This window comes from Ursus americanus, chromosome 4, assembly GCF_024610735.1.
Source record: "Ursus americanus isolate L20-20 chromosome 4, mUrsAme1.1.p, whole genome shotgun sequence".
In the NCBI taxonomy this organism is placed as follows: domain Eukaryota; kingdom Metazoa; phylum Chordata; class Mammalia; order Carnivora; family Ursidae; genus Ursus; species Ursus americanus.
Genome location: NC_142130.1, coordinates 19,973,039 through 20,117,217, shown reverse-complemented (window position 1 = coordinate 20,117,217; position 144,179 = coordinate 19,973,039). Strand labels below are relative to the sequence as shown.

At 35.5% G+C, this 144,179-nt stretch overlaps 1 protein-coding gene across 5 annotated transcripts; it reads right to left on the bottom strand.

The window, feature by feature from the left end:
* Positions 1-23,809: 23,809 nt before the first annotated feature.
* Positions 23,810-136,750, bottom strand: ATP11B (ATPase phospholipid transporting 11B (putative)). 5 transcript variants are annotated; one of them, XM_045776690.2, is made up of 31 exons: positions 136,457-136,750; positions 112,696-112,812; positions 107,455-107,544; positions 105,748-105,828; positions 101,040-101,147; positions 100,719-100,847; positions 99,997-100,100; positions 96,816-96,863; positions 94,723-94,787; positions 91,692-91,773; positions 85,030-85,180; positions 83,722-83,919; positions 77,243-77,482; positions 76,470-76,645; positions 75,960-76,028; positions 74,543-74,616; positions 74,366-74,469; positions 71,809-71,990; positions 70,241-70,444; positions 65,027-65,180; positions 63,287-63,389; positions 59,649-59,794; positions 58,411-58,470; positions 56,770-56,897; positions 55,593-55,731; positions 44,032-44,097; positions 43,388-43,491; positions 43,022-43,187; positions 40,408-40,493; positions 29,516-29,649; positions 23,810-25,391 (listed from the first exon to the last, which is right to left on the bottom strand). In XM_045776690.2, the coding sequence occupies exons 1-30, from the start codon at positions 136,481-136,483 to the stop codon at positions 29,547-29,549; spliced, it is 3,504 nt and encodes a 1,167-aa protein (XP_045632646.1). In that variant the 5' UTR covers positions 136,484-136,750; the 3' UTR covers positions 23,810-25,391; positions 29,516-29,546. The 5 variants fall into 5 exon arrangements, 4 of the variants coding, with proteins under 4 accessions (XP_045632646.1, XP_045632645.1, XP_045632647.1 ...); XM_087861421.1 differs by lacking the exon at positions 23,810-25,391 and adding an exon at positions 37,373-37,498; XM_045776689.2 differs by lacking the exon at positions 40,408-40,493 and having other exon boundaries at positions 136,457-136,749.
* Positions 136,751-144,179: the final 7,429 nt, after the last annotated feature.

The window sequence follows — 144,179 nt, the reverse complement described above, 5'->3', positions numbered from 1 at the left end:
CTATTCCTACACTCTGAAGGGTTTTAATCAGGAAAGGATGCTGTATTTTGTCAAATGCTTTTTTGGCATCGATTGAGAGGATCATATGGTTCCTGAGTCTTTCCTTGTTGATATGATGTATCACGCTGATTGATTTGCGAATATTGAACCACGCTTGCATCCCAGGTATGAATCCCACTTGATCGTGATGGATAATCCTTTTAATGTACTGTTGGATTCTATTAGCAAGTATCTTGTTGAGGATTTTGGCGTCCATATTCATTAGGGAAATCGGTCTGTAATTCTCCTTTTTGAGGGGGTCTTTGCCTGGTTTGGCGATCAAGGTAATATTGGCCTCATAGAATGAGTTTGGTAGTTTTCCTTCTGTTTCTATTTTTTGAAATAGCTTTAGGAGAATAGGTATTATTTCTTCTTTGAATGTTTGGTAGAATTCCCCAGGAAAACCGTCCGGGCCTGGAGTTTTGTTATTTGGAATGTTGTTCATCACTGACTCAATTTCTTCATAGTTAATTGGCCTGTTTAAGGAATCAGTTTCTTCCTGTTTCAATCTTGGTAGTTTATAGGTTTCCAGGAAGGATTCCATTTCTTCCAGATTGCTTAGTTTATTGGCATATAGCTGTTGATAAAAATTTCTAATAATCCTTCCAATTTCAATGGTGTTCGTCGTGACCTCTTCTTTTTCATTCATAATTTTAATAATCTGGGTCCTTTCTCTTTTCTTTTGGATAAGTCTTGCCAGTGGTCTGTCAATTTTATTGATTCTCTCAAAGAACCAGCTTCTAGTCCTGTTGATCTGCTCTACTGTACTTCTGGTTTCTGCTTGATTGATTTCAGCTCTAATTTTGGTCAACTGCTTCCTCATGCGTGGATTAGGCCTGTCCCTCTGTTGCTGTTCCAGCTTCTTGAGGTGAGAATATAAAAACTGCATTTTAGATTTTTCTATTCTTTTGAGTGAGGCTTGGATGGCTATGTCTTTCCCCCTTAGGACTGCCTTTGCAGTATCCCATAGGTTTTGGACTGTTGTATTTTCATTCTCATTGGTCTCCATAAATTGTTTAATTTGATTTTTGATTTCCTGGTTTATCGAGTCATTCCTGAGCAGGATGGTTCTTAGTCTCCAAGTGTTTGAGTTTCTTCCAAATTTTTCCTTGTGGTTGAGTTCCAATTTCAGAGCGTTGTGGTCTGAGAATATGCAGGGGATAATTTCAATCTTTTGGTATCGGTTGAGACCTGTTTTGTGTCCCAGAACATGGTCTATTCTTGAGAATGTTCCATGGGCATTAGAATAGAATGAGTATTCTTTTGTTCTGGGGTGTAGTGTTCTATATATATCTATGAGGTCCAACTCGTCGAGTATGGCATTCAAAGTCTTTGATTCTTTGCTTAGTTTTTGCCAGGGTGTTCTGTCTATTTCTGATAGTGGAGTGTTGAGGTCCCCTACTATTAATGTATTTTTATTTATATGTCTCTTTATTCTGGTTAAGAGTTGGCTTGTGTATCTTGCTGCTCCCCTGTTGGGGGCATATATATTTATAATTGTCATATCCACTTGTTGAATACTTCCCTTAAGAATAATATAGTGCCCTTCTGCGTCTCTATCTATAGTCTGTAGTTTGAAATCCAATTTATCTGATATGAGAATTGCTACCCCAGCTTTCTTTTGAGGTCCATTTGTGGGAAAGATGGTACTCCATCCCCTTACTCTCAGTCTGAATGCATCTTTGGGTTCGAAATGAGTCTCTTGTAGACAGCAAATGGATGGGTCATTTCTTTTTATCCAATCTGCAACCCTGTGGCGTTTATGGGCGCATTTAAGCCATTCACATTAAGACTGAGTACTGAGAGATATGATTTTAATAATGCCATGTTGCCAGTAAAGTCTTTGTTTGTATTGGCTGTGACTTTCTGTTCTGCATCACTCTTGAGGCCTTTTTACCTTTATAGAACCCCCCTAAATATCTCCTGTAGGGCTGGTTTCATGGTTACGAAATTGGTTAATGACTGGCGATTCTGAAATGTCTTTATTTCTCCATCAATTCTGAATGACAGCCTTGCTGGATAAAGGATCCTTGGCTGCATGTTTTTCTCTGAAAGAGCTTTAAAAATGCTCCCCCAACCCTTTCTCTCATTCCAGGTCTGTGTAGACAGGTCTAACGTAATTCTGATGGCTTTGCCTTGGTACGTGAGAAATTTCTTTGCCCTGGCCGCTTTCAATACTGTATCCTTGGATCTAATATTTGCGAAATGCACTATGACGTGACGTGGCGTAGGTTTGTCGTGGTTGAGCTTGGGAGGGGTCCTCTCTGCCTCTTGGACACGAATGTTTGTTTCCCTCGCTAGATTAGGGAAGTTTTCAGCTACAATTTGTTCAAATATCTCTTCTAGACCTTGTTTTTCTCCACCCCCTTGGGGATGCCGATGATTCTAACATTGGATCGTTTCATTGAGTCAGTAATCTCCCATAACCTACATTCGTGGGCGTGGATTTTTTTAAGAGCAGCTTCTATTTTCATTTTTTCCTCTATTAACCCATCCTCCAATTCACTAACCCGTTCCTCTGCTTCTGTGACCCTGGCCGTCAGAGCCTCTAGTTTTGCCTGCATTTGGCTCATAGAATTTTTAATTTCTGTCAGATTCGCTCTCATTTCTGTCCTTAGGGATTCTATATTCTCAGTAACCTTTTCGTTAATACTTTTTTCAATTCTACTCATCATTTTGACCATCGTTACTCTGAATTCCATTTCTGATACTTTGGTTACATCCATATCCATTATTTCTGTGGCAGAGGCCACAGACTCACTGTCTTTTCTTTGCTGGGGGGGGGGCTTCTCCTCCTTGTCATTCTGATGAGGAGAGGTTGCGGGGTTGTCCAGAGCCCAAATTATTGACTGGGTCCCAGGCCGTGCCCCTTGTTTTATAGGGATCTTAGGGATGTGGGCTTCTTCTTTAAAGATTTTATTTATTTATGTGGCAGCCAACCAGCGAGAGAGGGAACAGAAGCAGGGGAGTGGGAGAGGAAGAAGCAGGCTCCCAGCGGAGGAGCCCGATGAGGGACTCCTTTCCAGAACGCCGGGATCACGCCCTAAGCCGAAGACAGGCGATCAATGACTGCGCCACCCAGGCGCCCGGGTTGTGGGCTTCTTGATTTTTCAGCCTGCCTTCTGTGTTCTGGGGGAGGGGCCTGCCGCGCCGATACTCAGGCAACCCTGTTTGGGTAGAGTCTCCGCGTCCCCTGCGAGGGGGGATGGGGATGGGCACGCCCTGAGCCGGTATTTCCAGGCTTTTGTTCTCTGGCGGCTTTCCCTGGCGGTTTGCTGTGCCTCTTCTGAGAGTCAGAGCAGCAGCGGCCGAATTTCAGCCTCTGTCACGGAACAGAGGGATTGCGGCCCGTTCTCTACTAATGTTCTGGCCACTTTAACTCTGTTTCTGTTGGTGCTGCTCAACCCTGCAGCGTCCCGGGATGTGCGCCCCACACCCGGCGTCCCAGCCCTCACTTCCAGGGCCGGCGCGTCTCTGTCCTTTGTGTTTCTAATGCCGTCAGCCGCCAGCCGCCCCGCGCGCACTCCCGGATCTCCCGGTCTCAGTCTGGATCCAGTGAGCGCACCGGGATTCCGGTGTTCCGCGAGATGCCTGGTGGCGCGCGCACCCAGCTCATGGTCTCAGTCTGCTGTTTTGCGGGTGCCGTCCGCGAGCCCCGCCCGCTCTCCCGTGCAAGTGGCTGCCGCTTCCCGGCGCCCGAACGCGGCGGCTCCCTCCCCCTTCCGTTTATCTTCCGATATCTGTGCACGGTTTCATGGCTCCCCGCTTCGTACCTCAATACTCAGCGCTGGAGATGTTCATTTGTAGAGATCCAGATGCGTCTTCCTGCGTCTCAGGCTGGTTCCGTGGTTGTTTAGGCTGGTCTGGTACCTATCCAGCTCGACTCGGGGGACCGGCTGAAAAAGGGGTCCCCTACTCCTCCGCCATCTTAACCTCCTTCCCTGCTTCCATCTTCTGAAAGAGATTGTAAAGAATTGGTATAATTTCTTCCTTAAATGTTTGTTAGAATTCAGCTACCTGGGCCTATTGCTTTCTGTTTTGGAAGTTATTGATTGATCCCATTTCTTTAATGCATATATGTCAATGCAACTATTTCTTGTGTGAATTTTGGCATATTGTGTCTTTTCATGGAATTGGTCCATTCATAAAGGCTATCAAATTTGTGGGCATATAGTTGCTGATAATATTTCTTTGTCCTTTTAATATTTGGGTTCTATAGTAAATTCTCCTCTTTTATTTCTCATATTAGTAATTTGTATTCCCCCCCCTTTAGCCAGGCTAGAAGCTTACCAATTACATTGATCTTTTTAAAGAACCATTTTTCTCTATTGATTTCCTGTTTTTAATTTTATTGATTTCTGCTCTAATTCTTATTATCTCTTTTCTTCTGCTTACCTTGGATTTAATTTGCTTTTCTTTTTCTAGTTTCCTAAAGTAGAAACTTAGATTATTGAATTTTTTAAAAAAGATTTTATTTATTCATGAGAGAGAGAGAGAGAGAAAGAGAGGCAGAGGGAGAAGCAGGCTCCCCACAGGGCAGGGAGCCCAATGAGGGGCTCAATCCCAAGACCCCGGGGTCACGACCTGAGCTGAAGTCAGACACTCAAGACTGAGCCACCCAGGCACCCCTAGATTATTGATTTTAGATATTTCTTTTCTAATATGCATCTAATGCTATTTCCTTCTAAGCACTGCTTTTGCTGCAGCTCACAAATTTTGATAAGTTGTTTTTCATTTAGCTCAAAATATTTTAAAATTTCTCTTGAGATTAACCCGTGTGTTATTTAGAAGTGTTTAATCTCTATGTATTTTAGGATTTTTCCAGTTATCTTTCTGTTACTGATTTCTAGTTTAGATACGTTGTGGTCCAAGAGTAGACTTGTATGATTTCTATTTTAAAATATTTGTTAAGTGTGTTTTAGGGCCAAGAATGTGGTCTATCTTGGTGAATGTTCCATGTGAGCTTGGGAAGAATTTGTATTCTGCTGTCATTGATAAAGCAGTCCATGTATGTCCAATTATATTCAGTTGATTGATGGTGTTGTTTAGTTCAATTATATCCTTACTGATTTTCAGTCTGATCTGTCCATTTGATAGATTCGTCTCTTTCTTTTTGCAATACATAATTAATTTGATGCTCTGTTGTTAGATTAAGATTGTTATATCTTCTTGGAGAATTGACCCTTTCGTCATTATGTAATGTCCTTCTTTATCACTGATAACTTTCCTTACTTTGAAGTCTGTTCCTTTTGAAAATTACTCATGTTTTCTTTTGATTAGGATGGTATATTTTTCTCTAACCACTTGCTCTTAATCTATATGTGTCTTGATATTTAAGGTGGGTTTCTTGAACACAACATATAGTTGGGTCTTGTTTTTTGATCCACTCAATCTCTTAATTGGTATATTTAGACCAATGATATTCAGAGTGATTATTGATATAGTTGTATTCATATCAATCATATTTGTTACTGTTTTCTATTTGTTGCAATTGTTCTTTTTTCCTATTTTTGTCTTCCATTCTTTCTCTGGTTTTGTGTTTTAATTGAGCATTTTCTCTCCTTCCTTACATATTGGTTATATTTCTTTTACAAATATATATTTTTAGTGGGTGTCCTAGAATTTACAATACGTATTTGCAGCTAATCCAAGTCAACTTTCAAATAACACTTCACAGGTAGTGTGAGGACCTTATAATAACACAATAATCCTTCTTCCAGTCCCTTATGTCATTGCTGTCATTCATTGCTCTTATGTATGTTTATATATAGCATACATAATCAAAGACATCGTTGGAATTTTGAAACAACTGTTAGATTAAGAATAAAGTTTTATTTTACCTTTACTTATTCCTTCTTCATTGTTCTTCCTTACTTTATGTAGATCTGAGTTTCTGACTTGTATTATTTTCCTTCTCTCTAAAGAAAAAATGTTAACACTTCTTGCAAAGGCAGCTCTACTGGCAACAAGTTCCATTAATATGTTTGTCTGAAAGTCCACTTCTCCTTTACATTTGAAGGACAGCTTTGCAGAGTACAGAATTCTAGGTTGGTAACTTTTTCCTCTCAACACTAAATAGTTCAATTTCTTCTTTGGTTTCTGAGCAGTTGGATGTAATCTATCTTTACCTTTGTTCCTCTGTAGTAAGAGGTCTTCCCCTCTGGCTTCTTTCAGGATTTTATCTTTGATATTCTGTAATCTGAAAATGATATACCTAGGTGTAGTTTTTCTGGCATTTATCTTCTTTGGTATTCTGAGTTTCCTGAATCTGTGAGTTGTCATCTGACATTAATTTGGGGGAAAATCTAAGTCATTATTGTTTCAAATTTCTCTTCCTTTCTTCTTTTGGCATTGCAATCACACATACGTCATACCTTTTGCAGTTGTCCCACAGTGCTGGGATATTGGGTTTTTTGTTGCTTAGTCTTTGTTCCCTTGCTTTTGAGTAGTCTATATATCCTCTGGCTCAGAGATTCTTTCCTCAGCTGTGTCCAGTCTAATAAGCTGACCAAAGGCATTCTTCATTTCTGTTAGTGTTTTTTAACTCTAGAATTTTTTTGATTTTTTCCTAGGATTTCTCTCTGCTTATATTGCCTATATTTTCTTGCATGTTATCCATTAGAGCCCTAATCATATTAATTAGAGTTTAAAATTCCCAGTCTGATAATTCTAATACCCCACCATGTCTGGTTCTGATGGATGCTCTGTCTCTTCAGATTGTATATCTTTTGCCTTTTAGTATGGCTTATAATTTTTTGATAGCTGGACATGATGTACTGGACAAAACTGCTGTAAATAGGCCTTTAGTAATGTGGTAAGGAAGAAGTAGTCTACAGTCCTATGGTTAGGTCTCAGTCTTTTAGTGAGCCTGTATCACAAGACTATCAACTTTACAAGTGTTTCTCAGTAGCCCCCTCCCTGCTTAGGTGGGACAGGATGGCTAGAGTGGGTTAGAGTTGGGTATGTCCCTTCCTCTGTGACAGTTTCTGGTTAACTGGTTTCCTTTGAGGGCAGGCCTTCTTAAAAAGAGTACTCTGGCATATTTCAAAGCTGTTCCATCCACCCATCTCCCAACACACAAACCCCAACTGCTAGAAACACAACAGAGTTTTCCTCTTATATTTCCTGTGGGAACCTATCCAAGCCCCTGAAGGTAAATCTCACAATGTTTACAGAGCCCCAGCGTGACTGGGTTCCTTGGGGTTTAATTCTCAGATTTGTCCATGCTGAGCCTCCAGCATTTTGCCAATCACAATTCAGGTTTTCTTACTCCAGCACTGGTTCCTCTGTTGGCTTCTGCTCCTGCATTTTTGCTTTCAATCTGTTCAGCATTTTACTGGTTGATAGGATGCGGTGGTGACTTCTAAGCTCTTTACATAAATGTGGAACCAGAGACAAACTCTACAGTGCATTTGGAACACTCACCAAGAAAGATCAAATGCTGGGTTTTTTTATATTCCCAAGGATTGAAATCATACAGAGGATGTTCCTGACTGTAAAAGAAAGAATTGTAACAGGTGAAAAAAAAAAAAAAAAGTCCCCCAAATATTTAAAAATCAATCACTAAAACACTGATAAAACATTCAAATTATTTAAAGCTTAATTAGTATAAAAATTAATACTTATAAGGTTAAAAGACAAAAGTAAAAAGGGATACACAAAAAGATACAAAAATTGACATCAAAAACAGAACATGGTAGGAAGAGAGTAAAAATGTAGAGCTTTAAGAATGCATTCAGGGGTGCCTGGGTGGCTCAGTTGGTTAGGTGTCTGCCTTAGACTTGGGTCATGATCTTGGGGTCCTGGGATCAAGCCCCACATTGGGCTCCCTGTTCAGCAAGGAGTCTGCTTCTCCCTCTGTGCCTCCTTCTGCTTGTGCTCTCTCTCTCAAAAAAAGAATGCACTCAAACTTAAGTTGTTATATGTAAGCCTCACAGTAACCACAAAACAAAAACCTATAGTAGATAAAAGAGAAAGTAACCTAAGTATACCACAGACACACTAAATCATCGATCAAATCACAAATGAGTACAAGAGAAGAACAAAGTAACTACAAAACAGCCAGAAAACAATTCACAAAATGATAAGGACATATCTATATCAATAATTACTTTTAATATAAATGGACTAAATTTCCCAAAAGACACAGTGGCTAAATGGATTAAAAAAACAAGATCCAGCTCTACAAGGCCCACAAGAAACTCACTTCAGATATAAGAACACACACAGACTGAAAGTGAAGGGATAGAAAAAGCTATTCCATGCAAATGGAAACCAAATGAAAGCCAACACTTACTATATTAGACAAAATAGACTTTAAGACGAAGAGCATTACATAATGATAAAGGGGCCAATCCAATATGAGGATATGACATTTGTAAAGATTTGTAAATATGCACCCAATATAGGTACACTTAAATATATAAAGCAAGTATTAACAGATTTAAAGGGAGCAATTTACAGTAGCACAATAATAGGGGACTTTAATACCCCACTTTCATCAATGGATAGATATCTAGACAAAATCAATAAGGAAACATCGGCCTTGAGATATACAGGACTTTCACCTAAAAGCAACAGAATACACATTCTTCTTAAGTGCACGTGGAACACTGTCCAGGATGGATCATGTTAGGCCACAAAAGTCTTAATAAATTTAAGAAGTTTGGAATCATATTGAGCATCTTTTTCAACCACAATGGTATGAAACTAAAAATCAATTACAAAAAGACAACTGGGAAAATCACAAATATGTGGAGATTAGACAACATGCTACCTAAAAATCAAAGGGTAAAAGAAATTGAGAAATCAAAAATACCTTGAGATGGATGGAAATGGAAATACGACACAGCCAAACCAGCTGTCAGATGGAAGTTCACAGTGATAATTATATTAAGAAGAATTTCAAACAAGCAACCCAACTTTACACTCCAGTAGAAAATGAAGAAAAAAAATGAAGCCCCAAGTTAGTAGAAGGCAATAAAGATCAGAGTAGAAATAAATGAAACGGAGACTAAAAAGACAGTAGAAAACATAAAAGATCAAAGAAAATAAGCAGATTCAATGAAAAGATAAAATTGACAAACCTTTAGCTAGACTCACCAAAAAACAAGAAAATAACCCTCAAAATCAGAAATGAAAGATATTACAATTGATAACATAAAAATACAAAGGATAAGATACTCTGAACAATTATATGCCAACAAACTGGACAACCTAGAAGAAATGGATGAATTCCTTGAAACATACAACCTACCAAGACTGAATTAGGAAGAAATAGAAAATCTAAACAGATGATTTATGGTAACGACATTGAATCAGTAATCAAATATCTTCCAACAAACAAAGAGTCCGAGACTAGACGGCTTCACTGGTGAACTGTGCCAAACATTTAAAGAAGAATTAATACCAATCCCTCTCAAACTCTTTATGAGGCCAGCATTACCCTGATACCAAAACCAGACAAGGACACCACAGGAAAATAATTACAGGCCAATATCCTTAATGAAAATAGATGCAAAAATCCTTAACAAAATACTACCAGATTAAATTCAAGAATACATTAAAAGCATCACACACCATGATCAAGTAGAATTTATTCCACAAATGCAAAGATAGTTCAACATTTACAAATCAAACACCATGATACACCACACTAACAAAATTAAGGATAAAAACCATATCAATAGATACGGAAAAAATATTTAACAAAATCCAACATCCGTTTACAATAACGACTCTCAACAAAGTGGGTACAGAGGGAATGTACCTAAACATAATATAGGCCATATATGACAAGCTCACGGCTAGTACCATATGCAATACTGAAATTCTGGAAGCTTTTCCTCTAACATCAGGAACAAGGTAAGGATGTCCACTCTCTCACCATTTCTATTCAACACAGTATTATAAGACCTCATTGTAACAATTAGGCACAAAGAAGAAAAGCCATCCAAGTCAGAAAGAAGTAAAATAACTATCTGTAGATGACATATTTTATACATAAAATCCTAAAGACTCCAGCCAAAAACTGTTACAACTAACATATGTAGTAAAGTTGTGGGATACAAAATCAATATTAAAAAAGTCTGTTGTACTCCTGTACACTAATAACAAACCAACATAAAGGGAAATTAAGAAAACTATCTCATTTACAACTGCAGCAGAAAGAATAAAATATCTAGAAGTAAATTTAACCATGAAGGTGAAAGACTGAAAACTATGACGTTGATGAAAGAAACTGAAGACACAAATACGTGGAAAGATACTCCATGTTCATGGATTAGAAGAATTAATATTGTTAAAATGCCCAAACTACCCAAAGCAATCTACAGTTTCAGTGCAATCACTATCCAAATTCCAATGACATTTTTAATTTTTAAATTCAATTAACATATAGTACATTATTTGTTTCAAAGGTAGAGTTCAGTGATTCATCAGTTGTATATAACACCCAGTGCTCATTCCATCACATGCTCTCCTTAATGCCCATCATCCAGTTACCCCATCCCTCCACTCCTCTCCCCTCCAGCAACCGTCAGTTTGGACTTAAGGTTTATGGTTTGTCTCCCTCTCTGATTACATCTTGTTTTATTTTTCCCTCCCTTCCTCTATGCTCCTGTTTTGTTTCTTAAATTCCAAATATGAGTGAAATCATATAATTGTCCTTCTCTGATTTTGCTTAGCATAATGCCCCTAGTTCCATCCAAATTCCAATGGTATTTTCACAGAAGTAGAATAATCCTAAAATTTGTATGGAACCACAAAAGACCCTGAATAACAAAAGCAATCTTGACAAAGAAAAAAGCTAGAGGCATCACATGCCCTGACTTCAAGCTATATTACAAAGCTATAGTAATCAAAACAGTATGGTATTAATGGGACAGAGCAGAGTACCCAGAAATAAACCCATGCATATATATGGTCAATTAATTTACAACAAAGGCGACAAGAACATACAATGGGGGAAGGACAGTCTCAAATCCTGTAGGGAAAACAGAACCACTATCTTACACCATACATGAAACTAACTCAAGATGGATAAAAGTCTTGAATGTAAAACCTGAGATCACTGTAAACCTCCTAGAAGGAAAAAAAAGGCAGTTAAGTTCCCTGACATCAGTTTTAGCATTGAAGTTTTGGATTTGATCCCCAAACCAAAGGCAACAAAAGCAAAAATAAACAATGGGACTTACATCAAACTAAAAAGCTTCTCTACAGCCAAGGAAATGAACAAAATGAAATCAACAAAATGAAAAGGCAACTTACTGAATGGGGAGAAAATATTTGCAAATCATACATATGATAAAGGGTTGATATCCAAAATATGTAAGGAACTCCTACAACTCAATAGCAAATAAACAATGTGATTAAAAAAGGGGCAGAGGATCTGAGTAGACATTTTCCCAAAGAAGATGACACATGGCCAACAGGCACATAAGAAGATGCTCAACATCACTCTCTGGGAAATGCAAGTCAGAACCACAATGAGATGTCGCTTCACACCTGTTAGAATGGCTAGTGTCAAAAAGACAAGAAGTAACAAGTGTTGGTAAGGATGTGTAGTAAAGGGAACCCTTGTGCATTGTTGGTGAAAATGTAAATTAGTGCAGATACTGTGGAAAACAGTATACAGGTTCCTCAAAAAATTAAAAATAGAACTACCATATGATTCGGCAAGTCCACTTCAGAGTATTAGAAGAAAACAAAAACACTGACTTTTGGGGAAGATGGCAGAGTAGGAGGACCCTAAGCTCATCTCGTCCCATAGATACAAATAGATAATATTCCTGTCAGTGTAAATAACCCAGAAAACGACTGGAAGACTGGCAGAACAGACTCTTCAAGCTATATAGAGAGAAGAGGTCCCATGAAAGAGGGTAGGAAGGGCGGAGATGCAGTTGGGAGCTAATGGGACCTATGTGACTGTCAGCTCCTGCTGACACTGTAGGCTGGAAAAAGGGAGTGAAACAGACTTGCACCAGGGGACCCACAGAGGAAAGATGAATCCTCATAACACTTGGGTTTGAAAACCAAAGAGGCTCAACTTCATAAATTCTTACAGTCAGCAGGACTTAAAATCTAGAACTTTAAAAATCTGTGCACTTGGCTCTGAGAGAGCCAGGAGGGCAGGAGGAAACGGAATCCCTGCCCTTAAAGAGACAGCACAACAGCTTTGCAGAGATGCGGCGTAGAAACAGCAGTTTGAAAAATGCCTGGAGTATACTGGAAGGAAGGAGATTTGTTTACTAATTTCAAAGCATGTGCTAGAGGGGCAGTGATCATTGGGAGACTTCTCCAGGAAAAAGAAAACCTGGCAGGCACGATTCCTCCCCACCTCCCAGCCAGCATAAACACACAGCCACCTGTGGGAACCAAGCAGTACCAATACTCCATACCTAACTTGCTAACAGTGCACCCCATCCCACTCTCTCCTGTGGAAACGCCTCCTCCAGACAGGCCTCTGCTCCAGATCTCCTCCCACAGCAGACCCACACAGAACTTGCTAACGCTGCCGCACATCCGACCCCACGCACTTCTGATCTGCCCCCTCTAACATGCTCTTGTTTGGAGCCCATCCAAAGCAGTGCCACGAGGCTGTGCAAGCAGCCCTGATGGGGCCAGTACTACTCTAAAGTGACTCCTGCCCCAGAGAGTGGGAAAGATAACCACACACAACAATCAGACTGTGGCCCCAGCAGTGCACTGAGGGCAGATAGCTGGTCTGACTGCAGGCTCCGCCCATCAACAAAAGCTTCTCAGAGGACAAAACAGGGAAAGTGCCTTGCAGTTCAGTGCTACTTGCATCTCTGACAAATGCCTGGTCTGACTCAAGTGAAGCCCAAAGGGGCCCCAGACTGACCCATTAATAACATAGGAACCAAAGCCTGCCCACAACAGGCAAGGAGAGCCACTGCAGACAACTGGACTGAAGGAAAAAGTGGCTAAGCCACAACAAACTGGACAACTTAGAAGAAATGGATAAATTCCTACAAACATACAATCTTGCCAAACAGAACCAGAAAGAAATAGAAAATCTGAACAGTTTACAAGTAATGAATTTGAATTAGTAATAAAAAACTACCAAAAAATAAAAGTCCAGGTCCACATGGATTCATAGGGGAATCCTACCAGATGTTTAAAGAGGTTAGTACCTATTCTCCTCAAACTATTCCAAAAAATAGAAGGGGAAGGAAAGCTTCAATACATCCTACAAGGCTAGCATTATCTTTATACCAAAACCAAAGACACCACAAAAAAGAACTACAGACTAATATCCCTGAGATCATAGATGCAAAAATCAACAAAATATTAGCAAATGAATCCAACAATACATTAAAATACATGATCAGATGGGATTTATTCTGGGAATGCAAAGATGGTTTGATATTTGCAAATCAATCAACATACACCACATCAACCAAATGAAGGATAAAAATCATATGAGCATCTCAATAGCTACAGAAAAAGCACTGGAAAAGATTCAACATCCATTCATGATAAAAACCCTCACTACAGTGGGGTCAGAGGAAACATACCTCAATATAATAAGGACCATAGTACGAAAAACCCACAGCTACCATCATATTCAATGGTGAAAAACTGAGAGATTTCCCTCTAACGTCAGGAGCAAGACAAAGATGTCCACTCTTACCACTTTTATTCAACATGGTATTGAAAGTCCTAGACACAGCAATTAGACATGAAATAAGAGTATTGGTAAAGAAGAAGTTAAACTGTCACTATTCACAGACAACATAATACTATATAAGAAAATCCTAAAGACTCTCCCCAAAAACTAATGGAAGTAATAAATTCAGTAGGGTGAGAGGACACAAAATTAATACCCAGAAATTGGTAGTGTTTCTATATACTAACAATGAAGTCATAGAAACAGAAATTAAAAAAAAACACCATTTACAATTGCACCAAAAAGATTAAAATATCTAAGAATAAACTTAAAGAGGTGAAAGACCTGTACTCCAAAACGATAAAACACTGATGAAAGAAATTAAATATGACACAAATGGAAAGATAATCAATGCTCGTGGATTGAAAGGACATTGTTAAAATGTCTGTATTACCCAAAGCAATCTCCACATTTAATGCAATCCCTATCAAAATACCATCAGCATTTTTCACAGAACTAGAACAAACAATTCTAAAATTTGTATGGAACCACAACAGACCCCGAATAGCCAAAGCAATCTTGAAAAAGAAAAGCAAGGCTGGAGGCATCATAATTCCAACTGCAAGCTCTATTACAAAGCTGTAGTCATCAAGACAGTATGGTACTGGCACAAAAATCAACACACAGATCAATGGAACAGAATAGAAAACCCAGAAATGGACCCACAACTATGTGGTCAACTAATCTTTGACAAAGCAAGAAAGAATATCCAATGGAAAAAAGACAGTCTCTTCAACAAATGGCGTTGGGAAACCTGGACAGCTACATGCAGAAGACTGAAACCGGACCACTTTCTTACAAATAGATTCAAAATGGATGAAAGACCTAAATGTGAGACAGGAAACCATCAAAGTCGTAGAGAACACAGGCAGAAACCTCTTTGACATTGGCCAGAGCAACTTCTTACTAGATACATCCCTGCAAGCAAGCGAAACAAAACCAAAAATGAACTGTTGGAACTTCATCAAGATAAAAAGTTTCTGCGCAGTGAAGGAAACAATTAACAAAACTAAAAGGCAACCTCTGGAGTGAGAGAAGATATTTGCAGAAGATGTGTCTGATAAAGGTTTGGTATCCAAGATCTACAAAGAACTTATCAAACTCAACACCCCAAAACCAAATAATCCAGTTAAGAAATGGGCAGAAGACATGAAGAGTCATTTTTCCAAAGAAGACATCCAGATGGCCAACAGACACATGGAAGGATGCTCAACATCACTCATCACCAAGGAAATGCAAATCAAAACTCCAATGAGGTACCACCTCACACCTGTCAGAATGGCTACAATTAACACCACAGGAAACAGCAGATATTGGGGAGGATGTGGAGCAAGGGGAGCCCTCTTACACTGTTGGAGGGAAGACAAACTGGTGCAGCCACTCTGGGAAGCAGTATGGAGGCTCCTCAAAAACTTAACAACAGAATTACCCTATGACTCAGCAATTGCACGACTAGGGATTTACCAAAAGGATACAAAAATACTGATTCCAGGGGGCACATGCATCCCACGGTTTATAGCAGCATTATCAACAACAGCCAAATTATAGAAAGAGCCCAAATGTCCATCTACTGATGAATGGATAAAGAAGATGTAGTGTATCTATATAATGGAATATTACTCAGCCATAGAAAACAATGAAATCTTGCTATCTGCAATGATGCGGATGAAGCCAGAGTGTAGCATGCTATGCAAAACAAGTCAGTTAGAGAAAAACAAATACCATATGATTTCACTCCTATGTGGAATTTAAGAAACAAAACTGATGAACATAGGGGAAAGAAAAAAAAGATGGGGGAGACAAACCATAAAGTACTCTTAGCTATAGAGAACACATTGAGGGCTGCGGGAAGGAAGTTGGGTGGGGGGGATGGGCTAAGTGGGTGATGGTGTATTTAGGAGGGAACTTGTGATGAGCAATAGGTATTTTATGTAAGTGATGAATCACCAAATTCCACTCCTGAAACCAATATTACACTTTGTTAACTAGAAGTTAAATAAAAATTTGAAACAAAAAACCACAACGAGAGATTACCCTACACCAGTTAGAATAGCTAAAATAAAAAAGACAAGAAATAAGAGGTGTTGGCAAGAATCTGGGGAAAAAGGAACCCTTGTGCATTTTTGGTGGGAATGTAAATTGGTGCAGCCACTGTGGAAAACAGTATGGAGGTTCCTCAAAATTTAAAAATAGAAATACCATATGATCCAATAATTCCACTACTGGGTATTTACCCAACGAAAACAAATACACTAATTTAAAAGATATATGCACCCTATGTTTATTGCAACATTATTTACAACAGCCAAGATATGGAAGCAACCTAAGTGTCCATGAATAGATGGATGGACCCCCCACCCCCAAAAAATCTTGCCATTTGTAATGACCTGGATGGAACTAGAGGGTATTACGCTAAGCAAAAGTAGTCAATCAGAGAAAGATGATTATCATATGATCTCACTTATATATGGAATTTAAGAAAAAAAACAGAGGATCATAGGGGAAAAGAAAGAACAAGATTAAATCAGAAAGGGAGACAAACCATAAAGAGACTTTTAATCATAGGAAACAAACTGAGGGTTGCTGGAGGGGAGAAAGGTGGGGGGATGGGGTAACTGCTGATGGACATTAAGGAGGCCATGTGATGTAATGAGCACTGGATATTATATAAGACTGATGAATCACTGACCTCTGTCTCAGAAACCAGTAATACATTATATATTGAATTTAAACTAAAAAAATGGGGAAAAAAAGGATGGATAAGGAAAATGTGGTAAGTACACACACACACACACACACACACACACACACACACACACACACACGCAAATGGAATATTATGCAGTCATGAAAGAGATAGTGCCATCTGAGACAACATGGATGGACATAGAGGGTATTATGCTAAGTGAAATAAGTTAGACTGAGAAAGATGAATACCATATGATTCTACTCCATAAGTGTAATCTACTAAAGAAAATGGAATAAACAAACAAAAAGCACAATCAGACCAATAAAGACAGATAATTGATAGATGGGGAAGGGGGTGGGAGGTTTGGGCAAAATGGGTGAAGGGGAGTGGGAGAAACAGGCTTCCAAGTATGGAATGAATAAGTTATGGGAACGAAAGTCACAGCATAAGGAATACGATGTAATGGGACAGATAGTAGCTACACTTGTGAACATGGCATAATGTATAAGCTTGTCAGATCACTAAGTTGTACACCTGAAACTAATGCACCCCTGTGTGTCAACTACACTAAAAAAAAAAAAAATCTGTAAGCCTTAGAAGACAAATATGGTCCTGCTCTCACATCTTAATTTTATTCCAATGACACTTGTGTCAGACTTCTACAGAATTTGGGTTAATAAATTTGAGTTGTTTTAAGCTATTAAGTTTGTGGTAATCTGTTGCAGCAGCAATAAAAAGTAATACCTACTAAAAAATATTCCCACAAACAAAAAATTCTAGGCCCACATGACTTCAATATTAAGATATATTAATATTATTAATATTAAAATATTAAAAGAAATAATACCAACCTTACATAAACTCTTTCAAAAAAGAGGAGAGGAGGGCATACTTCCTAAATTGTTTTAAGAAGCCAGCATACCCCAAAACCAAAACCTAATAAAGACATTATAAGAAAATGAAATTACAGACCCTATACCCTTCATAAGCACAGATACAAAAGTCCCTAACACGATATTACTATGCCAAACAGCAATATATGAAAGAATAACATTTTATAACAAAGTGAAATTTATTTCAGGGATGTAAAGTTGGCTTAACATTTGAAAATAAACTGAGGTAATTTACCACAACCAAACTAAAACAAGCAAACAAAATATGATCATCTTGATAAATGGAGAAAAAGCATTTTCAAAGTTTAACACCTAGTCACAGTTCCCACCATGCCTATCTATTTATTTATTTTTTTTTAAAAAAGATTTTATTATTTATGTGACAGAAAGACAGCCAGCGAGAGAGGGAACACAGCAGGGGGAGTGGGAGAGGAAGAAGCAGGCTCCCAGCGGAGGAGCCCGATGTGGGACTCAATCCCGGCACGCCAGGATCACACCCTGAGCCGAAGGCAGACGCTTTAAGGACTGCGCTACCCAGGCGCCCCCCACCATGCCTATTTAATTAACATTTCACAGGAAGTTCTAGCCAAAGCAGTAAGGCAATAACAAGAGACAAAGAGCATGAAGATTGGAAAAAAACACTGAAACTGTCATGACATGACATGACTGTGTATGTGAAAACTGAAAAGAGTCTACACAAAATTAAAAAATCTAGAATTGAATGAATTGAGCAAGGTTGTAGGTTAGAGTCAAAAGTACAAAAATTAATTGTATTTCTGTATTCTAGTAATGAGTAATTTAAAAATAAATGAAAGAACAATTCCACTTACCATAGCATCAAATTCCACTTACCGTAGTATAAAAAAACATAAAAATTCTAGTTTAACAAAGGTTTGCCAGATGTCAGCATTGAAGACTATGAAACATTCCTGAGATAAATTAAAGACTGAAAATAAATGAGGAGATATATCATGTTTATGGATTAGAAGACTGAATATTGTTAAGATGTCACTTGTTTTCAAATTGAACTATACAAATCAAAATCATGATTTTAGTAATTGATCATCATCTGATTTCAAAATTTATATGGAGATTAAAGGACCTAGGATAGCCATAATAATCTTTTTTTTTTTTTAAAAGATTTTATTTATTTGACAGAGATAGAGACAGCCAGCGAGAGAGGGAACACAAGCAGGGGGAGTGGGAGAGGAAGAAGCAAGCTCATAGCAGAAGAGCCTGATGTGGGGCTCGATCCCATAACGCCGGGATCACGCCCTGAGCCGAAGGCAGACGCCTAACCGCTGTGCCACCCAGGCGCCCCAGCCATAACAATCTTGACAACAAAGTTGGAGAACTCTGATTACCTGATTTCAAAGTTCGGTATAAAATTGTAGTAATCAAAGAGCTCCTGGGTGGCTCAGGCAATTAAACATCTGCCTTCGTCTCAGGTCATGATCCCAGCATCCTGGGATGGAGCCCTGGTTGGACTTCCTGCTCGGTGGGGAGTCTGCATTTCTCTTTTCCTGCCCCTTCACCCTGCTCATGATCTATCTATCCCTCTCATTCATACGTACGTACATACATACATACATACATAAAAAAAAATCTTTAAAAAACCCCGAAAACTATAGTAATCAAGATAGTGTGTTACTGGTGCAAGGATAAATGAATAGATCAGAGAGCCCAAAAGTAGATCCACGTTTATATAGTCAGTTAATTTGAAAGATTTTATTTTATTTTAGAGCAAGAGAGAACGAGCGTGCAGGAGCAGGGGGAGGGGCAGAGAGGGAAAGAATCTCAAGCAGACTCAGTGCTAAGCACAGAACCCCACACAGGGCTCTATCTCACAACCCTGAGATCATGACCTTAGGGGGAACCAAGAGTTGGATGCTTAACCAACTGAGCCACCCAGGAACCCCTACAGTCAGTTAATTTTAAAAAGAGACACCAAATGAATTCAATGAAGACACAGAATATATTCAACAAATGGAGCTAAACCAAACAGCCTTATGGGGGTTAGGAGGAAGGAAGATCCTTAGTCTTTGCCTCACACTGTACACATAAATGAATTAGAGACAGATCATAGGCCTAAACATAAAAGTAAAACTGTAATGCTTTCAGAAGAAAACATAGGAAAATATTTTCATTACTTTGGGTTTGACAAGCATATTTTAGACAAGACATAAAAAACATGTAACCATAAAAAGAAAAAAAAAATGGACTTCATCAAAATACAGCACTTCTTCTGCAGCCCAAAGTCACCATGAAGAAAATACCCCATGAACAAACAGGGGTCAAGGGCACCGACCTCCTGCACACTCGAATATCCACTTATAACTTTTGACTTCCCAAAGCTTAACTACTAACAGCCTAACTGTTGGATTGGACAGCTTTACTGATAACATAAAGTCAATTGACACATATTTTGTATATGTATTATATATAGTATTCTTACAATGTTAAGAAAATTGTCATAGAAAATACATTTACGGAACTGTGAAATACCCATATAAGGCGACTCATGCAGTTCAAACCCATGTTTTTCAGGGGTCAACTGTATATTGGCAAGCCACAGACGGGGGGGGGGGGGGGTGAGCAATACATTCTTATATAAAGGATTCTAGCCCTTCTGTAATGAGACAAGCAGTCTAATGAAAAAATGGTCAGAGACATGAACAGGCATTTCAGAAAAAAAAACCACAAAAAACAGAAAACCCAAACAAAAAGCTGCCAGTAAGCATAAGGAAAGGAGTTAAACATCATTAGTCATCACGCTACAGATATACTAGAATTGGAACTCTCATAATTGTATACAAATGCACATAAAATGGCATATACAATACCTCTGGAAAACTTTTCAGCAGTTTCTTATAAAATTACACATAAACCTTACCTTGTGACCCAGCAGTTCCAGTTATGTCAAAAGAGAAATGAAAACATGTTCAGAAAGAATGCTCATAACTTTATAATTACAGCAAACTGTTAATAACTCAAAGGTCCATAAATAAGAGAATGGATAAATTGCACAATGTTCATGAAATGGAATACTACTGAGCGGCAAAAAGAAACCAAGTATATATGCAACACTGATGAATCTCACTCATTTTGAGCAACAAGGCCTGATGTAAAACTGGACATGTATAATTCCACTTACATGAAATTCAAGAACACGTAAAACTACTCTATGACAATAAAAAATAGAAAAATGGTTGCAAAGGAGAAAGGGAGGAATAAATTCATTGTTAAGTGGCATTAAGGAACTTCCTGAGATGGTGTAAAGTTCTTTATCTGGATTGGGGTAAGAATCACACAGATGCATAGATTTGTCAAAAGTGATAGAATTCTAAAATCTATGCACTCCACTCTCCACAAATTTTACTTGAAGACAAACCATTTCCCCTGATTTATCAGAGGGCCATCTACCACTTTCAAAAAGGTGTTCACAGAGACATATTTACTTATCTCCATTTACACAGCTTTGCCCTTGAGTCAGCTCTTCAAAAGAAAACTTGAATTGTTTCTGAATTTGCTAAATTTTCTGGTGAAATGTTGCCCATAAAGTTTTCTTTTTTGTCCTAAACCTCTAATTTAAAGAACATTACTCATCATATTGTACCATAGAAGTTAAACACCAAAGTTACCCTAAAGATAGCCCGAACCCTCAGCTACTTTTTATTTATTTTTAAAGATTTTATTTATTTGACAGAGCAAGAGAGCACAAGCAGGGGGAGCAGGAGGAGAAGGAGAAGCAGGCACCCGCTGAGCAGGGAGCCCAATATGGGGCTTGATCCCAGGACCCTGACATCACGACCTAAGCCAAAGGCAGACGCTTAACCATCTGAGCCACCCAGGCGCCCTGCTCAGCTATTTTTTAAAATAAAAACAGATACCTAAATTGATTTGTCCAGGATCATATTATTTCATTGCAGAAATAAAGAAATATATATCATACATTGTCACTCTTTGCATATACTAACATTTGGGCAAATATAACAGCTTAACTTATAATAAACGTATATTAAAGTTATGTGTGCTTTAAATGGCAACAGAGGAAGCATAAGGAATTACGATTGCCATTAGGAGGTTAGAGTATTTTATATACAAACAGACATTATAGCAGCTTTGCATTTTTTAAAGAGCACATATTTTCATTTCCACGTTCATATTGGCTGGCTTTTCATGAGTGATGCAATTTCTAGTCGAAGCGTGCTGTCTTTACAGCTGGGACATTTCTATCATGCCCCCTTTCAGGAGCTGTACTGATGCGCTATAAAATCTGGGCAAACCAAAAACTTAAGATTTTTGACACCGGAGTCAGTGAATGGCGTAAGAGCATTCCTGTACTATATGGAGGGTAAATGTAATAAAATGTCATCAAAAAAATTTTTGGCCGTGTTAGCTGTGACAAGCAGAGAGAGGCTTAAAACGCTTAAATAAAGAAAAAACACTTTTAATTATGTAGGAAAATTTTTATTCAATAAATATAATTTCATAAACTTTAAAAAATTACTGAGAGCTATACAATAAGTAACTACACTTAGTGACAATGCAGAGAAATTTCCAAGGGTTTTATTAGCCAGCCCCAGTGTCTGAGGTCCTCGATTTTAAAACTAAGTGTTGCTACAGTATTTACAGCTACTAATTCCCCATAAAAATCTAACAATCACCATTACTATAAACATACCATTAGGTGTGATCTACTTTTTGTAGGAAAATCATTCAAGTGTTCTCACATAAACAGCACTTTAATAATGTTCTATTTTTATGAAAATAGATGACTCATTTCAAGATAGAAATAAAAATGTCTCAGAAGTGGGACCAAAATTAATAAAACGTTTTCATAACTCTTTGGTGTGTCTGTTTTACGAATACCTGCTTATATCATACCTCAATGTGATCTTTACAGGAAAACATAAGCATAGATGACTTTCCCTTTTCCCCTGCCCCCAATAACTTCTCAGAGTAGCATATTTAAAATTTTTTTTGGTATTACTATAAATTTTTTTAGTGGCTTTGACTTCTGCCTATCAGATAGGAGTTTCAAGCTTCTCACACAAACCCAATTCCACAATCCACAATCTTACAGCAGAAATGACCTGGTCTGAGTAAAGAAATTTCCTGATGTGGTGATTTGCCTCAGTTTAATCTCCTACTCAGGACACTGCCCGAGTTCGGATTAGGTCTGGGAAGACTTTGGACATCATGGAGATTGAGACCCAAGGAGGAGGGTAGTTAAGAGAAAGTCAAACTGTAAATTCTCCCCTTCTTTCTTCTTAACTCCATGGCAAGCTTGGTAGCTGTCGTTCTCCTGGCCATACTCTTAATCCTCCTAAGGTGAGCCTACTGCATGCTAAAGCTGAGGCAGGGTACTGAGCTATCTTTTAAAGCAGATGGGCAATTTTGAAAACCATCTTGGTGCCTGCTACTATCTTCAGGGCTACAGCCTTCAGACTGGGTAGGAAAAGGTAAGAAAGTGAGGCAAATAGATTTGAGACCATCAATTAGTAAAAACACACGTAGCACCTTACTCTGGTTTTGGCAGGTTTAAGAGTAAGTTAATTGCCAACATCATACTTTCCAAAGAATTTTAAAGAAATATGCAAAGGGGATTACTGGCCATGTAATAAGTTTTAAAATATGAGTATTAGCACTAGAAAACTATTTAAAGCTTGTAGACAACAGTTACTTTCTTAAATTGAAGACAGCTCTTTTCTTATAATTATAGTTTTCCCTTAAAAAGAGGTTTTCAACAGAGTAGAATGAGCATGTCGGTAGATGACATTTACTTTTTTTGATATGAAGTTCTTAAATAACTTGAAATAGTCAATGCAGACAACTGACACCAATCCCGCCTTCAGTACCATATAGGCTGGCTGACCCCCACTGCCGCAGCTGGTCAGAGACTGCTTGATGGCTTTGTGGTCCTTCTCTAGTGTCAGTATCAGTTTGGTTTATGGCAAACAAAACTGTAAACTGTTAAGGAAGATGTAATGCAGGACTATTACATGTCATTTTGTTATATAAATAGTTTATAAGACATTCTAAGAAAAAACAAAGTCTGAGTTATCTTCCACTAAACTACCCTAACTGAATATTTTCTGAAATATTTCTTCTTTCGGAACATGAATTGGTAAGTGTATACGCTGTACACTGTATTATCCCCTTTAATGTATTTCCAGAATCACAGTATATTCCTAAACTCAAATTTGGAATATCTAAGTTAAAGAAGGGCTGGCTATTAATGAAAATTAATATTTAAGCTGAAATTCATCATCTAATATCCTTGCAATACTGAAACAAACGTTATATTAGCAAGAAAATAAAAACTGAAAAAAACAGTTTACCGGCAAACAAGGTAAAGTCTTAATTCTTACTCTACCATTCTTTCCCTATCAGCCCAATTGAAGTCTTATATTCACGAGATGGGTAAGAGGTGGAAAGTTGCAGAGTAAATCTACAGAAAGGAATTATATTCTCAAGAGAAAATTTTGGAAAACCTTATTTAAGTATTTCCATACAATTTTAAATGTATATGCACATAATCATATACTTAGAGCTTAGTAAGTTCTTTAACCAATAATCATTTCCAAATTTAAAAATAACATTACTTTTTATCAAAACAAATGACAACACTGATCATATGATAAACTGAGGATGGAATTAAGTAGTGAAGTACAGTGAGTCAATTACAGCAATATGTACCTGATTAGTCATTCTTAGCATTTTAATTTATGCTGCCATTACCCCTTAAGAGTTACCATTTTAAACTTTGTTTCATTTTCCATCCTGTAGCCATGCCTGAAAATATACCTTGTAATGGGACACTGGACAGATTTCACTTTACTGTGGTGGTCTACTGTAACTTAGATAACATATACTAACCTAAAAATAACAGGATTCTTATCTGAATCCTTTATTCTAAACGCTAGCTTACTAAAGGCAAGAGCAATTCTAAATTAGCCACAGAAAGAGGCTCTTATCTTTTTGTTTTCATTACCCTAATATTTTGATTTATATGATTAAAAATATTTGCAATATTTAAATACTGTCCAAACTTGTTTTTTATTGATATGGTTGAACTTTACAACAGTGTCATAAAATACTTTATAAACAGAGCCTTAGGATAGAGAGGGAAAAAAAGGCAAATTTAAATATATTAACCAGATTAAAGCATGCAAAAGATCCAATGATAAACACATTAAATAATAATATGCTAATGGTATGTAATTTACCCACTATAGGTTCTTTGTATTCTGTCACAAAAATATTGGTAAACATCAACTTCAAATTTGGTGAATGGACTTGATTCCTGATTTACATATATAATATACCCTTTGCAAGTATATGGTTAACTTTAGTGGCTGAATTACAGTATTTAGAGAAGTTTGGTATTGATATATATTTACTACCCACAATGCAGTAAATAATGGTGGGAAATGCATTCTCCTAATTTGCTCTGTGAACTTAGAAAGCACTAAAGAATTAACAACATGGGTCACTGAGAGACCAAAATTCCTTTCTATTCACATTAACTTTTCGCATGAAAAGCTTCAAATATAACTCTAATAAAAAAATAGAGTTTTCAAGGCAAACTTTTCAGCATAATTTACAGAAGCAGATTTGAATAGAAGACTCGATAACCAAGCTAATACTAAAAAATACAATTAACTAGGAATTACCTCCCTTTTCTACCTTGATATTAAAATATAGTGGCCTTAGCAAGAGGCTGAAATGCCACTTGGAGTACCCAGAGACAACCCAGGAGATGGAAAATGTCTCTTTCACAAATTCTAACATGTTCAGATTTAAATTAAAGGGATTGAAAGGGGTTTATGTTACTGCTTTTTATTTGTTTGCCATTATAACTCTGAGTGGGTATGAAATACTTGAGAAATTTCAGAAAGTAATTCTGCAGAACTAGTGTGGCCATTACCAGGATGATCACACTGAATTTTAGGAAAGGAGTTGAAATGGTTCCCATAAAGTACTACTGCCCCTTTAACAAGTAGATGAGTCCATTGTGGAGAGAGTCAAGATGCTCCTGTCGTTGGTATAGAAAGGATCCGATGCACTCCAAGATCTAAAGTAACAATAAGAGAAAAGTTTGGCTCACCAGGACCTATGTTTTAAGTGAGACAAAAATTTACTCTAAAACTTAGGATCAAAATGCAATTTGAAATTTAAAATAATCACTTATTGATTCATTTTTAAATGCTAAGAGAAGTTTTTCATACTAGCCTTGAATGACCAGTCTATTTATATAATACAAAAACTTGGAAAAAATAATGCTCTAGTCATTATATAAAATATTAGCCAAAATTCAGATATTCATTAGCATTAAAACAATTTCTGTAAGTAGTAAAGCATGAGATGCTCTTAAAATCTTAACAATACAATAAGAAATAAGTATGTTACTAAGAGTTATGCACAATCAGTTTTACTGAAAAGCAACTAGGCTGTATTTCGACATTACAGAGCAAACAGACATCCCACTTACCAAAAGCTTTGGAATGAAATAGTGATATGTTCATATTATACTATTTCTTTTCAGCTATCAATTCTATTCCAAAGAGTAGCACAACTAGCTTGAATGCAGTACATGGCTTATTCAATAAGGTATCAAAGACAGCTGTGACTCAGTAGGGCCTTCACGTAACTGAGAACAAATAAATCTCTAATGGTCTGGAAAATTTAACTACTGTCTGAATAATAAGGCCTATAAGCAATTAATTACATAATGCTTTATTTGCAGCTCTATTAATTTAACCTAAAATAACTCAAGACCAGAAATAGCCTTCCATGCTTAAAATAGCCTAATCCATTTCAAGGACAGTATCAGGATTACCAACTCAAAGGTGGCTTTTCTTAGAAGACTAAAAGCACTAAACAATAAATACCCCTTAGGTAACTTTTCCCAGGGTTCCCACTTTCCTAAACAAAGATGTTAGAGGAAGAGACTAGCATTTAAAATGGCTTTTAAATTCACTCATCAAATATCCACTGTTTCCTTGGGATTCTGTATATAGTTTAAATCAATTAAGTAGGCACAGTGATAATGAAGTTTGGAACCTAGAAATTTTACAAAGTTGGTAAAGAGGAACACAAATAAGCTACAACCTGACTGGTAGTTTACAAATTCTCTAATTTTATTAGTTTTCGGAAAACCTTGAACACCTTGTTTGAGGAAGGGCCTGTACACTACCATCTCTCTCTAGTACCTAGAACTGCACCTAGTACACAGCAGGCGGTATTTGTAAAATAAATGAATGAAATGAGTCTATGAACATTTCTTAAAAGTATCCAAGAAAAGGTAGCTTAGATACATATGACAAAACATAACTCCCAACACCCTAATTATTGGGAGTCAAGTCTCCGTTCCCAAATTGCCAATGTTTTATGTCAGTTTTTCCTCTTTTCCAACCATTGGTTACATAGAAGAATTTTATTAGGTAAGGTTTCCTTTGTAAAGCACACCATGTGCACTCATATGTTAAATATCATATTTGACAGAACATTAAATACTAGAACTATATATTAAGTCCTTTCTATTTAGAAAATAGGTTTGATTAGAATAAAGTAGCTGTTGGTAAATGCATAAAGAAAATCATTTATTGCTGAAGTACAGCCCTTTAGTGTACAACATGGCATATCCCTCATATAGCACCATGACGCTACATTTGAAACCAAGCCTGCAATATGGCATATTCCTTTGAAAACATCAATTAATAAAATATAAGAATTTTTGTGCCCGGACATTTATAATCAGCAGAATAATGTGCATATGAAAGCACTAGTTGTATTTCCCAAGTGATGCTCATTACCTTTTATGTTTAATAGGTTAATAGAACAAATATCCAAGGGCTTCTACATCTTGTAACAGAAGGATTAGTCTTGCTTCACCTTTTAAGTTAGAACATGAAATAGAAATGTGGAATAAGGCTGTTCCAAAATCAGAACAGAAATGCCAAATGTCTTTCACTAATACAATTACATGTACAAAAGAAAAAAGCCAAAACTACATATCAAAATGACTTCCGAAGTTTAAATATAATGTTAATGGATCTCTGGCAATTTCCATGTAGCCCTTTCAAAAGCACCAAGTGGTTTTTCATACTGTATGATTTTTATCCACTAGGAAAAAACTGAACAGATCTTAAAAGACTTTTTAGATTATTCATTTGAAGAAAAAAGGAGGATAATGACAGTACCAACCAATAACATAACTTGAGATGTTGGACAAAACTGTTAGTTATAGTCTGTCAAATAAGATATTACTGTTAAACATTTTATTAGGAAAATAAAAAAATAAAATCTTACAAAAGAAAATATTATGATACAATTTTAAGTGAAAAAAAGTACAGATAATAACAGCCACCTTCAGGAGAATGTGCTGAAATAAATCCCCTATTTTCCAGGGGCAGGTTCAAAGGGGTAAGGTAGTATAAAAATGGCTACGTAAAGAAAAATGGGGGCATATTACCTGAATAATGGATACAAACAATGAGAATATGTATAAAGGAAAAATATTTTTGGCTTATTTAAAATTGATTACAGTTTTTTAATAGTTAGTGAAGATGTATACTGCCATTAAAGAGAACTTCCTGGTGAAGCAGAAATTTCAAAAATCCTGTGGAAGTTCTATAGTAGTCTCTTAGGCTAACTCCCACCCTTAGTTCTATACAGTAAAGTTGTCTTAATAAGTAAAATAATACTATAAAGTGGGTCCTTTTGGAACTTCTTTTGGAAAACTTGGTGGCTTGGGTACATGACAGAGCTGCTTTCTAATAATTCATTTTATAATACAATTGTGTAAGTCAAAAGACGTAAGTCCCAATAAATTTAACTGCTCATAGAAATTCTTTTATGTAGAATAAAATAACTACAAAATGATACCACAGCATTATGGAAATATTTCTGATCACATGTTATAATCAATCAATGGAGACGGAAAACACAGACGTTTTAAGAATGCTATTTATAAATGCAACTGTACTATAAAGACATGGCCATAACTAAAGGCAAAGTGGGAACTAGTAAGTTGGCCAGTAAATGTTAACTGACTTTTATGATACATGAATGATAATTACTCATCATTTTTAAAACAGAAAGCTAAGCAAATATTAAAAATTATCAGCAGATAATAGTGCCTCCTCCACCCTCTCTTCCCTGCCCCTGGGGTATTTTCCAGCCTTTTCCATGCCATGGCACATGTAGAAAGTTTATTCACGTGGTACGTGGTGGACAATGGAAATCACCATCTACCTATCCCTGCGCATCTGTAACTCTTCACGCACCCCAGTGCACTGCTGCTCTCATTTTAGGAATATGATATAATTCACCTCGAGAACACCAAAGCATGAAAAAAATTATTTCTACTTCTTAATGTCCCCTGAATAATAATAATATGTCTCTTGGGGAAATACATGAAGAAATGAATCCATTTCACTTTTAAATAAATTTAAGAGACATTTACCAAAGCACGGTATTTTTTGTTATGACCCACAAAGGCAAGCACTGATAAATCTAATTCAGGAAACAGATTTGGTAGGGGACAGAAATGCTAAGATTCTTCTAAACCATAATTTAACGTGCCTGTTCTAACTTATAAACTTTTAATTAGACCATGAGTACCAAGTAAAAAAAAAAATCACAACTGATTTTAAATACCTCATTACAGAGTAAAATGGTGTAGGAGAGCAGAAATACAGCCTTTTGTGTTTATAAATACCTCAGAGTCTCAAATGACTGACCAGAAAATATACATGAAGAGTAAGAGAAGCAAAATCCTTTGATTTTACTACTATGTGTAGACTATTTTGTAAATACAAAAAGCAAACAAAAAAAAATACAGGAAATAAAACAGTAATATAGGGTATAATCAAAAAAAGAAAGTTATAAAAACCAAATAAGTATCATACACACACTCCTATTCACCACATTTTAGAAAGACTGTGAAGCAAAATTTTTGTTCATTAGATAAAGTCTCTTCAAAGGCGCTTTCTCTTCCTTTGTTAGTGAAAGAGCCCCTACCCCCAAGCCATAAAGTGAAATCTACCATCAAAGGGTGCCAATAAACAGCACACCTCCCGCTTCAGTTGGTAAAACCAGCTGCTGATTTATCAGGTATCTAGAGATGCAGGTTCCTCCTGTTCCAGTTTATAGGACACTCATCTGCAGCAAAGGCTACTTAGAGAAATTTCACACCTGCTGACACGGGTTGGACTACATCTTCCTACTACTCGTTCCAGCATTCTTCCAACAGATGCGCACGCTGTTTCTCCTTCTGAGAAACAGCACATGGAGTCCAAGCACTTGATACCTGAATTTGTTTCAGTAAGCTGAAGGGGTTGAAGCAGAAAAAAATTAGTTATTTACGGATCTGGATTTCCAAAAAGCATTAAAAAAAAACCACAACAAGCACTTTAAAACCAAAAATAATGTATATAAATAGGTTTTTTATAATATGAAAATGTATGGAAGGCTTTAAGACTAATATACAAAAATATTTAAAAGGCACTGTGTCCTAAATTAGAAGATGAATAAAATAAATATATAAAAATAAGTAACTGGTTATTATTTAAATCTGCAAAGATTTTGGATTTTAATGTCTTATTTTAACAATTTATCATAGCCAAGATGATTTTCATCAACCAAATTGAATGAATTCTAATTCTTCTTTGAGTTTTTGTTTAGGTGAAATGCTCCTGCAATTTCAGTGAAAAATAGCAATTGAGAAAAACAGAGTGTGAACCATTCTGAAGACTGGGAAATAATAACCAGGCAGGACGTAACCCCAATCTTCAACAACAACAAAAACAGCAGCAGCAGCAGCAAATACTTATGTAATGTTTTCTATGTGCCGGGTTCTAAGCACTCTACATACATCCACTGAAATAATCCTTGAAAATTTATTATAATTTTATAATTATCCTTGAAAAAAGCATCATTTATCTTAAATTTGCTAAGCAACTATTGTCAATTATGCCCATAATCAGCTTATCTTGCTTTTTAAAAATTTACTGATTAAATTAATTTACTGTATTAAAATCCACTAAACAAATGACTTGTACTACTTTTATTAATTTCTGAAGGTACGCAAGACTTATACTGATTCAGGCATAAATAACCCAGCAAAATAACTTAAAGCCATTACTACTAATAATTTTAATCCTGTTAAAATGAGGGGAAGAAATGGTATGATCACATAGCCCAACGAATCCCAACCCTGGTTTTGACACGGTAAAATTTCTCAGGGGGTATCATTTTAAACAAACTTTTTCATTCACTTTCCTTTATATAACATACTGTATAACAAATCTTTGGAAGTATAGAGAAAGGAGAACAAAAATAGATTCATTAGAGTGTTGCAATTCACAAAGGTTGGGAATCACCAAGTGCTGAGTGTAGGCATGGCAACAGGGACATTTGTGGAGACGCACACAACGGACAGAAGACGGATATGATGGAACATAAATAACCTGCAGCTCGGAAGATAAGGAATGGGCGAGGTCCTGCAAAATCCCTGCTCAGAGTAATCCTGCCAAATACCAAGCAGTGCGAGACAACATGGTTCCTGTCTGGCAATTACCTAATTGCACCAATGTCCTAGGGTCTGGTAAGCTCTAAGAAATAGCCAAATTTTACTTGTTTTTTCATTACAATACTCTTGTTTATGGTACTGTTTCTTAAACTGTGTTTTGAGAGATATTTACAGATGTCTCATGAAAAAAGGTTCTGTGGCCAATTAAGTTTGGGAAACACAATTCAATGACGGTCTAAACAGACTTTCTGAGTAAGTCAGGATACATGGTCAGTCTCCAGGGGGAGAGCTGGACATAGTGCAATTCCCAAACTGGTTTTTTTTTTTTTTTTCCTTCTTCAGTAAAATCTTCCTCCCTACCCCCACTACCCCCGGGAGTCAATTAACACTAGGAAGAACATTAATATCCAGAGGAATAGTTTAGGAAATGCTGGTTTAAGTAACAGGATTTTATGGGTCTCCCAGTCTCCTCCTTGGGTCCTTGGGCTCCAGTTTCTTCCATCTCAAAATCACCCTCTACAGGAAGCAGGATTCAAAAGCTCCCACATGCTCAAAGGTGAAAGTACAATACCACAAGGAGGCCTTAAGGCCCTTTATAACCTGACCTTGGGCTGCCTTTCTTACTCAACTTCCCAGTGCTCTTGTACAGTCTTATACAGCCAACCAGTGCAGTGTTCCTTGCCTTCAAGCATATGTCAGGGCCTGTCACCAATTATGGTCAGAATGCTGACCCCTAGTTTCAATAGCATCATCTCCATGAAACCTCCCTCACCTCTCCAACTATCAGTAATCTCTCTCTGGATTTGATTCCACTGCTTGTTTGCATAACTTAAATGGTACAAGCACTTAAATTCAACTTGGATTTATTGAGCAAGGCACTGTGCTGGTTCCCAGAGGGGATGGCAATCTAATGAGTTAATAAGGATAAAGAAAGGATGGGAGATAAGTCAGGAACAAATAATGGCAGTTACATTAATGGCATGCTTCCTATGTATGTGCCAGTTCCTATGTAAGATGCTTCTCATGGATTATTCTCATTTAAAATTTATAACAAACTTTTGGGATAAGCACCATATTCAGAAATATTTTACAGATGAGGAAACAGAGACATTGAGAATTTGTTCAAGATCACCCTGCTGAGGCTTGAGCCTTGGTTTCTTTAATTCCAGAGCTCAAACCTCTTTATCATGCCATTATACTGTCTTCTTATAATTATGGTAATGAGGCTGACTACAAATATTAAAAAAGAGGAGGGAAGGCTCAAACCCAGCTGTTGTTGTTGGTATTGGTGGGAGGGCATGAAAGAGTTGATGAAGAAGACAGAATATGAAACACATTTTAAAAACTGGGTGGGATTTCAGTAGCTGGAGATGGGAGAGAAAGAGCATTCTAGGCTAAGCAAAGAGAATGAGTAATTATGTGTGGGTAGAAAAGTATGATGTCTATTCAGCACATGGTTAGCCTAAGTGTAAGAAAGTAATTGTTACACCTGCCCCTTGCAAAAAGACCAGAGCGACTCAAAGTGTGATCCATGGATCAGTGTTGGTCCGAAAACATTTTTTACTGGCCTATGAGGAGATAAGCATTTCTGGTGTGTACGAATAAGAGGTTAGAAAATTCTATGGCAGTTTGACAAACTACTTTTATCACTGCTGAATCTAATAATAATTTTAAAATCAGGGCTTATTTTATATATCTTTTAAATTTCATTTTCTAGTACACAGTTTGACCCTTAAACAAGGTGGGTTTGGATTGCACAGGTCCACTTACACATACATTTTTTTCAATAAATACTCATAGAGTACTATAAATATATTCTCTTTTCCTTTTGATTTTTTTTCTCTAGCTTACTTTATTGTGAGAACAGAGCATATAATACCTATAAGGTACAAAATACGTGTTAATTGGCACTTTTATGTTATCGATAAGGGTCCCAGTCAACATAGGCTATAGGTTTTTGGGGAGTCAAAAGTTATACCTGGATTTTTTACTGCATGAAGGGTCAGTGCCCCTAGCCCCCACATGGTTCAAGGGTCACTGTAACTCATTTTCATTGTATTTTACCAAAGCATTGGTCCGTGATGGACTGGAAATTAAAAACAACGAAACAAAACAAGAAAACAACAAACTGGTCTTTCACATTTGGCTGAGGAATACTAAACTAGACCAGAAACTAGAGAGAGCAAGGAGTTTGCCTGGTACTTCTTACTTTAACAACTTGTGCCTTGCTTATATAGCTGGTGCTCAACTTTCGAGGAGTCACTGAAGATGAAATCCATAAGGTCAGCAGCATTTAAGTGACCACATATGCACAGAACACTGCTTAGGTCTGGATCTGACTTTAGGTAATTATGTTGCTTTGCACTCATTACCTCTCACTTTAAAATCTAAGGACAGGTATTAATACATGGACAATCCCAGAGACAGTAAACATCTCAAAATATCAAAAATATTATAAAGAAATGACTTAAGATCACCTTTTGAATTAAGCAAAAATATGTTTCCTTTTTTTTCTCTAAAGAGAAAGAAAAAACCAAAAAACCAGCTGCTTTAAAAATGCTGAATGCTGGTTAACTGTGCTTCTGTAAAGCTGCTATTTATATAAAAAAAAAAAATACACTGTTCTCCAGCAAACTTCCAAGCTCTACCACTTTCCCATATACATATCTTTGATCTCATATTCAGGGACTGGGAGACCAGCCAGATACATGTAGCCACAGCTGCCAATTAAGTGGGAGTAGGAAAAGGGTGGAACATTTAGATCCCATTTCACTCAAAGTAAGGAGAGGGAATCATTCCTTTTGTGCGGGTTTTTTTTTTTTTTTGGATTGCTCATAAATACTAGACAAGAAAAAAAAGCAAAGTAATGGGAGTGAGACCCTACCTGGTGGCACTTTAACTTACCAGAAATTTTGGTTCATTGGTAAGACCCTCTACCACATTTTCTCCCCAGGAATAACCACATACCTTAAAGCTGAAAGGGCTGCCAAGCAAAACTACTACAGAGATTCAACATAACTATGTATGCCTGATAAAAATTTTCATCTTTATAGAACTTGCCATTTGAAATAAATTCTCACTGCTCTTGTTTCCATTATTTTCATTTAAATGATAGTAAACATCTGAAAGTTTCTCCTAATGATTCTACTTCTTTCTTGAATCTTCTAGATGTAAGAAAATTGTCATACATCTCTAAATTTAGTCTTTCCTATGACATCTTGCCTATCAAATCAAATAAAGTCTTTTTAAGTTTAGATAAGAATTATCATACTATTAACCATATTTGTTCTTTTGTCTTTAAAACAGTTTTATAATAAATATATAATCAAAGTGAGAATCTTGTACAGCCTTAAAGGAGATCTGGAAACTGTAGTTATGGGAAAAAAACGGTTGTATTCAAGGAAATGTTCTTTTTAATGTGAAATCAAAAGCCATCAAATAGTACTGATTTCCAAATTTGGTTAAGAATAATAAAACCCTTAAAACAAGTAATGGCTTCAACTCATTATTCCGAAATGCAAGAGGTAGCTGTTCAGTGATGGCATTTAGAAGACTGCTGTCCCATTTCTTCAAAACATGCCTAAAAGCTCACATTCACTTCTCTACATTCTCTTCCTTCTTTCCTTTTCCTCAAGGCAAATAAACAACTTTGGAAGATAGTTATAAATATAAATACCTCCATACTATCTTTTGGGGATCTCCAGAGAGGAGGAGATTTCTGTATGTTTTGCCTAAATTTAACAATGAAAATAAGCATACCATAATAATTACATTTATCAGGTATGGTTATTTTAATAATTTGGTTTATTCTTGTTTCAGAAAGAACTGAGGCCCCTTTATTTTAATGATGTGGTTACATAAATAACAAAATCTGACTAGGAATTTGAAGTTTAGGTTAAGAAGAGTATCACTATCTGTAAAAAATGATAAAATCACCAATTTTAATGGAGTGGGTAAATCAGAATAACACTAATTAATGAACTAAACCATGGTACAGCTGATGTTAGGAATTCAGTTATCTAAAAAAAAAATTGTTTTCTAAGTATGAACCGTTCAAAGAATGTCAGAGGGTAATTGTTTCATATTAATAATGTCAACACTAATATTTTTCTTCATTTCAACCCCCAGATGAAAAAGCTGCTCAAATGAGTCAGCACAGATTTGAAAATAACGTCAGTTTTATAAAGCGTTGTATTTGTCAGGTGTGCATGCAGGTCTTGCTACTAGTGGCAGCCTTACGACTATTAGCTTTTTTAAATTTTCAGTTCTGTTTGCTCACAGAATTTTACTCAGCAAAGTATAGCTTTTACTGGCAAACAACTGAATCCAGGCCACTAAAGTTTTCTGCTCCTTTTGTAGTTCAATACTTTGTTAAATGAGACAGTAGATGTATCTTTGTCACAGAAGAGGAAGGTGACTTGTAGTTGGTTGAAACTACTCAAAATTGTTGTTGTTGTTGTGGGTGGTGGCAGGTTTCAGGTCTGGGGCTTAGCATCCAGGTCCACAATGAGAAAGGTCAACGGCCCTAACATCCTGTTGACACCCCTATAGTTGCTAGGTATAACTGAAAAGAGAACATCCAGAGCAGGCCAGGAATCTAGGGACAGAGAAATGACAAAACAGTGGAGGCCAAAGAGGCCAGTCAGTGGAGGGAGATGACTAGAAGGTGCTTGCCCACGACAACATTTAGGGCTCAACATCGTCCTCTGCCTGATTTGGCAAGGCTGACCATATTTCGATTAGGGAAAAACAACTGCCATGTCAAGACAGGAAAAATACAAGAGGGATATTATATAACGCTTATTTTTTTGAAGTGATTTTTATTTCAAAATATATGGCAAAGGCAGAGATATATAAGGGAAATAGTCAAGGTATACTTCACTCAACCAATGAAAATTTAGTGATAAGCAGAAAAAACCATATTTTACTAAAACCATATTCATGGTTTCGGGGTTCTTCTAACTTTCCGTTTATAGGAAGAAAGATCAACTATCACAGGATAATGAGAAAATTCACTCATCACCCTTTTGTAAAAGTAACATAACAAGGCCCCTGTTATTAGGAGCATTCTAAGAACCCATCTCTCAACTATATTATACATTTTAATAGACATATTAGAGCAAAGCAGTACCAGATCCATGTTTTATGAAATATCCACTTGAACTTGAACCCTTGGGGAACTTCTATCACAGAGGACATAGTTCTATAGCTTTAGTCTAGTCAGGTCCCAAGTGGATTATCTGCTTTGGGGATTATCCAGGGCATAACATAAATCCGGGCCAGCTCCCCATCTTTACTCAGTGAGCTCTTCAGCTGAATTTTCTTTGCAGCTCAATTAGGGCATATTTTAAGAACTAAAAATTTTTCTATATTTATCAAAGCAAAATACAGGAAAAATATATAGTAAAAATAATCATACAGAGCATCCCAAAACAAAAGTTCAGAGTTCTTTTGAATTTCTTTTCAATTAATAATAATAATGAGTTGATCTTCAACATTTTTCAACATAGTTAATCTTCAACATTTTTCATTTAGGGCAGTTCACTAAAGGAATCTAATTTAACACTACATCAAAAACTAATGATGTACTCCTGTATGGTGACTAACATATCGTAAAAAAAATTTATGTCTTCCAGAATTCAGGTTTTTCAAATTACTGTCCCTGTTCTATGGTCTGATTCCATGGTAGAGTTAAGATTTATAATTTTCAAGTAGTTTTGTTTGCAAGTTTCACCATTTATGACGTTTTATCTCAAATGAGACAGTAGCACTTATTGACCAGTAATTATAAAAATGGCAAATAATCCAAGTAAAAATATAATTATTAGTAGTAAGAATTTTTATCCTCCATAATTATTACCAATCAAAATATTTTGCATATTCCAATAAGGTCTAAGTGGTTGTTAGGGTTTACTCCTCAAGAGGTGAGTGAATCAAGTCCTCAATTCATACTTTTCTTTATTACAAAGATCTAACTATGAAAGTTTATGAAAAGTAAAAAGTGAGAGTCTGATGAATATCAGTCAACAGAAAATTATTCAGTACCACATCTAAGCACTCATTCATTGGATCATTCAACTCAAGAGCTAAACTTAGATAAGTAATTTGGCATCTAACTACATTAAGATGTATAAAATGATACACAACTACCACTTCAAATGGGAAAACTGACTTCAGAAATAATAGAAATAGCATGGCATATTTTCAAAAGAAGTGAAAAGGAATAATTTCTTGAATATAAACAACAGGTTGTGAGAATACCTTACTAGGTTAGAATTTGAGGTGAAGTATGATTTAACACTGTAACTCCAAAGGAAGACTAATAAAATATTCAGGGATGGACATATAAAAAATGTAAAGATCACAAAAAAGGAAGACAAGTAAACAAAAACAGTAAACATATGAGGAACGATGACGGATTAGTAAAGTAAAAGCTGAAAGTCAGGCCAGTTCTCCCATAGCATGCCCCAAGCATGAGAACTTAGCAGATATGTCCCCAGGAAGGTCCAGCGCAGTACTACCTAGTGCACGTAAGAACTGTCCTGCTGGCTGCAAGCCTCAGCTAGCAGGTGCCTACTGTCCTCCCCTCTGTGCTTGCTTTCAGCAAATTCATATGCTGAGCTGACTGAACCCTTATCTTCTTCCATCTGGAAGGACAGAAAAGCAATAAGTCTCATATTACAGAACAATACTTTCACTGTAAAAGAGGTTTAGAATCAAAACAGCAAGTTGGGGTCCACAATCTGCGAGGCACAAATGAATGTTCATACAACACCACATTCATTTACTGTCACAAAGGAGAGCTAACAGCAGCTTCTTAAGGGGAATACAACAAAGCACACAAAATTAAGCCATGATTTTCCAGTGCACAGAGTTAGATTAAAACCAGATTTCCTTCAATAAAATTCAATTTCTTCTATTAAATTCCTTGCCACCGAGATTTAGGATTCTTATTGCAAAAGTATGCATGCCCTTTTTCACAACTCTCATGCTCCCTTCTCAAAAGACTACTCTAAGTGAACTTTAGCAGAGCAGAAGGGTCACTCACATGGCCTTTCAAATGCTAGACATGTCGGTAAGGGGGGGCCTTGACTTATTTAACAAAATTAATTTAATCTTTAACTTGAAATATATCTTTTTAGTGAGTGCTAATTTACACAAATTTTTATTCTTTGCTTTTTATTTTCTTCTAGGGAGTATGTTCTGATAGCCATGCTAATGTGAAACTTTTTTAAATTATAAGAAAATGTCCTCAATGAATAAAAAACAAATTTTTCCTCATTATGTGTTTTCTCAGTCTTAGGACTGACCAATAATTATTTCTATTAAAAAAAATGCTATGGCAAATGTCTTACATGTATAAAAAATATAGTAGAAGTCCTTGGTTTCAAGAGTACAATAAGCTTATGTGAAGATAGCTTATTATTATTATTATTATTATTATAACTCTGCCTATAAGACAGGGGATGGAAAAATACTCAAAATGAATTTTCTTTCATGAAAAAAATTAATAGTTTTATGTTACTGGTTCTTAAGAAGTACTAACCTGATTAAAGATTTGAAAACTCTTAAAGATATTTTATATCTGTATAATTTTCCTCTGTCAAAAGAGTACACAATTAAGCTACCATGGATCACACCCAGGAATACTGTTTAATGCAATTCAAAAAAAAGATGTATTCAAAATTCACAGGATGCATCAGCAGATAGATGTACATGAGCACTTGTTCTTCATGCAGCCATGAGCAAATGCCCACCCAGTGGTCACTCACTGCTCATTTAAACAACTCGTATTTCTGCCTGGCCTTTGGTTGAGCATAATATTTTTTCTTTTTGTTCTCTGATGCTGACAATAAGTAAACAGACCACAGTATGTAAAATGATCACCTGATAGGTGAAGAACCTGGAGGCTCAGAGAGGTGAACTGATTTGGTTAGGACACACAAGCTGTGGTACCAAGGGCATCACTAACACCCAGGTTAGTGTTACTGCTGTCTCCCCAACAGGGCTCTTCTCCTTTTGCTACCCTATCTGATTGGAGAGTGGCTTGCAGCAAGGGCTACCTGACAAGTAGACCCTGCTGTCATTGTGTTTTTTTCACAGATGAATGTTAGGCTTGCTACCTTATCACACTGTTACAGAAACTGGGATCTCTCTAATTTATGATATCCTTACCTCATTTTTTTTTAGTCTATTATTGCTCAAAAAACCCCCACATGGCCTGATTTAAGCCAATATGATATGTGAAAATATGATTTCATAAAAACAGCAAGATTATTCACAATGCAAAAATTATCTTCACTTGACCAAAGAGTTTGCCAGATGTTCTTTTAAATAACAAATTCTCCTACTGTCTTAGAGTTAAATAATTAGATATTCAAAGGCACGTATGGATAAAATGTGCTATACACATTTGACTCAACCATAGGTAGAAGGCAAATCCTCAAGTTTGTTTTGATTGTAGTTCTTATTTTAAACATAAAATTTAGTTGACTACCACTTAAACATCCATTTTTATATTCATGTACAATTATTACACTTTTGTAATTCAAAGTAGAATATTTCAAAAATCTGGAAGATAATAAAATTGAAAGGTCTGATAAAACTTTAGAACAGCTCAAAATTGTGAACTCATAGAGTTCCATAAGACATTATTTAAGCAATGTTTTGTCAAGGTCATTTGCTTGATCAAATGAACACAGACAGATCAGAAACCTTGAGAATAAAAAAAAAAAATTAAAAAAAATATAATTGAGAATACACAAGATACTGACAAGGCGAGAAACTGAAGAGTGCCAAAAGTTAAAAAAAAAATTTTTTTTTTAAGTTATATTACTTTTCCTCTTCAAATCAGACTGGAGTTAAACTTAATAAATAATTCTGGTATCTTAAAATCAAATGTTTCAGGATTTAAGCTTTCATTCTCTTCCATTAAAAGACAGCTCTATACTATTATTTTTGTGGAAGCTGACAGAATGGATCTGTCTGTGGAGATAAAGATATATGTTTGAGAGATACAAAATATATTGTGCAATTTACAGATGCACTAAACAGTAGCAAGGATACGAAATGCTTCAGCAGCCATTACAGTGTACAAAGACAAATACACACATGTACTTACAGCACAGAGTAAGGCAAGATAAAAAATGGGCAACTCTCACTTCCAAGTAACTGAAACTTAAAACTTTAAACTTTATGATGAATTTCTGTAGCTTAAGTTACTCAACATGCAGGAGCATCCTTAATTATGACAATTATATGACAAGCAGAAGCATTAGAATTGTACTATAAAAGGTAGTTAAGGTGTAAAATATGTAATAAGATACAGATCTCTGTCCTGTTATGCTGAATTTTCATCTGAATTTTCTTCTCCAAGAAGAAATGGATATATATTTTAAGTTTTAATATACATATTAATAAAGGTCAAATTAGAGACAGAGCTGTGCTAACAAAAATGCCCCACTCTTAATTCATGCCTCTGCCCATCTTTTGAATATTGTTTCATTGACCTTTAGCATGCAGAAGAGTTAACAAGGTTCTACTCCTCCTACTCTACCTAAGTTTGCTCAGCTGATTCCTTGCCCTCGACAATGGCTGCAGTGCGATGAACTCGTCACTTAAAGCAACTGTGTTGGAGTACATCTATAAGTGGACAGAAAAGGGATGGTACATATAACAAGTCAGTGAGCTGTATTCATCACCTAAGAGACAGACACAGGACAAACTTTGTAAAGACATCAGTTCCTCCAAGAATAGGAAATATCATACATGGTACACATACATGACTGACATTTGTAGGGCTGTTGGCTTTGCTGTCAAAATAATTTATGCTTCACTCTTAATACCACATGGCTATTCTGGAGAAAAACAAAGCTAAAATAAATGCTGACAACTCTTTTTTTGATGTTTTTTTCTTGCTACTTTAGGTAAACAATGAAGTACCGGATAACTTCCTAACCATTTCTTCATCATTTGAAATCAGTGGCAATAGTATATAAGTCTGAAGTAATAAAGATTACTGCATGTAGCAAAGGAATAATGTCACGCGTAGGTTGTGAATGAACCATATACTGTTTCAGCAAAAAAGAAAAAAACCCAAAAAACCCTTCTAGCAGGCTAGAAGATCTCTGAGTGGGAGTAGAGATTTCCTCCTTGGATCAGACCACAATAGAACATCGGTCAAGTCATTTAAAAGTGAGTTTAGTGGGCCAAAAGGGAGATTAGCTTTCACACCCAGATAAAACGATTAGTTTACCACACATTTTATTTTTAATCAATTTTAACCTATGGTAAAAGAACCAAAATATACAGAAAGTACTTTTAACTTTTTCTCGTCTAAGGGTCCACTTTAAGGTAACAAATATCTCCTATGTAATCCTTTAAAAAGAAGCTATAGAAAAGGTAGCAAGAATGAATATCACTTTTTTTTATCATTAAGAAAGCTCTACAAATACACATAAGTTTGCAAGTGCTGTTACGTAGATTTCTAAAGATAAATGTAAATAAATCTGATTATTCACTTTTATAAAGAATTAAGTTTTCAAAAGTGATGTTGTTAATATATTTTGGTGAAATATAACTTTATATAGGCCAAGAGGGGAAGACAAATATGTTATCTCTAAAGGTCTAAAAAAAGTATAAGAGACAATGTATTAAAAATAGTACTCTCTTACTGTAAATATTTATGTCTGAAGATTAGAAAAAAGATAGGCAAAACTTTCTGATATATATTTAAGCAATACATTGCAAAGTAGAAAAGTTAGTAGCATACTGATATAAATATATGCATAGGCAGACAGAGTAATCAATTATACACATTTCTCCAGCCCCATTTGGAGATCAGTATCATAGAGCAACATCCTCGTTGTCCTTATAGTTATGATGCTTCTACTGAGGCCTTACTACATACAGGCCCAGGGTTGGGTGCTTTATATTCATTACCTCAATGATCACCTAAGGTAGTAATTACTATTCTGATTTTATAGAAGAGGAAACTGGGGCTGAGGGATGTGACCTGATTAGGGACATACATTATACAAATGGTTAAAATATTATTTGAATTAAGTTTTTCAGGCTTCAAGAGGCCTACGCTGCTTCAGTGGTGTTAAAATGTATATTGGCTAGTATTGAGTTACGAAGGCAAATAAATGCTAAAGAAATACTGACATGATCAATGAAATTAAAGTCAATACATTGTTTAGGAAGCCTAACTCAGACCGCTAAATACTTAAGGAACAGTTATTCTATTTTTGAATATGCAACTAAATTTTCAAAATTTAAACAAAATTTGCTTGGCATGTAGCAAACATGCAGAAAAAAATCTCAACCTAGTACCAGTCAAAAAATCTCAACTATGTACAAGTCAAATACACAAAATGGCACATTCAACCAGTTACCATTCTTGAGCATCTACTTATTATTAACACTATTTCATTTAACCCTCATTACAAAGGTAATAAAATAGATACTTCTATCATAATTTTACTGCTCCTGAGGAAACTGAGACTTAAATTTACAGAGCTACCAAGTGGTAGAACTGGGTTTTTGAACTGAGAATTGTCAGGCCCTAAAGCCTGTATTCTTACACACTATGTAACATACTGTTAATATTTGCTGTAGCTTAATATTTATTGATTAATGTTGAGTAAGAAAATATATTTTACAAAAATCCATTCCGTAAAAATTATTTAGGTTAAAGTACTTATTTCATACTCTTGTTGAAAACAATGTAACCTGAAAAAGTATTACTAGAATTCCAATGTTTCTAAAGATATAGATATATATCCCAATTATATACCTCTGATTGAATGCTGTGATAATGTTACTTAAAACATATTTACTACCATTATCTGGATATAACTTGGTAGTCTTTTTTTTTTTCTTTTTTCTTTTTTCTTTACTCGATAGTCTTATATTTAAAAATCTGGAGTTCCGTGAATAACAATTAAAAAATTTTTTATTTTGTCAGGAGTCAAAATTAATAGAAATAAGAAACAACTAAAAAAATACCATATTTACCAATATTTGTTTTGCAAAATACTTGATACAAGAATGGATAATTATCTACTCTGTGATATAAGCAAATTATAATGACAGTTGTTCATTGTTACAGAACTGTTGTTACAGAACAGTTCTAATTTAAAAAGGTATTATATATAAACAGTGGGTACCTGTGCCTTTTCAGTATTTGTAGGATGGATCTGTTGGTCAAATATTTTCTTCACAATATCAAGAAATAGACACATAACAACCATGAGTATTATGGCAAACCAAGCAGAACCACTTGATAGGAGCTGAATAAATACAAAGTACATATTCTGGGAGCCCAAAAATGGCCTGCAAAGAAAGAAGGTAGAACATAGAAGATACTCAGTAATTGTTAATTTTTCTTCTCCGTATCAGTAAGATCAACCGAAAGAAGTAAATTTATCATCAGATAGGGTCTCAAAATTATTCTGAGTGGAATTTGTTCACAATATAATCTATTACAATAAACAGCTGAATCAATATAATTAAAATATAATATAATCACTTACCAGAGAATGCCTCCATAAAACAAAGAAAATATAAAATAGAATATAATAGATCCCCAGGTAACAAGATGGTTGATCCAGGTCCAAAAATGAGTTTCCAAAGCCATCTAAAAAAAATTTTTTTTAAATCCTTAATACAAGATAATAAATATTTACTTAAACCTCTCAGATAAAATTCAAGAGCAAAATGTAGAATTCTAAGTGCTTAAAGTTCCTATGGCAAAGTCCCTCAGAAGGTAAATACTAATGAAAGGGTTCAGTATGGAATTGAACAATTTCAAATTTATAATGTTTTTCTTCTATGAGGAAGCAGCACAGAAATTTTCATGAGTACTTTATTCTCTACTCCATGGCCTAAACAACCCATGTTGTCTAGCTTTATATACAGAGAAGTAAAATTTCAGAGATGAATATTGTGGGGTTAACCTTTATTGACCATAAAAATCAGCTGAGGCTCTCCAAAATAATGAACTTAATTTTTTTTTACGAAACTAATTATTAAAATAGCAATCAATGAAATTATTCATGACTGAAAAAGGAAAAGTAAAAAGGGAAAAATGTCTACATACAGTTAAAGAAACAAAGAAAATTAACTATGCATTGTACAGACGCAAACTGTGTCCATGTTTCTAATTTCTGCATCATACCTTTACTGTGACTGTAATAACCATGACTGTGAAAACCAAGGTGCCAAATGTCCAGTTTCCAAACATCTAAACAGAAAAAAAAACCAAACAAACCAAACCCATTACTGCATTATGTGTTAACCTGATGCTAAATCAGATGTAAGGCAAAAAGTACGAAAAAGCACTTGCATTATTTAAGCCAATTACATTTGAAATCTATGACATTAGTACAGTTAAAGCAGTATGAAAAAAAACACCATAAAGCATTATTATGTTTATCATTATCACTTAAAATGATCCTTTGGATAACATTATCAGATTGGAAACCCAAAGATGGCTTTGAGACTGTGTGACACAGAATGTTTTTAGTTAGAATGATGTAATTGTTAGTGACCGCTTTTATTCCTGTCACACGACAAAAATGATAATTCTTCAATCACAGTTATTTTCTGAAACCACTCCAACCAGAAGTTACGACAGATCACTCGACACCATATTTCCGGTCACAGTGTAAGCAGAGCAGGAGAAAAGAAATTTACACACAAAACCAATACCTGAAAGGAAAAATAACGGCCAATGGAATTATTCCTCAAAGGATTCTATGTAAAAATGCAGTTAATGCCAGTCAAGGTATTCTGGGATTTATAGACAAAACTTTACTTAAAGGTTTATTAAAAATGCTGAATCCCCAAAGAATCTCAGGATTTAATTTCCACAAATAAGAACAGAACCAGAAGTTTATGTTAATTAAGTGTACAAAGTAGCCAGTTTTTATCACTGGTTTAAAAAATTATTTAAAAGGTTATGTTTCTTTTTATTACTGACGTCTAACAAAAGGGAATAACGTTTCTTTTTATTACTGATGTCTGAAAAATTACTTAACCTCTCTGCATCTGCCTTTTTACTTGTAAAATGGGGGAAGAACTTTACAGGTTTCTATAAGATTTAGGATAAATAAAAATGACAGGATGCCTGGTATATAATAAGCAAACAATAAATAATAGTTACCATCAACAATGAAACATCGATGAGTAATCTTTCATTTGAGGGTATATTGGGAGTTGATTTTCAAGAGTAAAGGAATGGAAAAGTCATATTAAACCCCTCATTTTCCTGTTTTTATCATCTCTAGAAATGACCTGAAAAATCAATTGGTCTCACTCAACTTTGCTCTTGGAGGAATGCCTGCTACCTCTTTCAGGTTTGTTTTCTATCACTTCTTCCAGCTGAATTTGTTACCTAATTATTTAATAAAGCCAAATTTGTATTCCAAACTAAAAAGGATCATTCATTATATATTTGTATACTCAACAAATAGTAGCTGAGCATCTATGACATACCAAGTACCATTCCAGGCCTTGGGAACAAAGCAGTGCTAAGAAAAAGTTCCTGACCTCATGAAGCTTACACATAGTGGAGGAGACATATAATAAACAAACCTTAAAATATATACTTTCAGGTAGAGATTAGTGCTATGAAGAAAAATAAATGTAGGGGAGGTGGGTGTCAAGAAGTGATGGAAGATTGAGGGAGATAACATTTTACTGGAGTGGGGAGTCAGTCACATGCCCATGTGAGAGAAAAGCATCCAGGTAGAAAAACAGCAAATGCGGAGGTCCTAAGGCAGGAACAAATTGATCTACTAAAGGAACAAGACAACTAGTATGACTAGAGTGAATAAAGGGAAGGTGGTAGGTAATACAGTCCAATAGGCAGATGGAGTAGGGATGGATGAGATGTTTTTATACTGTAATTAGTCACTGGATGTTTTGTGCAGGTCATTAGATATACGATCAAATTTTCATTTTTAAAAGACCACCTGGGCTGCTGTGTGGAGAACAGAAAGTAGAAAAGGGAATAATAAAAGCAGGAGCAGGCAGAGGCAGTTACTACAGTCCAGAAAGAGATGGTGAGATCTGGACTGTGGGGAGAGAAGTGGAAACATTCAAGATATATGTGACACTAGAACCAATATGACTGCGTATCAGTTGTGAGAGAAGGGAAATAAAAAATAATTCCTGGACTTGCCTGAGCAGTTGGGTAAAAAGTGGAAGGGAAATGGGTTTACAGAAGATATAAAATTCTGTTTAGCTGTGTAAATTCTGAGAGTTCTCTGTGATTTGTTCAGTGGAGAAGGTAGTTATTTGAATCTGAGGAGAGACTGGCAGAGATGTAAATTTAGGAGTTCTCAGCATATAAGCAGTATTTAAATGCTGGGAAAAATGAGCTAACCCTATACATGGATAAAGAAGAAAAAACGTCATAGCACTGAGCTCTAGGCCACTACTCCATTTAGAAGAGTGGTTCTCCAGTAGGGGTGATTTCTCCTCCCAAGGCACATTTGGCTGGGTCTGGAGACATTTTTGATTGTCATAAATGGGGAGGGCATGCATGTACACTACTTGCATCTAGTGGATACAGGCTAAGTATGCTGTTTAACATCCTACAATTCATAGGATGAATCCCAACAATAAAAAATTATTTGGCTCAAAATATCATTAGTGCAGAGGGTGGGAAACTCTGATCCTGAGAAGATAGTAAGAAAGAGAAGACTGAAAAGATAGTAAGAAAGCCAAAGTAACTAACAGAAGCTGAGAGAAGATAACGTGGCAGGTAGGAAGGCTTTGTAAATTGTGCCCAGTGGTTGAGTTCATAAGGGTTGAGACATGCTTTTGGACTGAACAATGTGGAGGTAGCTGGTGACCATAAGGAACATGGTTTTGATGGAGTGCTGGGAGTGAAAGCCTCATAGGAGTATGTTCAGGGGAGAAGGGAAGGCAGAAAGTAGAAAGAGCAAAAAACAGTAACTTCTTCAAATTTTGCTCTAAAGATACACAAATAAAAATACAGCCAAAGCAGTGCAGCAAAGCAGTAGGTCAAGGAACTGTGGTTTTTATTAGAAGATGGGAGATACTGGAACATGTCTGTATGTGACTGGTTTGATCTAATAGAGGACAACAGGTTAATGATGAAGGAAAGAGAAAACATAATTGCAGAAGTAAAGTCCCAGGTTAGGCAAGAAGGAGTTTAAGAATAAACAAGATGAAAATTTTTTCTATATTAGATTCAACTTAACTATACAGTGATCTATAAATGAATTAGCTTCCTTATAATTAATCAGTTGTTTAGTTCTCCAGCACAAACTCTCTTTATTATAGATTTTAAACATCTGACCAATTGCTGGGTGATACCACAAGAAGAAAGGTATATTTTTCTGTTCTCTAATGTATACTACATTTCATTTTCTATCAATTGCCTGGAATATTACTAGTTCTTTAAATATTTGTCTCATGAATAAGTGAACATACTGGGAAATTCTATAATGAACTATGATAAAGTTATATTCATCATATAATCTTTTATTCAAAGAAATCTGTATTTACTCATAGGAATTAAATTGCATACATGTTCTTGAATGACCTGACGGGTAGTAACAGTGGTTAAATCATTTACACTGAAATAAAAGATACTGTATTCTCTCGGGAATATAGATACAAAATGGTATATTTCTAGTCTTAATACAGACCTCTTGCCGTTTGATCCTAAGTTAGGTTTCAACAGCTGATAACATGTATAGCATGAAAAAGAAGTTAATTAAGGACAGGAAATAAGGGGGAAAAATCACTATAATTTCAAGAAAAAAATAGTAAATGGTATAAAAAGGTTTATTTTTCTTTCTCTCAAAAGGACAACCTGAAATTTCATCTGCTCATTCTACCTAGTGTTGCTAGTTAATCTGGCAAACGGTCCAGACCTAGAAGGTTTGATGAAGGGGTGAATTACTTTTCTTCCTTAATCCTTTCTATCTCATTAAATATTTAATGAGGGGAACAGTATACAATATATATTTTAGAAGGGTACTAGGGCTCTAACAATTCCAACATCTCCACTGGAGAAGTCTAACTGGAATTAGAATATTCTAATAGCTTTTCCCCTTTTCTTTTTTTTTTTTTTTTTTAAGATTTTATTTATTTATTTGACAGAGAGAGAGACAGCCAGTGAGAGAGGGAACACAAGCAGGGGGAGTGGGAGAGGAAGAAGCAGGCTCCCAGCGGAGGAGCCTGATGTGGGGCTCGATCCCAGAATGTCGGGATCACGCCCTGAGCTGAAGGCAGACGCTTAACGACTGAGCCACCCAGGCGCCCCAGCTTTTCCCCTTTTCTCCCAATCCTATGTTTTTGGAATTTCAATTACTTTAGTTTTTCAAATTGGGTATAATTTCATAAGGAGCAAAAATCATTTATGGTAGACATTTTCCTTTGAGTTCCTACACACATCATAGCACAAAAACAAAATGAACAAGCAAATAAAAAAAAAACCCTTATTTGGGCCAAATATCATTTTAAATAGTAGTTACATACTTTGTAGTTTTCACATCAGACCACTGAGAATGAGTGCAGTAGATATTAGAATTTGAGTTCCTGAGGTAACAGGAACTGTTTTTCTTTAATCCTCCTCCTTGTGAAGCCTTTGGCTGAAACCACCAGAGAAGCAGAAAATCATGTAGGGTTGGGATGGGAACTCAGCTAACTCTGAAACTCTTCTGATATTTTCCTCCCTACATCATAGTTTTCCCCTTTCACCATGCTTACAATTCCCTCCTTTCTGTTTACTTCATTATAGGGTTTTACTCTTCTAATACACTCTTATGCAAGCCGGCATGCCTTCCTTTGCATCCTATAGAAGGCTGCTTTAACTGGAGGTGAAGTCTTTGAATCTGAATTGTTTCTCCACCTTCTTTTCCTTTCTATAATCTTAAGTAGCATCTTCCCCATCTGAAATTTTAATAGCTTTTTCCCTGAGAAAGTTAGCTTATATTGTCTTTCTGTGATCTCAGCAAGGTATTTCCAAAAATACTCTGAACAGCAACATTGTCAGAGCATGTGTGTCCCAAGATGAGGTGACTTACTCTGCACAGATCAACAGAGGAGATAAAGTCTTCTTTAAAAAAACAAAACAAAACAAAACACAGTCATTTGTTTTAATACCTCTTAATTTACTCAAATAAACATTCTTCACTGGTGTTTACCTCCCAGTTATTTAGCTCTTTTAAAAAAGTCATTTCATAGGTAGTCAAATTCATAGAAACAGAAAGTAGAATGGTGATTTCCAGGGGCAGGGAAGAAGGGGAAATGGGTAGTTGTTTATAGAGTTTCAGTTTTTCAAGATGAAAAAATTCTGAAGATCTGTTGCATAACAATATGAATATACTTAGCACTACTGAACTGTACTCCTAAAAATGCTAAGACGGGTAAACAAAAAAGCATTGGATTCTTCTATAAAGCAGGAAAGAATATCCAATGGGAAAAAGACTGTTTCTTCAACAAATGGTGCTGGGAAAACTTGGACAGCAACATTCAACATAAACAAACTAGACCACTTCCTTATACCACACACAAACGTAAATTCAAAATGGATGAAAGACCTAAATATGAGACCTGAAACCATAAAAATCCTAGAAGAGAGCACAGGCAGTAACTTCTTTGACATTAGCCTTAGCAGCTTTTTTCTACGTATGTCTCCTGAGGTATGGGAAACCAAAGCAAAAATAAACTGTGGGGACTACATCAAAATAAAAAGCTTCTGCCTAGAAACGGAAACAATCAGCAAACCTAAAAGGCAACCGATGGAATGGGAGAAGATATTTGCAAATGACAAAGTCAATAAAGTGTTAGCATCCGAAATATATAAAGAACTTATAAAACTCAACACCCAAAAAACAAACAACCCAGTTAAAAATGGGAAGAAGACATGAACAGATATTTCTCCAAAGAAGACATCTAAAGGGCCAAGAAGACACATGAAAAGATGCTCAGCATCACTTACCATCAGGGAAATACAAATCAAAACTACAATGAGGTATCACCTCACACCTGTCAGAATGGCTAAAATCAACAACACAAGAAACAACAGGTGTTGGTGAGGATGTGGAGAAAAAGGAACCCTTGTGCACTGTTGGTGGGAATGCAAACTGGAGCAGCCACTGTGAGAAACAGCATGGAGTTTCCTCAAAAAGTTAAAAATAGGACTACCTTATGATCCAGGAATTTGCACTACTGGGTATTTACAAAGAATTAAACTAATTCAAAGGGATACATGCACCCCTATGTTTATAACAGCATTATTTACAACAGCCAAATTATGGAAGCAGCCTAAGTGTCCACTGATTGATGAATGGATAAAGAGGAGCTACATATATACAGTGAACTATTATTCAGCCATAAAAAAAGAATGAAATCTTGCCATTTACAATAACATGGATGGAACTAGAGAGTATAATGCTAAGTGAAATAAGTTAGAGAAAGACAAATACCATACAATTTCACTCACGTGGAATTTAAGAAAACAAAACAAAGAAGGGAAAAAAAAGAGAGACAAAAACAAGAAACAGACTCTTAATTACAGAGAATAAATTGATGGTTACTGGAGAGGAGATGGGTGGGGGGATGGGTGATATCGGTGATGGGGATTAAGGAGTGCACTTGTTGTGATGAGCACTGGGTTTTGTATGGAATTGCTGAATCACTATATTGTACACCTGAAACTAATATAATACTGTATGTTAACTGGAATTAAAAACCTTTTAAAAAGTATCAAATTATATATATGTATATATATATAATTTTTTTTTAGAGAGAGAACACATTATGCACATGCAAGTGCATGAGCCAGGGTGAGGGGAATTGGGGGGAAGGGCAGAAGGAGGGGGAGAGAGAGAATCTTAAGCAGGCTCCAAGCCCAGCATGGAGCTAGACCACGGACTCAGTCTCATGACCCTGAGATTATGACCTGAGCTGAAATCAAGAGTTGGATGCTTAACCAACTGAGCCACCCAGGCATCCCTCAAATTATATATTTTTAAATACGTGCAGTTCACTGTATATCAAATGAAACTCAATCAAACTTTTATTTTTTATTTATTTTCTAAAAAGATTTTATTTATTTATTTGTCAGAGAGAGAGAGGGAGCACAAGTGGGGGGCAGGCAGAGGGAGAAGCAGGCTCCCTGCTGAGCAAGAAGCCCAAGGCAGGACTCAATCCCAGGACCCTGGGATCATGACCTGAGCCAAAGGCAGATGCTTAACCAACTGAGCCGCCCAGGTGTTCCTCAATCAAGCTGTTTTTTAAAAAAATGCTTTCATGGAAGTCAGTTTTTCTATTATTTTTAGAGTACTTAAAATATTTTTTAATTAATTTTTTCATATTTTTAAGTAATCTCTACACCCAATGTGGGGCTTGAACTTATGATCCTGAGATTGAGAGTCAGATGCTCTACTGGCTGGGCCTCCAAGGGCCCCTGGAGGACTTAAAAATTTTTTAAGTTATATCAAGATCTGACTGACTCACTCATTTGTGCAATTTAAGAAAAAAAAACAAGCAAAGGGGAAAAAGAGAGAGAAAAGCCAAGAAACAGACTCTTAACTATAGAGAACAAACTGATGGTTACCAGAAGGGAGAGGGGTGGGAGGATGGGTTAAATAGGTGACGGGGATTAAGGAGAGCACTTGTGGTGATGAGCCCTGGGTGATACATGAAGTGCTGAATCACCGTATTGTACACCAGAAACTAATATAACACTGTATGTTAACTAATGGGAATCAAAGTAAAAACTTAAAAAAATAAAATAAAACCAAAGTTTTTGTCAAAAACAAAGTAACATCAAGATCTCTAACAAATATTTTATAACAGTTTTACCTTTTGTCAAAATTCTTTAAGTAAAAAGAAATGGTGATCCTGTTGGATCACAGAAATAATTTAAATTTTTATGTTAAGCTCATTTTTAGCTTTGAAAATAAAATGACATTACCCACATGATATATTGACCAAATTACTAATCTGTAACTTTTGCACAAATATTTGTGATAAAATGACACTACTGCATTTTAAGAGAAGCCCAGGTTTTAACTCATATTCCAAACACTATAAGTATCTTAAGCCTGCATAAGGCTAGGCAAATTTTACATGAATTTAATTCTTCTACTATTTTGGAGAAAAACAATTAAAAATTAGTCACTATGTCTTTTTTAAATGGTGCTCTGAAGGTAAAGATCTGTCCACAGGAAAGCACCTTTTTAGACACACACACACTGAGCCATGTCATATGCATTCTTCCAGTTTTTCCAAATCCCAGAGAAAATTTATCAGGATTTTTGTATTTTACTAAGGGAAAGGAAGACCTGTTAAAAAAGATCTGAGAATATATGAAGAATGAATGAGTAGTTCTTTCCTAAGTTAAAAAGAAATTAAGAATGAGGGAATACTTCAAAAATACTTTTTGAAAATTCACACCTATAGTAGTTATGATACTGCTAGGCCCTCATACAAAAAAAATGGGAGTAGAACTTAACTTCCCCTGAACTGTCCTACCCTACCTGGACTCCAAACTATTTCAACTCTTTCCTGCTCCTCTCAGGATCACTTATTTGCATCAACTTCATCTTTACCTTGAGCCACTCCTCTCCCAGTACTTCCCCCTAACAATGTTTTCTACTTCAGGCTTTCAACTGTAGATTTCTTGGGCATACAAGAATAATTACTGGAAAACAGAAAGTAGTCAACACATTCAGTGCTGAACAATGGGATATGGGATAGATGTTTAAAAAGATTTTCCAGACCAGAATGAGGTAAGAGGAGCAAAAGGACAGAGCTCTATGGGCTCAACCCTGAAGAACTGACGGTCATAACAGAGACTTTTGGAAAAAGAGGAAAGACACCCTAGAGGAAATGCAACAATGGCTTGGAACTAGAAACCACAGCAGCATGTTCTGAGAAAGCCAGCACGGACAGTTTAACTTACACACTGAAAGAGGAAAGATTCTGGGGGAAGTAGATCAGAAGGGAATGGGAAGGACAGGGTCTTCAAAATAATGACTGGATGGTAAAAAAAACAACTAACACTGCCAAGACTTATCGAGTACTTCTATATGGTAGCCACTATGGCTGATGCTCTACATATACCATTTCATCCTCATAGCAAACCTATAAAGTAAGGATTATGCTCCTATAATTTTGCAGGTGAGGAAACTGAGTCTTAGGTTAACTAACATCTCAAATCATTCAAATAACTTCAGGTGTCAGGATGTGGATTTGATGCACCTGATTCCAATGTGGGCTTCTTTTCCACCTAGCATTGGTGGCAGGGAGTAGTAGATTAATTTCTAGTGGTATATAGCAGAGTGGTAGAACTGGTAGGCTAAAAGGGAAAAGAAGTCAATGATTTACAATTTGAGTTAAAAGAAAAAAAAAAAGGAAACTGATAATAGGTGGTAAAGAGAAAAAACTTTTGTACCAGAGGCCAAACAATTTACCTTCATAAAGATTTTCTCTTTGGGGGCACCTGGGTGACTTAGTCTGACTCTTGATTTTGGCTCAGGTCATGATCTCAGGGTCTTGAGATCAAGCCCAGAACTGGGCTTTGCACTGGGTGTGGAGCCTGCTTGAGATTCTCTCTCTCCCCCTCAGCTCTGCCAGCTCCCCCCACCCCGGTGCTCTCTCTCAAATTAAAAAAAAATTATCTTCTGTATACAGTATGCTAAAGATTTAATTTTAGAAGAGTCACTAAACACAAGAAACATTTAAATTCTCGAATTAAGGGAATACTTAATTATGTAATAGAATATTATGCAGCCATGAAAAAATATTTTTGAAGTATTTTTAATAACATGGAAAATCACTTAGGCTATAATGGGATAATTATAAGGCTATCATTGAGAAATAAGGGGATATAAATTATGAGGTTAATGGAAAATAGCAAAAAATAAAAAAGAATGGGTGAAACATGTTAAAATCATAGAGGTAATTATACTTAGGTAGAAGGACAACAGGTGATTTAATTTTCTTTATATTTTTTCCCATATATTTCAAATTTACTACAATGGACACATACTACTTTTAAAATCAGGAAAAAATTAGTAACTAGCAACAAAAAATTTAATTTCCTTTTGTGGATGACATGTTCCTTCTTCCTCTTTTTCCCTTTGTCCAGTTTTCATCCTAATATTTCAGGTGGAAATGGGCATACTTACTCATCTAAGTTTGATGATCCTTGAATAGGTGGCACTTTTATGCAGAAAAGCACTGGGCTAATAACTTGTTTCTCAAAGGAACTTAGGATCATGGCTAAGCACACAGGCTTTGAAGTCACACAGATCTGAACTGGAATTCCATTCTTGTAATTTACTTATTGTGTGACCTAAGGCAAATTTTTTAACCTCTCTCAGGTTAATTTTCTAATACGCCAAAAGTACTGATGATATTTTCCTTACAGAAGGTTATTATAATTTAATAAGCTACCACATACACTTGACACAAAGAAACAACTCAATAAAAGGTAGTTAGTATTTGAGAAGTGCTGTAATCTCTATGCTGCACAAACTAGGATCATATTTTTGTCCAAAACAGGCTAAAAAGATCCTCAAAAGTGAAGTGGTAGCACTATGTATGTTCTTGCGCTACATCCTAAAGGGATTTGCATGGTTAAAATCTCTACAATTGAAATCTATTTCCATCATTCTGCTTGCTGTATTTTGTTATTATTTCATTTGCTTATTTTTTGTATCTCACACAAGATTAAGCTCCATGACTGTGTTATATATCCAGAGCCTAGTATAATAACACACATGCATGGCTTGTCCTCAGTAAATGTTTGTCAAACAGATAAAACTTCATATTCTCCCAATTGCAAATCTTGTATCTCTGTGTCTCAAATTATTTTCCAATACTTAAGCACTGGAAAAGGGAAACTTAAGGCGACAAGCATTTCCAACCTACCATGGTACCACTGCTATCACTTCCTTTCCTCCTAACTCATGCAGCTAAGCCCAGAGAGCCCTAATTCCGCCAGGAGTCAATATGAGCTCTCCAATCAGGACACAGTAACAATGTACTGTGTACACTCTTTCTCAATTTCACATTTCAGAAACGTGGCCATTCTAAATAGTAACTTACAACATTCTCAGAATTGCTGTACTGAAGAGTAAGGCAGTACTTCCTAAGCATACCAAAAAAAAAAAATTCACATAATTAAAAGCAAATACTAAGTCCTCATTTCTCATATGAAAAACAGAGGTCATAATTTCTCTCCAACAGGATTACTGAGGATTAATGGAGATGGACCATATTAAGCACTTAGCAAAATATTAAGCACTAAGTAGACAATAATTATTATTAAAATACTACCTTGAAATGAAGAGCATTCAGAGGTATATTCCCTTGTGTGAATTAATTTTTTTTAAAGATTTATTTATTTGAGAGAGAGAGAATGCGTGCATGTAGGGGGAGGGGAAGAGGGAGAGAATCTTTAAGGAGACTCCCCACCAAGCACAGGACCCCGAGATCATGACCTAAGCTGAAACCAAGAGTCGGATGCTTAACTGACTGAGCCACCCAGGCATCCCTGAATTAATTTATGAATATCAAAACTGCTTAGTAACTTGAGTTTCTTATTAAGATTACATTGTATTGCCTTTAACTTTTATTTGAAATCTTTTAATAATTGCATTTTACTTTTTTTAATGAAAGTTATGAAAAATCAAACTAAATCAGGTTATTAACAAATATTCTTTAAAAAATGATATACTTTACCTGGCCATTTCCAAGCAGAGACATATCTTTTCCTATTAGAAAATAGGATCCAAAAAAGAAAATAAAGGCATGACTGAAACCCAGGATGGTCCAATAAAGAAATGTTTTAATGCTTAGTTGACGGTTTTTACTAATGTCTCTGTATTAAAAAAAAAAATAAGAGAAAAAGGAGCATATTAGGATTCATATTTATTATTTACCTACTAAATGAGTATTACAATTTGATGGTTAAAAGACAAGATGGATTTTTAATTTAAAATTGCTTGAAAATATTAGCAGAAAAAATAAACCCGAATTTACAAATCACTGTTTATAATAAACATCTGTGTAACAGTTTACAGTTCACTTATTGTATTCAAATACCTTTTCTCAATTAAGAGAGGAACATAATATAGGCACAATAGTTCAGTTTAGTTGTGAAAAGTTGATCTATCTGTATTATATTGTTGTAAACTCTAAGACTGTCTCTTTTTAGTGGAGTCACTTGAGTTTGGTTTAGCACTGAGGCTCCTAATCAATTTCATGTCCTCAACAGCTATTATGGGAAGAGCAGCCTACTCATCTGAGGTCAAGCCCAGTTCTAGGTATCCTGGGAAATGAAGGTGAGTTACTGCCATTTCTGGATGACTGAATACCTTTATAAGAGGGGACATTAGGTTAATGAGGGAACCATAAGCAAGCTGGTCCTGAGGAACAATTCCACAACTCTGTGATTACTTACTTGGTTCTGAAGAAGCAGGGATAACCCAGAAGATCTGGAATGGGAATTAATGTCCTAAACCCCACATTTTGCATTGATTATGACTCATTAATTTGCTAGAATATGAAATAATTTTTTAGAAATTCTAGAGACAACCAATTACTGAATAACTTTTGTGCACAAAAAATGAGTATTACTGGTTTTCAACAGTAAATGTAAATTACACAATTGCCCAACTCATTCCTATTATGAAAGTGTTCATTCCTAAAACCCCGAGAAAAGTTATTCAAATTTTTTCTTTGATGTTCAACAATTATAAACCATAAACTAAAGTACCTCCCTTAGTAAAGTATTAATCACCAAGACACTACCTAATATATTTGCTTATTTATAAGCTGCTTTCAAAAATTGCTAACTATGTAATATATTATTTGCAATCAAAAGTGTTATGGACATTTAATACTGGAAAATACTTACCGATAGAGGGTGGGCTTGCTCTGTAATACATGAGGATCTATATGCTGTTCCAACAGACTATATATCAGAATAGGTAGGGAAGTAAAACAAATATTGTATAAAGTCAGGTACACGCTGTCATATAGTGTCTAGAAAGAGAAATTGGTAGGAATTTTGAGATTCTAAACTATGCATTACTGTTACGTATAATATCACAAAGAAGTATATTAAAAATAAGCATCAGAATTATATAGCTTTTTCAACTTACACAAAAATCCATTTTAATAATTTCAATTTGTTTCTTATATAAACATATAATATTCAGATTTATATTCTTGTGGGAATTGGAATACTTTGTTATGTCAAGTGATTCGTATTTATTGTGACTTGGACCTACATTTCAAGATTCTTCACAATTTGGTCACTGTGATGTAATTTTACACAATTCTCCTACATGCATCCTAGGCTTTTTATTATTCCTTTGGTATGCTACACATATAGTTTTGCTTTTATGGCTCTGTCTTCTTATCTACGTCCTACATTTCCTTTAAGGCATGATCCAATGCCCAAGCAGATATGTGGAATTTAGAGTTACAGGCTGTAAACAGAAGTGAAAACAGTGATTAAGGACAGAGACAACCAGGTTAGAAAAACCTAAGATAATTAAGCTCTTCCTTTTTTTTTTTTTTTTTAAGATTTTATTTATTTGAGAGAGTGTGAGAAAGCAAGAGTGGGAGAGGGGCAAAGGGAGAGGAGAAGCAGACTCCCCGCTGAGCAGGGAGCCTGACACAAGGCTTGATCCCAGGACCCTGGGATCATGACAGATGCTTAATTGACTGTGCCACCCAGGTGCCCAAAGCTCTTATTATTTCAATTAATTAGAACAAAAGTCTTGATCAATTAGAGATGTACAGTGTGGTATGTGAAAAGGATGCTCAATTAGTCAAAAGCTGTAGGTCCTAGTATGGTATAGTTATTAACTTAGCTATGTGATCTTGGGCAAGTTACTTAATTTCTGTAGATTTCCATTTCATTTTCTATAAAGTAAGACAGAGTAGATCACGAATGGCAAATATGTGACACATGTACAACCAAAGACCCACATATGCTCATTATAGGTTACGAATAACCAATTACAGGGTTTTCTCTCTGAGCCTATAGCTTTAGAACCCTTTTCAATGTAGCATTCCTGGTGGTCTCTATCAATTATTTAGAATTAGCTTCTGAGATAAAGCCTATATGTCATTCCTGGACTCAGTCACTAAACTTTCTTCCCAACCCAAAAAAATGCTGTCAAAAAATAAATGAGGTAATCTCCCTATTAGTTACCCTGACATGGCTTGATACAGAGTTTACAGATATATTATACATAAGTTGAAAAAAGTTACCCAAATTTTCTCATAAGCTGTTTACAGTTAATATCTATTTTTAAGAAAGCATCCAGAATTAAAATATATTTTGGTATTAATATTCACTTAACTTGAAAATCAGAATAAATATTGTCAATGTTATACTGATCAAATGCACGGATTAGGAAGTTTTACTTATTTATCTGCAGGAACAGGAAAAATGTTAAAAAAAATCCCTCCAACTATCTATCAAAAATTGAATACATATACCTTATTCTAAAAGGATAAATCAAAAGCTTCTATTTTTACTTACTTGTTGAGAAAACAAACAGTAGAACTGATATAAAAATTGGGGTGTTATAAAGCACACATTCTGAAAAACAAGATTAAAAAGAAATAATTGAAATATTTGGGTCTAAAAGAGAAATGATTTTTAAAAATGGTTATTAAAGAGTCCAGAAACACAATCCCATTTGATATGGTAAGAAGAAGATTTGCTCATAAGAACTTGTGCCATTATTTTAAAATGTCTAAAAGAATTCTAAGCAGCACCTCATATGTCAGAAGGAAAATACCTTGGACTCTTATTGCTAAGCAATGCCATAATTTTGAATTTACAACTTTCCAGCTATTATTTAATACTTTTCATATACAATATAATAGTATAGTTTATTTATTAACTTTAGGCTATAATAGCTTTAAAATAAAAAATATTTAAAACAATAAATGGAACTAGGATAATGTCTTTCCATTTCAATATACTTATATCACAGCAAAAGCTAATAAGGTAGAGAAAAACTGCCACCATCATTTATTAGCAATATGCAATCTACCTGTACCTGTGTTCTTTCATTGGCTTTTGGCTACTATTTATAGACTATATGCAACATAGGATATTCTGGTGTACTAAATGTCTTGGTACTCAGGAGCTCCTAACATTGGTTCTGCTGAAGTTCACCTTCCCCAAAAGGGTTAAGAGATAAAACAGTATTTCAACATAATTAGTTTCCTTGTAATCCTATCTATTTTACTTTATGCATTTAAAACCTCTTTAATAAGTAGTTTCTATATCTCACTAGACTACCAAAAGGTCACTCATGGCCCAAAAAAGATGAAGAACCTCTGCTTGAAACCACTGTATTGGACTTAAATTAAAACTTATTACTGGTTCAGGACAAAATAACACGAAAGAAATAAAATTAATTACATTCTAATTTGCATAGGATAAAATGTATCAATTTTAAGTGAATTATGATGCTGACAAATGTATATACGTATGTAACCACCCCCACAATCAAATCAGAGAACTTCTCTATCATGCAAAGTTCTCTTATATTCCTTTCCAGTTGGTGCTATTACCTGAACCCTTGGCCTCAGGCAACCAGTGATTTGCTTTCTGTCAGTAAACATTAGATTTATGACAGAAATCTTGATATATTCCATAAACAGTTATTTTACTTATAGAAACAATTTTTAAAAAAATAATTTGAATGGTGATCGCATCTCCTAAATTGAATGTAAATGATTGTAAAATATCTCCATGAAACTCACCTTATAAAAAAAATACTGTACAAGGGTAGCTATTCTAATATAATAAAAATGACCATGAACAAAAAGCAATTTGGAAAGGAATTTAAATCTAGCTATTGCATAGTCACTGTTTCTTGCAGCTTGTCTTCCTTCTTTACCCATGATTCCTGTAATAAGACAGAACGACAAGGTCATTGGTAACTGTTAAGTATGATATTCATGATTTATCTGCAATATTTTAATTATCTATAGCAGCTGAATCTGGACTTAGGATCACTATATCCTAAGTAGTAGAGTAGATTCCCAAAAGGTGGTTCAACTTGAATCAAATAGGTAATTAATACAAAGCTACAATATATACCAGGCATGTAACATTGAGTTTCAAAGACTCAGGGTATAATAAAATACAATTAATATAAAAATAATATTCAAAGTTCAGGATCTAATAAGAACATCAAGTTTTACACTAATAGACGCAGAGTACTAATTAATAGATTTCTAATGATAAAACAGCTTGAACTTTGTTATTTCCAATGAACATAAAAAATATCCAAATTGAATGATTTGAACCTAGCAAAAATGAACATGTTTAATGGTTTTAAAACTTTGACACACAAGTCAAACAAAATGTGCTCTTTATTTATTTATTGAATTTATTTAAAAAGGAACCCCTGATTTTATTATTGGATTCAACAGGCACAAAATATTTCAATAAATATAACTGGAACAGACATTATATATAGCAAACAAGAAGACTTACAAAAATTGTACGTAAGGTTTGCTAAAAATTCTTGCATAATTAATAGTGAGAAAAGCTATCACACTCATAACTTTTTATCTTTCCACAACTGTACCTAAAGAAAAAGTTACACGTGAAGTAGCAATCCACCATATTAAATGTCTATGTGCACATTTTGAACAAATGCCAAGTATATAAATATTTTAAATGTTTAAAATTGCTCCCTACCTGTTATTTTATCTAATCGAGGCTTGACAAAATGTGCTTTTTAAAAGTGCACAGAATCCTTGAAATCAGTACATAATTTTATCTGATAAATAGGACTACATTTTTAAGGTTACAGTAATCCTTTAGGTTTCAAAAGAGTTATTGCCAAGTTTGTTTTCTGAATCTGGAAACAGCTTTGAAAAATTATTTTTTTAAATTATAATTTTTTATTTTTGTCATAAAGGATTAAAATTTCCCAAATGTATAGGTAAAGATAATTACATTTATAACACACCTAGAGAAGACCACTATTTTCAGTCTATATTCTTTTAAAATTTTTCCTTCTGCATTTTTTGGTGTTTAATATATATATACACAAACAAGTGTACCAAATGAGATTATTTGTTTTATAATCTGCTATTGTCATTTAATACGTTATGGACATTGTTTATAACATGTGTTTTGTCAACATATTCACTTATTTTCTTAAAAAAAAATTCCTGGATACATAATTGCCAGGTCAACAGGCACACATTTAAAATTCTGTTATACATAATAATGCAGGTTATATCAATTTACACTCCCACTAATATTGTATATAAGGATTTGCTAATTCTAAATACCTTTGCCAATCCCAGGTTTATCATTTTTTGTAATTTTTGCCAATCTGATAGGCAATTTTAACTTGCGTTTTTTGATCATTAGTGAGATTGAACACTTTTTTCATGCATTTAGTATTCATTTTAGATATCTTCTTTTGTGACAACTGATGACTCACATCCTTCCACATATTTTACCAAAGTGTTTTTCTTATACTCCTTAATTTGTTAAGACCTCATATACCAGAAATATTAAGACTTTGTCATCTATTTTGCAAATGTTCTTTATTAGTTTCATGTTTAAAATTTGCATTTGGGGGTTTTACTTCTACGACACATACTGATCTCTTCCCTTACAATGCCTTGCTTTCTTTGATATTTTTAATAAAAAGAGCCTTCCATGACCAAATTACAAGATTACTCATTAAATCTTTTCTCCTATTACTTTTTGTGGTCTTTAAAGTTTTTTTTTTTTTTTTTTAAGATTTATTTATTTGCGAGATTGAGAGAGAAAGAGAGAGACCATGTGAGCAGAGGAGGCGCAGAGGGAGAGGAAGAGAATCCCAGACAGATTCCCTGCTGAGCGCAAGTGCAGGCTCAGTCTCACAGAGCCTGACTTCATGACCTGAGCCAAACCAAGAATCCGATCCTCAACTGACTGAGCCACCCAGGCGCTCCTCTTTAAAGTTTTTTTAAATCTTTAATCCATCTAGAATTTGTTTAGCTATAAGCAATGGAAATGAATCCAACTTCTTTTTTCCCCCAAATAACCAAACCAGTTATATTATTATTTTTAATATTAATTATAATTATATATAATATATATTTTTATTATTATATATATTTTATTATAAATATATAATATTTTAAATCAAATAATTGATTACTTATTTGAAACATCTCCTTTGTTATGAACTAAATTTCCAGATGTTTGAATCTATTCTGTTCACTGGTCTGTTACCATACTAGAATCAAACTGTTATAAATACTGTAGCTTTTTATGCTTTAATGTATGGTATAAGAAATTATCATCAAATTGTTAGGAAGGTTTATGGGAAACAAGAGTATACAAGTTAGAAAGAAAATTAAGTTATCATAATGAAGAGTTAATTAGCCCAAAGTAAGGAATTGATTTGAGGGCTACACTGGAAATATCAGACCTGAGAACTACTTCACAGGACATTACAGACGTGATTCCAGAACAGGGATTAGCCTCTTTTCTAACTCTAAAACTTTATCCTTCATTAAAAAAACCTCAATACTTTTCACCTTTGCTTCTGTATATCTATAAATAAAGTTATTTAGGAAGACAGGTCAGAATATGTTTTAAATATGAAATGACTGATAAACATAATAAAATGATATTAGTATTATAAATCCAACAAAAATTTTAGGCAAAAATAGAAATTAGAATAAAGGTTATTAAATTAGAAAATTATTTGAAATTTTGTATTTATTATTATAGTTTAGTATAATTTCTTGTTTCTAAAATTGTCATTAGAATGAGTTGCAGAATCTTTAGATTGAAAAAGAGTAAATAATAACACTCTAAAAAAATGGAAACCATGAGAACTATGTAAATCACAAATTTAGAGTTTAAAAATGATAAAGTAATGTGAGAAAGTAACTTTAAAAGGTACAAAATGGCAAGTAAAAATAAAATTATTTATTATGAAGGAGAATCGGTAAAGATAAAATTCACTAACATGGTATTTATTTCCTTGAAAATCTGTAATTAAAATATCTTAGGGATGCCTGGGTGGCTTAGTTGATTAAGCATCTGCCTTCAGCTCAGGTCATAATTCCAGGGTCCTGGGATCAAGTTCTATATCAGGCTCCTTGCTCAGCTGGGAGCCTGCTTCTCCCTCTGCCTGCCACTGCCCCTGCTTGTGCTCTCATTCTCTCTCTCTGACAAATAAATGAATAATCTAAAAAAAAAAAAAAAATCCTAAAAATGGGGCTTAAGTATAATGGGCTTCTAAAGGGGATACACTGATAAAATACTACATTGCCTTCATATATTTGATAGTGCACTTTAGTCCACAAAAGGAAAATTCAAAATCACCAAATAATTATACCAACTTTAAAAATTCAGGAAAAAAAAAATCAATCACCTATGCCAACATGTGCTTCTTGTATCATGCTTACATCATTAGCACCATCACCAACAGCCAATGTTATAGGTTTCTCAGGTGAGATTTTTATCAGTCTTATTACCTGAAAGACATACAACTAATTAGTTATTTATCATAAAATTTCAATTCTCTTATATAGTCATTTATCTGAAATGACTGTTATAACAACAGTTGAAGATCGGTAGGAGAAGAAAGGGAAGAAGAAGGGGGGGTAAACAGAAGGGGGAATGAACCATGAGAGACTATGGACTCTGGGAAACAAACTGAGGACTTCAGACGGGAGGGGGGTAGGGGAACGGGATAGGCTGCTGATGGGTATTAAGGAGGGCATGTATTGCATGGTGCACTGGGTGTTATACGCAAGTAATGAATCATGGAACTTTACATCAAAAACTAGGGATGTACTGTATGGTGACTAACATAATAAAAAAATATTAAACAAACAGTTGAATAATGAAAAAAATTAATTTTGTACTAGACAATAATATGCACTGGGGTTCATTTTCTGAGGAGATGTTAGGAATGTCTTTCAGAAATGTCATAGCAAAAGAGAATATCATCTTTGAATTTTATGATGGGAAGCAAGAATCTTAAATACAGCTTAAATGTGTAAAAAACTCAATAATAATTGTGTTAGAAAATAATTACACATAACTGAACTTTGTCAGGCAAATTTTCTCAGGAAATCATTCTTTTCATTTGAAGTAGAGGGAGGATAATTATTTTCTCTTGTCATAAAATTTAAGAAATTTAAAAAAGCAACTGAGATTAAATTCAATAAAATCAAAAGAAAGGTTTCTTCGGAATTCTTGAACATACTTAAAGAACCTAGGCATTAGCTCTCTTTGGTCTCCAGTTTTAGTCTCCACAGACTGGGGTACATGGATTATAACAATACAGGCATTTTAACAAAATCCCATTAGGACAAAAAAAAAAATGCTGATGTCTAATTTATTAGACCCATATGAGAAACAAGCAGTGTGCACATGTGGATTTCAAAGGATACTTGTGAAAGATACAGTATAAGACCCAAATTTTAAAGCAAGAGCTATAAAAAATATTTTTATAGGCTTCCACTTGAATCACAGCTGAAATTTAAATATTTCTTGTATATACCTTCAAATCACAAGAACTGACTTTTCAACTTTTTACTAAAGTTTCATCACTTAAGAGCCACTTTTAAACAAAGAATTATCACTTTATGAGAATGCAAGAATAAGCAGAGGTCCACAGAACAACCTGAAGTGGCAGAACTTAAGTCTAACAGGCTTCCTCACTAGCTAAATAACTTAGGAAACTGTAGTTATCATAGTTCAATTTGTGTCTCAGCAAAATCATAAACTGATACCCATCAAAGACTTTGTAGGTCACTATGAATAGTTGAAACTAACAGTCACTCTGAAAATTCAAAGGTCTAATGTACTTGGTTAACATTCAAAATGTGAGAAGTGACTGACTTAGAAATATTCATATACTGCATACTACCAAATAGGTCTAGATAAGGCATTAACCTTAAAGAATACTTTTACTTTTTTTTTTTTTTAAGTAGGCTCCATGCCCAGCGTGGAGCCCAATGTGGGGCTTGAACTCACGACCCTGAGATCAAGACCCAAGCAGATATCGAGAGTTAGATGCCCGACCAACTGAGCCACCCAGTAGGCCCCAAGAATACTTTTAAATCTAAATATCTTTCTGGAATGTTTTATAACACAAACATACCTTTGCTTTTTGCAGTGGTGCCATACGACAGCACAATACAGCTGAACAATTTCTGCAAACTTCCATAAATAGTTTTTCATGCTCCCTGAGTGCAAGAGACAGGCTGGTCCCATCCACCACCAGCCCATGCTGAATCACATGATCCTCTTTAATTCTAAGAGAAAATAGTTATATCCTCTGTTAGATACACTGAAGCCATATTATTTATACTCATTTAGAAAACAAAAAATTCTTACAAAAAGATGGACCATTTACCCATAGGCTTTATTGTTACAAAACTGATATGCCAGGGAAGAAACTGAGTTATGATTACCTGAAAGCTGAGATTAAGCAGAACTAAGAGTGACTGATATCAATGATGAGTAAAATAAATGATATTCAGTTTTACAATGAATTGATACAGATACAGTAACTATACTAAAATGTGAATTATAACACATAATCAGAGGGTAGTCTTCCTAATTTTAGTATGAAAAACCTTATAAAAATAAGAACATTATTAGCTATACATTTTAGAAATCCTAATTTTAAAAAATTAAATGCAATCAACAATGTTCAGGAAAATTCATGAGCTAGATCCACCATGTGAGCAGGAAGGAATGAAGGAATCAAAATTGTCTTTTGATATTAACCCCTTCTATGTAACGCCAGATATTACTATGGTGGAACATGGATAACATCTCTCTGTGGGCATATGCTATATGAGTACCACTCAAAGTATGATCTGATTACGGACAGCTGGGCAAACTGCTGCCAGGAAGAGGCAAAAAGCTTGCATCAGTATGTGAATCTACTACAATACTGGGCACACTATTTCATTCAACTCTTTCTCCCCATTCTCCCTTAGTAAAAAGACTTTTATGATAAAAAGCAGCAGTGTCTAGATCTATATTCTGCAGCAAACTCCTTTATGTAGTTGAACGCTAGCACTCAAAGTAGCACTGTGCTACATCCATATGGAAAATACTATAGTTCACCACTGGGTTCACAGTATATCAGTCTGTTACTGAGAAATATCCCTCTATTTTTTTTTTTTCCCACTTGGTGCCTTGTTTTAATTTTTATTTAAATTCAATTAATTAACATATAATGTATTATTAGTTTCAGAGGTAGAGGTCAGTGATTCAGCAGTTTTATATAATACCCAGTGCTCATTACATCACATGCCCTCCTTAATGTCCATCACCTGGTTACTCCATCCCTCCACCTCCCTCCCCTCCAGCAACCTTTAGTTTGTTTCCTATGCTTAAGAGTCTCTTACAGTTTTTCTCCTTCTCTGGATTTTGTCTCGTTTTATTTTTTCCTCCCTTCCCCTATGACCCTGTTTTGTTTCTTAAATTCCGCATATGAGTGAGATCATATGATAATGTCTTTCTCTGACTGAATTATTTCGCTTAGCATAATACCCTCTAATTCCATCCACATCATTGCAAATGGCAAGATTTTATTTTTTTGATGGCTGAGTTGTATTCCATTATATATACCACATCTTCTTTACCCATTCATCTGTCGATGGACATATCCCTTCATTTTTATTTCATTTTTCCCAGCTTTGTGGAGATACAGTTGACATATAACTTTATTTAAGGCATGCAATGTGATGATTTGCTACCCATATATATTGCAAAATGATTACCACAATTAGTTTAGTTAACACCTCCATCCCCTCATGTAATTAACCATTTTTTTGGTGTGGTGATAAATTTAAGATCTACTCTGTTAATAATTAAATATATAATACAGTACTGTTAATTGTTATCATGCTGTACATTAGAATCCCGGGACTTACTCATTTTATATATAAGCTACAAGTTTATACTCTTTAACCATCATCTTTCCATTTTCCCCATACGCTGGCCTCAGAAACCACCATTCTACTCTCTGCTTCCATGAGTTCAGGTTTTTAGATTCCACATGTATGTGTCTTTCTTGGTCTAACTTATTTCACTTAGCATACTGCCCTCAAGGTCCATTCATGTTGTCACAAAAAAAATTTGTTTTTATAGCTGAATAATATTCCTGTGTGTGTTTACGTGCGCGTGCACACACACACACACACACACACAAACACACACTCTTTTCTTTATCCATTCACCCAACAACAGATACTTAGGTTGTTTCCATTCTTGGCTATTGTGAATAATGCTGCAATGAACATGATGGGGGGTGCAAAAACCTCTTGAGACAGTGACTGCATTTTCCTTGGATATATATTCAGAGGTGGGACTGCTGGATCACACAGTTCTATTTGTAGTTTTTTGAGAAACCTCCATATTGTTTTCCATAGTGGCTATTCCTTCCATTTTTAAAACAAAAGTGAGAACATTATCAAATGAGCAACAAGCTTATTATAAAAACTAAATATATATCAACGGATTTTAGTCTTATAAAAAATATGTTGAGTTAAAATAATGTCTTTCACAGTATGCCTAATCACTATTGTGTGGCACTGTAACTAATAAGTGGTCAACAATTATCTTTTACAATGTAAAATTTTTAAAAATGTATTTTTCTTCTATTAATTGCCTAGTATCTGAGAGTAACACCACACTGACTGTTCTTCCTTCCTATCGGCCAAACTTTACTTAGCAACCTGTGCTCCCTCCAATGTGTTCAGTCTAAGCACTGCCTGAGTACATGTCTCAGAAGAAGGGGGTAGCAAGCAGCCAAGAGTGGGAGAGATCAGATCAGTTTTCCTCTGGAAACTTCCCAAGGCACACTAAATTATGTTCTCTCTGGACAGGCTTTATAGGTCATCATATTATTTTACTATCCATGAGATATTTATGAAACATGGGAAAGTATCTCACAGTTCTGGCACATAGTAGGCAGCACCTGTTCATCTCTGTGGCTTCACGTCTCCATACGTCCCATACCCTCTTTCCATCTATTGTATTCTCTGGCCATACTCAACTACAATCACCTCTCTCGCAGCTCTGGAAAGTTACATATGCTGCCGCTTTTGCTTTTTCATGTCACTCTCTGACCAGTTAACATTTCTTTTGGGAGAAAACACAGTCTTGAGTTTTTCCATAGAGCTCTGTTGCCTAGGCTAAGCTTCCCTCTTCTATTCACCCACAGCTTTCTGTTCTTGCCTGTTACAATCCCGTTGTGATAGGTCTAGGACAGTAAATCTACTTCAGTTTTTCCTACAAACTTGAAGTATTCTGAGTAAACAATACCACTTATATGACTCTGTATTCCAAATTCTAGATACCAGACCATCAATATATGTTTGTGAAGGAAAGGTATATAAACTAAAACTTCCAAAAGTATGTAATTTGTTCTACCCAAGACTTTTAGAATAGACATTTCCTGGAAGCCTGTTAGTCAAAATCCTATTGACTTATCTGGTTATTTCAGGAAACATATTCTACCAAAAAGATGGTATCTCTAAAAATGTAATATAAACTTCATATAGCAAGCCTAAAAAAAAGACTTTATAATATAGTTTTTGTACGAACAGGGAAATAAATGATATTCATTATCTTAACAGATTCACTAAAAGCACATATATAGAAGAAGACTTAAAGAAAACATTCTAAAATACAATAATTATCTTTAGACGGCTGTATTATGTTATGTTCCATCATATCTTCTTTATCATCTGCAGTACCTTTTAAGTGGCCACTCATTACTTTAAAAATTTTAGAAAGCATATATAAAGTAAATGATTCTGAGCAATTAATTTCTATGTTTTAGGGAGTTCTTGTTGACATTATGGTACTTAAATGTTTAAGCAGCCACAATGGTGTTGTCACTACTTCCGAGCTATAGTATAATTACCTAGATCAATCCCCTTTTTAAACTCAAGCAAAGAACTTTCTGAGAGTTGTATTCTTTAAAACATTCCTTAAATAAGTTTTCCTTTGATGAAATTGAGTTTAGTACCATATCAATGCCTGCATAACAAATGTGAATAAAGCTCTGAAAACACACTGATAACTGGCACTCTTTCCACACTTGTTTTTCTGTATCAGCATCACAAGACTACAAACGACAGGTACCTGTACGAGACTTAAGATGCCTACATATGAGCAACCCTGATGCTTACACTGAAGCACTCCTTAATCTACTGTGAAAAATCAGAATGTTAAAGGGAGGTTCTAAATAAAATTGATCAATTAAAGACTTAGAAAAAAAGAGAATGAATTCAGAGTATAAATACTTTGGTAATTATCTTTGAACAATAAAATGCAGATTAGTTTCCCAGTTTAGTTTTATAAACTAGATCAGGGTTTGGCAAGTGTCTTCTGTAAAGAGACAGAAGTACATATTTCAATTTTTGGTTTTGTGCGTCAAGAGGCTAAACTGGGGATATAATATAGGTACTTATATTAAAAGAGAGAACACAGATTTTGACAAAAATTTTAATTGACTGAGTAAAAATGTAGTAATAGTAATTGAGCACAATTTTTTAGGTAACATAAATCTACCAATGAGAAGAATGGAAATCTTTTCTTTGGGGGCGGGAGGATAACCTTTTGCTTAACTGGGGTTTAAAGTTACTGTTCTCTATCATCAAAATCAATTGCAAATGTCCACCTTTTAATGCTAATCTATATGAGATTTTACATTTTAACACAATAGAACTATCTTTAATAAGATTTTGTATTTCATCTTTGAATATGTCTTTTCAATAGTATATTAAAGTGTCACTGATTAATAAATACAATGCCATCTAATTTGATAATAAAATAATCAACACTCCACTGTGCATTAAAAGTATGATATTAAAAGTCCATTTTTCTTTTGTTTGGCTATGATAATAAAATACTACTAATAAAAATACAGTAAAATGTCATAGGGCAATATGGGTGGCACTCAAAATACTATTGATTTAGAATAGTGTCACTGTAATCTGTAGTATATCAAGCAGCAGTAAGAAATCATAAAAGTGCTTCCTAAGGTCTCTGTCACAACTATCCAACCAGACTACTGTAGTGCGAAATCTTTTACTGATGATATGTAAATGAATGAATGTGCCTGTGTTTCAATAAAACTTTATTTACAGATTTAAAGGTAAATTTAAATGTAAATTTCATAAGTTTTCACATCACAAAGTATCACTGTTCTTTGGATTCTTTCTCTTCCATTAAACAATGTAAAAATTATTTTGAGCTCATGGGCTATAAAAAACAAGCAATGGGCCATCTTTGACCCATGAGCCATAGTTTGCTGACCCCTGAACTCATGAGATAATTACATTCTTACCTTCTGGCAAGCTGCCTTAATTGTTCAGCACATTCGCTGTCTGATTTCTGGTTTATAAGTTCAAGGATGTTCATGGTTCTGTGAAAATGTCCACATGATAAACTCACACTAACAGCTGTTTCATGTTTATCACCAGTCAATACCCATACTTTGATACCAGCCATTCTCAACGCTTCAATAGTTTCTCGAACTCTATCTTGTAGCCTGAAAATAAAAGAAACATTAGCAGTAGAGAATACTTCTTTGACTATTTTAAATATAAACCAGATAGTACATTAGGGTAAATCCTAGACTCCCTGACTTAAAAATATTATAGTATAGTGATATAACTGAATTTTTTCCCATTAGGGAAGAAACAGGAGTAATCAAATTAGTGATCATCTGGTTAATGTAACATCTAGAACTTTATATTTTAAGAATATATCTTCAAAGTTGATTTTTATAGAACCAAACTAAATATATGGTCTTCATAAACTCCTATTTCTTTAGAAAGACTTAAATTTGAAATCAGAAGATTTTTCTCACTTTTCATAAGAAAATTTCTCATATCAGTAGTTTAACAATCAAATTATGCACAATAAAGGATGATGTAATTTCAGGTGAGTCTCAGAAATCTCATGAGGACAACTGAAAGGTAAATGAAAACCTTAATTTAAAAAAATGCAAACACTCTTAGAGACAGATGGTGGGGAACAAAGACCAAATGGACCTCAAGGAATTCACAAACTAATAGTGGAGAAAGTCTTTAAAAAAATAATTGTAATATACTGCCACAAAAACAACATAGAACTACCTACAAAACATTAATACTTCTCAAAGAAGAGAATTTTTAATCCTATTGGGGTAAGGAAAGGTCTTACTGGAGTGGGGGTACTATCTGAGCTATACTTTGTAAAGACATTCACAAATGGGTAAAGGAAAAATTATCCAGACAGAAGGCACAGCCTTGCCAAAGAACAAAGGCACAAAATAGAATAGTTTTTTTTTTTTTATTTTATTTATTTGACAGAGATAGAGACAGCCAGCGAGAGAGGGAACACAAGTAGGGGGAGTGGGAGAGGAAGAAGCAGGCTCATAGCGGAGGAGCCTGACGTGGGGCTCGATCCCGTAACGCCGGGATCACGCCCTGAGCCGAAGGCAGACGCTTTAACCGCTGTGCCACCCAGGCGCCCCACAAAATAGAATAGTTTTAACTATAGTTGTTCAGAGAACTACATACAGTTTGGTACGGGTGAAACAGAAAGTGGAAGTAGGCAGTGGTGGGAAATGAGGCTGGAGAATTAAGCAGATGCTTAAAGCCTTTGTATGGCACACTGAGGAGTATTCTAAAAATCCAAGCCTACAGGCAAAACTATACATAGCAGAATTCTTTCATCTATTTAAGACCTCTGGCTAGAATAAAAATTGTATATACTGAACAGGAAAAATTAAGGCTTTAACTCTATATTTTGATTTAAAATACATTATTATAGGATGTTAATAAATGGAATTTGTCATAAATTAGAAACACTTGGCTAAGAAAATTCTTACAAGAGAAAAAGGATATTGCCTGTTTGTCTGATGCTTACCTGTCTTCCACTGCTGTAGCTCCAAGTAACATCAGGTCTTTCTCTATGAACTGGAAGACATCTGCCAATTTCTCTTCCCGTTGTTGCAAAGCAGTCCTGGCTTCAAACAGACGTCTATCTATTTCTTCATACTCTTTAGATGTCAACTGTTTATAGGCCATACACAGAGTTCTTAGCCCTTTCTAAAACAGAAAAATTAAAGACAAAAATTGAACAAAAATAATTAAAGAGAAATTAAGAAGTCACTGAAATAAACTGAGGATGCCTTACCAAAAATCAATTATAAATAATTTAAAAAGTACTATCATTTAGCAATAGGAAATAAATGAAGTGTCACAAAGCCCTCATGACCTGAGTTATGGGACACATATTATCATAGCTCTTATAATTTCTGATGAGTTCTTAAAAAGTTGCTAAAAATAATTAAAGTTTTTAAATTGTAGAATATTAGAGCCTAGACAGGATCATAAAGATTATCTTACTGTGGTTTTAAAACTGTTTTTCCTGGAAAGTCAGAAAGTTCTATAGGGGTAACTTCAAGACTGTCAAGAGAGAGGCAGCTCCAGGTTCAACTCTCTCGTTTTAACACTTACGAATCCACTCTTATGTACTTTGTAAGAAATTTTTTTAAGCAAAGGGGATCATAATTTCCTGAGAGTTCATGGTATGATGAATTTACAGTTCAAATAACAAGGTCTGTAAGGTGGCCCTTATCAAATAAACAATACTTTCTATAGTCACCAAGTGATTTTAAACTCTACCATTACATAACTTCACTGGTGAAATGGAATTACACAACACTTAGGAATATATATTTGATTATCTGGTTCTCCTGGGCACAAATTTTTCTTACGGTGTTACTATTTGAAAGTTGGTGTCTACATTTAAAAGTTACACAAGTTCCTTCTCTTGCTGTATTCTCCCCAGAAAAACCCAAAATAAATATATTTTTTAAAGATTGTATTTATTTATTTCAGAGAGAGAGAGAGAAAGAAAGAGAGATAGTGAGAGAGAGCACAAGCAGGGGGAGCAGCAAGCAGAGAGAGCAAGGAGCCCAACTCAGGGCTCGATTCCAGGACCCAGGGATCATGACCTGAGCCAAAAGCAGATGCTTAACTAAGCCATCCAGGCACCTCCCAAAATAAATATTCTAATAACAACTTGGAAAGGGTACATTTTAAAATACTACATGACACTATTCAGATTTCTAAATATTGCTGCTCCTTGATTCATAAATGACCCACACCTATAAATAACTTTTTCTTAAACAACAGTTAAGGAACCATGAGAGTTATTAATATATGAAACTAATTCATTTTACCACAAATATTTACTGAATGCCAACTATGTGCCAGTATGGTTCTGAATTAAAATGAGTGTAAGGTAGAACAATGTCTTTGTTCTCATGGATGTTACCTTGTGATAGATGAACTAGATCATAAACAATTAGGAAACAAGTAATGGGAGAAAATAAACCAATGTAAGTAAAGGAGGCAGGTGAGCAGAGATGAGTATAGAGTAATCATTTATAGAAATGCAGAAATGACAGATCATGAGTTCTTAAGACTGAGAGCTGCCTAAAAATTTTCCTCTTCACATGAATTTTAGCACTTTGTTTTCGTAAGATTCTCCTACATTTTTCTAGTGAGAGAACTAATTCACAAACCATAAAATTCACTCCTTTAAAGTGTACAATTCAGTGGTTTTTTAGTGTACTCACAGAGTTGTACTATTACTATCTAATTACAGAACATTTTCATCATCCCCAAGAGGAATCCCACATCCATTAGCAGACACTTCCCTTTTACCCCTCTCTCTAGCCCCTGGCAACCACTAAAGTGCTTTTTGTCTCTATAAATTCCACTATTCTGGATATTTCGTAAAAATGGAACACGTGACCTTTTGTAACTAGCTTCTTTCACTACACATAGGAAATTTTCAAGGTTCGCCCATGTTATAGTATATGAGTACTTCATTTAATGGTCAAACAACATTCCATTATATGAATATGACACACTGTTTAATCAATGCATCAGCTGATGGACATTCGGATGTTTCTACCTGCTGCCTATTTAGGAATAATGCTAAATTTCTGTGTGAACATATGTTTTCAGTTCTCTTGGGTGTATAACTAGCAGTGAACTCCTGGGTTATATAGTAACTATATTATTCTATGTTCTATGAGAAACTGTTAAACTACTTTCTAAAGTGTTTGTATCATTTATAATCCCACCATCAATGTATGAAGGTTCCAGTATCTCCGCATCCTTGGGATTCTCCTATATTCTTTAACTAAACTCCTCTTCTTAATATGTTAATTTGAATGATCTTTGCAGCCAACCAAAAAAAGCCGACTGTTATAGGTTCAAAGAGAAGACTTGTATTTTAGCAGGTTGAAAGTCAATTTTTCATCAAAGAATGTGGAAGCCAACACATAATGTAACAGAGCTGCAGAGTTTCTATACTTTTTGATAAACTACTAATGCAAAAATGAAGCCTTAATTCTTTTGTATGTTTATCTTTTAGAGTTTTATATATCTTAGAAATTTACACTCACCAAAGCAAATTCATCTACATGAATTCTGGTTTTTTCTATTTCTCCACCTATACATTTAGGAAGAATTGATGATTCAGCTCCTTTAGCAAATAAAAGCTTCTCACCTAAAAAGAAAAATCAGTTATCAAACTCTTAATATTAGATAAATAAAAATTCATAAAAGTTTAGATAGGTTACCTGAAGGTGACTGAACAATTACACTCATTCTCCTACGATCTGAATCAAATTCGAGAATATGAAGCAGTTTGTACCTAAAGAAGAAAAATAAGAAAGACCAAAAGTTTACTTTTTTTGGAATAATATTAAGTGAATATTTGAAAAGAATCCCTATAAAAGATAAGATTTAGAACAAGAAATTAATCTCAACTACATTTTCAAGATGATGGGTTATGAATCATTAATAACAACATAAGATAGAAATAGAAGAAACTGACATTTATTGAGTACTTACCAAATGTCATGTATTTTACATACCTTATGTCATTTAATACCCATGAGAACCAAAGAAGGTAGGTCTTATCTCACTTTACAGATGAGGACTATTAAACTCAGAAAGATTAAGTAATTTTCCTAAAGTCAAATAAGCTTGTGAGTGGCACAGCAAGGATTGGAATCCAGATCTGCCCAGCTTCACATTTTTCTCACTAAAAAAGGTAATTGATTCTCAACCCTCTTTTCTGCCCAAACATACCTGAGAAATACAACACACTCACATTAGTAACAGAGGATCATTAAAGCAGTGATTCTGAACCTGACAGTGGATGTATGTACAAGTGGGGGGAACAAATGCCTTTATCAGCAGTAGTAAAAGAATTTGTGTGGTTAGGTCAGGTGTGGCTTGACGTTTTCTGGATGGATTTGCATAGTGATATACATATGGAATGATGTGTACATCTCAAAAAACAAAACAAAACAAAACAAACCAGAGTGGGATGATGGTTCATAAGTTGATGAAACGAGCTAGACAGGATTGTACATGAAAAGAGACAAAGAATGGCCTCTATTTTAGTTTGGAAAAGCATAGTTTGGAAAAGGACAGTTGGAGTTGAGATACGACTGGAATTGGTATGACTATGAAAGGTATGAGCAGAACAGGAATGGACTGATTTATCAAGCAGTGTAAATATTGGAAATAGGCAGTTGTTCCTTAATGTTTGAAAAATAAAATCATAGGAAATATAAAGAAGTTTTTCTTTATTTAGTGAGAACTCATGAAACTCATTACCCCAGGAGTATAAAAGAATTAACATATGAGTAAATTCAAGAAACATTAAGCTAAAACACAAATGAAAGATTCAGAGTAGGATACTGTTACCACCGTGATGAAGTACGACATAGCATTACATCATTCTAGAGCAGGGGTCAGTAAACTTTTTCTATAAAGGTCCAGATAGTAAATATTTTAGGCTTTGCAGGCCATATAGAGTCTCTGTTGCATTAAAAAAAACAAAAAAACCCACAAACCCTTAAACAATGTAATGAGGTTTGCAGGTTGTATAAGCCAGCTGTAGGCCAGATATGATCTACGGGCCATAATTTACAGATTCCTGTTCTATATTAAATACAAAGAATACTACAGTATAAAAAAAATTACCGTTCCAGTTTTCCAAGTATTTTAATTTCCATAGTTTCTTCAGAATTGCCAATAAATACAATGCCAATTCTAGGGATTAAAAGATAAAGAAATATAAAATTTAAGGATGATATTTCATGTTTTATTTCCTTATAACTTAGAAAGAATAAAAACATTTAAAGTATACATTTAAGATGTATTTAAAAATATTTCTTTGAATATGGCATTGTTTCTAACAACGTGAAGAATCACAGTAGGTCCAAAACAACACATACGCAAGTATTTCTCACAAATTATATTATTCATATGTCATAGTAACCAGACTTCTAAAGATCTCTTCAAAATATGATTCAATGCAAGCTTGACAACAAAATTAATGACACATATAAAATTCTCATTTACAATTTAAAGTGCACTTCTACTTTTATGTGTTTATGAATTTTGTCGAACAATTTAAAGTAATTTTCTAGTATTTACACATTCGTATTTAAAAGGTGTTTTTCTGAAGATTTGGAAATTAGATCAAACTACCTTGCAGCAGCTTCCACTAGAGCCTTTTCATCTGGTGAAGATGCATAGTATTCCAACTGGGAGGGTGCAAAGTTGGATTGCCAGGGACCATCACCAATGCCATCGGTCTGAACATTGCTAATCTGTACAGTGTGACAGAGACTAACTGCTTTAAAGAAGAGATCGTGTTCTTTAATCTGTAGAAAGATAATATTCTCAATAAAAATACCATTCCCAAGTAACATTTAGAAACTGTAAGCAGGATTCAAAAAAAAAAGTCAATAAATACAGTTAATAATTTGGCTCTCTTAGATCTACAAGAGAAATGTTACAATCCTGAACTGCCTGAATGCTAGCTGGTTGCTTCTGACTCCAAAGAGTAAAATGTCACATTTGCTCATGACCCTTCAACACAAAAGTGTCTTTTTAGGAAACACAGCCAAACTGTAAGTAAAGATGAAAACTCTTTTGTGGAAAAAGTGAGATCTCAAAAAGTATTAAATACATTTAAGCTCTATTTCTTAGCAAAGTCTTCTTTTCTTCTTCACTTCAAGGCAGTAAGCGTTCTCCACTTAGTCTCATTTAAATACTCAGAGAAGTAAGGCAGACACATATTAATTTGCAAGTTAAACTGGATTGTGACTACAAATTCTCAGTGCTAAATCAAAGGATATACATTTCAAATATATACTGCTTGCCCCACTAACACTTAAACTTTTCTCCCACAATCCAGCAACTACCAAAGAGAATTACTGCAAATGAAATTTCAATTTATTAATTTAAAAGTTGCTTACTAGTTCAGTTTCATTTTCAGGACTGGTTCTGAAAGAACTGGTTGTAAGATGGGATAAGTTGTTAAGATGGGATAAACTATTAAGATAAGATAAGCTTCCTTCTGGAGAGTCTGGTGTTGGTCCTTCAGATACAAGTCTACCGTTGATTTCTTGGTATTTTATGCCATTAATTGAACATTCCCGAAACTGCATCTCATTTTCTGTCAGTGTACCAGTTTTATCTGTAAACACATACTCCACCTAGGGATGCAAGATAAAAGAAAACAAACTTTTGTGCTTATTGTCCTACGTTAAACAAAAAAACCTTGTCCTCCTCTGTCTCCTGAAGTCAAGCTTACCTATTAACATTAGTATACTGATGCTGAGATTTTTTATAATCTAAGCACAAATAAAGATGCACAGAAACAAAACAGGGTAACATAAAACATTTCAAATCTATATAAACTTTGAAGTTTGTGGCATTTTTAGGTCCATGTTCATCTGCAGAGTTGACGGATAATGTGGGATTAATACTTTTTTCCATCTCCTGAGTAAGGTGTTTTGAAGTAGTAGGACGAAGAATGATCTTTGAGCAAGGGTGGAAGGGATGCTTACTAACCTAGAGTGTGAAAGGGTATGTGGTCCAGAAGAAATGGTACAGAACTGGGAACAGGAACACAAAGTCATAGCAACACAAGAAGTCAGAGATGGAAAGTTGTCTAAAATATTAGATGGAGGAAATTGAAACCAAGGGTAGGAAACAAACTCAGTGAAAAGGAAAGTGTTTAAATGAAAAAAATACATATGTGTGTGTGTGTGTATATATATATATATATATATACTGTATTATAATATTATAATTATAAAATATTATATATTATATATATTTCATATATATTTTATTTATTTGAGACAGAGAGAGAGAGCAAGCACACAAGTGAGGAGGAGGGACGGAGAGATAGGGAGAAGCAGACTTCCCACTGAGCAGGGAGCCTGATGAGGGGCTCCATCTTGGGACCCTGTGATCATGACCTGAGTGGAAGGCAGATGCTTAACCGACTGAGCCACTTAAGTGCCCCCAAATGAAAATATTTTTAAAAGTAGATAAGACAATTTTATTACTCTTTTGAGACTAATTCTGGAAAATTAACCCTATAAGAAGGAAGGTCCAAAAAAGAGAAGGATGAAATAGTCAAGTCTTGCTACAACCAGGATTATGGTGAGGATGTGATGAATGCAACAGAGATCTGAGAAAGTTGTTATTTAAAAAGGGAGGTACACATCACAAGGAAAAACAACTATAGATCAATATCCCATATGAAAATAAACACAAACCAAATCTAGAAACATATAAAAAAAGATATACACCATGAATATGTGGGGTTTATCCCTGGAATGCAGGATTGGTTCAACATAAATCAGTCAATGAAACCCACCACAATAATGAATTGGGACTTATTTATTCTATTATTAAAACGATCATCCTGACAGATGCAAGAAAAGTATTTAAGAAAATCCAATCCTCTTTCATGATAAAAATATTCAACAAATTAGGGATAGAAGGCTATTTTTTCAACCTGATAAAATATATCTACAAAACCCCATAATTAGCATCCTATTTAATAAAGACTGAATGCTTTCCCCTAAACTAAGTTCAGGAATAAAGGAAAGATGTTTGTTCTTGCCACTTTTATTCAGCATTGTACTGAAGGTTCTAGACTGGGTAATCAGGGAAGAAAAAAGAACTAAATGTATTCAGATTGGAAAAGAGGTAAAGCCATTTGTAGATGACATGACCTTGGATATAGAAAACCCTAAGGAATCCACTAAAAAACTACTAGAACTAATAAACGAGTTCAGCAAGATTGCAGAATAAAAAAACCAACATTCAAAAAGGGAGGCAGAGTTAAAGCTGGAAAAAATTGTTTGGACCAAGAAATAAAGTGAGAAAATATAGCTTAAAGTTCATTTTCTTGCAAATAGTAAAGATAACTACAACATCTGAGATGTAGCAATTCTGCTATGTAAAGTAATAACAATAAAAGCCAATAATTGTACAGCAATCACTATGTTGCCAGCACTACTAAGTGTTCCAACTCATTTAATCCTCTCAACAATTCCATGAGGTAGGTGCCTATTATTATGTATATTTTACAGAAAAAGAAACAAAGGAAGAGTTAGGTTAAATAACTTACCCAGTCATAGAGCTAGCAGATGGTGAAATTAGAAATAAAGGATGAAATATTTTATCTTTGCTATGTGATATTGAAGACTGCCCACCACTTACAGCAAATGTTGAATTATAAAGATGGATACAGAGAGATGTGACTTACCTATACAAGTTAATAAAAAACTTTTAGATCAGGAAGAATAATAAGGTATAAAAAATTACGATATAAAATATGTCAGCAGTCAAACAGAAATAATATTACAAAGATGATTAGAACAGACAGACCTATCAGTCATGGAGGAGTCTTCAGAATTTAGATGACGTGAGATAAATAAAAGAAATTAACATTGCTTTTTAAAGATATATTGGGGTGCCTGGGTGGCTCAGTGGGTTAAGCATCTATTTGCCTTCGGCTCAAGTCATGAACCCAGGGTCCTGGGATTGAGTCCCACATCAGGCTCCCTGCTAAACAGGGAACCTGCTTCTCCCTCTCCCTCTGCCTGCCGCTCCGACTTCTTGTGTTCTCTGTCAAATAAATAAAATCTTAAAAAATAAATAAATAAAAATAAAAACATATAAAATCAAGAAGTTTTAACTTTAGTTATAGAGAGGGCACTGACACCATCATAAGAGCAGTTTCTTTGATCATACAGAAATGAAAGGACACAGAATATGACAAAGTAGATTTCATCGGCATAAAAACAGATAAAAGAATAGAGGCGATAAACATATTATGAAATACTTGCAGGCTTAAAAGTAAAAAGACTTAGAATTAGAAATTTTAAAAAGTTATCACTTAAAGTTTCTTAAAGAGAAAGCAAGTAGGGGTATGCGTAAACAGTGTGAGGTTCTAGAAAAACAGTATTCTAACATGAAGAAGAGGGAAGAGGGGAAAACTGGGATAAAAAAGGTCAAAGGAAAGAAAAAAATGGGAAAAAAACGTGTTCAAAGAAGCAGTAAAAACAGCCTATGCTTTTAGGTCTTGAATATGTGATACATAATTAAAGACATGTGACATGAATTAATATTTAGCATAAATTACTAAAATCTCTTAAATGCTAAAAATAAATGGATCAACTTCTGGTTTAAAATAGTAGGCTGAGCAAATACAATTATCTCTGTTCCTATTGAGACTCGACTAAAATGAGAGTAAAGGAAAAAAAAAACAAAAATAAATGGCAGATGAGACAACATGAAAAGGGAGATATGACAAGTTTGGAAGATGGAAAGGAGATGAATGAGTGGTAAGTGACTTAACAAAGAATATGAAACTTAAGCAATGGGGGAAACCCTTTCCCAAAAACTCGCAGGAAGTAGATGTACCAACTACTACTGAACGTGAAATTATAGGATGAGGCTGAAAATGGAAGTACCAGAAACAGTCTGAAACCTGAAATCCCCTCATAACTTGCAAACCTGAGACTGCCCTTCTTCTATCTGAGTCATAGTTGGAAGGTTTATTCTCTAAGAAGGAGACTGAACCAGAGAGAATCTGACCCCATGGAAAGCTGAAAACAGGTGTGAGACAGCTGAAAACATAAGTGTGACAGTACGCTAAAAACAGGGAGACTTCTACTGGATGGCTCTAACAATCACAAGCAGCAGAAATACTAACTGTAGTAATTCTCTTTGGGGAAACTGAGGAAAGACCAGTACTGACACTAGGGAATATGTCAAAAAACAGCAGGACAGCTAGGCTTTTCTAGGGAAAACTTTTAAGCTTGTAAGGAAAACCACAGATTAGCATTCGAGGATCACGCCTTAAAAGAAAGGTAGAGTCTAAAACAAATTACAGTCAGTTCTGCTATAATACTGTCTTATAGATGAATCTACACCAATGTAACTGATATATAAGGGAACTTGAGCATAACGCGGACTTTGCACTTGGTTATGCACAATTTCCTCTGTGAGAAACACCAGCAAATTGCACAAGGAACACATGAAATGTACACATCTCAAACAGCTATCGGCCTCCTCAGGTCACCGTAGGTGTTATAAGCCACACCCATCTACTTCTATTTTCAGATAACCTTCCTTTCAATACTTCACAATGACACACAGGTTGCAACACTTCTCTGGATGGTCACTTCCACAATTAACCTTCTGGTCTTTTTCAAGACAAAATGCCACATATATTATAGTACTTATGTATTTTTTTTTAATTAATTTATTTATTTGAGAGAGAGTGAGCGTGCAAGGGGGGAGGGTTAGCATGTGAATGGGGAGGGTGGGGCAGAGAGGGAGGGAAATAGAGAATCCTCAAGCAGACTTGCCACCAGCATGGAGCCCCACGTGGGGCCTGATCCCAGGGCCCAGAGATCATGACCTGAGCAGAAATCAAGAGTCAGACACCCAACCGACCAAGCCACCCAGGTACCCCAGTATTTATGTATTTAACAATTTATTTTAAATGTGTTATTAACAAAATTTTTGTTGCACTCCTAATCTCATTAGCCCTGTGGTTTTTTCTGAGTAATTTTACATAGCACAGTCATTTTTAGGAATACTTTGTCACATTGTAGCAGAATTGACTGTATTGAAAAACGAACCAGGAGCGAACAGAAAATGCAGGGAACAGAAGACTTTAAATAACCATCATGAGAGACTGTGGACTCTGGGAAACAAACTTAGGGCTTCAAAGGGGAGGGGGGTGGGGGATTAGGATAGGCCGGTGACAGGTATTAAGGAGGGCACATATTGCATGGTGCACTGGGTGTTATATGCAAGTAATGAATCATGGAACATTGCATCAAGAACTGGGGATGTACTGTATAGTGACTAATATAACAAAATAAATTTTATTAAAAATAAATAAATAACCATCATTAATATCTTCAGAGAGCTAAAAGAATAGATCATATTCAAGAAAAGGAATAAGATGCAATTAAAAGAAGACTATTCAGATATACTGGAATATTATAAATTAAAAATATTATAACAGAAAAAGAGACCAAAAGATGGGTAGAAAGATAAAGTTGACAAATTCTCCCAGAATTATAAAAACAAGTAAATGAAAATTGAAAGTCAAAGAAAGAATTAGAGAATCAAGATAAATGGTCTGAGATAGCCAAATGCTAAATTTAAAAAAAGACATGTTATCAAAGAAATAAGAAAAATTCCTAGAATTGAAGTACATGTGTTTCTAGACTGAAAGGGCTCACAGAGTTCATTGTCCAATGAAAGGAGAAAAAAAAAAAAACAAAACTCACACCGAGGTACACCACCATGAGATTTCAGAATTATCACATAAAGAGAAGACCTTAAACACTTCCAGAGATAAAATAACAGATCACACATAAAGAACTGGGAATCAGAATGGCACTGGATTTCTCAACAGCAACATTGGAAACTAGAAAAAAAATGGAGAAATGCTCTTAAAATTTGGAGGAAAACTAATTTCCAACCTGGGATGCATTACACAGCTAAATTATCAATCAAGTGCAAAAAAGGAATAAAGAAAAAAAGGGAATAAAGATATTTTCAGCCATGCAAAAAAGCCTCAAAATATTTTCCTCTCATGCATTCTTTTCCAGGAAGTTATTAGAAGATGTATTCCACCAAAATGAGAGAATAAGCCACAGGTGGGCCAACACAGGACCCAGGAGATCCAAAACAGGAGAGAGGCAAAGGAATTTCTAGGGTGATGGTAAAGGGAAGTCCTTGGGTGACAAGTGAGAAGCATGCCCAGACATAAGTCCATACTGAAGAAGACAAAAGTCTCCAAAAAAAGCTGCCACCAGAAAAAGAAAAAGAGAGAAAAAGAAAGGAAATCCTAGATTACCTGATGTGTTTGAATATGTAGAGAGATGTTTCATATATTCATCAGAAACTTGTTTGTGGTATACAGAAATTAAGCAAATGAAAAAACAGAACAATTAATTCTAGGGAAAATAATATATAAAAAAGAAAATGTAATTATAGTATCATAGAGCACACTTAACTAGAAATTAGTGAGCAAAGCTAAAAGAGTCAAAATAATGTCAATAAATAAATATTTATTAAATCCCTAATTGTGATATAAAAACATTAGGGGGCTATGAGGAGGCAAAGTAGTATACATCTGGGTATGTACATATAAAACAGTACCATAAGATTATATCTTTATATTCCATAATAAATGTCTAAAATTTAAAAATCAAGAAAGAATACTATACAGTGCTAACTAATGGAAGGAACGATTTCAGGTTTAAAAGTGGGAAAGAAGAGTTAGGTGTGGAGGAAAGCAGAGCTATTTTTTGGTACAACCCTCATAACGTTTTCTTTCTATATAATATTAGCCTTGGTACATGTACTGTTTCAAGAAAAATAACAAATTAGAAAAACACAATACCTGTCCAAGCTCTTCATTCAGATCAGAAGTATTGACTTGAGCTTTCTGATCTGATTCTTCATGATAGAGATCAAGATCCCAGCCAATAAAAAAGGATCCAAGAAATTTCTGCATTTCGACTGTCACATATAATGAAATTGGAATGATGAAATTGTAGAGTACCAAGAAAGCAAGGAAGTCTGAAATGAATCTCAGAATCTAGGGAGAAAAATGATTGTTTGATAAGAGAAAACAGATGAGAATTTCCTTAGTAATACTGAAGAAAATTATCAGAAAGTTTCATATCTAAACAGACCATCAACTATATTCTGAAGCAGAAATGTCATGAACTGAAATTCACTTTTTGAATTGTTTAATACATTTCTTTTGGTTGTTTTATTGTTCATTAGAACCTTGAACAAAGTGAAAGAAGAAAAGGTTAAATTTGAACTACTTGTTACTTTTTAGAGGCTACCAAAAAGCCTGGTGTGACTGAAACAACCTTTAGCAAAACTGTAATTGTAATCCCTGGAATATACTTACATTCCACTTCCACCCTTCAAAATCACAGATAACTAAAACTTTACTGCAATTTAAAAAAACTATTTTAGAACTGCTAGGCCAGAACTACTGGAAATGAAAACACTTACAGATTATATAGTAAGAGCTTATTTCAATAGCATAGCAGTATCACATTTTAACATGTATTCTGTGAAAGGTAAAAAACCTAATTATGAATGATATGGAAGATATGTTCTGTGATCTGCTTTATGGTTTCTTGAGATCCACATCTGTCTTCCAATATTTGCATTTTAATCTAATGTGAAATCTGGAGAATAATTATTTACCAAAATTGCAGGTAAAATTTTCTTGGTAGTCTGTATTCATTCAGTTTCAAACTTTGTACGGCATATTTTGTGTTATTCATACCATCAACAGACTGACAGTAAGACTCCTTGAATTATTCTGACAGAACTGAAAATCAACTTACTTTTTCATTCACTTATAACATACAGTAAATGGAATAAAAAACTGAATTTGTAGTACTGAAGGGGAATGCCATTACAGATGATTTAAATTTTTGTGATCTCTTGTAACTATTCAAGTCATGCCACAGGGAATACAATTGCTTATGCCCTAAAATGCAAAAAGCATACCAGTATAAACATGCTGGCCACTCTTCACTTACACTGTCTTTTTGTCACCCTTCAGTAGTAATGGTTTTAGGAGATCACAGTGGTCACTCCTATCAGAAGTCACTACCAAATCAGTAACTGTGCCAAAGAATAAAGTTTCCTTTACAGCAAAGTCAAGAATACCATAAGATACCTTACTACTATTTCTTTGATGTTCTGTTTTTTGGTTATACCAAGGTTCATCCCATTTTTCTTCAGCTTGCCATGTGTATTTCAAGATAGTACTGATGATGGCTTCAGAAATAAGGATTATTAGATAAATTATCAAAAATGTATTCATTGACCTGCAATGAGAAAAAAAAGAATACAAAACATGTCAATTATGTGTTACTATATTCATCTGCCTGGAAATTTTATACCGGTATTAAATAAGATATAAAAATATATAAGATATCATGGTAGCTATTTGAAGGGAACAGCCTTTGTATTTTAAGAAATGACCATTCAATAGAATCTATTTACCAATGATAAAATAACCAATATATAAGATTATAAGCCTATTTAAATTAGTTTTACTATTCAAAATGCTTACAGTAAATGACAGCTTTGGCCAGTTATTCTCACCATAAGTAACTATTCTAAAATTTTTTATATTTTCAGGATCTAATTTTTTTTTTAAAAGATTTTATTTATTTATTTGACAGAGATAGAGACAGCCAGCAAGAGAGGGAACACAAGCAGGGGGAGTGGGAGAGGAAGAAGCAGGCTCACAGCGGAGGAGCCCGATGTGGGGCTCTATCCCATAACGCCGGGATCACGCCCCGAGCCGAAGGCAGACGCTTAACCGCTGTGTCACCCAGGCGCCCCTCAGGATCTAATTTTAAGTGTAAATATAACTAACATTTGTGTAGCATTAAGATTTTACAAAACTTTGTTACATCCACTAACTTGTCTAATCTTTGTAAAACCTCTGTGAGGAGATCACATCCTTTTTAATGATGAAGATCAAAGCCCAAAAATCATTCTATAAATTTACCCAAATCACACAAGTCAGGATTAACTTTAGAATCCCTGTTCTTTTCACCAGGCGAGCCTGTTATTATAATATTTCACTAGGCAAGCTTAACATTACTGATCTTTCATCAGCATTTTGTAATTTTCAGATCGTGTATACATTTTGTTAGATACACAACTAGGTGTTTCCTTTTTTGAGAATGACTGCAAATGGTATTGCTTTTAAACTCAGTTTCTGTCCTTGGTGTTTCTTTTCATTTTTTTCTTTAAGATTTATTTATTTATTTTAGAGAGAGAGCAAGCACGAGCAGCAGGAGGGGCAAAGGGAGAGAATCCTCAAGCAGACTCCCTGCTGAGCACAGAGCCCGACGTGGGGCTTAATCCCAGAACCCCGAGATCATGAACTGAGCTGAAATCAAGAGTCAGATGTTTAACAGACTGAGCCACCCAGACACCTCTGGTGTTTCTTTTCTAATGTAAGTATTTAGTTCTGTGATAGTTAATCTTATGTGTCAAGCTGACTGGGCTAAGCAATGTCCAGATAGCTGGTAAAATATTATTTTTGGGTGTGTCTGTGAGGGTGTTTCTGAAACAGATTAGTATTTGATTCAACACACTTAGTAGAAAGATATGCCCTCACCACTGAGGACCCAAATGAAATAAAAAAGGCAAAGGACAATTTTCTTCTCTTTTCTTGAGCTAGGACATCAGAGCTCCAGGTTTTTTATCAGTGGCCAGCTCCCTGGTTCTCAGGCCTTTGGATGCTGACTGCATTATACCATCAGCTTTCCTGGTTCTCCAGCTTGCAGATGGCAGACTGTGGAACTTCATGGCCTCTACAACCACGTGAGCCAATTCCTATAATAAATCTCCTCTTTTATATACCCATATATATATCCTACTGGTTCTGGAAAACCCTAACTAATACAAGTGCTATAAATCTCCTTGTCAGCATTGCTTTAACTTCATCTTATAAAATTTGATACTGTATTTTCATTAACTTCTGGATATTTTAAAAAATGTTCTTTGAGATTTCCTTTGATCCTTGATTATTCAGAATTAAGAGTTCCAGCTGCTCCATGTCCTTGCCAATACTTGGAACTTTTAGGCTTTTTAATTTTTGCCATTCCACTAAGTATAGATTGGTATGTATCTCTTTGTAGTTTTAATTTGTATCTCTCTCTTGACTAATGATGTTGTACACTTTTTCTATGTTTATTTGCCATTTGTCTTTTTCTTTGTGAAAATTTCTCTGCTCCAGTCTTATATCCATTTTTTACATTGTACCATTTTTCTTTTTATTACAGACATATTATAGACACATGAGCTCATTATACATTCTGGATACAAGTTCTTTGTCAGATATATGTTTTATGAATATAGTCTCTCAGTTTGTGGCTTCCTTGTTCATTTCCTTAATTGTGTAGTGTGAGAAGTTTTTAATTTTGAGGAAGTCCAGTTAACCAATTTTTTCTTTTGTGGTTATTGGTTTTCTGTCCTAAGAACTATTAACCAGGTTGTGAAGATATCTTCCTAAGTTTTCTTCTAAAAGTTTTATAGTTTTAGCCTTTACATTTAAGTATATGACCTATCTTCAAAAACCTTTTAGTGTATGATATGAGGTAGGAATTGAGATTTATAATTTGTTTCCCATATGGATATCCAATTGTTGATGCATTATTTATTGAAAAGACTATCATTTTCTTCATTGAATTTACTTAATGCTTTGGCTGAAAATCAACTCACCATATATAATGGATCTATTTCTCAACTCTCTATTTTATTCCACTGAAAAAATGTTTCAGTGTAGCTTTATATTACTGTAGCTTTATATTAAGTCTTAAAGTCAGATAATATAAATTCTCCCACTCTCGTAAGAGACTGTTTTCTTTATTCATTCTACATGTGCTTTTGGCTACTGCCATTTCAATATGCATTTTATTTATTTAAATACTTTATTTATTTATTTTAGAAGGAGGGAGAGAGACAGCACAAGTGGGAGGGGCAGAGGCAGAGAGCACACTCCGTGCCAACCACAGAGCCTGAGGCAGGACTTGATCCCACCACCTTGAGACCATGACCCAAGCCAAAATCAAGAGTCAGAAGTCTAACTGACTGAGCCGCCCAGGCATCCCCAACATGCATTTTGGAATCATCTTGTCCATTACTACAAAAAAGCTTGCCGGGATCTTAATTAGTATTGAAAGACTCTACACACACACATCAACTGACAGCTTAACAGTACTGAGCCTGCCAATCTATTCATGTGATTTCTCCATTAAATAAACATCTCTCACCATGTTTTGTAGTTTTGACCTTGCTAAAACTCACTTATTAATCCCAATGGTTTGGTTGTTGAATGTGTACAACTGTCTATGTGAAAATCATGTGTCCTCCCGTAAGAACAATTTTATGCATTTATTTCTTCGTCTTGTGGCACTGAAAAAGGCTTCTAGGGGGCGCCTGGGTGGCGCAGTTGTTAAGCGTCTGCCTTCGGCTCAGGGCGTGATCCCAGCATTCTGGGATGGAGCCCCACATCAGGCTCCTCTGCTAGGAGCCTGCTTCTTACTCTCCCACTTCCCCTGCTTGTGTTCCCTCTCTTGCTGGCTGTCTAATAAATAAATAAAATCTTAAAAAAAAAAAAAAAAAAGAAGAAAAAGCCTTCTAGGATAATGTTTAAAAGAAGTAGTGAAAATGCATGCCTATTCTGGATACGAGTCCTTACAAAATATATGCTTTGTAAATATTTTTCCTAATGTGTGGCTTCTCTTTTCATTTTTTTTTTAACAGTGTCTTTTGGAAATGTAGAAGTTTTATTATTATTATTTGTAACAGTAACATATGGTGTTATATTAGCTTCAGGTATGCTGAAGTTTTAATTTTAAGTTTATCAATTTTTGGTTTTGTTTTTGATTCCTGTTTTGTATGTTTCCTATCTAAAAAAATCTTTCCTTAACCCAAGGTCACCAATATTTTCTCCCACGTTTTATAAAGTTCTTACGTTTAGATCTTACATTTTGAGCTAGTTTTTTGTTTGTTTTTTAAGATTTATTTATCTTAAATAAATAAGAGAACGAGCAGTGGGGAGAGGGAGAGAATCTCAAGCGGGCTCCACACTCAGCATGAGGGGCTTGATCTCATGACTCTGAGATCATGACCTTAGCTGAAACCAAGAATCGAACACTTAACCGACTGAGCCACCCAGGCGCCACTAAGTTTTTGTATATGGTGGGAGGTAAGGGCTAAAGTTTGGTTTCTAGCATATGGACATCCAATCATTCCAGCACTGTGTGTTAAAAAGACTATCCTTTGGTGTGGACCTATTTTTTTAAATAATGAATTAAATCTCTTTGATAGATAATAGGGCTATCTAGACTTTCTGTTTCATCCTGCGTCAATTGTTGTAAGTTATATTTTCAAAGAATTTATCCATTTCATCTAAGTTGAAAAATGAAGTTACATAAAGTTGTTCATAATATTTATCTGTGGATAAAGTGACCACAGTAGATAGGATCTGTACTGATACCCTCTCTTTCATCCCTGATGTTGGTAATTTTGTAGTTTTCTCTCCTACCACTACTTTTTTCCCCTTAATCCCTCAATCTAGGTAGAGATTTATCAATTTTGTTAATATTTCCGAAGAACTAAGTTTTGGCTTTGTTAATTTTGTCTATTATTTGTTTTCTATTTTTTTAGTTTCAGCTCACATCTTTAATATTGTTCTCTCTCTTCTCTGACTGGGTCAAATTGCTCCTCTTTCTCTAGCTTCCTAAGGCAGAAACTTAGATGACTGATTTTAAGCTTTCCTTTCTGTCTTTTATAAACATTTATAGCTAGAAATTTCTCAACTTAGGCTTTGCCTTGAACTCACAAATTTTGATTTGTTGGATTTAAATATTTTTTCCTCAAATTTTAGAAATTTTCCATTATTATTTTTTTCAAATATTTTTATTCTGCTCCTTTTGCTCTTTCGTCTTTTGGATTCAATTAGATAGTTTAGTATTGTCTCAACATGGCTCTGAAACTATGTTCATTTTTCTTCAATCGTTTTTCTCCCTGTTCTTCAGACTGAATAACTTCTATTGTTTTTTTTTTAATTCCCCAACAATTTCTTCTGCTGTCCTCCATCTGCTGTTGGGCCCATCTAATGGCACTTACATTTCAGTAATTATATTTTCAACTCAAGAATATCCAGTGAATTCTTTTTTATAGTTCCATTTCTTCCCCCAAGTTTTTATTTAAATTCTAGTTAGTTAACATCAGTGCAACACTAGCTTCAGGGGTAGAATTTAGTGATTCATCACCTGCATATAACACTCAATGCTCACCACCAGTGCCCTCCTTAATTGCCATCACCTATTTAACCCATCCCCTGCCCACCTCCCCTCTGGTAACCATTAGTTTGTTCTCTATAGTTAAGAGTCTGTTTCTTGGTTTGCCTCTTGCCCACCTCCCTGCCCCACCCCCATGTTCATTTGTTTTGTTTTTTAAATTCCACAGGAGTGAAATCATGTGGTATTTGTCTTTCTCTGACTTATTTCGCTTAGCATATTACTCTCTAGCTCCATCCACATCGTTGCAAATGGCAAGTTTCATTCTTTTTATGGCTGAGTAATATTCCATTGTGTATCTATACCACTTCTTCTTTACCCATCCATCAGCTGATGGACATTTGGGCTCTCTCTGTAATTTGGCTTATTGTTGATAATGCTTCTATAAACATGGGGGTGTATGTATCCCTTCATATCGGTAATTTCGTATCCTTTGGGTAAATACCTAGTAGTGCAACTCCTGGGCAGTTCTATTTTTAACTTTTTGAGGAAATTTCATAATGTTTTCTATAGTTTCCATTTCTTTGCTGATATCTTACATGTTTATTCACATCTTCCTTTAGGTCCTTGAAAATACTTAAAATATCTGCTCTAAAGACCTTGCCTGCCAACTGCAAGATACAGAACATTATGGTGACAGTTTCTATTGAATGCTTTTTCTCTTAAATACAAGTTACATTTTCTTCACATGTCTACTTATTTTTTATTACATTGGATTTTACAAATAATTGGTTGTACAGATTCTGTACTCTTTTATGTTCCTTACAAGAATGATTTTCATTTTAGCAAGAACTTCACTTGACTAGGCTCAAATATCAAAGTCTGTGTCCACTGCAACAGGCAACAACAAAATTCTCTGTTCTGTTCTTTCAGCTTCCTGATACTGTTTTTCTGCCAAGCCCACTGGGGTCTCCTCTGCACATGTATAGTTCTAACAGTCAGCCAAAGATTTGGGCATAATTTATGTACAGGTTTTGGAGTTCATTCCCCTCTGTGGCTCCCTCCCATACCTGCTTTTCCTCATCTAGCTGTTCTTCCAGCTTTAAACCTTGTCCTCTAACACTTAAATCTTGTAAAGCTCAGGCTCTCTGATGCCCTATGCAGCACATAAATTGGGGAATGCCTTCAGGCAAAATCTACACTCTTAAATCTTTCCCCTTGCTGCTGCCACCTCTCAGGAGTTGACTCTGTCATTTTCTGTCTGTTTTGTGTCACTCTTCCGTATTTTCAAATACTTATGTAAAAAAAATTTCATCTAAATTTTATAACTGCTATCTGCAGGGGGTTAGTTGATCAAATGATTCATTATCCAACAGTATTTATTTTAAAGTCATAACGTAACACCTACTGTATGCCAAACATTGTGCAAAATGCTACATGCATACATCCCTATCCTCAAGGATACCATCTTTTGTTGACTGACATACATTTTTATATAGTATTTTTAAACATATATATGAATAATACAAAGACGTATTCATGTGTAAATAAATGAAAATAGTTTTCTTACTTTTCTACTGCAGATCGTTTCTGTGACTTGCTCTTGTAATTTAATGCCATCTTAGTCTCCATTCCAGTGTAGATAGCAACTCCTGCAAAACAAAACAGTTCTTTAAAATAATCCACTGGCATATTTCAAAAGAGAGATGTACTCACTAGCACGAAAGAAAATGTATTATCTGATCATTGTTACAATTTGCCTTTAAGTCTTTTTGGAGTTTTTAAAAGGCTTTCCAAGCCCAATTTTGGGGAACTCCAGTCGTTCAACCTGCTGGATGGGGAAGGCATGAGGGTTCTGTTTCTGAGTTATAATAATATATCTGAATGAAAGAGATATTATTAGAGTTGAAACTGACAGAGGAAAAGGATTTGGATAAAGATAGTAGGGAAGGCCATTATAAACAGAGTAAACACTGTTAACAAAGACAGAAATGGAAAAGCACTTTGAACAATGGAATGCAGTCAGAGTTTGAAAGGCCCTGAATGCCAGAATCTGGGGTTGAGACATAATTTTCTACCACTGGAGAGATAATATGGAATCTGTCAGAGTAAATGAAGTAAACAAAAGGAAAGTGCTATTTTAAAAATGTGTGCCTATGTGAATGACTGAGATGAGCAAGAATGACAGTAATAATGGCCTAAAATTGGGGACTGAATGAAATTAGGTAAGACCAGCTTTATAAAAAAACATTGGAGTTAGACCTTAGTTTGAGTGCTACCTCTGCCACTTATTAGTTCTGCGTCCTTGGGCAAGTTATTTAATCTAAGTCTCAATTTCCCCATCTTTAAATAGGAAAAAATACCTCAGAATTGTTGTGAGATTTGTATGACAAAATAGCATAATGCCTAGAAACAGAGAGATGATCAATAAATATTCACACCCATCCTTAAATAGTGAAATCTGAGAAGCAGTGCAGGATTCATCATACTCTCTTTCTAAAGATTGGTCCTGGAATTTTCGCCAGTATTCTTTAGCGGCAGGGATTATAACTCAGATGACAAAGGGCACTGAAATTACAGAAATGTGAGAAATCAGCCAGAATGATATGCAATAGAGAGGTGGTGCTGAGGCAGACAACAGCAGAACCAAGCTAAAGGTATTCAAATATACATTTTATTTTAAGAATGTGAAAGGTGTTCTTGCTAGAGAGATGCGTTAAAATACAGCATTACATGAGAGGGTCTGAAAGCCCTGGGGATGTTCTCTGGCTTTGGCCATCAGAACATGATTATGGTTTTCTTTTTTTTTTAAACTATAATAAAATATACAGTACATACAGTTTACCATTTTATTCATCTTAAAGGGTACAATTTGGTGGCCCTTAGTACAATCACAATGTTGTGCAACCCTAACTTGATAACATTTTTATCATCTTCAAAGAAAACCCTGTACCCATTAAGTAATCATTCCCCATTCCCCTCCACTCCCCACCCCCTGGGAACCATAAATCTACTTTCTGTCTCTATGAATTTGCCTATTCTGGGTATTTCAGGTAAATGGAATCATACAATATATAGTTTTTTGGGTCTGGCTTCTTTTACTCAGTATGTTTTCAATGTTTATCCATGTTACAGCATACATCAGTACTTCATTTTTTATGGGTGAATAATATTTCATTATATGGGTATCCTACACTTTGTTTATCCATTCATTAGTTGATGGATATTTGGGCAGTGTCTACCCTTTGGTTATTGAATAGTGCTGCTATGAACATCCTGTACAAGTCTTTGTGTGAACATTTACTTTCAATTCTTTTAGGTATATATCTAGGAGTAGAACTGCTGGATCATATATAGAATTGGTGGGTCATACAACAATTCTAGGTTTAACTTTTTGAGGAACTGCCGCACTATTGTTCACAGCGGCTGTGACATTTTATACTCCCACCAGCACTGTATGAGGGTTCCAAGTTCTCTACAATCACATCAACACTTGTTGTTTTGTTTTTTTTTTTTTAAGGATATACATATCTTTATCAGAGAGCCTCATATTGAGAGATAAAATATAGCACAGTTAATAGGAAAGAAGAGAATGAAAAGAACCTCAAAAGCTGTAACCATTCAGTGAATAACACAGGCTGGGCAGTATATGGAGGCCATTTCTAAAATGGGAGGAGCTAGCTGACAGCTAAAGGTTATCTGCACTTCACAATACGCTTAGAGTTGACTCAGAACATGTGAGTTAATTTAGATCTCCAACACTAGACCACTATCTATTCATCCTTTTGATCCAGTCAGTCTACATTCCAGTAATATTTGCCATATAGTCAGAGATCAGTAAGAATTTGTTGAATGAAAGGATGAAAGAGTGAGTCAGTGGTTTTATTAATCCAATCTAACCATGTTGCCAGATTATATTGGTTCTCAACCACCATTAAAATCAGAGTTATCTTCTTAGCAGTGTTTCACAAGTATCCACAAACAAAAGACCAAGGTTCTAGTCTACTTTTAAAAAAATAGAGATTAACAGCAAAAAAACACAGTACAAAATTTTATTAACAAAGTCTTTGTAAGAAAATTATTATGGACAACATTTGACTAAGTAAATTATTCAACCAAAAGACCACAAATGCTATGCTTTAAAAAATACTTTATATAGGGGTGCCCAGGTGGCTCAGTCAGCTGAGTGTCCAACTCTTGCTTTCAGCTCAGGTCATGATCTCAGGGTTGTGAGATCAAGCCCAATGTCAGGCTCTGTGCTGGGCATGGAGCCTGCTTAAGATTCTCTCCCTCTCCTTCTGCCTACCCCCACTTGTGTGTGCTCTCTCTCTTTCAAAAAGAAATACTTTATATAAAGCATCAACGTGAATCTATAATTAAAAATTTTCAATATAGGGCACTGGCTGGCTCAGTCAGTTAAGCGACTGCCTTTGGCTCGGGTCATGATCCCAGGGTCCTGGGACTGAGTCCCATGTTGGGCCCCCTGCCCAGCAGGGAGTCTGCTTCTCCCTCTCCTCTCCCCCTCCCCTGCAAGAGCTCTCTCTCTCTCTCTCAAATAAATAAAATCTTTAAAAAAAATTTTTTTTTCAATATATACAAACCAAAAATTTCTTTTGTGTTTTTTAACCTGGCTCCACGAAGCAAGAGACTCTCCGGCCCCAGAGGTCTAAGGAAAAAAAAAAAAAGCATTGAATATATTAAAAATTCAATTAAATTCTAAAATGGCATCTTCAGCAGAAAATCCCTGAGCTATAGGTACAACACTGCTTCCATATAAAACCAAAATCTTCGTTACTATAAAGCTGTTTCAGGTCAATTATGATGTTTGTGACCATAACAACAAATTTGTTGTTAGCATTTCAGGCACTTTCAGATCAGTGGCTCAGAAATAAGATTATACCTATAAATAAACTCACAAAGCCATCAGTTTTAAGATTTTTAAACATAAAACACAACAAAAGATTAACCAATGATTTAAAAATGTTTGACATAATGAAATTTAAAAATTCTGTGCAAAATTGAAGTTTTTAAATGGAAAATACAGAATTAAATGTAATGTAAACATGAATTGTGGTATGAGTTGTATATAAATGCACCAATTCTCCATAATTAAAATTACACTGGATAATAAAACATAATGTAGTGAGTGAGTTAGTACTTTCTCTAGGCAAGATCGACACTACAACTTGACTACTTGCATTGCATACTTGGAGCATGGGTCTTCTTGCTGTTTGAATTTCTCTCCATAAAGGGGATATAAAATGAGAAGGAATAACTAGAAAGGAAACTGAATTTTCTTAGTGATAGCAAAATGATAAGACTGTTATGGATAAGTAAAAAAAAAACCCTTAATTTTGTTGCTATTCCTTATGTTTTTCTGAAACATACATATACAGTTACCTAAATCAAACAGAATCTGAACCAATTCTGAAGACATCTGCAAATCCAAACACTAAAAAATCCAATGAAGGAAGGAGGATCAAGTGTTTGGGACACGGTTAACAAGCATGGTTTTATAGTCATATTTAGAGCACACTCCATGGATATTCCAAAATCAATTATTCAGGAGGCATAAATTAGCTCTTTTTCAATTGGTGTTGGTTCCAACAATGAGCAGAAAAACTCTGAGCTCACATTAATGTATAAAATTGGGATATAATGATAGAAAGCTTCAAATTAAAAGATAATTCATCAGTTCACTCAGGCTGCTTTAGCAAAGAACATGGCTAACCTTTTTAACCATTTTAGGTGCTGGGTAACATAACTGATCTTTTGCTTTACCAGCCACAATATCTTAGTGAAATTCCGATTATGTATCCACATTTTTTCCCACTATATCACTCTGGAAATCAAAATAAAATCTAGTCATAGTTAGTCAGCAGGGGGTCCTATACTTACAAAGACTTTGTTAAGGAGTTTACTGAATGTGTTCCTATGTTAATGTTTATTAAAAATGTGAATTGGTACTGAAGTATCATGGTATTTTTGGAGGTTTTTTTGAGGTCTTCATTTAGAAAATGTTTGACTCTTCATGTTAGCGACTTATTTCATGCAGCCAATATTAACTAAACACATCTCCAGAAAAGTGGTGGAATGTTAATTGGACTAGAAGTTCAAGGGCTGATTGCAAGATATATTCTCAATTTGGCTTTGTGGTCATGAGTAACAATATAATTTCATCATATCAACACATTTCTGAAATAACTCAAAGCCTTTCATGCAGGAGCCAGAAATTAACCTGAATATTGAGGGCAAACACACCAGAACAACCAACTAAACAAAAAACCAATCAGAAGAGTAAATAAGAGGTTCTAGATTGGCCACTAAATATGACATTTATACTTGTCACACATTATATAAAACATTTTTTGTATTCTAAACTTTAAGTTGGTGGTTTAAATGGGTAAGAACTTGAATAAGAATGGCTTTTATGTTACTACCTAATACTACCAGAAAAAGAAATACAAGTATACAAATAATCTTACTAAACTATTTTGATATCATTTCATGGGATTTTTTTTTGTCCTTATTCATTGCTCTACAAATTATTAGAAGATGAAATGTTAAACGCTTTTAAATTAATGCTTTTCCATGATGCGCTGCTTACTTACCTAATCTCCCTTTAACTGGATTTTAGTCCCTCCCCAATACAATTCTCACATAATAGTAATTGGACAATGCAAATTATTCTTACCTTACAATTTCTTCCATTTGTTGAGTTATTATCATTCGTCCCATGAATCTATCAAAGAATTCACCATGTTACCAAAAAACCAATGATTCTTTTTCGGACATCAATGGGTGAAAAATTTTTGATAGTTTTGGCACTATTCTTATACATGAAACAAAACTAACTTTTGTATTTGGAATGGTCCATTTTTTATGCTAGAAGTTACATAAGTAAATGCTTATCAATCATTAAGCTTTAAAAAACTCATATTCTTGCCATCTCCACTCCAGCTATGAATGAGGTAATAAATGAAAAAATGTTTTCAAAATGGCAATGAAGATGTCATCTTATTAGTTTAGTCGTAATTCATAATTTCTACACAAAGCTGCATATATTTTTAGCCAACAATGAATGCTCACACATACCATAGTTTATTAAGTAAAGTCTCATTCGTTCACTAATTGACTCATGCATGCATTCATAAATATTCACTGAATGACGACCATGTGAGTTAAGTGGTGGGGATAGAGTAGTAAGCAAAAACCAATCAGTGAACTCCAGAGCTTCTTTAACTTTTGGTTGCCTGACATCTAGAGTAAGTGGCCTGTTAGCATAATGGATTTTCACAGCCTAGCCTTTCGGTTCCAACTTCCACAACCAGAACAGCTCCATAGCACAGAGTCAATTCAAGTGTACAATCACTTTCTACCATAGTGAGGTAAATTCTAAGTTGAAGCAAACTCTTGACAGAACTTTCACGTTAATCATTTCACTAAGCAAAGAAATAAGCATTCCTTTCTAAATGTCCCTATTATCCCTTGTTTTCAGGTCACAGATGCTCATAGACTTTGGCTTCATTGTTTCTTGCTAATCTACTTCTACTTCCTTCAACTCCCTGTATCAGTGAGCAGCACTGAAATTTTTTTATTATCTCCACTTAATGGAATTTTATGCAGTCCTGATTGCAGCCTCAACTTTGGATTTAGATTCAAAGAACCAATTCAGCTGCTATTTCCCTGGGTATCTTTTGGAGATGATGTGTGATCACAGTCTTTCAATTTCCCCGAGCTAAATTCCAACAAGAGACCTATTTTCCTTCATTTCATCTGTCCTGTTATCCTTGATTCTAAGGTACTCCTGTTCTTTTTTTTTTTTTTTAAGATTTTATTTTATTTATTCGACAGAGATAGAGACAGCCAGCGAGAGAGGGAACACAAGCAGAGGGAGTGGGAGAGGAAGAAGCAGGCTCATAGCAGAGGAGCCTGATGTGGGGCTCGATCCCATAATGCCGGGATCACGCCCTGAGCCGAAGGCAGACGCTTAACCGCTGTGCCACCCAGGCGCCCCATAAGGTACTCCTATTCTAAGGTACTCCTAAGTACTGTTAATATTTTGGAGTATTTTTCCAGATTTTTTTTCCTGTATATATCTTAAAAACAAAATGGAATCATGCCATAAATACCGTTGGTAACATTTCCCCTCACTTAACATGTCCTGTCAAAAACACAGATCTACATCATTTTTTTTAACGGCCACACACAGCATTGCACTTTGGAGGTTACTGCATAATTTAAATAATTCACCACTGATGGAAGTGGGTTTTTTCCCACCTTACTGATAAACAATGTAGCCCTGAACAACCTTGTGTATGTATCTTTTCATGTTTTCATTAGATACATTCTAGGAGAATTTCATTATTTCATTAGAAAAAATTTCTAGAAGTGCAGGGGCTGAATCAGAGTTTAAAAAATTAAGAGTTGTAAAAACAGAACTAAAGGAGCAAAGGAGCCCATCCCCCTCCCAACTCACCTCTGACAACCACCAGTTTGTTCTCTGTACCTAAGAGTCTGGTTTTGTTTGTTTTGTTATATTCCATATATAAGTAAAATTATACAATAGTTGTCTTTCACTGGCTTATTTCATTTGCTCTAATGCCTCTAGAGGTCCATCCATGTCGTTGCAAATGGAAAGATCTCATTCTTTTTTATAGCTGAGTGATATTTTACTGTATACATAACACTGTATCTTCTTTATCCATTCACCTATCAATAGATACTTAGGTTGCTATAAATGATACTTCATCTATTCATCTATCAGTACATCTTGGCTACTGATAATAATCATGTCATATATCTTTCAAATTAGTGTTTTCATTTTCTTTAAATACCCAGGAGTGGAATTACTGGATCATATAGTATTCCTATTTTTAATTTTTTGAGGAATTTCCATACTGTTTCCACAGTGGTTGCACCAGTTTATATTCCTACCAACAGTGCACGAGGGGGTTCCCCTTCTCTTTACATCCTTGCCAACACTTGCTATGCCTTGCCTTTTTGATACCAGCCATTCTGCCTGGTGTGACATGATACCTCATTGCGGTTTTGATCTGCATTCACTCGTGATTAGTGATGTTGCGCATTTTTTCATGTGCCTGTTGTCCATATGTATGTCTTCTTTGGAAAAATGTCTACTCAGGTCCTCTACCCGTTTTGTTTTGTTTTTTAAAGACTCACTTATTTGAGAGAAAGAGTGCACTCACGTGGACGGAAGGGCAGAGGGAGAGGGGGAGAGAGAATCTCAGATGACATCCCCTCCACCCACTCTGGGCTGAGCAGGGATGGGCCTCGATCCCACAACCCATGAGATCATGACCTGAGCTGAAATCAGGAGTCAGTGCTTAACCGACTGAGCCACCCAGGGGTACCCTTCTTCTACTTGTTTTTTAATTGATTTTTTTTTTTTTGGTGTTGAGGTGAATTAAGTTCTTTATATATTTGGATATTAACCACTTATCAAGTATATCATTTGCAAATATCTTCTCCCATTCACTAGGCTCTCTTTTGTTTTGTTGATGGTTCCTTTGTTGTGCAAAAGTTCTTTATTTTGGTGTAGTCCCAACAGTCTATTTTTGCTTTTGTTTCCCTTGCCTGAGGAGACATATCTATAAATACGTTGATAGAGGTGATGTCCATGAGATTACTGCTTATATTTTCTTTTAGGAGTTTTATGGTTTCAGGTCTCACATTTAGGTCTTTAATCCATTTTATTTTTTTGTGTGTGGTGTAAGAGTGGTCCCATCCTAAACTTATACTTTGTTCATGGCAATAAAAATTAGTCCAATGTTTTTGTAATGTGTCAAAGGCCACAGATTAATTCTACTGCAGCTCTGTCTTTTCTTAGGAAATAATCCACTACTATACCATACCTGTACAAGTCTGCTTCTGGTTGCTGACATTCTATCACAGCTATGAGAGTGTCCAAACTGGCAACTGTTTGTAATACTGCTGTTTCTGGAACTGCCACGTGTGTCTGGGAAAATTAAAAAAAAAAAAAAAGGATTACACTACAGTTTCAAATTCCAAATGGGACTTTAGGTATCATCTATTTCCAATCTCTTTTCAGATGAAATCGTAGTACACTGTACTTGAGATCACTTAGCTAGATAGCAGAGAGGAGAAAGATTACAAAATAACGAATAGAAAAAGGACCTAGCTACTATGATTACCTGTCTAGACAGGCCATTTGCACATAAAAAGATTAAGTCTATATTAACAGTCACGATTTGCTCAAAGTCTATTATACAGCAATTTATTAGGAAAAAATATGAATTTTCACTTTCATATTCTGAAAACTGAGAACAATTTAAAGGTGTCCTTTATCTAAAAAAGCACCAAAATATTAAAGGATTACATTTTTCCTAAAAACACTTTCCATTTTTCTTTAACTTGATTAAACCACATGAAGCTGCCCTTGAAATAAATATATAACATAATTTCTTTTAAAAAAGTTATAATTTTTAAAAGCTTCAGTGATTTAAAAAATTCCTTCCTTAGCAAGTCAAACAAAGGAAAATATCACTTATAACCGACAACGTTTTGTTCACCTGGAGCAACACTAATACTCACATACAAACACACATGTACAAACCTTCAGGTTAGTTTCTCCATCCAAACTAGCAGTTGTAACGTGACAAGAACCATCAAGTCGATCTGAGGACAGAAGCACCAAATCTGCAGGAAAAATTTCATCTTTGGCTATTCGAACAATATCACCCACCTATAAGGAATCATGGGAGAAAAGTAAATATACAGATTTTATGAGGCAGAGATTTATTTTTACTGAGTTCTAAACAGGTGACCTATCACAATATTTTAATGTAGGAAAGTAGGCTTTTAACTAAAATATAATCAAGATTAGAATTTGTGATACCAAAATATGATTGATTTCCATTATTTACTAAATGCATACCCGAATGTTTTTTGATCTAGTTTTTACAAGGCCACCACTTCGAACAACATAAACAGGAGCTCCATTTACTTCATTATCTGAGTTGTGTCGTAACCAATCTTCATATCCCTGTAAGTATCAAAAGAACAAAAAAATACTCTTTTTAATGTAATTAGAAGATACTTTTTTTTTTTTTTTAAAGATTTTATTTATTTGACAGAGAGAGACAGCCAGCGAGAGAGGGAACACAAGCAGGGGGAGTGGGAGAGGAAGAAGCAGGCTCATAGCAGAAGAGCCTGATGTGGGGCTCGATCCCAGATCGCCGGGATCACGCCCTGAGCCAAAGGCAGACGCTTAACCGCTGTGCCACCCAGGCGCCCCTAGAAGATACTTTTATTGCATGAGAAAAAGAAAGAGAAACACTTCCTCAAAACATTTCATTTACCAGAATTATATTAGGCTAGTTTGATGCATATAACTCATGGTATTTGACATTCATTCCTACTAGAAACACTCTCTTCTCTTGGTGTCATTACACAGATATTCCTGGTTTTCATAGTACCTCTCTAGTTACTCCTCAATTTCCTTACAGGAGACTCCTTCCATGCCACCCTTATGGGCCCCCTTTTCACCCTTCTCTTTCTCACTATAAGATTTCTTCTATTCCCGTGTCTTCAAAAAGTCCTGAAATTTGTATCTCTAGCCCATATCTCTCTTTTGGACTCTAAATTTGAATATCCAACTGCATTCTTATATCTCCATTTTGATGTGTCATAGCAAACATTTCAAAACTAAATTGATGATGTTATCCTTCGAAATCTGTTGCATTTCCAATGTTTCCCATCTTGATAAATGATATCAACGTCTACTGAATTGCTCTTAGCAGAAATCTGGGGAATCATTCTTGATTCTTATCTTTTCCTAACACCTATTCAATCTATAAGTTCTATTGCTTCTATGTAAAAATGATATTTTAATCATAAAATATAAATTCACAGAGCATTATTAGAAACAATAGCCAAAAAAAGGAATGGATTTTGAAACCGGGTTGAGTTTTTTCACTTTCTTAAACAACTGGCCAACAGAACTAATTATAATACGTACTTCAAACAAATATGGTAGGCTACATGCATCATCATTAAAAGGAGGCACAGATCAGCATTTCAGAAAGAAACCTTTGATTAAATGTTTAAGGAGTTGCAATTTTTTTTAAAGTGGAAAAGGCTTTTTGTGTTATTTTATTTTATTTTTACAGATTGTATTTATTTGACAGAGCGAGAGAGGGAGAGAGAGAACACAAGCAAGGGGAGGGGTAGAGGGAGAGGGAGAAGCAGTCTCCCCACTGAGCAGGGAGCTCGATGTGGGACTCAATCCCAGGACCCTGGGTTCATGACCTGAGCCGAAGGCAGACAGACACTTAACCGACTTAGCCACCTAGGCACCCCTTCTCATGTTATTTTAGAGAAAATTCAAGAACTCAGGGGGATAGCATAAGTACAGATAATGGAATAATATCCAAGAGATAGCATTAAGTGATAAAAATGAGGTACAGAATGTGTGTGTCCTATGCTATCATATATGAAAAAAAAGATATGCCTGCCCATGTGAACATTCTGCATAGATATCAGGACTAATGTACAAATATATCAGGAGAGGAAAACAGGGGACTGGGGGGTTAGGAATATAAAAAACTTTTACTATATGCTATTTTGTACTATATCTGTTTTTGAAAAATATGTGCATCTATTACCAAAAAATATAACACTATAAAATATAAGGCAAATATTAAGGATTGCTTTGAAGGTCTATTTTTTTTTTTCAAGGAGAAACCTTTTGGGAAACCATTCTTAAGATACTTAAATTACACTGACCTCATTTAAGATGTGGTATGTCAATTTCAGAGAAATTTAACTGAGAGTCAAAATATCTTTTCTGAAACTATCAAAAAGCACAATTCCTTTTATAGTCAGATGACATTAATAGCTGAGCAACGACGATAAAAACATTATCTTTTAAAAAACAAATTCACAAATTCTAATCCACCCCATATACTGCCAGATTAATGTTTCCAAAACATGGTTTTAATTCACGATCTTGCTCAAAACCCCCTCAATAACTCTCAATGCTTACAACAAAGAATCTTCCAGCCTCTTTAATTTAGTATCAACCTACATTTCCAGTATTATCTTTTAATACTTTCTTCTACAGGGTCAAACATTTAGTCAGACATGTCATTCCCCAAAATAGGTCTTGGCTTTTCCTGCATTTAGCCTTTGCCCGAGTTGTTCGTGTCTATCTCACCTTCTTCACCAACTGTCCTTTTACCAATATTCCAAGTTTCATTTCTATTATTTATTCCACAAAACCTCCCTGATTATCAGATGAAGTGTTCCATCCTTTCTCTGAATATCTACAGCTCATTGGCTCTTATTAGTATCTTATTAAACTGTAATTATTATTGTATTTGGTCTTACCTTCCCTACTTCATAGGGTTTAAGTGCACAGAAGCAAAGACTTTGATACTTACGAGAGCACTATATCTTACATTATGCAACCAGAGAGAAGACTTAATATGTAAGCATGATTGGAAGCAGTTAAAAAACAAAATAACAACTTCATTCATATTAAAGTGTAAATAACTGATAATAAAGCTTTTCCTCTTTTGATAAAAGTGCAAAGGCAGACTAAAAGGGGAGAAGACAAGGGAGGAAGAGTGGAACATGGCAACTTTCACTTTTATAATTTTTCTAAAACTTGTTCCACTAATCTATAGTGATGGATATATAAAGCTGAACAGTACACACTCTGGTATGAGTGTGTTTATTGGATGAACAAAACTTAGGAACAGTTACTGCATTAAGAGAAAACTCTAAGTTCTCAAACTGTTCCTGAACAAGGGAGAAAATCCTTACAGATCAAATTTTCTCTCTGAAAATTATGACCTTTCATATTTCTTCTTTTGCCTTAGTTGTCAAGAAACTCTCAAGTAAATTTAGTACTCAACTGCAATAACCATACTAACACAGGTTTGAGGTATAATCTTCCTACTTCCTAACTTTAGATTTTATGTGTTTTACTTAACTCATTTGGAGAAAGACAGGTTGTCAATTGTTATTATCATATTAAACTCTTTCATTTTGCAGATGTAAATTCACCACTATTTCTCAATTCAGTTAATGACATCACATTTCAATTAAACTCAGTCTATATTTGGCCAAATATATTGGGAAATCAGGGCTTCACAACTTTTTACATTGCTTTAAAAAATATTCAATAGATTTATTCATTCATTTATTCATCTATCAAACAAATATTTCTTGAAGGCCCAATATGTGCATGACTTTGTTCTGGTCACTGGAAATAATCTAGTATATAAAACAAAGTCTCTGCGCTCATAGAGCTCAACATTCTAATGAAGATAAGAGATAAACTAATAAACATTTATTCAACAGAACAGGTAGTGACAAACGATTAGGAAGAAAAAGACCAGATCAGGAAATGCGAGAATGACATGGTGGTCAGGAAAAGCCTAAGATACCCATGTGGAAATGTTGCACAAGCATTTGTATATATGTGTCTGGAGTTCAGGGAATAGTTTTAGGATACATATTGATTTGAGAACCATCAACATATAAATGGTAAATAATTCACTAGACTAAATGAAGTTACCTAAGAAGGAAAGTATTTATAGAAAAGAGGTCCAAAGAACAAATATATGTTACTTCAATGAAATAAATGACATCTACAAAACCAAGTAAATATGTAACTTTATGAAATGATTTGGATACTTACTGAGTTGCACAAATTCTAGCCTCCAATAAAAGAGTAAAAGCAAACCTAATGAAAGCAGTACCATGATATTCTGACACACCAGATTTATAATGTAACTGTTAATCCATATAATGTAACTGTTAATCCTTGTATCCTTCTATGTAAGTAATAAAGAATATACTACAGCTCAGAATTACAGAATATTTGTCACTTTTATTTCCATGTCTATTTAAATCTTATCCCTAAATCTTATAAGATGGAAACTTATCATATTTACAATTATAATTTAATTAACTCTCTTTCAGGTGGAAGGATCATCTATTTAACTGGGCTCCTGACAAGATTTTTTGAGAAGTGATAGCTATACAGATAGGACATTTCTATGACTTACTTTATTTCTTACTCAGCATGTATATCTAATAATCTAGCTTTTCTATACCCACATTTTAATATCAATTCAAGATTTGGTTGAAGCTGTTTCCCCTAGGGTATTTACTTTATATAAAAATCAACATCATCAGGGAAAGTTGTAGAAAGTAGGAAAACACTATACAATTTTTATTCAAAATGGTCGTGCCAAAAGTACAAGCTTCACTCCCTAGAAATATATCCCTTTTGAATTGTACTTCCTTTAAATATTGCCAAACCTACAAAGATGATTATAATAATTAATCTGTTTCATATATAAATTGGTTTGTACATATAAAATGCTTGTTTTTGGATGCTTCCTAGGTGTGTCAAGGGAACAACATATTTTAACAATGGTAATCATTCCATGAATTCCTAGTACCTGAAATATAAAAGTGGCTTAACTCAGTTTAATTTTACCATATGAAACATCAAATTTGTTGCTTTCTTATGGAAATTATTTTCATAACAATAAATGTTAGTTTGAGGTAGAAATACTTAGCAACTTCTAAATAACTTCGGGCGGGGGGAATAGAAAGTATTTTCATACCTGCTTTATGGCGGTTACTGTTATCACAAAGAATAACGGAAGCCCACTGGTAATTGGACTGGTAGGTGTATCAATCATAAGCTAGATTTATAACAACAAAAAAGAATGCAGAATATTAATATTTTTATACTGTACACGTCACACCTATAACATGTAAAATCTCATACTTATTGGGAATTCTGAGAACACTATAAAAAGTGTTTATCATGGTCCAGAGTGAAAAATAATAGGAGATATCCACAGAGTTTAGTCCGCAGTTTCACCAAGTTCATTTTGTCAGCTGTTATATGAAGTTAATCGAGTATCTAAATCTATTGCATACCCACAAATATTGCTAGAATGAACTCAGTCACTCTGCCTTTTAGCACAGAGTACTTAAGGTCTTCCTCCTCAGTACTTGCCTAGAAGCAGAGCTACAGCTGCTCAGAATCTCATTTTACATTTTTTTGCCCATCCTGGTAAATGCTGAAAAGTTCGTCAGCAATTTTTACGCTGGAATTCAGAATAAATTCACCACTTACAAGAGAGAACAAGGAATGGGACTAGGAAAAGGATTTTTTTCTACAGTGATTTTGTTACATCTACAGAGCCAGAGGGGTAAAGCTCAGAAAATGATGCCATAATTATGATCTAAATCATACAACTGAGGCTTCAATAAATTGCTGGAGAAGTAATTTTTGCAGTAATTATGTTCGGTTAGTTAAAAAATGGATCTAATGGTTTATTAATGTTCCTTTACCCTGAATAGGCCAATTAAATTGTTCTATTCCACAGACAAGCTGGATTCCTGATCTTAGCTAGTAATTTTACAAATGCATGTGTTATGTGGACATGGTTAATATAAATTCTCACTTTTCCAAGAAAACCAAGCTGATGTTCTATTGACAGAAAATCAGGAAGTTCCTTCTCTGTTCATGAAGGAAAGCAATTTTTTAAAAAAGTAAATGTTTCCTCAAGCTTTGAAGTAATCACTTGACAAGTTTTTTTTTCCTTCTGAAATTCCAGGTTCCATGAGAGTAAAGTTCAGTTTATACAAAAATTCGATGCCACACTGAGATTGCTAACATCATCAGAAAAGAATAACCCATTTAAAAGAAAATGGCAATCACTCTTTTTAAATCTTTACTTATACTCAAGTTTTATAAGCTGTTCTCTTGACACTTTGATATTAGAAAAAGAAAGCATAATGTGAAAATTAAGAAACTGTGAAAGAGTTTATAATGAATACAGATTTAAGAAAATGGTCCCCATAATAAAAATCCATACTCGTGGGGATTCTTAAAAATTAAAATTAAAAAAAAAACTTGAAAGTAAAATTTACAATGAAAACAAAGGAAAAGCCAAAAAAAGATTTTCATGGACAAAGATAGTTCCATAGGCAGAAATGTGCCAAAAACACGTGCTGTATATTAAAAGCCAAAATATTTATGTTCTGAAGGCAGAGCAACTGAAATGTAAAATTGGCTTCGATTATGGTTATCTACACCACAGCATATCAGTTATGAAACAAAATAAAATTAGTATTAAAAATTCACAGGCTAATTTTTAGAAATCTGTATGTGGTTTAAATCACAACATTCACTGATTACAACGGGGAAGCTCTGCAGAAAAAAAAAAATGGTCCCATAGTAGAATGCAATGTAACTTTTCCCTGAAGACATAATTTTAGCAATCATTCTATAAACTTTATTGAGTGATAAAGCTTACCTGAACCAAAAATATAATAAGAAAATAAAAGTTTGCCACTCTTCTGAATTGTTCAAATAAATTTTTTGGAACAAAATTCCACACAGTATACTAAAAAAAAAAGAGAGAGAGAGAGATAAATTAATATATAAAGGAATATACACTATATTGATGTAATAATAAGAAAAGTAAAATCAGATTTACTAAGCCCTTAGACAAATTATGTAAATCCTGATGCTACAAAAGCTATCTGGCTTTTAAGAGTTTCAGAACTTTTATTCTATTCTTTTGTATTTCTTATACTATTTATTGGCAATTTTAGTGTAATTTAAAAAGATGAGATAAACTGGAACCTATCAGTCTTGCTATTAAATTCTTGATTTTTTAGAAGTTGGAGATGACAGATCTAAAACAACATTTAAAAATTTATTTTGGACTCTGGTTACACAAAACTAAACTAATGTTAAAAAAAATAAGAGCTGATAAAAATGCTGACACTAGATACAATTTATTTTCTATTTTATGGAGCTCAGTGTCTGAAATAAAGGAAATAGTGTAATTATTTGATTATTCTTTGTTAAGTACAGAATATGCAAAAATAACCTAGAATGTGAAAAAGATTAAAAAATACTTTATATAAGTGATCACTGGTATAACCATCAAGAAAATATCTCATAAAGGCATGAAAATCTGTCACAGTGTCAATTTTTAAAGTAAGACACTTAAATGACCTTGGACTAATCTCTCTGCACCCACTTTGTGCCTCTATAAAATGAGGACCATAGTAACCATAGTGTATAGGGTTGTTATAAGGTTTACATGAGCTAATAAATTTATGAAGCACTTAGGACAGAAACTGGCTCATATTAACTGCTATGTGTCTCTTATATTATTAATCAGCATACAGCCTATAATGCTATGTTACAGGGGTAGGGTAAAACAGTACAAATTTTATGTGCATCACTAACTATTCACAACACAACTTCATATATGAAACAGGAAAACACTTTGTAGTACTGTTACTTTATCCTATATACATTCTCTCAGTAGAATGTAAGATCCTTGAGGCTAGGGACATTGTTTTATTTACTACTCTATCTCCAGCACTTACCACTACTACTCAGCACATAGTTGAAGATCAAAACTGTAGCAGAACAGATGAATACACACATACATACATACATAAGGTTGAAATGAATTTTTTTTCAGATAACTATCCTGATGTCAGGCAATGAAGCCTTAATGGTTATTGACCATTTCGAGATTTCTAAGGAGGCAGTTTACCTAATTTCCTGCGGTGCAATGTAAGATGGTTCTACTTTCTGAATTTTCTTATTTCAAAAATTCACTTCTTCATAAGTTGTTTGAGACCTGAAATGTCCTTTCCCATATGAACAATTTTATAAATAGGGTTAGGTTCCCAGAAGAGCCCACAAAAGCCTGTTTGACCCAAGGATATATAAGCAGTACAATACCTAACAACATTTCTCTCAGGTGAAATTATATTTTCAGTTCATATCTGAAATATCTGAAACATATTTTCCTGTGGTAGGGGTACCACTGTGGTTCCAGAATCTGGGAGTGGGGATTATGTTCAGGGTTCTGGAGAGAAGAGAGGCAGATGCTTTTTATTCACCGCTCTATGTGTACATATGAGATGGTAACTTTGGGTCATATCATCTCCAGCTGATCTTAACTGGGAATAAAAAAACAGCTGTCCCTATAGGGGTCAGAGTATTCCAGGTAACTCCCTTAGTTACCAAATCAAATATATAAACTTGCATAGGAATCAAGTTGGCAACGTCCTAAGTTTACATCAATCTATTTAAATCATAACAGTGACAATATATTTTGTCTTCCAAAATCTTGAAAAAAACAATTACATAAATTGGAAGTAAGGTAATTGGTTTCAGGATATTTTCTTTGGCTAGTTCAATAACACATGGAAAAACTCAGAATAAATAAAAATTTATTAGGAAAACTAGCTTACAAATATTAGGAATTGTTGTTTCCAGGTCTTCTAAAATATAAATAAATTAATAGACTGAATGAGCCTAAATTCTGTGCTTATTCTATCATATGTAGAGGAGGAACTATAGAATATTAAGCAATATAAAAATATTCTAAGAAAAAGAATGATTTATTATGCTTTAAAATTATTTTAGTTATTATGTAATAATGGTCAATAAAAATAAATTAGAAGTATAACTTCTTTAGAGCTATGTATATGACTATACAATTGACCTTTTTCCTCAAATTCTGACCTTAGTAAGAAAACCAAGACGTAGTTATGAAATTAAATCTTTTGAAAGAAGCTGAAATTTAAGATAGTTACTATGGTAAATTAAACGGAAATATCACGTATCTACAATGTGCAAGACACTTGCACTGTGAGAGGAACAAAGAAGTTTTAATATTAGAGGAAATTAAGAACAAAATATCAATAGCTATATTCAAAGATAAAGTAAATGGAGGAATATATAAAGAACTAAAATGAAAAGCAGTCAGAAAGAAAAATTTAATGAAGAAGGTCATATTTGACATGGCTTAAAGAGGGGAATATTCAATAGGCCGAAAAGAGGGGACAATTAAAGGGAGACCATTTCAGGAAAAAAAAGACAGCATGTACACAGGCAGAGAGGAGGAAAGTTCATCATGACTTTGTGGGATAGAAAATAATACAGTGTGGAAGAGTTTAAGGGAATAATAAGGGAGTAGAAAGGTAGTTAAAAGGGAATTTAGAAAAAGTCAGCCCCATTTATGGTCAGGAAAAAAATGGACACTGTCTATATAAATACCCACATTCCTGAATCTGTGGTCAAAAACATGAATTTTACATTTCCATAAAAACATGAAATCTACAATCTCTGCAGAAACATAAAATGTACATTTAAAAAAACATGGTTATCAACAGCACAGCAAAGGCACAGTAGTAGGGAAGTTCAACATGGGTTTATGGAATAGCAGGTAATCTGGTTTGTAAGGAGTATGAGAAAGCAGTAGTGGAATAATTAGGGAGTAATGAGAGAAAGAGTCCTCATATGCTTAAAAAAAAAAAGCAATGTTTATTTAAATATCTACATTTTTTTTTAAAGATTTTATTTATTTATTTGACAGAGAGAGAGACAGCCAGGGAGAGAGGGAATACAAGCAGGGGGAGTGGGAGAGGAAGAAGCAGGCTCCCAGCAGAGGAGCCTGATGTGGGGCTCGATCCCAGAACGCCGGGATGACGCCCTGAGCCGAAGGCAGACGCTTAACGACTGCGCCACCCAGGCGCCCCTAAATATCTACATTTTTTTTTTTAATGTACATTTTTGAAACTGTGGTCAAAAACAATAAACCTAACACTGCTGCATATGAATACAATCATATAAAGATATTTAATACCGGAAGTTTTCCAGGACACTCAGCTTTCAATACTGGCAGAGGACTAAAGTGGTCCTATAACTCCTAGCAGATAAGAATTACAAAAACTAGATTTTAAAAATGGATCCTGGAAAGTATCCAAAATATAGATAGACACTGGAAGAGAGTTTAGTTTTAAAAAAACATAAATGGAGGGAATATGAATTGTGAACCATGGCTTCTTAGCCTGTAGACACTATCCAACTCTCACACCTATGGCAGCAAACAGTAGGGGAAAACTACAACCTTATCACAAAATATGACAGAGATTTGAGTTCAGGGCCAGAAAAGTACATGGAAATTTAAGGGGAAAATAATGGTAGTGAAAGAACCATGCAAGGAAAATGACTCATATTCAGAATGTAAACTATCCAAACCCAGGCTGACAGCTAAACTCTGCACCAAAAAAGGAATGAACTACTGATACATGCAACAACAAAGATGAATTTCAAGATTATTGTTACATCGAAAGAAGTCAGACACAGAAGACTCATACTATATGACTGTATTTATATGAAATTCAGATAAAACTATAGTTATAGAAAGCAGATCAGTGATTGCTAGTGCTAGAGGTGAAGAGGACTGGCTGCTAATTCTTTAGTGATGGATTTTTCTATATTTTGATTTGTGATGGTCACATGTTGTTATACATTTGTCGAAACTCATCAAAATTAGCAAATTTTAGTGTGTTTCAATTATACCCAAATTTTTAAAAAACCTTAAAATTTTCAAAAGGACTTTTAAAAAAGATTTTAATAACTTTTATTATTTATTTGAGAGAGTGTGTGTGTGTAATACAAAGATGCTTCTTAAGGTGGTCTATTAAGCAACAGCAATGATCTGAGGAGAACTTTACCCTTAGTCTCTCTGATTCACATCCTAACTACACTGTCCAATAGGTAAGCACTAGTTGCATATGACTGACATTTAATTTAAAATAAATTAAAATTTAAAAATTAGGTTCTTCCATGGCATTAGCCACATTTCAAGGCCTAACTGGCCCTATATAGCTACTGGCTATTAGAGCAGACAGCACAGAAAACATTTCCTCCATCATGAGAGAAAAGTCTATTAGGACAGCATGACCCTGTAATCTTCAATTTCAAGATAAACTAAGACATCTTAAAAATGTCATAGAAAGGGGCGCCTGGGTGGCTCAGTCAGTTAAGCATTTGCCTTTGGCTCAGGTTATGATCTTGGGGTCCTGGGATCCAGCCCCGCATCAGGCTCTCTGCTCAGTGGCGAGTCTGCTTCTCCCTCTCCCTTTGTGATCTCTTCTCACTTTCGCTCTTTTTCAAATAAATAAAATCTTAAAAAAAAAAGTCATAGAAAAAAAAATGAAACAAGGAAGAATATGTGAGTGAAGCAGTACCTTGGTACTATAAAATGTTTACAGAAGAGTGGCAAAATTGGAGGAAGAGAGGCTTTAAAGTCACACAGAACTGAGTTCAAACTCCAATCTTGTCATTTACACTGTGCGCAACCTAGGTAAATTATTTCCCAATGCTTTAATTGAAGAAACAAATATAAAATGAGCATAATACTTTATAAAAGCTACCTCAGAGTTCTAAGAATTAAATGATATGAGATGTACCTAACATAGTGCCTGGCACACAGTATAAATATTAGTTCCTCAGTTTAATTTCAACTAAGGATAATTTTTGGTGTGTTAGTTACCTGGTATTAGCAACTGGCAACTCCTTTTACTTTACAGTTCACAATTCTGGTTAAGATAAATTTGCCAACCACCATTTCCTTGAATTTTTAAGGATACAAATATATACTAGAAAACACAAATCACTTTTCAAAACAAAATGGAACATATCTATAGTTTTAATATTAAGTGTTAATGCTTACCTTAGATGAAATGATCCGGTTATCTATAAATTTCTGAGGTGTATAGAGGCCATTCTGAGGAAACCTGTTGGCTATGTAAATAGTTCTTGTGTCACTTTGATGTGGTGGGTCAAAACCCTAAGACCAAGAAAAGAAAAATAATGATCAACAAGGTTAGTTGTCATGATTCTTTACCGTTGGTTTTATTTAATCAGATTGTACATATTATTACTAGACTTGAATTGCATATAGGCTCAATCTACGTAATTATTAGCAGAGTTAAACCATATATTTTTTTCTTTCCCAGGTAAACTAGTATATTATCTTCAAATATAAACTAACTAGGTAACACATCTGGTAATGAAAAATAATCCATACTCTGTTAGAAATGCTACCATAAGGGGAAAAAATCATATAGAAGATCTACAGAAGCATCTGAGGAAAAGATTTCTTTCCTTCCCTTTCATTCCTGTGGGTTCCTTGCCTTTCTTCTTAATATGGATTCCTACTAGTGATGTGGAAATCCTGTGTAGTGATGGCCTAGCCAGCACCTACCACATCTGATGACAAAGATTTATTATTTTATTTCTTCCACACCAAGATCAACTTGGTTTCCAAGAGCTTTGATCCCACAGGCCTCACAATGCATTGGGTAGGGTCTTGCCCAGATTCATTCCACATAATCATCTCTTTGTGCTAGTTATGTTATCAATCAAATCCCTGAAATATGGATATATAATTCTGGCCTGAGAATTAGGAAACCATCTCTCAAGGTACATTTAGTAATGATCTCCAGTGTAAAAGTTTTCTCTGGAACAAGAATACTGATATTTTATCTCCACAGTATTTTACTATTTTCCTAGGTGGCAAGTAAATCTTCAATACTCTTTTGGCAGATCTCGGGGATCCTTTGACAGGCTGAAAGCAACCACCAAAAGCAAGGCCTTTTGGGGGGGTTCTATCTGGCAATGATCTGAAATTTCTCAGATTTTCATGGTGGTCAAAAGGCTCTTTACTACTGCTACTAAGTTACTAAAAAGTTAACTAAAGTTGGTATTCTTAACTATATGTGCGTACCTACTTGTAGGTAATAAGGACTCTAATTTAGTAATCTACTAAGTAAGTGATGTGGCTGCCATTCAACACTTCGCATCCCTGTAAAATTTCCATTAAGCAGATACATACACAGTGGAAATTCCCATATTACCTAAAGATATATTTTGTTTAGTACATCAGAATATCAACAGTGCTATGTATAGGTTTCAACTGCTGTTATTCTTAGTTTTAAAAAATTTATTCTGTGATCTTAGAAACAGCTAGTACAAGACTGTGAAAATTAAATGCATTTGTATGCTCCATAAAAAAACCATGAAGTTTCATTTTATTTGTTTATGCTATTTATAGCGATGACCACATTTTGTGGATGTTAATGTGCCATTATGTGTCTGATTTCAAAATCAGTTTCTTCAAAGATAAAATGTGGCATGCATATTTATCTTCCTCATAAATTTTCCGTTAAACATTTCATAATTGTTTCCTATAATAACTCATTGGGGGAAAAGGCAGGTCTCAAAACTGGAGTTGGAACTCACTGCTCTATCTAGAATACTGCAATCACCTTAAAGATATACGCCATTTATCCATTCGACAAATATTTATTGAGTTTTAGTACCATGTTAATCCATGTAGGATTATGTGATTTGTTAATTACTCAAGCTAATCACAATATGCTCCGTCTCAATAAATCAAAATGAATGAACAAAGAGTCTGCATGCTACTGCTGTAATCTATGGCCGTATTTCTCAAAGGGGGCTCACATGAGGTTTGCCAGTAAAGTTCATAAAGTTACTAGAGGGACAGACACACAGGTAACTGGAACATTAGACCGCGTGAAGCACATTTATTCCACATCCCTCTGTAACCATGTAAAAATAATAGTGTTACATACCTTGTATGTAAGCTTTAGGGATAAATTAAATTTAAAAAAGTATATTTGTGTTCTGAAAGAATATATAAATCTTTTTTTTTTTTTTGAGAGAGAGAGAGCATGCGTGCATGTGCGTTCACGTGAAAGGGCCGCAGAGGAAGAGGGAGAAAGAGAATCTTAAGCAGGCTCCATGCTCTGTGTGGAGCCCGATACAGAGCTCGATCTCATGACCCTAAGATCATGACCTGAGCTGAAATCAAGAGTCAGATGACTGACTGACTGAGCCACCCAGGCACTCTAAAAATACATAAATCTTTAAGAAGATGTCAAGACAATTGAGACTGAGAACCACTAATGTAGAATTTTATTTTTCACTAAATTCCACCAAGACTGCAATGTATTACTATGTACATCTAAAGTTACAAAACAAAAAGCAAAACAAAGACTCCCCCAAATTACATATGTTACTTATATATGTTACTATTCTAACACTTATTCATGACTTTCCAGGTAGCAAATACTCATCCTTCTCCATTCATCTCCACTGGCTGTACCAGTAATCACATACTAAAGTTTTGAAACTCCTTAGATTTCTATAGTCATTTCGAGGGGAAATACTGAAATGTTTTAAAAAGAAAATCAATTTCAAATTAAGCTAAATTTTAAATGCAGAATCACTATATTCTAAAATATCATAATTTAACGTAATTCCAAAAGGAGAATGATGAGTTTTTCGTTATTCTATAATATCCACGTATACATTTTCAATTTTTTCAGTTGTAATTAATTCACATGATCTCACTCATTTTATAATCAATGGCATGCCTATATGTGTGGGTATTTTTTTTCCCACGAAATAATTAAATTTTATATTCATGACTGTATAAATTTTATATTTGGGAAAGCCAGATGTCCCTTATGGAAAAAAACCTTTAACTTCAGTTCATTAGCATCACCTTCTCTGCAACAAATGAAGTCAGTTACAAGCAATAAAAAGAATAAAGCTGTCCAAAAATAAAGAAAGTGGCTTAGAGCAGGATCCATAAATGGGCTTCGGATCTGTGAATCTCTGAAACTGTATGCAAATTTGCATAACATGTGCACTTTTCTGATGAGAGTGAGCACAGGTCATTGGTTTTTCACGATATAAAGAAGCTTAAAACCACTTACCTAAAGTCTTGCTTTATAATCAGTTCTCCATCTCAATATGGCAGATTTTAAAAATACCAGATAATCTATGCTTCAATAACACCTCTACCCTTTTTAAAAGGAGTCAAAACAAACATGTTATCAAAATTAACTGTATAACTATACTGTTAGTGTGAGGTTCAAGTATTCCACGCTATTCTAGCAAGCATTAACCGCAATTCATGGCAGTGAGAAAGAAATACAGTCTGAACTTCCTAATCACTAGGTTAAGGCTACATGCCAGAGTTGGCACACATGACATTTTCTGTTGTCATCTCAGACTACCCATTCACACCTTTAACGCCTTGGTGGTGCTAGCCTGCTTCGTTCTCCTCTGATTTCATCTTGCTCTGGGTAAAGAAACTGAGATAGATTAATGCTATTCTAGTCACCCTGATTCTATTTTAATTCCTGCTAAAAAGTAGTGTTTTGGAAGCACACAAATTTAAACTATTTAAAAATAAAAAACTCTCATATTCTATAAAAGTATGAAATTCAAAACCTCTTTTCAGTCTGGATTTGTGAGCATATGTTAAAGTCACAGGTATTTAAAAAAAAGTGGGTAAGGTGGAAAAAATCTCTGGATGGGTTCTTGGGGAAGAACTGATAACCCACAGGACTGGTTTGAAAAAAGAGACTCCTTTTATAACCACAAACTGATGAGACCTAGGGAAACCAAACTAGTAAACAACTTTGTAATTTTTAGAAGTTAGTTTTTGACACACAGCAGGGTTTGGAAATGAATCACAACATTTTACATTTTCATACCAACTATACCAGCCTCTCCATAATCTCAAAATCTCAAAAGATTTTATGAAAAATACAAACATTACAAATAAAAGCACTAACAAGAGACTAAAACCAAAGTCCTATAATTAAAATTGTTACACTTCTTCAACATAACTAAGAAAACATCATCTTTAGGGTTCACAGTGATCAAAATAAATTTGTGCTTCTTTTTTTTTTTTTTTTTTTTTTTAGAGATTTTATTTATTTATTCGACAGAGATAGAGACAGCCAGCGAGAGAGGGAACACAAGCAGGGGGAGTGGGAGAGGAAGAAGCAGGCTCATAGCAGAAGAGCCTGATGTGGGGCTCGATCCCAGATCGCTGGGATCACGCCCTGAGCCGAAGGCAGACGCTTAACCGCTGTGCCACCCAGGCGCCCCTGTGCTTCTTATTCTTATGTGATTTATTTCCTCTAAAATATAAAGAAAAAAGCTTCAAAACAAACCATACACCAAAAAACCCATCAAAACTCAAAAAACAAAGAAGCTTCAGAGTCAAAACTGCAATACCACTGTTATTAAAAGAAATGAACAAAAGCTTTATTTACATCACACACTTTATTATATGACAAAGTAATTTTTGTTGACTGTATGCTCCAGTGTACACAGGCATATGAAAATGGCCTAGCAAAAATATGATACTGGGGCAGAATGATTTAGTGTATTTTACCAAATCTATACACTTAATTGGGAATTATTGTTTACTGGACGTAGACCTAATGAAGGTACTGGAAGGGCAAGATAATTTTACACTGTTAACAGAAGGAAGGTGATAGAAAATAACTTAAAATGCCTGTGATATAAACAAGTGCAATAATTAAACTTTCTGTTTCATGTTACGTAATTTTCATTTTAGGACTTTAGGTTGTTTGCCATCTATCAAACCAGTCTGAGATTCTAGGAATTTTGGCTTACTGCAGGGGTGGATTAGGACTGGCTTTCTAACTATATGATATAAAATTCAGAGGGATCTTTGACTCTAAAGTTCTTAAATCATCTGTCAGTGCTTTACTACAAGAAGCTCATCTCTGATAGGCTATGATATTACTTCCCAAACTTGATTTCCTATTCCAACATACACCTCCAGCAAAAGCCTTTCATCCTTCAAGTTTCAGCTTAAGAGTGGAGCTATCAGTTCTTCCCCAAAAGGTAAAGCTCTCAGTGGAGCTTTACCTGACACTCCTTTTTCCCCAGAAACAAAGGAAGGCACCTGTTATTTATTATGCTCACCAAACCTTTTACACACTTTCATTATGGATTTCATTACATGGAATAGTAATTGCTTGTCTGTATATCCATCTTCCCCTCCAGGCTAAAAATTCTTAAAGGCAGCATGTACCTATTAATTATTTAATGAATATTTACTGAATGGGCTAAATTCTCTAGTTTCTAGGTTCCAGGCTTAGTTTTTAAATATCCTTAACAGTAACTTTTCTACCAAATTGAATTTAAGTTCGATGATATTTAAATGAAAACGGAAAAACTTTAAAAGTGATTCTGCACAGTGAAATCTACCATTACCAGTAAAAGAGAGGCTAAGAAGCTTTTCATTCTGCTGTTCCTAGATTTATCTTATTCTCATCAAAGCCATTTGTTAAAGCTTTACAGTTGGTGGGGGTTTGTTCTGTCTGTCAAAGAAACCAACTTCTATTAGGGAAATGCAAATCAAAACCACAATGAGATACCGCCTACCACCCATCAGGATGGCTACTATCAGAAAAAAAACCAAAGAAAACAAAACAGAAAACAGTACTGGCAAGAATGTGGAGAAACTGGAATCCCTGTGTACTGCCAGGAGTGATGTAAAGTGGTACAGCCTCAATGGAAATACGGAAACTCTTCAAAAAAAGTAAACACAGAATAATCATATGATTCATCAATTCCACTTCTGGGTACATACTCAAAAGACATGAAAGCAGAGATGAACAGATATTTGTATACCCATGTTCAAGGCAGTATTACTCGTAATAGCCAAAAGGCGGAAGCAACACAAGTGTGCATCAACAGGTGAATGGATAAACAACTTATGGTACACACATACAATGAGGTACTGTTCAGCCTTAAAAAAGGAAATTCTGACACACGCTACAACATGAATATACCTGAAAGACATAATGGTAAGTGAAATAAGCCTGTCACGAAAGAAAAATATTGTATGATTCCTCTTTTTTTTTTTAAGATTTATTTATTTGAGAGAGAGAGAGAGTGTATGCACGCACATGAGTAGGGGGAGGGGCTGAGGGAGAGAGAGAACCTCCCACAGACTCCCTGCTTAGTAGGGAGCCCAATGCAAGGCTTGATTCCACGACCCTGAGATCATGACTTGAGCTGAAACTAAGAGTCAGACACTTAACCGACTGAGCCACCCAGGTGCCCCTGTATGATTCTTCTTATACAAGAAATCAGCCAAATTCAGTTTGCCAGACGTTTAGTGAATGAGGGAACAGGGAGTTTGTGTTTAAAGGTTACAGCGTTTCAGTGTGGGAAGATAAAAAAGTTCAGGACGTGGATGGTGGTGAGGGCTGCACAACAATGTGAATGTACCTAATGCTACAGAACTGCAGACTTAAAAATGTTAAAATGACGAATTTTATGTTATATGTACATATATATATACATATATATATAACACACCACAATTAAAGTATCAATTTAAATAAATCAGTTTCATCCATTTGAAATTTTCTGATGGATTAAAAGAGTCTATTTGGTCATAATTCAACCATTATAATAATGAATGCCTTTTGTTTGTTAGACTGGTGATTTCCACGTATGGCAACAGAGACATTTATCATAAAAATGTGTGAGGCTGTTTTAGACCAAATTTAAAAATCATAGACTAAAAAGCCTAAATTTGATTTTTTGTTGTTGTTCTGCCTATCAGGTTGAACACTGACGAGCCAAGAAGTGAAACCGGTAAATCTTCTAGCTGTGGTATCCAAATTAGAGACAGAGGGGTAAAAAGAAATCGTTTTTTTTTTTTTTTTTAGGGCGAGAGAGAGCGAGCGCACACACATGCAAGCAAGGGGAGGGGCAGAGAGAGAGATTCTTAGGCAGGCTCCACGCTTTTGGAGCCTGATGTGGGGCTCTATCTCAATACCCTGAGATCATGACCTGAGCCGAGATCAAGAGTCCGATGCTTAACCGACTAAGCCACCCAGGCGCCCCTAAAAAGAAATTTCTACCCAGGTTTCTCAAATACTTCTGAGCCTTCTCCTTCTCCCCTCAATCATACACAGTAGTAGCAATGAAGATGGTTTATAGGTCCTCCTCAGAATATCAGAAGCAATGAGTTATAACTGAGATAGGCTGGAGACATGTAGCCAATCAAAAACAGACCTTTTACATAGATATCCAATGTTTAATATTTAAAGATATCAAGCACAAAGATACAACCCCAAATTCTAAACAACAACATGAAAAAGCATGTTGAAGTCAAAGAACAGAGACACAGGGTGAATCCTATTGAGTTATTTAGGAAAGAAAGAACTGGCACAGCCACCCCAACTTCTAGCAACCATCACCCTCATCAGTCAGCAGCCATCAACATCCAGGTAAGACCCTCCACCAGCAAAAAGATTCTGACTTGCTGAAAGCTGAGATTATGGTTAGCATTTTTTAGCAATCAAGTATTTTTAAACAGAAGTATGTACATAGCTTTTTTAGGCCTATACTGCTGCACACTTAACACAGTATAGTATAAACATCAATTTTATAAGCACTAGGAAACCAAAAAATTCATCTGACTTGCTGTATTGTGATACTCACTTCATTGTGCGCAGTGTTCTGAAACTGAACCCACAATACCTCCGAGGTTTGCCTGTGCGCTACACTTTCAGCAGTTTGCATTAGTGGCCATGGATTCACAGTGATTATACCATCTAATTATGTCTACTGACATCATGACTGTACATTTACATACTGAAATAGATATAATTTAATATAAGTGTATTTCTTTCTTTTTCCTTCATACAACAACTTTAAGTTTTGATGTTGATTTTTTAAAGAAGTTATTAAGTAGTCAGGTTACATATTTAAATTTTATCACAGGATAAGAAGGGATGAAGCATTTATAAAATATTTGTTAGGGTCTGGTAGGGTGGAAAAGCAACTAGGTACTCGGAAGACCAATATATAAGTTATAAGTATTCACTGTTGTGGGTCTCTAACAGAATCCCTTAAGTTAGGAGCTGCTGTTTTTACCATGAGCAGTATAGTATAGCCAGTATTCAAACCAGGAAACCACAACAAATAATTCCAAGTACAGATTTAAACAGGGTGATGTATTAGGTAAAAAATTATAAACAATAACAACATAAAAATATATTGAAGTTAAAGAATAGAGACGCGAAGTGAATCCTACTAAGCTATTTAGACAAGAATTGAAACAAAGGATAGAAAACAGCAAGGTAGAAAAGCAATAATTACCTTATTAATTTTATATGCTGGGAACCTGAGAAACATGCAGAAGAAAATAAAACATGTCCATACAAGGTTAAGCAAATAGGACCCAGCAAATCTTAAAACTGTCGCTACAAATATTTGAAAATTAAATTTTAAGCAGAGAAATTATTATTTAGCAACACTGGGTCCAAATGACATAATTCTAAAAATTCATTTTTAAAAAAACACACAAGAGTATTTTAGCTTATTTTCAGTTCTTCCAGGGAGCAAGCAGTTCATTTACCTTGCATAATGACTACTAAAATTGTAGTGCTGATCTGCAATTCTTGACTTCTGCATGTAATGAAAAGAATTTACTTTAGCATTCAGAGTATTTATTGAGTACTTCCTATGTGCTCTATAGTAAGCTAAGGACCATGGGTGATAAAAATAGATGACTTAGTTCCTGCGCACTTGGAGTTGATAAAACCTTAGTGATTTAGGCCTTAATTACCTTAGATATCATCTAACTTCCTATTTCTACTCACGTATTTAAGATCAGACTAGAATTATTTTCTGATTTCAACGTGGGACTTCCTGCATAGACATCTCGAAAGCAACTGGATATTTCTGTTTAGATGTTAGGAAAGAGGGTTGGACTTGAGATTGGAACCCAGTAAGCATAATGATGATAGTTAAAATTAAAAACATGTATGAGACTGCCTATTATGAGTGCACAGAGGAAGAAGAGAATAAGAGCAAGAATGGAATTGTCAAGACTATCATTTAAGATACACGTGGGAGAGAAGGAATAAGCAAAGGGGAAGGATCACCAGACAGGAAGGAAAACAGAAAAGTGGTATGGCAGACACACAAGAAGAAGTTGCAAGAAGGAATTATTTCATATGCTGTAAAGAGAAATGAGAACTCAAAGAGTGCCGAATTTAATAATTAGGAAATCACGGGTGGCTTTTGTCAAAACAGTCTGGATGAAGTTAAAAGGGCTACAATGGACTGACTGAATTGGGATGAAGAAGAAAGCGGGGAAGTGGGGATAGTGATAACAGCTGGATCAAATGAAAGATTTTTTTTTTTTTTTAGTGTAAACGAATCATATATTCAGGTCTGAAATGAAGGATCTGATAAAGAGGGAGAAAAATAAAGCTATGAGAAAGAAAACAATTATTGAAGGATCAAGGAATTACTAAATATAGTATGTTATCCCAGATGAGATGGGATTTTGAAGCAAAAGAAAGAATATTAGTGAAAAAATAACAACATCTGAATAAAGTATGGAGTTTAACTAATAATAATGTATTAGCATTGGTTCATTAGTGTAACAAGTGTAGTCTAGTAATATAAGATGTTAACAATAAGAGAAACTGGGTGTGGGGTGTCTGGATGGCTCAGTAAGTTGAGCATTCTGCTCTTGATTTCAGGCAGGTCATGATCTCAGGAGCCTGAGATTGAGCCTGAGATTCGAGCCCTGCGTCTGTCAGGCTTGGCACTCAGGAGGGAGTCTGCTTCTCTCCCTCTCCTTCTCCCTCTGCCCCTGCCCTTGCCCTTGCCCCTGCCACAGCTCACAGGCTCTCTCACAAGCGCTCTGTCTCTCTCTCTAAAATAAATAAATAAAATCTTATTTAAAAAAAAGAGAGAGAGAAAATGGGTGAAGAGAATCTACAGGAATTCTCAGTATTATTTTTGCAACTTTTCTGTAAATCTGAAACTATTCTAAGATAAAAAAGTTTATTTTTTACAAGTTAAAAAATACAGTTCTCAAAAACAAGTATATCTACAAATTTAAGCAAACACACACACACACACACACACACACACACACACACACACACACAGCCATAGGTGCATTACACTAACTTAGTCTTTCTCATTTTGCATAGATCACTGACAAGTGTATCTCAATCTATAGGAAACATCATCATTAGGGAACTCATGGTCTAGGAGACATTTTTAAAGATTCCTAAAAGCATATCTGATTACTTAAGAACTTTGACTTTCATTGTCTCCTAATTTTTTCTTAAGTTTTTTTTTTTTTTCCCCCAAGTTCTGCAAATATATGCTGGAAAAGGGGCTGATCACACTGGCAGGTAGGCACTGCACCAATTTCCTTTAAAGTTGCATAAAGAGTTGGAGCCACAAAGTCAGAGGGTCTCCTGAATATCTAGATAGAGGCCAGTGCCTTTACATTTAAATTTCAATAGGAAAACACACATTAGAGAACCACTTACCTGTCTTTCAATAGTAAAGAATCAAGTCCACCTTCGCATCTTTGTTAGCATTTTTCAAATTTGTATATTAAAGAGCGCAGTGGAGAACTAAGATAAGCAAGAATATCTATATTCCCTTTGTAGTTCAGGAGATCCAAGAGTGAAGAAACAATTTCCTAGGTAACAGATGATTAAGACCTGAACCGACTATATATTACTTAAGCTTTATCTACGAATTACACTCATCGCAAAGGACTCTTCAAAGCAAAATCTTAGCATACAAGTATATAATACAAGTATTTATTGGGAAAAATGTGCTTGATACTATATGAGGCACTGTACCAAATTTCAGTAAAAATATCTGAACATTCTGAAATAGCAAGCTACTTAGTATATCATTTATTAAGTTATCCTATAATTTAATTTTTAAAAATTCTATTTATAAATAATGAGCATTGACTGTATACAAGGTATTATGTTTGGCACAGTGGAAATACCAAAACAGAAGTCAGGGCCTCTGTTCTGGATAAACTTCATTTAGAAAAAATAAGGCCTCTTAATAAGCACAAAAAAAGAGAAACAAAATATCAAGTAAAATTAGTAAAATTTTGACTGAAATAGTAGCTCATTAGATGACTCACTTTTTTCCCTATAGAAAATTATCAAATACATCCTTCTGAATAGAGTTAAATCTATGACATAATTTCATTACAGATATAAGTTAATAAAAATAGAATATACTTTTTTCAACATTTCCAATTTCTATTTCAACACCACAAACTTGTCAAACTTCAAAATAAATTTTTGAGTTCCTATGGTTCAAGACAAAAAGGAAATTAAAACTTTGAAAAACTTTCAAAAAATTTGCCATGCTGTTCAAAATCAATTTATATGTATTGTATTTTAGGGTAGATAACATTTTCAAGAGGACATATACATTAAGGTATAAGCAAGTCCCAACTTGTTCTGGCACCTAAAGTATTACAGCAACTTGAGAATGGCCATTGCTGAGTAACTAAAAGAACTCTCCATCACTTTTCTCCTTTTCCTCTACAAACTTGTCACTCCAGGATACCACTACCACCTAGAAATTTCCCCTAACTCATTCTCTAGCCTTGCCTCACTGTTGAACAGATTTAAGATGGCAGGATTGGGAATGAGAGACGGAAAACTGCTGCTGTTGCTAATACTCTTCCACACTGCTAAATCCCCTGGAAAAACTCTCTGGGTTCAAGTCCTGCTGCTGGTATTAATTAGCTACTGACCTTGGAAAAGTCCGCACTTAGAGTCCCTTTCCTTCACAAAAGCAAACATGGATAAAATATCTTTTTTTCTTTAATTAAGAAGACTTAGCTAGGCTTAAAATAAGATAACCATTTCTGTAATCAGGGGCTGAGCCTTTGGGACTATGTGTATGGAAATAAGCAGTCTGAAGTGCAGCTCCTATGGCACAATAAGGATTAATAATAGCACCCCTTTGTAGCTGGGTCCGAGGGTCAGGTTCAATTGAAAGGAAGGTGAAAAAAGCTGTGTACCTTTAAATATGTATAAAACCTCCAAAGAGATAATAACAGCTCCTTTTTTAAAAAAGAAAATATTCTGAGAAAAACCAAGCAGATATGCATCAAGAACAGATGGAATTGGGAGATCCAATAAATTCTGGAAATAAAAAAGTGATTTAAATTAAAAATTCGGAGTACAGGATGAACTCTAGACTGGACACAGGTGAGAGAATTAGTGAACTGGAAGCTAGAAGTAAGGAATTCACAGTGAAAGCAGCACAGAGAGAAAATAGATGAAAAATATGAAAAAGAAGTTAAGAGCCATAGGAGACAGATCAGTATCAAGCAAGAGTTCTAGATTGAGAAAATTAAAGGCTGAGAAGCAATATTTAAAAAAAAAATGGCTGAAAAATTTTCTGAAACATGGTAATAAGAACCTTCAGACTGACGGCAAACACAAGTGCAGAGCAGGAAAAACATGAAAAAATATGAAAGATACAGCAAAATAAAATTGCAAAATATTGACAAAGAGATAATCTTAAAATCAACACGACACAGATTACCAACAGTAATGGCAATTAGATTAAAAACATATTTTATACCAGCAATTACAAATGTCAGAAAGCAATGGAATAAGTAGTATCTTCAATATGTTGAGTGAAAGTAAATGTTAATCTAGAATTCTGTATCTACCTAAATTAGTGTTCAATAATTATGAAATAAAGACATAAAAACTAAAACAGATCACCCCTCCAAACCTTTGCTTAAAAATTCCTCAAGGATGGGGCGCCTGGGTGGCACAGCGGTTAAGCGTCTGCCTTCGGCTCAGGGCGTGATCCCAGCGTTATGGGATCGAGCCCCACATCAGGCTCTTCCACTATGAGCCTGCTTCTTCCTCTCCTACTCCCCCTGCTTGTGTTCCCTCTCTCGCTGGCTGTCTCTATCTCTGTCGAATAAATAAATAAAATCTTTAAAAAAAAAATTCCTCAAGGATGTATTTCATTTAAAAAGTGAACCCAGAGAGATGAGGTGGTATGCAAGAAACAATGGTAAGTAAAACAAATCACTAAGTCTTTGTAGAAAATAAAAATGAGTAACTGCCAAAAATTAAGAAAATGTTTTGAGAAGAAGAACTAGAACACACATTATAGGAAAAAATACTTTCAAGTCATGTATCTGTTAAGGGTCTTGTATCCAGAATATAAAAAAACTTAATTAAAAAAAATTTTTTTAACGGACAAAAAGATCTGAATAGGCATTTCAGGCTAACAAGGACATGAGAAGATGTTTGAAATCATTAGTTATTAGCAAAATTTAAATCAAAACCACAATGTGGCTCACCATGATAGCTATAATTAAAAGGAGACAAAAAAATCAAGTGTTGACAAGGATATGAAGACATTGGAACCCTTATACATTGCTGGTGGGAATGTAAAATGGTACAGCCACTTTGGAAAACAATTTGGTAATTCTTCACAAAGTTAAAAAGAGTTACCATATGACCCAGGAATTCCACTCTTTAGGTATACACACACAAGAGAAATGAAAATACACATGGACACAAAGACTTGTACATCAGTGGTCAAAGCAGTGTTATTTCTAATAGTCAAAAGGTGGAAACAAACTAAGTGCCCACTAACTGATGAACACAAACAAAATGTGGTATATCCATACAATGGATTATTTGACAATAAAAAGGATGAATTACTAATATATGCTACGACACGGATGACCCTTGAAAACATTCTGCTAAGTGAAATATTATGCTAGAAAATAGTCACAAAATACCAAATACTATATGATACTATATCTATGAAATTTCCATAGTTGGCAAATTGAGAGAGGTGGAAAGTAGATTAGTGATTGAATAGGGCTGGGGGCTAGCAGTTTGGGGGAATGGAAAGTGGGAATTAATTGGCAGGGAGTTTCTTTTAGGGGGTATAAAGCATTGGACTGTGGTGATGGCTGCACAATTCTATGAATACACTAAAAAACTGAATATTTTAAACCATATGATATGTGAGTTAAGTCTTAATAAAGTTGATAAAAGGAAAAAAGTAGAACTAAACTATTACATAATAGTAATGTGGAAGGTGAGAGAAGAAATACTGGAGTTAAATCCCTATATTATTTGTACGTGGACAGAGATACTCAATATACAGGTATAGGTAGAAAATAATGAAATACAATCCATAGCTTCTACCTCATCAAAGAAAAAAATATGAAGAGAAACTTACCAAATTCAATACAAAGCCAATCAAAATCCTAGAAAGATTCTCCCCAGAATTAGACAAACTGATTAAAAATAGCATATGGAATAGTAAAGATCAATGCAATTCTGAAAGAAAAAAAAGGACTGGCAGTTCTGCTCAGCCAGACATCAAGACTTATAAAAATACTATAATTAAGACAGTGCATAACACTCCACTTAACATGAATGGATAGATGATCCAAACAGAAAATCAACAAGGAAACTTGTTGGCTTTGAATGACACACTGGACCAGGTGGATCTAACATATATTCAGAACATTCCATCCTAAAACAGCAGAATACACATTCGTTTCAAGTGCACATGGAACATTCTCCAGAACAGATCACATAATAGGCCACAAAACAAGTCTCAACAAATTCCGAAAGATCAAAGTAATACCATGCATCTTTTCTGACCATAATGCTATGAAACTAGAAATCAACCACAAGAAAAAACCTAGAAAGCACACAAATACATGGAGGTTAAATAACATGCTACTAAACAATGAATGGGTCAACCAAGAAATCAAAGAGAAAATAAAAAAATACATGGAGACAAATGAAAATGACAACACCAATGTCCAAAATCTTTGGGATGCAGCAAAAGCTTTCTAAGAGGGAAGTTTATAGCAATACAGGCCTACCTAAAGAAGTAAGCAAAATCCCAAATAGCCTAATCTTACACCTAAAGGATCCAAAAAAATAAAAACAAAACCCAAAATTAGTAGAAGGAAGGAAATAATAAAGATCAGCACAGAAATAAATGAAATAGAAACTAAAAAAAAAATAATAGATCAACGAAACCAGGAACTAGTTCTTTGAAAAGATCAAAAAAATTGATAAACCTTTAGCCAGGTTCATAAAAAAAGACAGAGAGAGAGGGCACACAAATAAATAAAATCGGAAAGGAAACGGGAGAAATAACAGCCAACACCACAGAAATATACGACTGTAACAGAATATTAGGAAAAATTATATGCCAACAAATTGGACAGCCTAGAAGAAATGGATAAATCCCTGGAAACATAACCTCCCAAAATTGATTCAGGAAGAGATAGAAAACTTGGATAGATTACCAGCAGTGAAATTGAATTAATAATCAAAAAACTCCCAACAAACAAAAGTCCAGGACCAGATGGCTTCACAGGTAAATTCTACCAAACATTTAAGGAAGAGATAATACCTATTCTTCTCAAACTAGTCCAAAAAAATACAAGAGGAAGGAAAACTTAATTCACTCTATGAAGCCACCATTACCCTAATACCAAAACCAGATAAAGACACTACAGAAAAAGAGAACTATAGGCCAATATCTCTGATCAACATAGATGCAAAAATGCTCAACAAACTATTAGCAAACCAAATCCAATGATACATTAAAAAAATGATTCATCACAATCAGTGGGACTTATCCCTGGGATGCAAGGGTGGTTCAATATCCACAAGTCAATCAATGTAATACATCATTTCAATAAAAGAAGGGATAAAAACCATAGGATCATTTCAATAGATGCAGAAAAAGCATTTGACAAAGAACAACATCCATTCATGGTAAAAACCTGCAACAAAGTAAGGTTAGAGGGAACATACCTTACCATAATAAAGTCCAATATAAAACCCCACAGCTAACATCATACTCAATGGGGAAAAACTGAGAATGTTTCTCCTAGGATTAGGAACAAGACAGGGATGTCCACTCTCACCACTGTTATTTAACACAATACTGGATTTAACATAGAACTGGAAGTCCTAGCCACAGAAATCAGACAAGAGGAAAGAATAAAAGGCATCCAAATTGGTAAGGAAAGTAAAACTTTCACTATTTGCAGAAGACATTATATTATATATAAAAAAACCTTAAAGACTCCACCAAAAAAGAACTAGAACTGATAAATGAATTCAGTAAGGTCACAGGTTACAAATCAATGTACAGAAATTTCTGGCACTTTTAAACACTAATAATGAAGCAAAAGAAAGAGAAATTAAAGTAATCCCATTTACAATTGCACCAAAGATAATAAAATACCTAGGAATAAATGTAACCAAAGAGGTGAAAGCCTACTTTGAAAACTATAAAACACTGAAGAAAGGTGTTGAGGACAACACAAACAAGTGGAAAAATATTCCATGCTTTTGGATTGGAAGCACAAATACTGTTAAAATGTCCATACTACCCAAAACAACCTACAGATTTAATGTATTCCCATCAAAATACCAATAACATTTTTCACAGAACTAGAACAAATAATCCTAAAATATGTATGGAACCACAGAAGACTCGGAACAGCCAAAACAATCTTACAAAATCAAAATGGATTAAGGACCTAAATGTGACACTGGAAACTATAAACATCCTAGAAGAGAGAAAAGGCAGTAATTTCTCCAACACTGGAGGTAGCAGTTTTCTTCTAGGTATGTCTCCAAAGGCAAGGGAAATAAAAACAAAAATAAACTATTGGGGCTACATCAAAATGAAAAGCTTCTGCACAGCAAAGAAAACAATCAACAAAACTAAGACAACCTACTGAACAGGAGAAGATATTTGCAAATGACATATCCGTTAAAGGCTTAGTATCCAAAGTATATAAGGAACTTACACAACTCAATACCCATAAAACAAATGATCCAATTTAAAAATGGGGAGAAGACGTGAATAGATATTTCTCCAAAGAAGAAATACAGATGGTCAACAGACACATGAAAAGATGCTTAACGTCACTTGTCATCAGGGAAATGCAAATCAAAACCACAACGTGATATCACCTCACACCTGTGAGAATGGCTAAAATAAAAAATACAAGAAACAACTGTTGCAGAGGATGTGGAGAAATAGGAACCCTTGTGCACTACTGGTAGGAGAGCAAAGTGGTGCACCCACTATGGAAAACAGGATGGAGATTCCTCAGAAAGTTAAAAATGGAACTATCCTATGATCCAGTAATCGTACTACTGGGTATTTACCCCCAAAATACAAAAACTCTAATTCAAAGGGATACACGCACCCCTATGTTTATAGCAGCATTATTTACAATAGCGAAATTATGGAAGCAGCCCAAGTGTCCACCAATAGATAAATGGATAAAGAAGATGTGTTACATATACACAACGGAATATCACTCAGCCATAAAAAAGAATGAAATCTTGCCATGTGCAACAAGTATAATTCAAGTATAACATTAGCAAGTATAATACTAAGCGAAATAAGCCAGTCATAGAAAGACAAATACCATATGATCTCACTTAAGAAACAAAACAAATGAGCAAAGAGAAAAAAAAGGAGAAAGAGCCTAACTAAGAAACAGACTCTTAACTATAGAGAACAAACTGATGGTTACCAGAGGGGGAGGGGTGGGAGGATGGGTGAAATAAGTGAGGGGGATTAAGAGTACACTTATTATGATGAGCCCTGAGTAATGTATACAATTGCTGAAACGCTATATTATACACCTGAAATTCATATAACACTGTATGCTAACTACACTGGAATCAAAATTAAAAACTTAACAAAAAAGTGCATTATTGGTGCACCAGATCAACAGGTGAATGCAACTAAACAGACAATCTAGGAAGAGAACATGATATTTGCAAGAGAATGCTGGCATATAACAGAGAAAGCAAACAACATCCATTAGTGGGGAAAAGATAGCTCATTCAATAAAAAGTACTGGGACAAATAACTTTCCATGTGGGAGAAAGTATATTCTCTTTTCCATACATAAAAATCAATTCCAGATATACTAGACACCTAAATGTTGAAAAACTAAATTTTAAGACAATTTGAAGAAAACACTAGAAAAACAGCTCTATGATGCTGGTATAGGAAAGGAATATCTAAACAACTAATAAAAACCAAAATCATTAGTCCTAGTAAATTTACCTACAAATAAATTTAAAATTTCTCTATCAAAAAAAGACACCATCAACAAAGTTAAATACATACAAGGGGTGAACTGGAAGAAAATATTTACAACCACAACAAAGAATTAGAATACAGACTACAGAAAGAACTAATAGGGAAAAGACAAACTATCCAATAGAAAAATGAGCAATCTGTTCATGTGAATGAAATACAGGACACTTGAATCTCATTAGCAATCAGGAAAATGCAAATTAGAACAAAATAAATTACAATTCACACCCATCCAGATTGGTAAATTTCTTCAAGTTTGACAGTACAAAGTGTTGACCAAGAGGTAGGGAAAGGGGAACTCTCACGTTTTGGAAAATAATTTGGCAATACATGTAATAGTTATAATGTACACACCCCATTACAGCAATTCCACTTCTAAGTGTTTCAATTTAAAAAACCCCAAAAACATAGACATAAGAATGGCCACTGCAACATATTTTGTAATAGGAAAAAATCACAACAATCCAAATATCCATTTGGGATGAAGAGATCTTAGAAGACCAAGTAGGACAAGTCTGCTTTATTTTGTGTTTGAGAGCCCAGCAACATGCTATCACAGAGTAGCTGTTCAGAAAATGTTCGAGTGAATGAGTAAATAAATGAACTAAAACTAGACAAAAATCCTTGCCTTCACGAGGAAAGGAGACAAGTACATTATAGAGTATGTTAAATAGTGTTAAGTACTTACAGAAATAAAAAGCAGGTAAGAGGGATAGGGAAGTACTGGGAAGGGTTACAGTTTAATATTGAATGTCCAAAAAAGGCCTCATTGATAAGTAACAATTGAACAAAGACTTGAAGGGAGTAAAGGAACCAGCAGATAAGGGGGTGGGGGAAGTTGGGGAGGGTGGCATTCCAGGCAGAGGTTAACAGCCAGGGTGAAGATCCTGAGATTGAAGTATGCCTAACACTTTTGATGAATTGCAATGCAGCCAGTGTGAAAAAAGCAAAGTGAGGGAAGAGTGGTAGGAGAGGACAAGTGATTGGGGGGGGGGGGTCAACATGGGGGGACGGTACACAAGAGATACAGATCAAGCGCAGACCTTTTTACTCTGGGCAAGAAAGCAAATCCTTAGAAGGTTTTAACCGCAAGAATTACATGATCCAACTTGTGTTTTTAATAAGATCACTGTGGCTGCTATGTTGAACACAGACTGCAGGGATTGAAGGGGTATTTAATGACAATAATAGCAATCATAAGGTTCTTTTGGAGGATCTAAGCAAGGTCCCTATTTCAGTGCTGTTGGGATACTTGGGATTCCTTTAATGCTTGACCTCCCTATTAAATGAAAAAGTGGATATCTAAGAATATGTGTCTAAAGATAGAGATAAATGGAGCAAATATTCAAAGATCTAGATTCTTAAACATTAATTCCTGAGGTTAAAACTTACTTAGCTACACCAAAATAATACTACCATAGGCCTGTGCCTCCTTTTCCTACTCTTGAGAGAAAAGCAAAGAACAAAGGTACTTCTAAACTGACGCTGAAATAAATATGATACTCATTCATTAATTCAACCAACATTTGGTGGGTGGGTACCTACAATGAACGGGCCAGCTGCTGTCCTGAGTACAAGGGATATAAAGATGAACAAGACAAACATATTTACAGTCTAGTGAGTGAGATACCTAGACTTATATTGTGTGCTATACAGAAACACGAACACACTTTTAATGTTACGCAGCACCACTAACAGAAATATAACATGTCACAAATGCAAGTCACATATATAATTTTAAAATTTCTAGTAACCTCATTAGAAAAATAAATAAAAAGAAACAGGAAAAATTAATTGAATATTACTTCGCCCAATATATCCTAAATATTATTTTAACATGTAACCAACATAAAAATTGAGATATTTTACATTATTTTTTGTACTGTTTTTGAAACCCGTGTGTATTTTATACTTAAGAATATCTTTATTCAAACTAGCCACATTTCAAGTGTACTGGACAGCACAATTACACACATCTATTTTCTAGAAAACTGAAAAGAATTTGAGAGCTACTAGTACAGGGCAAAGTAAAATAGTAGAGGGAGGCTTGAACATGTTCACATGTTGAAGGAAAAGACTAGGGTAAACATACTATAGATAACTGATAGGGGGTATGGAGAGCAGGATGAAAGAACAAGATTAAGAGCACGAGTGGACTGGTTAGTTTGGAAAAGAGGACAGTCACACCCTTTTTTGTGACAGGTGGAAAGGGAAGAATTAAATACAGATATAAACAAGTTTGGTAAGTGTGAGAGAACAGAAAGTTGAAAGTTTAGGTTAACAGCTTGCCATCTTTCTAAGCGAATCAGAAGACAATCTCACCAGCCCTTTCGCTATTGCCAACACAAATCTGAAGGCACTACTTTACAGAACAATTTAAGAAACAGCATCCTGGTATGGCAAGATTAAGTCATATTTTTATAAAATTACAGTACTTTTCTAGCTTTCTTCTGGAGTGGTCAATCTTGAATTTTGTCATTTTTATCTCTAAACACAGAAGAAATACTATGGATTCATTCTTTCTTCCCTTACCTATTCATTTAGTCAGCATACATGTACCCAATGTCTACTCTATGTCAAGTACACTGAGACACTGAACACACAGAGATGAATAAGGCCTACATTAATATCTCCAGTATTTAGCATTATAATGTCTGCACACAGTAAATGCTTTAAAAGCACAGCATTATACTGTCCTGTAAAGAAATATTACACGTCAACTAAAATACACATTACCAAAGACTTTCATTTAAAAGTCTAAAGAAGTGGGGCGCTTGGGTGGCTTAGTTGGTTAAGCATCCAACTCTTAATCTCAGCTCAGGTTTTGATCTCAGGGTCGTGACTTCAAGCCCATGCCTAGCGTGGAGCCTACTTTAAAATAAAAAAAGTCTAAAGAAGTGCTGTCCAACAGAATTTTCTGTGATAATAGAAAATGTTCTACTCTGAACTGTCCAATATGGTAGCTAATAAGCACATGAATTTCTAATTTAATTTTAATAGCTAATGTGGTTAATGGCTACCATACAAATCCAAATATTAGAATATAGTGAGTAGCTAATAGCATTACCACTACTATAATCAAGGTGTTGTCATCTCTAAGGGATTAACAGACATAATATGCTGTCAGAAATGAGTATACTATGAATACTAACTGTACCAGAAAAACATCATAAGAAATTTTGCTTAGAATTTTCTTAAACTAACTTTAGCACTGTAAGCCAAAAAAAGAACAAAAGATAAACAAAAAAGGATATGCCAATCTTTTCTTTCCACTCCGCTTTCCCAAGCTGAAGAACATCAACCTTTTGAGTTTTCTCATTGTGTCAAGAAATGAAAATACTTTGTGGAGATAAGGAGTCAAAGTGTTTTTAAATTACAAATTACTAGAGCATAGGAATTATTTTTGTAATAAAATGACAAAAAACTTTTTTTGGCAAGACAACCTAAGCTGTTAAAAATCAGGATTCATATAATGAATAAAGTGTTTATAATTTAAAAAAAATCTGTCCCTGCAATTTAATTTCCCCAAATTTGTCCCACTTAACCTGAATTTTTAAAATGAATCTTTAAGAATGTTAAAAGACATGGTGACAAAATCCATTGAGCAAATGGAAGTATAATCTAAACTAACTTTGAGTTGAATAATTCCTGGTGTAGTAACTAAAATAGCCATTTATGCCCAAGATAGCAAAATATACTTTCATTACTCTTTGTACCCACTATCCATATATATAATTTAAGTGACTGTACAAACGTAATCAGAGATACAAAGTCCTACATTGGCACAGATCTGATTACATACTTAGGAGATCTGATAACTTAAAAGTAAAACCACCGAGGTGAGCAGCGAAATGTCAGAGATAGCATTTTTTATGCACAGCAACTTGTTCAACTTGTTAATCACCCAGTAAGGCAGGTGTCTTGTAAATTAACCATACAACTTCCTGCCCTTCCTTTTAGTTGTGTTCATTTGAAGCCATTTTAAAAAACATTACCAGATTGCCTGTCTTGAAGATGAGAGTGGTTATACAATCGAGATTTTATTCAGGTTAGCGGAAATACCTAACACTTAGAAGCGGTGTCTTCATCTACTAGGAAAAGCTTTAAGGAAACCATTTTAGAATGATCTTCCTACCACACAAAAACAGTATTAGATAAATAAATCTTCTCCACATGTAGACCGGCAAATCAAAAGCATGAGATCAGACCTGTAATAATTAACTTTCAGAGTCAAGTTGTGCTATGGCTTATAGCAACAAGGCCAAGGTATTACAGTATGGTATTATAATGACATCATTAGCTTAATTTCCTAATAAGGCCTGTGTGTGTGTGTGTGTGTGTGATACCTGAATTTACAATTAGCTAAAAATAGGAAGCCAACATTTGTTTGAGCGGCAGGCAGTTTCAGTTTTATCTATAAAATACTTTCCTGAGTGATGCCCTTTACAAAATGAATTAACAGAAGGCTGGCTCTGAAACAGATTTAACATTAAAATGCTGCTCGAGAGCAGGGAAAAAGAGGTATCAATGCACTGGTCCCACAAAATCTTTAAAGTGCCACAAAAACCGTTTTTGCTGCATTGCCTTTCGAATCAGGAAATGAGAACACTGAACCGTAGAAGAATTAATTAATGCGATTTAGAAATTAAGCAGCAACCAGCAAAAGACCTCATCATGGAGATAAGGTTAGGCTTCTTCAGCTAAGAACAATTTCTGTCCTCATTGTCACTGTCGCGTTAGTGCTGTATTTTCTCGGCCGTAGTTGCCAGGAGGCAGGAAAGATTTTTCTCTCTGAATTAATTCTGGGAAAGGTGGCGCTTTTTATGTGCCTTAAATCACCCTTTTCTAAGGTTTTTTTTCCTCCAGATGTTCCAGTAAAACTCAGAAGTTAACCACCGGTTCCAAACCTGTGTCGTTCAAACTGCCTTGAGAGAGTGGGAAAAAGTAGGGTTCACATCCAAAAGTTTGACTGGGGTGGGGTGAGGACAAGATAAAAGGGTAAAACAGTCCTTCATAACTTTGGTACACCTCTTTTCCGAAAGCAGACGCGGTGCTGGAATATTTTCTCTTTCCCTCACTTAGAGCTTGAGTAAAATTTCTTTTGAGGCGAATGGTTACATTAGATAAGGTACCCTCCTCCTTGATAACTAACGCAACATGAATCGTGACACCCTAACTGAAAACAGTGACAAGAGGGAGCTGAAGATAAGTCCTCCCCTTCCCCCAAACGTGTCCCAAATTGTTAGGGGCAGGAAACAGAAGCCTCTCGTCTCTCCCCAAAACCTACTCTTTCCGTTCCCTCGCCCTGTTTCCTTTGGAGGACGCCGAGCCCGCTCGGGACCCCCGCTCGCGGCCGCGGCGCCCAGGAGCGGCGAGAACCGGGGAAACCAGAAGCGCGGGCAGGAAGCAGCCGCCTCCCGCCGGCCTCGGCGTCCCCGGCTCGGAGGCGAGATTCGTGCGGGAGCTGTGCGCCCCGCGCCCGCTTTCGCCGCGGCCTAGCCCGGCGCCCGCGCCCGGGCCTCTCGGCTCCGCGCCGCCGGCCCTTCCCCGCCGCCCGGGCCCGAGAAGCCGCGCGGCGGCGGACGGCCGGGAGGAGAGGAGGCACTTACCAGCTGCTGCCGGACCCAGCGCCACATGCCCCCGCCGTCGCCGTCCCGGTCCCGCGGGACGCGGGGGCCGAGGGGCTGCAGGTGGAAGCTGACGAGCCAGAGGGGGAAGCGGGAGTGCCCCTCTGGCTGAAGTTCCGCTCGCCGCCGCCGCCACCTCACTCCCCGCGCCGGGTCCCCATCTCGCCGCGCCGGCCCCGAGGTCCTACAGGCGCGGCCCCGGCGCCGCCCCCGCCCGGCGCAGCTGAGCCTGCCGCCGCGCCGCAGCCACCTTCATTATTGACCGTTGTCACCCGAAGCACCACCACAACCCCACCCCCGCCCAGCCCGGCCCCCCAGCCCCACCCGAGCCCGCCCCCGGCGCCCTGGCCCGCCCCCGGACGTGACGAAAGGGGCTGTGCGGACCGAGGGGCCCAGGGTGCCCAGGAGCCGTCAGGAGCTGGGGGTCAGCCGGGTGGGCGGGGCCGCCAGCGGGCCTGGCGAGGTGCGGCTTCTCGAACGCGTCTTCTTCCCTTTGCCCCCCTTTCCCCCAGTCCAGGGGTAGGATTAAATCGCGTCTGTCTCCGCCTCTTGCCGACTCCTCTGTTTCTACCTCCTGTTGCAGGTCTGTGGCTGTCTGCCTTCTTTGGTCCCCCGGTCCCCCAACACGCATACGCACATTCTCGAGTGTAGTGACTGAAAGTTAATCTCCAGAGGTTTCCTGTTTGGGTTCAGTTAAATTGTCAAAAGTCTTTTTCTCAATGCATAACGCAGCCCTCTTAAGCAAATGACTGAGCTGGAGCTAGGGGAATCTTGATCACTGCCTCTTAAATAATTTTGAGAAGGGTTGCAACTACCCTGTGCTTGATCCAGTCTGGGCCACCGTTTCCGGGAGAAAGGACGAGATACTCTGTTTTGCTGTGCTAAATTGAACAGGTTGCGGGGGGGGGGGGGGCAATGTTTTGTACGGAAATGTAGTTGTTTACTGTTAACTGTCAAACTCCTGCAATCAAAAACACTCTAGAAGTAGCAAGACCTAGGTAACATAAGGGTGTGGATAAATAAAGGTAAGGAGGAATGTAAAAGCAACTAGAACAAGGCTTTGACTTGGAAGGCTGAAACGAAGAGCTTGAGCTCCGTCTTGTTCAAAAGCAGCTCCACGTACATCTTGAGTGTTATATACGTATCGTGTGCAGTGTTTTTGCTGAATTAAAGAACACTTCAACATACAGGTGTTTGTGGTTAAAACAGTTTTCTTTTTAATTAAGAGAAAACAGGAATGAGAATAAATGACCAGGCAAGTTATTGCATATATACATAATCTTTTAGTTTCACTAAACATTCCATATGATTATCCAGTGCCACAAATAGAGCCTTTCCTTAGGGATATTTATGTTTATAAAACTAGCAGTGGAATTTTATGTTATAAATAATCCAACTACAGAAATTAGCTAGATATTTAAAGAAAAAAGAAGTCTTACTTTTGTTCTTATGATTGAACCTTGCTTTATGACCCTAAAAGGATGTTTGAGATATATTTACTTATGGTAATAAAATATCACTACCATTCATGGAGCACTTCTGTGTCCGGGGCCCTGTACTAAGCTCTTTACTTGCATGGTCTAATTTAGGCCCTCAAACCCTTTGAAGTTGAAATTATTATTTTCCAATGTATGGATACAGGAACGGAGGCCCGGGTTAAATAACTTACTCAGCTGAAGTAATTTGGCAAAGCTGGGATTTGGATCCCTGATGATCAAGCAACAAAGCTCATGTTCTTAAGATATGTAAAGAAACAAAAATATGACCATACCTACTTAGCCTAACTACTTTTCATCTGCAAGTGGTCTGATTAAAATTAGGCCTGGAAATTTTTATTTATATGCCACTAACATTTATCAAGACAACATAAGAAATAGAAATCTAGAGGATACTTTGTGATTATTTAACTGTGTCCTGAATTTCAAAAGATAGAAGTGGGAAGAGGACTTGATTCTAAGTGCTATGGTGCGATACGGTAAGAAGTGATCTCTAGATAGCTGTAAAGATCATACCTGGAGCTCAGACTGTGAGGAACAGAACACTCAAAGACTGTTTTGTTCTCAAAGCACTTGTCAAGAGCAGTATCACATATTAATCCAAGGAGCATAGAGTACTTTTATACTGTAGATTATAACCCATTAACAGTAATGAAATCAATTTAGTGTGTCATAATTGGTATTTTAAAAATAGAACAGAAAACATCAGAATGTATCGCACAGCGTAATATGTATTGTTTTGTGAAACTTTTGTACAGACATACACACACACATGCATAGCAGGTCACAATATAAAAAGAATTTCTTCCTATTAGTTGCAGTTGTAAAGGTTTAAAAAGCATTGACATGGGAATAACAGAACTTAAGGCAGGCACCAGCTGTAAAAGAAAATGTGTTTAGAGTCATTTATTCATTTCACAGTTATTTCTTAAGTATGGAGAGTTTCTGATTAGTCACAAGAGTTCACTGGAGGTGGGCAATTCCTGGAATTTTCTGAACAAGGAAATGATGAGATGAAATCAGAATGCTATTCCATGATACTATATATGATAGGAGAGAGAAGAAAGGTCAGAGAAATTATTGCTAGAGTGGAGTACTGAGTTCAAAAGTGCTGGACTGGCAAAGAGCCAGAAGTAAATAAAGCATGTTGTAGGAAGTTGTGCTCTGGTGACAGACTAGGAAACCTGAAACTTCAGTCATTCCAAGTGAGGTGACAGACCTTCCAAGAGAGTAAGTTTACCAGCATCAAACAGTCACTGAATTAATGGTAAATATGGTTCTTTTTCTTGAGTCGACCTGTTAATATAATTCTGTGCTAGTTACACTTGTGAGGTATGTTTAATCCCAGGAAAAAATGATATCTCCTGGTTTGGTGGAATAGGTATAACAGGGACAAAACAAAGGAGAATATTTTTCTTGATTAGAACATGTTGGACTATCAATAGAAAGCACAGGCTATGAGCTTGTTAAGGTCAAAATTGCTGGGCTCATTCATTTTGGTACCCATGGTGTCTTAAGGGTACTCAATAAATGACTGTTAAATAAGTAATTAATATCAATAAATGAGTAGTTAAGGAAAAAATACCTGCTTCAGGTATATCAAAGTATTATAAAGCAGAGCACAATGCATTATTTCAGTAGATCCCAGGCTATGCAGTAAGACCAGTGGTCCCCATCCCTTGGACTCAAGGTGCTCTCAGAACTCTTCAAGGGTCAGTCTGGTCTGACAGGAGGACACTGAGCCTTGCCAGTTTTTGCCTTAATGCCTTAATTATTTCTTTAGCAATACAAGCGATCAGATGAGCCCTAGAATCTGCTCTATCTCATTTCTTAAAAGGGCACTTTCCACTTTTCTCAAAATGATAAATTTAGTGGATTACACATTGTTCCACTTAAAAAGTGATTATCACTTGTAATAATTATCTGATTAATTATCATTCCAGAATTTCTAGACCAGACTTCAGGCAGAAAGAAAACAGACTTCAGACAAGATTTCCAGTACTGACCAGGATTATACATTTATCACCTTATGAAGAAATTCATTAGGAACAATATCACATTACATGTTTGCAGCTTTTCTTGAAAATTTCTCAAAACAGATAGCGGTTGTAGACTGAGTTACATAAACACAGTCTTAATTTTTGGCTATTTATGCTTATATAGAACTGAATCTCAAAACCCCAGTGAGAGTTAGGATCCATAAAAATGACCTCTTTCTTGAAAATCTCAAGTATACAAAACAGAAATGTGTTCTGCACCTTCCTCCTTCCTTATCTTTTTTAAAGATTTATTTATTTACTTTGAGAAAGAGAAGGAGAGAATGGGGGGGGTTGCAAAGGAAGAGAGAGAATCTCAAGCAGACTCCCCACTAAGCATGGGGCTGGATCCCGGGACTCTGAGATCATGACCTGAGTCAAAATCAAGAATCAGCCGCTTAACAGGCTGAGCCATCCAGGCACCCCCTTTCTTCCTTATTTTTAAGTTGCCCTTTAATAACTCAATGCTACTTTTGTGTGAACTAGATGTAGCATTCTATCACTTCTCTTGTAAAAAAAAAAAAAATAGAAAGATGAACCTGTGTACCCTTTGGACTTAGTTTTATTTGTCGTAAGAGGGGAGGTACTCAGATAGACAAGCACCTGTGATTGAATTACCGACAGTGACGGCCTCAGATCAGCTGCAGCAACACCAAAGCCGCTGTTGTTAATTACCAGTCTCCAAACCTAACCAACTTTTTCACTTACTTGTGCCACGTAATAGATCAAATTATTTAGCCATCTAGAGGCATTAGTTTTTATAGTGTTTTAACTTCTGGACATCACAAGGAAGTTTCACTGCTTGATGTTAGGTATTTTATGAGTGTTTTTCTTTCTGATTAAAATGACTGCATTAGGTCAAACTCAGAGAAGGTGGAATGGTGGTTGCTAGGGGCTGGGGAGAGGGGAGAAAGGGGGAAGTCTTGTTTAATGGCTACAGAGTTTTAGTGTTATAGGATGAAAAGAGTAAAAGAAAATTTTTTTGAAGATGAAAAGAGTTATGAAGATGGATGTTGGTGATGGTTGTACATTATGAATATATTTAATACCACTGAACTGTACACTTAAAATGGTTAAGATGATGGGGCGCCTGGGGGGCTCAGTCGTTAAGCATCTGCCTTCAGCTTGGGCGTGATCCCGGCGTTCTGGGATCGAGCCCCACATCAGGCTCCTCTGCTGGGAGCCTGCTTCTTCCTCTCCCACTCCCCCTGCTTGTCTCTCTCTCACTGGCTGTTTCTCTCACTGGCTGTCTCGGTGTCAAATAAATAAATAAATCTTTTAAAAAAATGGTTAAGATGATACATTTTATAGGTCTGTTTTACCACAATAAAAAAATGGGGAAAATTGACTGCAGAGGTAGGTGTTTGCTAGCAGCTGCTTCATAGATTTTTGTAAGCTAAACCATCACAGTTGTTTTCAATGGTAGAATCTTGGCATCTGCCCTCTTATGTATATGAGAATAGATCCACAGTCGTTTTCTGAGGAAAATCTTGGCTTCGTTCACAAATATTACCTCAGCTCTCCTCTCTTTCCTTAAACTTTTCAAAAACAATGTTAGTCCTATCCCCAGTTCTGCCTGGTCCTAATGGAAATGAATATGCCCTAAATTGCCAGTGCGTCTCTGTGCTTTGCAGGGATGACCAGAAATGCTCAGTTGGCAGAGGTAGTGTTAACGGAGAATTTCCTGAAGACCGTTCACTCTTTTTGGGTGATCTGAATTTTGTCTTTAAAAGAAAAGTGATGAGAAATCTGTGGAAAGTCTTGTTTTGGCTCCTCCAGTGATGACTTTTACTGAGCTGCAGTTTGGGGCCCATGAACAGCTCACGTCTGGGGGCGAGAGAGATGCAGCCTGAGGAATCCCACAACTGTTCTTACCGCGGAGGTGCAGCTGAGAACTGCTGTCGTGTTCTCTTAACAAGAGCCCGCAGACATTCGTTACCCCAAATGACGGTGCTTCTCTTGAGCAGCTAGTTTTGTTTTCTAATCTGAGCCTTTCGAATTACGTAATAGAAGCTGCTTCCTTCCATCATGTGTCGGTACTTCAAAAATTTGGAGGCTTACTTATGGCAAGTGCCCAGACTCTACACTGTACATTTTGTGAATTACTTTCACCCTGAGTTCTTACTTGTCTGCTCTTAGTTTCCCTTTGGTTAGTTACTCCACCTCCTTACCATCTTATTGTACTGTATGTATCTCGTAAGATATCGTCAGTCTTTTCTGAATAAAAGGGATAAAGGAAAATATGACATAACCATTCATTCTTCTAAGTCATAAACATTAGTTTTTGGGTTTTTTGTTTTTATTTTATTTATATTTATTTTATTTTATTTGTATTTATTTATATTTATTTTATTTAAATAAAAGGGGCGCAGGGGGTGCTCTCTTAATCGGATTCTGCGCTGAGCACAGAGTCCAACATGGGGCGGGCTTGCTCTCAGGACTCTGAAATCACGGCCTGAGCTGAAACCGAGAGTCGCCCCTCAACCAGCTGTGCTACCCAGGCACCCCTGTTTGTTTGTGTTTTCTATAAAGATAAGTTTTAAAATGAGACAATGAATCCCCAATAATTTAATCTGAAGATTATGTAATTTCCTTTACCTCCACAACAATTACATATGTATTTTCACTACTTTCCAGTGACTATAAATGCTAATTTGTGTGAGTAGCAGATTGACTGGAAGCAATGAGTAAACGTTCAATGAGCAAAAACTGAAGCTAGGTAAGGCAGTGTAGGAAAGGAGGAAAAAAATGTGAGCAAGAAGAAAACATGCTGAGTCAAAGTGAAATCAAGAGCGATGTTCGTTAAGATTGCAACGAGTAGGATGGTTTGGAAGTTGAGCATTGAGAAATGCTAGTTCGAAGAGACTTCTGTATGGCAGACAGGATGAAGGTGGCTGCTTGTCGGAAGGGCTAGCTTGAACGTCTGATTTTGATAATAGCTGACCACTAAGGAAGGGTGTAAGAAATTCACGTAAAGGCAAAACCCTGTCGTATCGTTAGTGCTCAGGCTGGCTAAGCAGAGGGGCTCTGGGTTGGACTGAAGACAGGAGCTGGGTTGGTTTGGAAATGATGGGAGATAGGATGCTGGGGCAGAAGCAAAATGTAATCAGGAGAAGCCACATTTCTCAGGGAATCAGGTGAGGGGAAGATCTGAGCCGGGGAGAGCTGAGACCCAGCAGAAGATCCACAATAACCTAGAGCCGCAGAAACCCTTGGGCATCGCCAGCGCTTAACCTAAGGCCTGGCACATAGTATACATTCAACATTTTTTGTCATGTCAATAAAGCTGGACCAGATTGGATCCTGTATCTGCGTTGTTGTCGTTGCTCACTTGCCTGTGGTTAATGTCCCAGCACGGTTCCAGTGGCATGCAGGCCTTCCCTTGTGCATCTATAACAGTATCTGGGTGAGTCTGCCTGAAGTGACTCCCTAGGGAGCAGAGGAACTAGATGAATGGGGTCAAGACTGTGGTCTGAGCCACCTTCGGTCATTTCACACGCTGCATGTACCATCTGGAAATCCCTTCTGACATCTTCTACCTTCTTCTTAGCTAATTCTTCATCATTTAAATCTTAATGTAAAAGTTACCCTTCAGAGGTTAGGTCCCCTTGCAGAGCTGGGAACATTTATATAAACCCTAAACACTTAAAAGATTTTGTTGGCTCCCCCCACCCCTAAATATGAATTCAAACTCAAAATAAAAGGGTGAAACATTTACTTTTTTTGTGAAATGACATACAACAAAATGTATACATATTCTGAACCTCTTTCTAGATTTTCTTCTGATTCAAATTATCTCCCTCTTGGGGCGCCCGGGTGGCACGGCAGTTGGGCGTCTGCCTTCGGCTCAGGGCGTGATCCTGGTGTTCTGGGATCGAGTCCCACATCGGGCTCCTCTGCTGGGAGCCTGCTTCTTCCTCTCCCACTCCCCTGCTGTGTTCCCTCTCTCGTTGGCTGTCTCTCTCTCTGTCGAATAAATAAATAGAATCTTTAAAAAAAAAATTATCTCCCTCTTTCTCTCTCTCACAAATACAGCCCTACACACGCTCAGGCTCCCCCGCTTTCTCTCTCTCCCTCTTTCACTCTTTCTTGAGCCTTTGCTGGTGCCTCACGCAAGTGCAGAGTCAGCTATCCAGGTAATTCTGCACACTCCCCATTAAGTATTCCCATGGT

Coding starts and splice junctions, on each gene's coding strand:
- ATP11B (XM_045776689.2), bottom strand. CDS start 136,483: ATGTGGCGCTGGGTCCGGCAGCAGCTG. Junction 101,148..105,747: donor CAGTAACCGCCATAAAGCAG/GTATGAAAATAC, acceptor TGATACTTACAG/GGATATGAAGATTGGTTACG. Junction 44,098..55,592: donor CTCTGCTTGGAAATGGCCAG/GTAAAGTATATC, acceptor TTTTCTGTTTAG/ATGTTTGGAAACTGGACATT.